The 107,947-nt window shown below is 38.0% G+C and overlaps 7 protein-coding genes, 1 long non-coding RNA gene and 3 other non-coding genes across 19 annotated transcripts; 7 read left to right on the top strand and 4 right to left on the bottom strand.

The window, feature by feature from the left end:
• Positions 1 to 13,519: 13,519 nt before the first annotated feature.
• Positions 13,520 to 15,182, top strand: LOC116248645 (zinc finger protein ZAT3-like). The gene has a single exon (XM_031621551.2). The coding sequence runs from the start codon at positions 13,892 to 13,894 to the stop codon at positions 14,963 to 14,965; it is 1,074 nt and encodes a 357-aa protein (XP_031477411.1). The 5' UTR covers positions 13,520 to 13,891; the 3' UTR covers positions 14,966 to 15,182.
• A 14,377-nt stretch (positions 15,183 to 29,559) lies between these two features.
• Positions 29,560 to 32,701, bottom strand: LOC116248845 (root phototropism protein 3). Its single transcript, XM_031621849.1, has 4 exons — positions 32,102 to 32,701; positions 31,921 to 31,990; positions 30,511 to 31,794; positions 29,560 to 30,318 (listed from the first exon to the last, which is right to left on the bottom strand). The coding sequence occupies exons 1-4, from the start codon at positions 32,221 to 32,223 to the stop codon at positions 29,761 to 29,763; spliced, it is 2,034 nt and encodes a 677-aa protein (XP_031477709.1). The 5' UTR covers positions 32,224 to 32,701; the 3' UTR covers positions 29,560 to 29,760.
• A 6,807-nt stretch (positions 32,702 to 39,508) lies between these two features.
• TRNAE-CUC (transfer RNA glutamic acid (anticodon CUC)) lies at positions 39,509 to 39,581 on the top strand. Its single transcript has one exon. It is a non-coding gene; the product is annotated as a tRNA-Glu (tRNA).
• A 1,196-nt stretch (positions 39,582 to 40,777) lies between these two features.
• On the top strand, positions 40,778 to 40,850 carry TRNAE-CUC (transfer RNA glutamic acid (anticodon CUC)). The gene has a single exon. It is a non-coding gene; the product is annotated as a tRNA-Glu (tRNA).
• A 1,179-nt stretch (positions 40,851 to 42,029) lies between these two features.
• TRNAE-CUC (transfer RNA glutamic acid (anticodon CUC)) lies at positions 42,030 to 42,102 on the top strand. Its single transcript has one exon. It is a non-coding gene; the product is annotated as a tRNA-Glu (tRNA).
• A 1,272-nt stretch (positions 42,103 to 43,374) lies between these two features.
• On the bottom strand, positions 43,375 to 45,164 carry LOC116246976 (protein SAR DEFICIENT 4). Its single transcript, XM_031618904.2, has 3 exons — positions 45,017 to 45,164; positions 44,779 to 44,919; positions 43,375 to 44,655 (listed from the first exon to the last, which is right to left on the bottom strand). Exon 3 carries the CDS (start codon positions 44,544 to 44,546, stop codon positions 43,545 to 43,547), a length of 1,002 nt encoding a protein of 333 aa, XP_031474764.1. The 5' UTR covers positions 44,547 to 44,655; positions 44,779 to 44,919; positions 45,017 to 45,164; the 3' UTR covers positions 43,375 to 43,544.
• A 4,573-nt stretch (positions 45,165 to 49,737) lies between these two features.
• On the top strand, positions 49,738 to 51,322 carry LOC116248368 (uncharacterized). The gene is made up of 3 exons (XR_004171015.2): positions 49,738 to 50,277; positions 50,634 to 51,012; positions 51,106 to 51,322. It is a non-coding gene; the product is annotated as an uncharacterized LOC116248368 (long non-coding RNA).
• A 7,195-nt stretch (positions 51,323 to 58,517) lies between these two features.
• LOC116248664 (protein REVEILLE 6-like) lies at positions 58,518 to 67,066 on the top strand. Its single transcript, XM_031621586.2, has 9 exons — positions 58,518 to 58,941; positions 60,581 to 60,638; positions 61,842 to 61,965; positions 62,201 to 62,377; positions 62,465 to 62,587; positions 63,029 to 63,138; positions 64,887 to 64,946; positions 66,582 to 66,658; positions 66,734 to 67,066. Exons 1-8 carry the CDS (start codon positions 58,784 to 58,786, stop codon positions 66,654 to 66,656), a joined length of 885 nt encoding a protein of 294 aa, XP_031477446.1. The 5' UTR covers positions 58,518 to 58,783; the 3' UTR covers positions 66,657 to 66,658; positions 66,734 to 67,066.
• Positions 67,067 to 69,051: 1,985 nt separating this feature from the next.
• LOC116248286 (uncharacterized) lies at positions 69,052 to 71,465 on the top strand. Its single transcript, XM_031620990.2, has 3 exons — positions 69,052 to 69,569; positions 70,615 to 70,987; positions 71,125 to 71,465. Exons 1-3 carry the CDS (start codon positions 69,165 to 69,167, stop codon positions 71,325 to 71,327), a joined length of 981 nt encoding a protein of 326 aa, XP_031476850.1. The 5' UTR covers positions 69,052 to 69,164; the 3' UTR covers positions 71,328 to 71,465.
• Positions 71,466 to 72,040: 575 nt separating this feature from the next.
• LOC116249106 (uncharacterized) lies at positions 72,041 to 77,468 on the bottom strand. Its single transcript, XM_031622244.2, has 5 exons — positions 76,908 to 77,468; positions 76,090 to 76,390; positions 75,450 to 75,608; positions 73,465 to 73,760; positions 72,041 to 72,548 (listed from the first exon to the last, which is right to left on the bottom strand). The coding sequence occupies exons 1-5, from the start codon at positions 77,451 to 77,453 to the stop codon at positions 72,339 to 72,341; spliced, it is 1,512 nt and encodes a 503-aa protein (XP_031478104.1). The 5' UTR covers positions 77,454 to 77,468; the 3' UTR covers positions 72,041 to 72,338.
• Positions 77,469 to 79,058: 1,590 nt separating this feature from the next.
• Positions 79,059 to 95,958, bottom strand: LOC116247382 (serine/threonine-protein kinase BLUS1-like). Of its 9 annotated transcripts, none has more exons than XM_031619557.2 (23): positions 95,305 to 95,958; positions 93,044 to 93,298; positions 92,831 to 92,955; positions 92,671 to 92,715; positions 90,797 to 90,878; positions 88,182 to 88,250; positions 87,777 to 87,947; positions 87,587 to 87,652; positions 86,657 to 86,725; positions 86,458 to 86,529; positions 86,267 to 86,325; positions 85,705 to 85,962; positions 83,949 to 84,088; positions 83,716 to 83,810; positions 83,601 to 83,636; positions 83,450 to 83,524; positions 82,327 to 82,422; positions 82,158 to 82,209; positions 82,047 to 82,090; positions 80,166 to 80,230; positions 80,014 to 80,065; positions 79,629 to 79,742; positions 79,059 to 79,555 (listed from the first exon to the last, which is right to left on the bottom strand). In XM_031619557.2, the coding sequence occupies exons 1-22, from the start codon at positions 95,476 to 95,478 to the stop codon at positions 79,668 to 79,670; spliced, it is 2,175 nt and encodes a 724-aa protein (XP_031475417.1). In that variant the 5' UTR covers positions 95,479 to 95,958; the 3' UTR covers positions 79,059 to 79,555; positions 79,629 to 79,667. The 9 variants fall into 9 exon arrangements, with proteins under 9 accessions (XP_031475417.1, XP_031475416.1, XP_031475419.1 ...); XM_031619556.2 differs by having other exon boundaries at positions 79,059 to 79,544; positions 95,305 to 95,956; XM_031619559.2 differs by having other exon boundaries at positions 79,059 to 79,544; positions 83,450 to 83,509; positions 95,305 to 95,954.
• Positions 95,959 to 107,947: the final 11,989 nt, after the last annotated feature.

Here is a 107,947-nt window from a genome sequence, read left to right as displayed (position 1 = left end):
GCTTATCTCACAAGGGGCTCAGACTCCCAGAGACCAGAAAACAAACGCTATACTTGTCAACTTTAACTCTCTCTCTATCTCTCTCTCACATGTGAACCTCTTTCTTTTTTAATTTTTTCCCGAACAATCGCATTGCATGTTAACAGCTACGCGCATGGTCGATCAACAAAATGTTGTCCGTTTTGAAGTACTCTTTTGTTCACAATGAAGAACATTGAAACCATGACATTGCACGATTTCACTACTCGATAACTAAACCGATTTCCATTAAACAATTACTAATTCCTTTTAGGTTGTGTTTGTTTTTTCCGTGGATTCAGATCATATCCATATATTCAAAGTCGGACCTCTCATTCTGACTTTAAATTCATAGTTTTTTACATGTAGCGTTCATGTTATTGTTTAAACCGAGAATCTTTCAAAACACACATTTTAATGCAGCCTCAAAACATTACTACTTATCCCCACATGCCATATATACACAAATAATTTTCTTGAATACCATATATATACATATATAAGTGTATATAATGACCAACACTAGCTTTTCACGTTAAAGTTGTATCACTAATGTATTAGAAGTTACTCAACTTCTTTTGATATACCAACTAATTTAGAAGATCGTATTTACATTCTTTTGATATACCAACTAATTTAGAAGATCGTATTTACAGGTTTGCGGTGAAAAAAAAAAAAGAAAAACATCTAAACTTGATGGTGTCTATAAGTTTATACTTACAAAAACTAGTAAGCTGAGTCTTCTTCGTTCTCTCTTTAAGTATGTGGGAAAGAAGATCTAATGATAGATTTACATCGAAGAGTTTTGAAATTCCTGTTGATTGATATTCTTAATATACCATCTTACATATGGTTTTGGTTCTTAATCTTGTTGGATATAAAAAATCCAGTTATAAAATTGATTAGAGTTGGTCAGACAGGAGGCATAGGTTAGTTTGGGCGAAAATCACTCTAGTTGGTGTCCGAGTAGAGTGAATTATAATGGCCAGTAGACAATTGGTCCCTAGTTCGGGTAACATGAGCCCTCTTCGATTCTGCGATAAGTTTTGCCTATCTGTGGTACCGATGCAACTCTAGACCCTGAGGTAAGACGAGGAATGAGGCCTCAACAATTGTTTGAGTGACGAGAATAGTATGGTGAAGAACAAGATTTTCAAAACTGTTGAATCGTAACACCTTAAGCATACGGCTAAAAACTTGAAGAAAATCTCACAATAGGATTTTCAAAACCTTGCAAAAGTTGTCTTAATTTATAAAGTTTACAAAGCTGAGTCAAGAAGAATCCCCATCAAGACGTTTACATAAATGTCCTTCAAATGATCTCTTGATTCGAACGGCTAAATGCCAAAAAAGAGAATCAAACATACTTAGATTGCATGTGCTTAGTTATTGACTTGGGTTTACCATGGCTACTTGGATTAGCGACATCGAAACTACGATTTCTTGTTCAATTGTTCTGGGCATCAACCTCCTACACAAGTCAGACTTGAGGACAAAAAGGAAAGGATACTTGACTTTTCATTCTTCATCATATGTCTTCATTATCTCTTTATACCAGTCCACATTACAATGAGTCCAAGTTGAGGCCGCCAAGGTAGGCAAGCATATATACCCTCTTCATTACCATTAAACCTTTATTTATATATATATATATATATATATATATATAAACTATGACTTTGGTTATTTAGAGTCAAACAACTATCTAACCAAGTCTGTCCATCTAAAATAAGTGGAAGGTTAAGAGAAAAACATTGAGAAAAAAGTTTAAAGTAATACTAGATGACCAAAATCCTTATCACTTTTTTCTTCTTCATTTTCTCTATCGTCTATTGGATCAGTTAAATGATTAAGTGACTCTAAAAATCTAAAGTCACTATTCAATTATATATATATATATATATATATGAGTGTGTGTGTTTTCATAACTGTTGTTTAATACATGTCAATCCTTCATAAATACTTATTTAATTTTCAAGCATTTTATCCTAATAATTAAAAAGCTACCTATCATTGTTTTCAACTGATTAAATATCATATTGCATTCTGGATGGGATTGGCATAATGGACAAGATGGGGCTGGCGGGCCACTAGTTTTCATTTTGAACTCTCGTTGCGTCAACTCTCTTAGTTGGATACCCGTATGTCATCTTAGATGCCGAAATTTAGCTAAGAATGAAAACTTCTACTTTCAAGATAGAATGAAATACTTATCCTATTTGCTCAATTAAACATCATCATCATCAGGTATCTTATATCTTACTCCGCACATCTTCTTAAAATAAAAAATCTTTCATGTTTTTTAAGAACTCAGATTCTCAATCGATCTAAAATCGAGGAACGGTTGGTTCCCAACTGAACCGGACGCCTGCCCCAGACTGGAGGTCATATTTGTCATTTCGTTGGATTTCGGGGGGTGAAGCTGGGCCGACCGTGAAATCTCGGCTCGAAAGCGAGCCGAGCCGAGCCGAGCCGATTGTGGGAGGGGTTTTGTCCCATTGGAATCGACGACCACGAGGACAATCCGACGTGGCGGCCGTGAGGGACGGGCAAGTTTGTTTTGGCCTTTATGAGACAGCTGGCCGCGTCAACGACATGTTGAGAGAGCATGGGCCCCACGTCCCCCCTTCCCCCCGGCGGGTCGGGTTCGTCTGATACCCGATCCGATGACGAATCCGGGTCGGGTTCTGTGCCCGGAAGCTGGGACCCAAAGTTCTTCTTGGCCGTATTTTTGTTCATATTTCTGTTGGGAAAAATAAACAAAGAAACATGAATCCAACTTATAAGACGACATTAACAATGGGATTCAAATTTTATACACAAGTTGCGTTTGGATCAGTGAGTTCGAATGAATTTTGAGTTTCGGCTGAAATTTGAATCCAAATTGAATATCCATAGTTGTCCCGACTCCAAAACGGTTGGCTTTTGGTCTTGGTTAGTTCCAGAAATTGAAGACCGAGTACCAATCTAAATCCAATTATGTCAGATTTGATAATGCGTCTGGATCTCCCAACTTTATGAGGAAGATTTGGAGCCAATTGCGATCGAAATTCTCGCCGAGAAAATGGGCAAAATTATCGATCGGTTTCCAGGTAAAGTTTCGAAGTAGTTGGGTCGGATAACTGTAAATCAGATCAAAACTCCGATAACAAAAGTGTAATGACATTTGGATGTATACTAACATGATCAAACAGGCAGATTTAGATTAGGAAAGTCGTTGAGAATATAAAAATGATTTATGAGTATAGAAATATTGATTTTTTCGACATACAAAAATATAAAATAATTTACTTCCCTCAACATTGCATCAGTGGTTGCGGTTAGGTACTCCAAAAAAAGTTAAAACGGATTCATCTTTTCTCATGTTCGGAGGTTTAGGGCTGTTTTAGGACTTAAGTGAAGAACGGTATCCGTGTGAAATAAGGTGTTATATATATGAACCGTTCACATTATGAAAGGGTAGCGCCACTAGCAGAGCTAGAATTTTTTTCCGGTGGGGCGACAAAACTTTCACTAGCACAATCCACTAAGGTTTTAAATGGATTGGATCCTGCAAAGCGAATCTCCATTTGATCGGATCAAAATGAAATTTAATATAACAGAAAAAGGACAAAATCCACAGATCAGACCAGATCTAGACCATTTACTCTGGTACTTGGGATTATTATGAGATGTGGGGCCTTGAGAATTAAGGCTGTTCAGGTAATGGTCAGGCCCATATCCAAGCTGTTCATGGTCCCACCCCCAATTCCGGTAAATCGGATCTAAAATAACAAACGATGCAACGCTATCCGGATCCGAGCCCATTTTCTGCTGGGAAGGTGGACACTCGATCTGGATCGGACAATACCGATACCGGCTTTGATCTTGCACACGCTGCCTCCTCACAGACGATCCAAGAACCGAGATTGTACAAATCGGGTTTATTCGGTACTCGAACCCGATCCGGTATCCGCTTCGCATAGTGTGTGGCCGTGCACTCGTGGGTGGCTGGAGGACTGGAATCTCCAACCTCGTGGGCCCCACGGCGGAGCAACTGTTCCACGTGAGCGTGGGCCCCTTGTGGCAGCGTACGGTCTCATATTAGGACGGATCTGGGCTTTGACTTTTGGGTAGGGAAAAATATTCTGTTTGACCGTTTGATTCCACACGGAGGCCGGCCCCCCCCCCGCCCCGCACGGAAGTCTAAAGAGGGTGTTGGGATTCTCATTCTTAGCACCAATGTGACAAACTAATCATATGGAGGAGCTGATGCTTAAAAATAAATAATGTGATTTTATGTAGGCAATTGCCCACACAAGCCTACACCTAGTTTCGCTACTAGCAAGAGCGCGAGCCGTTCTATGCCAAATAAGCAAAACCCGGATTCTTTGAATGTGAAACATGCGGAATGTGAGTTCCGCCGATTTGGAGATTTGGTTTCCGAACTCGAAAACATGTTTGGATCATGGTTCAACACTCGGACCAAAAGTTCAATATACAATAATACAAATGCATATGCATATAAAAAGAAGATGAGCTCAAGCGCACTTGAAGAAAACTTAAAAACAATTTTACTTAGAAAGTTAGGCCACAATGATGTTCAAAGAACATGCCGACGCAAGCCTAGTCGCGTGTTCGGTCTCTCATGTGACTGTGTGAAGGGTATTTTTGTCTTTACAAAATACTATCTTTCTTTTTATCTTGGTGACCAAAGCTATGTTTTCTCTATTCAAGGGCATTTTAGTCATTTTGACCCTTACCGGGACATATTACCTGCTTTGGATGCCAATGGGTGGGTTGTATTAGGATATTTAATAGTTATTACGCGCATTTATAAGAATGCTTCCGGGTGCATGAAAGGACCAAACTACCCCTACCAACAAAAATGTAAAATGACAAAAGTAGGAGGTGGAAGAAGTCTCCTCTTGCAAAAAGTCCAAAATGCCCCTCACCCTGGCTAGCTTTAAAGATAAAAAATCGATCGCAATATTCTAGATTTTCTCACTTCATCATATTCAATTGCGGCACCACTCATACGGTCATACCCGGAAATCGGGTAACATTTATCTCAAAGTAAAACAAAAAAACGGATCCATCAAACATGCCCTAGAAGATCGTAAACATGATGATTAACTCAAAGACTCGAAGTTTTAAAAGAAAATTGGGTGCATATGTGGGTTCAACTTCATCAGCTGCTTAGTTGGTCGGATAAATCTCGACCAAAAGATCTCCAAATAGGCAGGACCAGTGTTATCCAAATCGGTTTTCCAATCGAATCGAACAGTAAGAGGACGAAAATCGGAATCAGAATTATTTTGAAATTGGTTAAAAAAAATAAGGACATATTATAAATATCAAAAGTAAAAAGCCGAATTGCGATCTAGGCTCACTGATTCGATTCAAATCGGCCGATTCAGTCGAACGCAAGACTACGAAGGGAGAGGAAGCGAGGTAGTCTACTATTCTAAGGTACGGAGATATCTCATAAATACCTAGTAGGGGGCCCACTCGCACATGCTTCTGTCTCCATGAGAGAAGGAGGACCGCTCGGAAACGGCCTAAATTTGAAGAAAAGTGCGCATATGATAATTAGGAATGCCAACAGATCATATTCGAATTCGATACATCATCATCAGATGCTCACATAATGGAAAAATATTTATACACATTTCTGCCTAATTTTTAGATTCAACATATGGATTTGGTGCTCATTTAACATTTATTTTCGCATCCAAATCCTATTTTGAGATACATATTTGGATCTTTATTATGACATTAAAACAACTTCTAATTGAATTTGAATCCGGTTATGACATTTCTTAAGTTCGACTCGGAACTAATTATTTCACATTCAAATGTTCAATTTTCTTTTTCATATCAGATTTTTTTTTGGATGCATTTTTGCCGAATATTCTATGGGAATCAGAAGTATTGAGATCACCAATATCTCCAAAGTCTTTTAAATTTTGAATAGAAAAGTGAAAAACTATCTTACTAAAAAAAAAAAAAAATATGGCACCAAGTTGCCCTTTCAGGCGTTTGTCTCTATTCACGCAGCACGGCGTCTGCTGGGACGAGCTGTCCACTTCAACGGGTGGACGAGGCAGAGCTGTTCCGCCGTCCGTTCTATCGAGACGTGTTCCGTCAGCAGCCGTTGATGTAAAGAATCTTTTCCCAAGTACTTCAAAGGCGTGAAATAGTGTTGGCTCTCTTTAATATGTTATGAAATATATGCTATATATTAGTTGATGATACTTATCCAGCCATATGGGCCCTTCATTCATATGAATTATGGTTAATAGAAAAATAAAGAAAAAAATATGAACCAATATTAGGTAATGAAATATCTATTTTTTTATTTTTGTTTTTTTCTTAGCCGTCCATTACAACGTTGATTAAAGATGATATATATATATATATATATGCACACTTTGGTTCTTAAGCATAAGAATATTAAATTCAGTAATTTTAGGAAAGATTATCTGATCTATGGTGGAAGTACGACAAATTTGTAGCCTTCCATTTTTTACCTATGAATCTTAAAGATAAGATACTAATGAATTAGATTTGCATTGACTATATAGATGCTGATTCATGTGACTACAAATCAGATTTTTTTTTTTAAATGTTTATTTAAGAGAAATCACTTTCTGTGTAAAAAACCCGTCAAGGCTATTACCCTTATACCTTTAAGTTTGTGACTTGTTTTGATGTCTACCTACCGAAAATACATTCATCAACTCGAATATGAAACTTGCTATCATATACAAGAGTTGACACACTGGAGCCGACCTCGAGATTCAAACATCTCAAACCCCTTGATTGTGAGCCACCTTGCAGCCACCCGGTTATGTTATGCCCCTTGAGGATACTCCAAATCAGATTTGAAAGCTCGTAACAATGATATGTAAATTTCATATGTAAATTTTAGAAAAATTTACTTGTTTTATATACAGATATTAAAAAATGATATTTTGACACCTGACAAAATTTATAAACTTTAATTCGGCCGCCTTCATGAAAAATTTCTGGCTCCGCTCCTAAAGCCAAACACCCTCTTTTTGTTTTGCCTTTAGGGTAACATTCTCTGTAACCAAATATGATCGAGGAGCACATTGCCCGAGCAATCAAACTAACAATGTATAGTCTGTATACCGACCAGCTATGCTATGCCCCATATAATAAGACCCAAATCCACCCTTTTCATTTGGCCTTGAGGGAAACACCCGCCATAACCCTATAGCTCAAGAAAGCATCGCCCAAGGAATATTCTACAAGTGTATCAGGCCGACCATCTATGCTATGTCCCTTGTGTTGTCTTGCTTTCAATTTGAGGGTCACAATCAAGCTTACATGTAAACATGACATGTAAATAGAGATTAAAAGTATGGTTAACAATGTCACATAATTTCTACACCATGATTGATGTAACAATAAGATTGTCTATTTACGATGGGGTAGTACTAATGCATGAAGTAGGTGTACTCCACATCTAGACAAATGAACCTAGTTATCACTTTAAAGCATTTATCTACCAAATGATATTACAGGAGGGGTTTTTTTGTTTGATAGCTCAGTTTTTTATACTTCATAGTGTGTTCTTCCTCCTCTCAGTGCTCCACTCACTTCAATTTGAGATTCCATTGCATCACCGCATGATGTGATGAGAGGAAGACGTGAAAGGTGTTTTATTAAAATCTAGGATCAAATTTTAGAACTACCATTGTCTTAGGCAGGAGCGGAGCCGGTATTTTGTTCCAGAGCAGGCCAAATAGTTCAACCTTGGATCTGGGTAGGGCTAAACTGAACAAAAAAAAAAAAAACGTTGCACAACTAACAAATTTTTATTTTTTTAATATAATTTTTTTTTTTAAGTTAGTTAGGGTGGGGCCATGGCCTAGGCGGCCCCCCCTCCCTCCGCCCCTGGTCTTAGGTTACTTTAATTGCCGCAGATTTCAGATCCACGGTGACGGTGACCTCAGAACACTCCAGATTTGAAATCCATCCCTTTCAAATCCGACCGATTTCACATCTACATTTTTTACATTAAAGTGTGAATTTGAAATCCACAACTGTGAATTTCCAGCTATCACAGATTTGAGATTCCCTCAGATATAAGATCTGTAAATGTCTATTTAAGAGAAACCTCATTGGTGTAAAACCTTCACGATCATACTCTTATGCCTTCAAGATTCTGAATTGCTTTCGAACTTAAGCCAATATTAAATTAGCAAGATATAGCAATTCATTCAATTGACAATGGCTGCTCAAGTACCAATTATTTATGTATATAGTCTCTTTCAAATTACAATTTTTGTCCTTATTATTAGTTTAACATTGATCATGTATATATAACTGTTGATGCATCATGTTAATCTGGCGGGGCACATTTTTGCTCTAATATAGATAGACAAAAACGCATAAATTGCCCAAAGAAAAGGAAAATTTTCACAAAACCCACTTGAGGATTTGGAGATAAGAAGAAAAGTACAATTAAATATTACTTAAATCGGACTTGAACTTTTTCAAGGCTGCATTTCGAGTCTCAGTAGCATCATCTCTTTGCCCGAACCACATAACAAGGTGAACACCCTAGGGCACTAGCAGAGCCAAAAAAAATTTCTGGTGGGGGAACTCATTCGATGCTTTTAATTTCTTTGAGCTAAAAGAATCAAATATATCAAAATATTAACATATATGTTAAACTAATTTTGTGAGGCTCGTGTGGGCAACTGCCCACACCACCCACCATGTGGCTATGCCACCGCCTTGGGGTCAAGAAGATGCATGTAAATGGTTGTCATATGACTTAAGAGGTTTTTTTCTATGTTTTATAGATTTTTATAGGGCATATGGGTGACAACCTAGAAAACCTAAAGGCTCCACCATTCCCTGCATGCATCCGGAATCTTGGGCTGCATTAGGACCTAGGTAAGGTACAATACACTCTTCAACTTAAATGTTGTGATTTCATGTTTTACGGTATAGAGGTGTAACACCTATAGAAATTGAACAGCGGCATGCTTTCTTCACACCCGCTTGACTGACCAGCTATGCTTCAAAAACATGGTTTTTTTTTTTTTTTGGTTGACAACCCAGTTTTCAATTTTTATGAATAACACGAAGGACGTCAAGTTGTTCACTCCCTTTTACAAAAACCGGGTTTTAGCGACGCCTGAATAATCCGAAACCTAGTTTTGGAGTGTCATCTAAATGCTCCCTTAAAGTGGTCGACTCAATATCGGATCCAAATCCGGTCAGTTGGCTTCCCATATAGGAATTCGAGAAGCATGTACAACATAATATAAAAAAACTGTAATAAATGGCAGCAATAAACCAGACAAAATAGTGAATTAAGAACACACATATGCAATTGTGGCTTGCGAGAGACAGGGATATTAAATAAATCAAATACAATTAATATGGAGATCAACTAACTTATGTCTTCATTGAAATCCTACTGCTATGGCTAGATCTGCCTCTGCGCTTTTTGGCGGGCCTTGGGCCCAGACCAACCTGCTATAATGGGTTTAGGAATTGGGCCTGGTTTGTTGTAGCTCGAACAGTTTCAGCTTGTACCAGGCCAACAACTGGACCACATCATGGGCCAGACCAACTTGCCGTTGAGCCTGGGAAGTGGGCCAAGTTGGTCCAGACTCAAATGATTAGAACTCGTGCCGAGCCGACATGTGGGTCATATCCTGGCCCAGTCCAACTTGCACAAGCTGTTTATAGTGGCTTGAACGGGTTCAGCACGTACTAAGCTGACATATGGACCATATGTTTGCCCAAGGCCAACTTGGATCAAGGCTGGAATTGGGCCAAGTTGCTTGTTTCTCGAACCTTGTCATGAAATACACACCTATGACTTTGAATCGAGTTGAAATAACTGGGATCCTTAAGCCCTAAGGGGTGTAGCGCATTGGACGGTAAAGTTGTCCATCTTCAAGAGGGGTATGTGTTACTATACCCATAGGTATCGTCATTACGGGTGAACACGAGCCGAGTCGAGCCAGAGTTCAGTGCTCGACTAATGAAACATCGAGCTCAACGAAAGCAACTCAAGCTCAACTCGACAGTTATGTGTTGAGCTCGAGCTCGACTCGGCAGTTATGTGTTGAGCTCGAGCTCGACTCGGTTAAGGATCGACAAACTCGTTTGAATAGAATTGATATTCATCATTACGTGTTGAGCTCGAGCTCGACTCGATTAAGGCTCGACAAACTCGTAAACTCGTTTGAATATATCGACTTGATTAAGGCTCTCGACAAACTCGATTAAGGCTCGAGCTCAACTATGCAATTACGTGTGAGCTTGAATTCAACTCGATTATTTGAACGAGTCAACTCATGAACTCGAGCTCGACTCATCAAGCAAATGACTCGGCTCGAACTCGTTCACGAGCAGAGCTTTAACTAGCCGAGATCGAGCAGCTCGACTCATTGTTCACCCTTAATTGTCATGACCTAACACACCTTTGAACATAAAAAAAAACATCTCAAAGCAAGCTATGTGTAACCCCGAGGGCTAAGGGCACAAGGAGGACTACGGCGTCTCTTCGGGGCGGTGAAAAATTAACCACTCACCATGAAATTAAAAAAAAAAAAATTGAAATGATCAGTCTTGGACTGTCAAACTAGATCGTTTGAAAAAAAAATGCAATTCATGGTGAAGTCACCATCTATCCTTGTAAGATTAGTCGTGTAGATCACAAGTAGTTGCAAAAGACGGAATTGCCCTTGTGCCGCGGACCAGGCTGGACGTCCATGTCCCAGTCTGCTTTTTTCAGCAGTCACAGGCTGTGCAGCTCCAGTTATGAGCACTAAAATGCACAGTGAAGGAAGAAATCCACACTGGGCTTAATGAGCAAGGAAAGGAGGGTGGCACATCAATTTGATTTTAGAAACATTGGCAATTATTTGATCATCTAGAATATTGGTCCATGCATCGACAGCTTTTGTCCTCCTAGACTCCACATTAGGTGAAAACAAATGGTCCATTCAAACAAAAGTAAAGTTCCATCACATGGACATGTCCTAAGTGTGGGTGTGAGAGAGGGAGAGATCTAGGGTTTGGCTTTTCCATTATATATATATATATATATATATATATATATATATATATATATATATATATATATATATATATATATATATATATATATATATGTGTGTGTGTGTGTTGAATTCATTGTCAAAAATTTACAAGTACAAGCTCCAAGGGTCGTAGCATAGCTGATTGAGCTGATATGTCTGAAAAGGTGTGTCTCCAGTTTAAATCCTATGATCCCTATGCTTTTCGCCAACGGGGTGGAAGAAGGAAATAATTTGATAGTACAATGTGTCCGGATTTTCTTTTTGTGGGGTGGGGGGCGAAGGGGGCGAGTAGGTACATGCCCAAGCCTTTAAAAGGGTAAAAAAAAAAACTCTAATTTTTAGTTTTTTCCTGTTCCAGATATTCAGGCGGAAAACATGCACTTATTATATTATTGTATTTTTGTAAAATTTTCATGTTGCAACATGGTTCAGAAAACAGGGTGTTTTACTCTTGTTGTTACTGTTGGGTGTTTTTTTCTTTCTTTTTTCCTCAAGTATGATTTCGTAGATCATAGACTCCTAGTTCTCCAACCTGATGCACTTTTTTATGAGATAGCAGCTCATCCTCCCTGCAGCATTCATGGCTTCACCTACCAAAATTCTCACTTGCTCAAAGAATAAAGTTGCTCTAAGAAATTTATCTACATTAACATGGGTTGTCTGATACATTGGGGCAAGGTTCAGGTAAATTGCGCTTCATTTGCTAGAAGGAGCATAGCGCAACTGGGCAACAGTGCTGTCACGTTTTAGTGAGTTATTTTTTAAGGTTATAAACAGTAGCAAGTGCGACACTCCTTATAAAGAGTGTACCGTTGGTTCATCGAAGCCTTGAAGCAAGTTAGAATCTTTGAGTCGTAAGAATATGGTATTGGGAGAACTTGGTGGCAATGGCATAGCCACATGGTGACTGGTGTGGGCAGTTGCCCACACGAGCCTTACAAAATTAGTTTAATATATATGTTAATATTTTGATATATTTAATTGTTATATATGTAAGTACCCCAAAGAAATTAAAGGTATTGAATGAGTGCTCCAACAAAAAAAAAAATTCTAGCTCCACTAGTGCTTAGCGGTAAAGTTTCCCGTCCTATTTCCCAACAATATTGCAATGAAAGTTTCATTTTGATGGGATATTTCGTGATCAGCTATGAACCTACATGTGGATTTGGATTCTATTTTCCAAATCTGGTTTGGACATGACTAGATTGTATTGGATTCTGGCTGGATATAGATTTTGGATCCAAATTTGAATTAGGTCAAAAAAGTGAACATCAAATCTGAGTCCAAATTTCTTTACCATATCACACTAAATGTGCATGAAAATAAATGGATAGTTGAACACTTCGATATATTTGATCCATTTTGCACTGCCATGGACAGAAAAGTGATAGTTTACCAACCACGCCTTGTCAAATGATACAAACAGAAGGACATGAAAAGGCTGCGAGTAAGATGCGGCCTGAACCTAGGCCCGGGCTGGTCGGTTCATTTAATGGGCCAGGCTGGACCTAGTCACTGCCTCACAGGGCCAGCTTGGGGGCGAACATAGAAAAAAAAACCCTAAGCTTATGGACCATTGAGTAAATGTAAATAAGTTTATATATAACTCTTTACATGACTATAGATTTGAACCAAAATTCAAAAACAATATTATAAAACCTTGTCCATGCACGAACATTCTCTAAACTTACATTATTTAGTGAACTCAATATTAAAGTTTTGAGAATGATAGTAACTAAAGACAAGCAAGTACTCTGCCAAGTAGGGGATATTGTGAGAGATCATAATCCAGGATTAGGTATACTTCATGCCAATTTGTCTTAATTAACAAACTTGCTTCCCCTTACTAAAAGGTTAGAATCTGGGTATGCAGCGAACTCAAACAGTGGCGGAGACAGAAAGTTTTGGTTGAGAGGCACTAAACCGATCTTTTGCTTAGGAGAATTAGTGATTTAGGCACTGGCTCAGGTCCAGTGTCGGTACCACATGCAGTCGGACCTAGTTGAACCTAGGTTCAGCTTAATCACAATGTAAGATTTCAGGGGTTGGCGTGAGCAGTCGTTCACACCAGGTAGATAGTAGCTTCGCTACTGAACTCAAACTTGTTCTTGGCAAACTTGTTCTTGGCATCTGACATAAATCAGATGTATTAATGTTGGATTTAAAACTACCCAGACGCATATCAACAAAGTAGGCCCCAAATCGGAGACCCTGTTCGAATTCAATCAAGTAGAACTTGATCAAGATAGATTCAATAAGGTTGTGCTTGATAGTCTCAAATCTACATAAAAAGGTGTATTTTGAGAGATCTTAAGTTTAAACAAACTGAGTAGTGTGGATTTGAAACCGATGTTACATATTAAAAACCATAGATTTATGGTGAGATGTAACGAGGGTTCGATTTTAAATCCATAGTTCTGAGGCGTTAAGGATCTCAAATCACCGTTGATCTTAGATCTGGGCAACCTAAAAGTTGAAACAAACACGGATTTGATATTTACTTATCAACATATGTGTGTGTGAGAGAGAGAGAGTGTATGTTACTGTAATATTTAGATGAAAGAAGGGCAAGGTAGTAGCGATCAAATAGGGAGTGGAGAGGGAACGTTCGTTTGAAATCTCCTATAAAATGGGTCGTTGGGGAACGGTTATTCCTTTTGGAAGAAGAAAACAAGAAGAAGAAGAAGAAGATTGCCTTGTAGAAGAAGAAGAAGAAGATTGCCTTGTAGAAGAAGAAGAAGAAGAAGGAGGTTGCCTTGTGGAATCTGAATTATCTGAAACAGAAGGGAGGAGTCATGAATTCTGCCAGTTTCCAGGGCCAGCCCGGCACAGAGATCGTGCTTCATGAACCAGTGGACCAGCACCAACTGCCCAACAAGAAGGGCAGGAGGAAGAAGAGACCCAAACTCCCTCGGCCCCCCACCACCCAATTGTCCCCGTGGCCAGGCGATGTCAACGCAGCAGAAACATCCGCCGCCACAAAGCCCCCCAAAAGGCCTTACCGGAAACGGGCAGTGCCCTTTGCCGGCGGTGAAGGAGTTCACCCCTGCACCGAGTGCGGCAAGCGCTTCCGCTCATGGAAGGCCCTCTTTGGCCACATGCGCTGCCACCCGGAGCGGCACTGGCGCGGTATCAACCCCCCCGCTCATCTCCGCCGCCCGCTTCCTTCCCCGCCGCCGCTAATTGGACCCAAGGACCAGCCACCGGCGGCCCCTGTTTCTCAAGCAACCGTTGAGGAAGAAGAGGTGGCGGAGTGTCTGGTGATGCTTTCCTCTTCCGCCGCCACTGCCACCGCTGCTGCTGCCGGCCTGCAGCCTGAAGGGTTGCTCCTTCTGTCCCTCAGTCTCGACCCACCTGAGTTCAGTCCCCTGCCACAGAGCACCGCCGGCAACTTGGCTTTTGGGTCCCGCCAGTCTCTTATCAGGCACAGGACCAGTAATAAGAATGTAGGATGCTTTTCCAGGCGTGGTGACGAGGACGGCCATGATCGGAAAATGGCTGCTTCCGGTGATGGCGGCATTCAGAACGACCATGGCATGATGATGATGATGATGTCAATGAACCACCACCACCACCACCACCATCATCATAGATGTCATACCTGTTTGAGGGTGTTCCCTAGCGGCCAGGCTCTTGGGGGGCACAAGAGGTGCCATTGGAGAGGAGAAGAACATCAGCAGCAGCAGCAGCAGCAGTATGGCATTGGCAGCTCTCTCCAACAGCAAGGCAGTGCAGGGAAAGTCTATGTTTTGGATCTGAACCTGCCTGCTCCTGTAGATATGGAAGAAGATGGCGGCCACGGTCTTGCTCTGGAGCTCACCTTAGGATGTGGGTCGGAGCCCGATCAAAGGCACTTTGGCTGGAGATGATCGACCTATAGTTACTATCAAACTCTGCTCCTCTAATGGGGCACCCTTGTTGAAAGATAATATAGGAATTACCCTCTTTCTGTATTATATACTTACTTTATTAAGATCAAACAATATGTAATAGAACTGCATCGGTTAGTGGCACCTAAATTTTTTTGATGGTGCCCAATCGTTGTACTGGATAATCCTTTTTCAGTTTCTGTTGTATATACATGTAAGCAACTGACAAACTTTTCAGATCTACTTGTTCGTTGTATGTTCTCTGTATGTGTGTGTGTGTGTGTGTGTTTATATATATATATATAAATGTGAGAGAGAGAGAGAGAGAAAGAGAGAGAGATGAAGGCCTGTTTTGAAAATGAAAGGAGAAAAAGATCAGTAGGAATGGGCTGGAAAAGTTAGTTTAACTACCACCACAAATGGATAACTGAAAGGGAAGTTTCAGAACTTCCAACTCCCAAGATTGACATTATTTTTCAGATGAATGGGCTCTAACTACCATGGATCATAAAGCAACTCATGTGTGCCAAAATGTGTACAGAAAGTTGCAGAGACGGCATGCATCTTTGCTTTCCGCCCTGTAGTTGGTCCACCGGTTGATGACCACGCTTGTTATACGAAACACAGAACAACAATACATGGGCAATGCCAATTGGGACATCTAAACAGGATAACTTTCTATGTGAATGAATCCTTTTGGGTTGTCTAAGTGAATGAATTCTTTCTAAACAGGATAACTTTCCATTGAGTATGTCTTTCACCATGTTCTTTACATTCAATTTAAATTTCTAGATGTATTTATTATATGTCCTATCTACTAGAAACTTAGAAACATGCTATATATCTTTTTGTTTTAAGATGTAAAGGATCGCCTACATCAATTGGACTAAAAAAGTTTCAAGCTCTTTACTGGTCTATCCCAAATTGTGCCTGTTCATAAGTGAGCACTGAGAAACACATTCATGGGACATTTATTTACCGTAGACCTGAGATCCGTGGTGATCTAGGATCATTTATCACCATCTCAGAGGTCAGATCCCCCTTCCCATCTGACCACAAATCTGAGGTTTTGACCACATATTGGAAATCTTAAATCCTTATTTTTCCATAGATCTGGAATACAGTGCTCTTCATATGGAGCCCATATAAAATGGATTTCAGATCAGCCCCAGATTTCAGATCCAAGACCATAAAACACATGCTTAAAGGTTCAGGTCTACTGAATTCCGTGGACTCCATATGGGTATTTTTTTTTACAAATTGATAGCATATGTTCCTCAGCAAGTTTGAGAGGGCCCTAAAGGATCTCAAATCAGGCAAAGACATAAGAAAAAGAAAACACTTATTAAGCATGGTAGAAAAAAGAAGAAACACATCTAGAAATGTAATCTACTATGCATTTTCCATTTTTTTCATGTATCATATGTTTGTTTCACAAAAATAATACATTAAAGAGGTGTTTGGCAATGGTAGTTTTCCATGAAGCTGTCCCAAAGATAGGGGCAGATTCATCGAGCACTGTGTTTCAATATTCGTCTTGACGCACCCAACACATGCCTTCATCGGCGTTTCTCTGGAGCCTACATTCTTGTGTTCTGCCTAAAGATGTCAATATATCTGATTTGGATCAGATATCCAACAGAATCATTCCAAAAAAATAGAAAATACGGAAAAAAATTGATATCAACTAAGAAATTAGATTTAAGAAATGACATCTAATTGATTTGGATTCAGATTTATAAATATCTGTCAGATTTGGATTCAAATTGGGTTTAGTTAAATAAATATGTATAATATATCCAATGCTCTTATCTTTTAAAAATCAGTCACCCAAATATATCAATGTCCAAAAATAACACATGCAGTTAAATGTTATCAAATCTGATCCATTGACATCCTTGGCTCTTAAAAGAAAAAACCAGCAATCAGATATAAAATTCCGGCCACATTTTCTGTTTGAAATTGGTGGGATTTGCTTGTTTTTTCAAGTGGCTAGGAATATTTCCTTTAGATGGCAGCCTTTTACTCCCTGCGCCATTGGTCCCCATGATCAAAATCAATGGAAGAATGAAAAAGGGAATCTAAATTCCCATTCTTTTCCTGTAAACAGAACTGAACAATTCCACATAATTTCCATTTATTTGTTCTGGTCCCGAAGCCATGCACGCTTCCGACAGTGAGGAGAGGGAAAGAGTGATCAGTGCTCACGTGAATGGCAGTGAGAGGTAGCCATCCATGGAGGGAGGACTGAGGTAAAGAGACAACGCAGATGAAGTCGATGAAGCCACACTGCAACTTTGGCTCAGCCGCAGCTCCTCACCCGCAGTCTAAGCCACAAACTGGTCGCCTCTCATTTATTAGGTCCAAGATATTTGTAAATGTCTTAGAAGTTGGAGAGAATTATCTGCTTTTTTTAAAAAAAAAATGTTTTCAGAGCGGAAATATTAGTTTTCATAATGAGAGTTAAATTATAGTTCAAAATTTTGACAGCCAGAAATTTTTCAAGAGTTAAATTATAGTTTCAAAATTTTGACAAAGCCAAAATATTATTTTTCAAATGTTTATATATGATAAATGATTTTTTTTTTTAAATTTACGTGTCAATTTAAAAAAAAAAATGAAGAAGGGGATGGGGAGCAGATCTTAGGAGGGATGGATACCGGCCGGCCCTCACTTGGCTTCGCCACAGAGTTATACTTCCAAGATTCTAACTTGCTTATATTTTCAACTCGAGTACTGCACTTGCCACAGTCAATGTGACAGCAGCCACGGGATTCGAGCCTTGAACCCATTGGATGTGAACCGCTTTGCGCTACTCCCTTTGAGGCTAGAACTGTCCACTTTTAATTTTACCAATTTCTGAACCAATTTTTTTTTTCAAGAAAAAAAGAAAAGAAGAAAAGATATAAAGACACTAACGTAAGATTCAACATTTATATGTAATTCGGGTCAGATCCGTATCAACATTAATTAGATATTGATCATGCCTTCTCTTCATCATGAATCATCAATTATTCCGATGCTGCCATATCTTTGTCCCAATGTTAACAATATAAAAACTTGAATTGGGTATGACAAATTTGAATCATTTTAATGGTTTTATAGAACATCAAAGATTTGATCCACCGACATGTGGATCCGGCGTGACCTGGACCAAACAATCATTTTTTAGAACCAAAACAGAAAAGCGAGTGTGCATCCAGCTAAAACACACACACATGCACATGTTGCAGGCAGTACAGATCTTGATAGGATTTGGATTTTGGAAAGAGACCAAACTTAGGGGAGGCTTGTCTGACGTAGTTGGCGCCGGGGCCAGCCCTATGAAGAGAATCTCCATTATTTGCTTCGAGATAGATGTCTGACAAGAAACTCCAAGCCAAACAGGAGCACGCAAAGTGGACTTGAACATTCTTCTTGTATGAAAAGGAGCTTCAAAAGTTGTTGTGATCTTTTCCTTCAGCTTTTTTTTTGGCCTTGTGTGGAGAATACAAAGAAATCAAGATCATCTAATCATCCTTTTGGAGTTTCTTGATCAGCAATACTTAAAAAGCTCAAAAGGTCATGTCTTGATCATTGAATTGGATCATTTTTAAGTTCAGACATTCCTATCTCTCTTAGGGATCATGTCAATATATACGGGTTCTAAACAATCAGATATGATGGAAAGAAATCTAATATCCGATTAAGAAATCAGATCGAATTCGGGAATTTAGGAAATGATATTGATCAGATTTAGTATCTAGTCAAATTCGGATTCGGATTAGATTTAATTGTAAATGTATATCCTATATCGAATGCTCTTATATTTTGAAAATTACCAAATTAGTCAAGTTTTGTTTAAAATTTAGATTAAGATTCAGATATGAATATAAAAATCAGATTTAGAGTGAAATCGGATTTTGGATTTGGATTTAGACACGACTTTTTTTTTGTTCATTTTCGGATCCAAATTTGAATTCAAATATTTGAATATCCAAAAAGATGGATACAGTTAAGGGTACGTCCAATTCAAATCCGATCTCTTGACATTCTTCATCATTGTCGATATAGTTAAGGGTATATCTGCTTCGAATCCGATCTATTGAAATCCATAAACATTTTAATGACATGCAAAGAAATTTCTGCACCGAGTGGTGAATCCTTTTGCAAAACGATACGGAGAATCGGGCCACAGTAGGCAGTGAATCGGCTTAAAGATGCACCAAATTTAAACGGTTCTAAGAAATTCAGAAAAGAGATAGCATGATTTGATATATGAACAAGGACTTAGACGATACAATACGATACCGATTCGATGGACATTGGTTGATTCAGCCGGTACATGGGCCAATACTGACAGCTGAGTTTGGAAACTGTAGTTGGCCAGTAAAGCTAGGAAACACAGCGGCCATAGCTGCTGATGAACCCAATACGTCACTGCCTCACCCCAAATTTTAACAGTTTCAAAATCTCTACAACTCATACAAGACGATCATTTGCAATCTTTATAAGAAACAAACGATGAAATAAATATAAATGCATGACCATGTTACAGTAATTCTTATATACGCGTCTTCATTTCGTGCATCAGTATGGTTAATGATGAAAATACTTATAGTTCATAAATAAAAAAGAAGGAAACTTTTTATAAGCGCAAAAAGAAAAGTTAAAAAAACTTAAGAAAACATTTTTTTTAAATAATTTCCAAGATATCCCAACCCCTACCAATCTAAAATCCAAGTAAAAGTTTGGATCCGCCTCTTTTTCGGATCTGAAAAATGATTCGATCCGGTGCAAATGTTATGTAAAAAGTGCATGTCTTTGGTGGCTTTTGCAAGATCCAATATGCATTATTGCCACTTCCTTGTTGGATCCAGTAACATGTCAACATCATTTTCAAAAACGAAAATTCAACTGTGATCCGTTTGATTGATCCAAATCTTTGCTTTGGTTCAAATATTGGTGGTGTTGTGGATTTGGATTCATATTTTATAGTTCTTGCACGAATCCGATCCCTTTCAGAGTCTTGTTTTTGCACAAACACACACACACACACACACACACACATATATATATATATATATATATATATATATATATATATATATATATATATATATATATATATAGAGAGAGAGAGAGAGAGAGAGAGAGAGAGAGAGGAAGAATTGGTCCAATTAACTAAAGACGTGGTTATAACGCGCCACCCAACCCAACCGGTTGTGCTAAGGGAGAGATTCATGAAACTATCAATAAATGGCCTTCTTTTCTTTTCCTCTGTCATTTTTCACTGATCCATCAGCCATCTTTACTCAAATTTTCGCACGGAATCCATGATCCGTCTAGCTCTGATTTTGCCTCAACGTTACGTTAGGGATGTCACCTTGGAATCCAATCTCACCTATATAATTTAATTGGAATTTGGATAATTTTTTAAACTGAATTCGGATCTGACCATATAGCATAAGAGCTAACTAACATACATATCCCGACGTTTACATGAGACTTAGATTGAATTTCACCCCGATTTGATACTCCAATTTAGGTTTATTAATGAAAGCAACTGCATATTGAATCAGAATTCAATCAGTAATCCGACACTCTTACTTGTCCTGTTCATTTACTCGATCACCAGTTTCAGATCCATGTTTTCAGGGGCAGGGACATGAATTTTTCATTCGGGAAACAAACTATACTTTCAAAATTTTGACTCTAAAATATATTTTTTTCAAACTTTTTATATAGACTAAATGAAATTTTTAAAATTACATGTAGATTTTTTTCTTTTGAGGCCGGGCCCCTATCGGGCCCAGCTCCGCACCTACCTATTGCTTTGAAATAAACTGTTTAGACAAAACAATGGATTTGGAATCCACAGTTTTGCAATCTGTATGCAGTACGTACGAATCTTTTATATATATATATATATATATATATATATATATTAAATGTTGAGTGGTTCATTCCGCTGCTCTTAAGAGAGGCTATTGCCTACCCTGAGTTTTCACATAACATGCTTTGTGACTTTTTACGATATAGAGGTAGAGTATCCTCAGACGTGACAGTGACCACTCAAAAACTCTAACCTGAGTCCTTAGAGGAGCTGGACTACTTTGCCGCCCAATACCTTTCCACTCCTTGGGGTAATTGACCAAACTGTTAAGTGTCTTGGTTCCTATCATTTCTTGAGTTAGAACGAAAGCTACGGGCAGGTTGGAATCTGCCAAATCAGAAGCTTGAGCCTGGTGTTAAAGCAAGTTGGGTTGTCATAACTATTGTAGCCTCCACACTGCCTCCGCCACTGCTTTCACGTTAAGATCGAGTCGGAAAAGTATTTGTGAGACGCTTACTTTCAACTCTTAAACCTGGTAAGACCGTGTTTAAATAAATCTTCGACTATCTCGCCAGAGAAGGTAACATTTGTGTAAAATAAAAGTGTCTCCCGATAAAATAGTTGGATACTTTAGATTTAGTTCTTCAAATCTAATCTAGCTCCCAATGTGCTTTACCAAAAAGAAGCAACAATTCAAATGCAATTCATTGCCGGCCAAAACATGCATTTAAAAACACTCTTAGAAAGAACAATGCTTTTGCTTCCAAGCAATTAATTGCCAATCAATATCCTAACAATATAACATATGTTATCACAAAGTTTTTGAGATTTTTTGCCTAGAAAATGTTCAAACATATGTAACTGCAACGATGACATTCATGATTTTGTACTTTTCGTATATATTTATGAGTATATTTTTTGACATATATCTCTGAAAAGACCACAAATAAGTAGCACTTTTTGTGGATTCCGGTGAATAGGAGGATTAATTCCACTGTCCAAGCGCGAAGACCTGTCCCCCTTTTCCTTTTGCTTGTACGGTCCAAAACTGTGTTGATACCATAAGCAGGGGCGAAGGGAGGGGAGGGGGGCCCGCCTAGGCCATGGCCCTACCCCGGCCAATGAAAAAAAAAATTATATTGAAAAAAATAAAATTTTTTAATTGCGCCATATATTTTTTGGATTTGAATTCAGTTGACCCTACTCGGATTCAGAGGTTGGACTGTCGGCCCGCCCCTGAAGAAAATCCTAACTCCACCTTTGACCAGACAACAATAAGATCCCCGCATGCATCAACTTGATTGTATTCTTTGTGCTACGGGAGCATAGCGTTCCTACATGTCGAACTGGTGACGTGCCACTTAATGCGTCCCAAAACATAATATCTAATCGTTAGGTCTAGAGATTAATTTTATGTCATTTCATGTTTGACATTTATAATTCTGTGGCACACAATACAAGTTATAATCAAATCAAGATGAATTTAATGTTTATAATTATTATTCAACGCTCTTCAAGCAGTAGACCATATTCAGATCTAACGGACAACCCATAATCCGATTACAAACCTTATAATTGACTCGTAGATTTTTCATCAAGTCTAACGAGAACTCCACTTGTTTTATAAAACGCCAGTACAATTCATTTACATACACTAATGACTAATTCAAAGCTAATCATATGACATAATTTAAGCTTGAACAAACTTTAGTTCAGTGGACTCATTTTACACATAAAATACTATTTATTGCAATTAAATCGAAACTAAGTTGGGATTATCTCATTAAGTCATAAATACTAGTGGTAAACGGATCCAGAACATAAGCCCGAAAAGGGTATACAAAGATCATTCAGATCTAATTTTCTTTAATGGGATCTAAGCAAGTTCAAATGAGTTTCAAATTAGATTATATCTAATCAAAAGACAACTTGGATTTGGTTTCACCAAAATTTTTATTTTATTCATGTGACCTCACTTGTCTAGCTATAGATGGATCCAAACCTAAGAACCATAAACCTACTTAAACGGTGACTTAGATCTTCCAGATTTGGTTTCCCATGATCAAACTTGCACGTGATTGTCGAATTATGATCCATATTCTTTCTAACTAAGATGGAAACTTATTGTGAATCTCATTTAGATCCAAACACATAAGTTGAAAGGAGTTCGAATATAGTTTTCTATCTTTACTCCCAAACATGCATGCGCATTTCTGAAACATCAATTGAAAGGGGAGAAAGGTCAAAACCTGTATCATAAAGAATGAAGCACACAAATTGGTTTAAAATCCCTTTGAATTTTAGATTAGATGAGATCTAGTCAAAAGAGAACTTGGATATGGTTTTATATGAAAATGCATATTTTATTCATTTATTGTGTTTTACTTACTGAACTAAGCATCTCCCATCCGTAATATAGATATGGAAGCTTGCATTATTTTATTACTATTCGATTAAACATGCAAATAGAACCATGCAACTCATGATATAAACTGGTTTGCATGGCCCCTCGTGAATTTGTTGATAAAAGTAATAACGAATCATTCTGCATAATATTCTTTTTGTTCTGCTTCTTAATACATGCTATTAAAAATCAGTCCGAATCTGCTTATTAGAAGTAAACAGGTGGCAACAACTCAACGGCCGATGGCAAGCCTCAAGTTTTATTTTTTGATGGTTTTAAATATTTTAGAGCTTTTTTATCTTTAACTGAACTTGTAAAAAAAAAATTGTTTATTTTGTCAAAGGTATTTTAATATTTATGCAGACTTACAAATGATTCAAATGAATCACAAAATGGTGGCGGAACTACGTGCGGGCTTGTGTGGGCAGCAGCGATGGAGTGACCTGCCCACACTAGCCCCACAAAAATCCTTTATTTTAGTGTTGGTGCTTTCAACAATTTGCTTATAATTAATATATAGCAGTGTCCCCTAAAACTATAAGCCCAGAAGGGCTTAGCATACATAGTCGAGCGGGTGAGATAGTGAAAGTTTGGTTGTAAGTTCGATTCTCGTGGACACTGTTTTTTTAAACTGCAAATGGTGGATGTGCGATGCTCTAGTTGATGGTGCCCATTTTTTCACCCAAGTTCTTAAGTAGACCTAGACCTTGGGGTATAGGGAAATGAGGGACCCTTAAAGAACCCTACCCTGACCCTTACCAAGCCCTGGATCACATTTGACAATTAGTTCTATCTAAAATAGCCTTGGACCTTGGGAGCAGCCCATTCATTTTTGAATTACTGCCATTTAACCAAAAATTTCTAGCTAGGCCATTGGCGAGCAGTTGTCAAACAGACCCACACTATTTATTTTGTTTACATGTTAGTCTCTCCATATAATTTAATTTGTTATACATAAAATCTCCTTCAAATCTAAGAATTCTTATGTTAGTGCCTCTCAGCTACTGAAAACAACAAATTAACCGAATTGCAGTGGTGTAGCCACATGATCGCAAGTGTGGGCAGTTGCCTCCGCCAGCCTCACAAAATTAGTTTAATAGTTTAATATATGTGTTAATGTTTTGATATATTTGATTGTTATATACGTAAGTTCCCCAAAGAAATTATAGGTATTGAATGAGTGCCTCACAAGAAAAAATTTCTGACTCCGCTAGTTTTAAATTGGCGGCATGATTGATCAATTTGATTCAAAAGATCTAAGAAGGCAGGAAGAAACCTAAAAGAAGCAGAAGTTTTCCCCACCCCCCAGAACTCCTCAAGGACTTAGGTGGGGAGTGGGACACTCAGTTCGAAAAGAAATAAGGGGACCATGCAAAAGTGGACAAAATATGACACGGTTTTTGTCACTCCCCCGCCTACGCTCGCCCGTCTTTGAGTGAGGTCACAGAAAGAACCTTCGCGTAGTCCACAGGGGACCTCTATGCTCCAATCTCGCCCGTCTTTGAGTGAGGTCACAGAAAGAACCTTCGCGTAGTCCACAGGGGACCTCTATGCTCCAATCTCTTTGTCAGCAGTTACAGCTTGCGTAGCTCCAGTTGTAGGCGTTGCATTTACAGATCTCTTTCATTATCCTATTATCCGGTTTCGTACAAAGCAGATTGAAGGCCATTTAGAGAAGGTTCAAGATCCATACTACAGCATTGCAGATCCATCGTTTTGCATTGCAGATCCATCGTTTTCTGCTCAGAACAGTATGACACACAGTAATCAAACTCAAACTGGTGATCGGACTTTTACCAACCTGCCAATGTTTCATGACTGTTTATGTCTATAGCATGACCACTTGATGAAATGGGGAGGGAAGTAAGGTAAATGGCCAATACTACTGGAAGGATTCCTCTTTGGCTGAGGTACTGTAACTGGTATTCTTGTGATTGGTTTAATCGGCGTTTTCTTCTACGGATCGTATTCCGGATTGGGATCATTCCTATAATAATCAGATGAATCTATACATAAAAGAGTAAGAACTCAACAGGACCTGACTCCTCCTTATATGGATTTGAGGTCCTGTAGAGTTTTTAGTCTTCGACCAAGACCTTGACCCATTCTATAAGAGGACGGCCCTAAGAACCAAAATACACACGGAAGGCTGCTAGCTAGAATTGAAACGTGGATGATCAAAGTAAAGGGTGGCTCAGCCATTCAACTGAATAGAACTGTGGGTGACCACAGAGATCAATGCCCAACCTAACTTAATTAAAAGAGCTGTAAGAGGTTGCATTCATTTGTTAGAACCAATTGTCAAGCAGGAATAATGCGATGGGCAAGTTGCCAAGCAAACCGGACCATTATGGTGAGATTGACAAGTCCCTTCAAATTCACTGACTTGAGAATTAGGGAACCCTGCAAGTCCGCTTTGTTGAAAGCGAAGAGGAGGCAACTGTTAATAGTAGCAGAATGTTGGGGGCCACATCTTCAATGTTGGTGCATAGGCTCATCTAGTAGGCAGCCGATCACTGATTCCAGTGACATGGGTGCATGAATCTATTGAAAATCGGTCAGATTCGGTTAAAAATTTGGTTTCGAATTCAGATATGAATGTAAAAACCAGATTCTAATAGGATTTCAATTCAGATTCAGATATGACTTTTCTTTGTTCACATTAAAATATGAATATGTGAATATCCGATACGAATTCGATCTATTGGCATCCCCGCTAAAGCCAATTTGGTTAATGTAGTTGATGGTAAACTATGTCACATGAGTGCAGGGTGTGGGTGCAGATGCCACTGCCGGTGCGACGTATCTCAAAAAATCTGGGTGCGAGGGCGCGGCAAGGGTGTATATATAATATTCATTTTGTATATATAAATGTATGTATTCATAATATATATAATTTTAGCTTGTTTCTTAGCTTAATCTGCCCTTTCTTTTTTACTTTTATTACTATACATAAAAAAATAAAGAGATAGAGAGAAGAACAAAATGAAAAATATTTTGAACTTACATAAGAAAGGATGCGGTTGGGGTGCGTGCCAGAGCAGCACCAACACTAGCGTCGTGTCGACATGGGTGTGACTCATTTTTTGAAGAGTCTGTGTGACATAGATGCTAAACCTACTTCACAATTGACTTTTGGTTGCACCACATTAAACTGAACACACAATGAGTCGTTTTATAAGCCCTTGAAGATTTCTCAAAATCCTCAGCCTAGCGACAACTATTTTTTTAGCATACTGCTTTACAAATTTTAGATGTTAAAAATGAAACTTGTGGAATCTAAAACTGAGACAACCAACTTCTTTGAAGAGCCTACCCAAAACGGCATGTTTCGTTAATAGAAGCGCTTAGAATGTGATCTAAGCGTTTGTTTCCTTTGAGTAAGATACAGGTCTCAACTTATTATTTTATTTGGATTGCAAATTTCCCAGGGGCGTTAGATGACACGTTCAAAAACCCAGTTTTCTGAATATTTGGTTTTCTGAAAACTAGATTTTTAGTGAGTTCTTATGGTTTTTGTGAAACTGTGTTTTCGCCAAACTCGTTTTTCACGTCAAACCCATAAAAAAAACCATCCAAACGCTCCCAAAATTTTTCTTGACTAATTTCTCAAAAGAATCGAAAGTACATCCCTTTTCTATGCCCACATTAAGAGTTTGAACTTGGCCTGTAGAAGTTGTAGAGTCAAAAATCAGATTCATCTCTTCAAACACGTTAAGAGAGCCAGGTCTCATTGTTTTGCTTTTAAAATTTTTGAAGAGTTATATATATATATATATAGTGAATATTTTGATAGGATTTACAACTCTTTCAGATGAATACAGAAGTAGTCCATTCACTGAATCGGCAGCTTCACATAGGGCTGCACAACGAGTCGAGCCAACTCGAGCTCGACTCGAACTCGCCCGCATAAACTTGACTCGAGCTCGACTCGTTTATAAACGAGTCGAGTTCAAGCTCAAACTTAAGCTCGAGTCATTAAATGAGTCGAGTTTGAGTTGAAGGCACTCAACTCCTTTAAGCTCGACTCGACTCGTTATGTACAACTGAGTCGAGCGTGACCTTTAATCAACCGAACCGGTTAAAACTTAAAAGTCGAGCAAAACTCAGCGTCCGAATCTTTCAAAACCCTAATATCTCTCTCTCTCTCTCTCTCTCTCTCAAAAGGCTAGCGGGTAAGGTTTTCTCCTTCGTTCGTCCACTGGGGTTATTCGTTCTCCTCACAAAGAATATAACACTTTCGATCGCCAAAACAAACATTTTTGTTATATATTTATGAGCAAATAAAAAAACATGACAAGTAAACCAGTTATTCACAAAAAGTTAAATATAAGAAAATCCTTAACATGATGAAGTAAGATGTGCATAGTCCAACCAATATGCCTTTGATTAATGCTTTTTAAAATATCAGAACAGCTAGATGAGAACCTAATTTAAAATTTAATATATTTCATCTTAGCCAGCCAATCACTACGTCAAGATCGATCATGCGGGGCCTGCATTCAATATTTTAATATTTAATAATTTAACGACCTGCATTTAATATTTTAATTATGCACCACAGAATGTCATGCAATGCATTATTATAAACTATAAAGAACAGTACGATATATCATCAAAATCGGGACAATCAACTGCTCATTATGGATCTTTTAGTTAACTTTGGAAAAGTTAGGCGTGATTCTAGTTATTGCCAAAATTTTAAGAAAATTCATTTGCAGGACAAAGAAATAAGCCTGTATCGGGCCGGACCCAGTCTGACCTGATAATAAGTCGGGCCGGGTTGGCCCGACATCCAAAAATTGGGCTCAGGCTCGACTCGATTCAAAAAACCCGAGCCAGAGCCTTGCTTGGGTCCGACCCGATTCAATTTAAAAATATATATTTAATATAAAATAATATATCATTATAGTTAATTATAATAAAATATTATATATATAAATTAATAAAAATTTTAAAAAATAAATTTCAAACCTGAATCGGGCTTATCGGGCCCACTCGGGCTAGCCCGATAATGTGTCGAACTGGCCCAGGTACTTTTTTCCTCGGCCCGAGTCAGGCCAGGTACCGAGTACCCGGCGGCAGCTCGGCCTGGTGCCGGCCTTAAGAAAAAAGGAAGAGCAAATATAAAAAAAAAACATGAAGTTAATTACAAGGCTACTCCAGTGGCTATTCTAGGGTTAGAGCAACTACATAACCGATTCCGGTGCCATTATCGATATGTTAATGAACTAGGAAAACTCCGGTGCATTTTTTTAACATTATTAAAAAGTTAGACACATTTTGGTAATTACCTAAACGTGTAAGTGTGTTCCTGAAAATTTAGCCCTTTGCCTTGAAAATGTTTGGTGTCTTACAAGCAAAAGCTTCACCATGTTAACGGGTTGGGGAGAAGATAGAAAGTAAAGAAAGAAATAAAAATGAAAAAATGAAGTTTGGTCATTGTGGTGCTGCAAAGCAAGCAATTGTGGTCATGATATGTGTGTCATGTACTCTTTTTGGCTTGGAGGACACCTTATCACCTGGTCCACAATCTTGGCCTCTCATTGGCAACTTGTTAAGTGGCAGAGCCAAAAGAATTTATATTCAAATGAGCATTCCTATATATAACAGAGCAAATATTTTAAGAAGATGTCAAATATATATATATATATATATATATATATATATATATATATATATATATAGCTGGTGTGGGTCTACACCAGCTCATATGTGGCTCCGCCGTTACTAAACCTCCAACAGGGGGAAGTTTGGGAGCTAGCGGTGAAACCCTCTCCCCCTCTCTCTCACACACACGCGCGCGCATACAGACACACAAACACACCAAAAAAGAGTTCCAGATTTTTGGAAAATAAAATTGTTTGAGCTAACATGTTCATGACACAAACAAACATGTTGTACCACTGTCGGACAACATATCGAATGGGTAGAAAGGCAAACGTATTATGTGCGAATCACATGTTTGGATGGAAGAGAAGCCTTTTCCATTCCTAATTCCATCAAACGGTAGACAAATGCACTAGTCTATCCGCTGGGACTGGCCAAGAGTGTGGAGAATTGGGAGACTTAGTTCCCCCTACATATGGAACACAAACTTAATAGTGTTCTTGGGTCATTATATAATATATTAGTGTCCCTCAGCTAAAAATATATAGGTCTGCCATTGTTGCATGATATGAAACTTTGTTGGGCATTAACTATGCCACTTATCACTCAAAAAGAAGAAAACTTTTTGTATTTACTGACAGTTAGACACACGTTTTCCAAGTATTTAACCTTTTATAAAATTTATTTTTCATTAAAGCATGCTTAGATATCTCCCTATCTATCCCATGTAACTGCTGACAATGGGCCAACGGGTAGAGCAAGAGCTCACAAACGAAACCAGACTCGTAATTTTAAGATTCAATTCTGCAAAAAGAGGAACACGATTCGAAAAGAAGAAGGGGAAACATCCAAAGCCTAATTCTGTGAGCAGACTGCATTCAAATCGGAAGAAGAAGAAGAAGAAGATTAGGACGGAAGAAAAAGCAGCGGCTGCTAAAGAAGAGTGGGGTTACAGCAGGACATGAACTAGGATATGGAATTTCGCCACCTCCTTGGTTTCCGGGTTTGATCAACCTGAACAGGAGCCTGAGATGCATTATCAGGTCCATCAGCCGCTGAGGATTTGGCCAACTTACTCAGTTTTTTCCATCCACTAGTCCACGCCGAGGATGATGATCCTGACTGCTTGGGTTTCGCCATCTTCTCGAACTGCCTCTGGAGATTCTCCATGTCCGTTTGGAGCTCCATGTACTTGGCCTTCATGGTCTGCAGCTCAAACTTGAGGGTGTTGATGTCCTTCTTTGCTGTAGCCCACCCTTCCTGGAAGGACTGTGGTGTGCCCTCGAGCAGGGTCTTTCTGGTCGGCACCATGGGAGTATACTGAGGCTCCGGTCCTTCCTTCATGGAGTTGGCTGCCAGGGCATTGCTTATCTTGATCTGTTCTGAAAAGAGTACCTGAACCACCACCCTCAGCGGCAGCCGTTCATTTTGTGCGGCATGCATGCAGGCGTCAATGGAGAGCTTCTGGCAGTCCATCACCCGGCACAAACGCTTCCTTTCATGCTCTGTGAGCATTGGATGTGCCTGATCCAGAGGCAACAGAGTTCAGTTGTTGGTGGAGTCACCTATGGCAGCATTTTAAGAAAGAGAGGAAGATGGTGGTAGAGATAGTTGCAGAGATGTGGAGACTGTGAAAGAAGAAGAAGGCAAGACATGGTTGCAGATAGACTGCAACTGGATAGATGATTATAATAATTGATGGACAGAGAGGAATACCTTAAGGTAAGAGTCGATGGCTCTATACAATCCATCATCACAGCTCCTAGCGGATTCCGGCAAGGCCTCTGCTAGCACCTGAAACTTGGTTAAAGACAGGTTCTTGTCTCTGGACACCTCTGTTAGATAGCTATCCACCAGCCGAGCCACCCTCATCTTGGCACTGCTTCCGGCAGGGTGCGCCATGAGGGCACCCTCGTAGCCCACATGCTTCTCGCTGAAGGATTGGCTGTTGGGGCTGGATGGCTCTGTGTGCTCCTGAACAAGGAAGTGCTCGAGCAGCCTCTGAACCAGGTCCACATCATAAACTGTCTCCCCCTTGTTGTAGCAGGGGATGAGGAGGTCCGAGAGGCTGGCTTGCTCGAACTGCATCCCTACCCTCTTCTCCAACTCAGTGACCAGCGCCGGCGCCACCTTCAGGAGGTTGGCCATTCTGAGCAAGCGCAGCAAGAAGCTGCAGGGGACACTGTCCTTCTGCTGTGGAAATATGCTGATCAAGCTCTCCACAATCATTCGTTGCTCACGAGCCTGTCCAGTCATCCCATCTTCAGTGCTTCCGGCGACGATCATGTGCAGAGGTCCACCTTTCCAAGGGCTGTCTCTGTTATCTTCCTCTGCTGCTACTGCTGTTGCTCCTTCCTTTCCCAAATTAGGCAGCCATTTGGATGCGTAATGCATTATGGACGCACCAATTAGTTCAAATCTCATGCCTTTCACTTTTATGGCAGTGATCACCCGCACGAAATGGTCGATGCGGAGGATGGAGACGTCCTCAAACCACCAATCTGGCGGCACCAATTGGCTTCTGCTGGGGCTGGTTTCCTTCATCTCGCTCCATCTCGGGCTGGAGCTTTTCGATGACTTCCCTGTGTACGCCCATTTGATTCCTTTTGGATTTGCACATGCCTTCCAGGCTATCGACTCGCTGCATCTCCTGACGATCTGAAGGTTCTCTGCCCATGGCGACAGCTGCTCGCAGCTCTTGAGCACGATGATCGAGTCCCGCCACGAGGAGAGGACCACGTAGCTGAGGAAGGCTTCAGTCTTGAAGATGAGGTTGCCTTCTTCCAGGTCCTCTGTCATTTCCAGGTACTCTGCTGCACATCTGAGGCCGGAGATGTTACCGGCGGTGAGGTCGACGGCGATGCCGTAGCAGAATTTGGCCGCAAGCTCGAAAGCATTGGCGCCGCCGGGCAGGTCTTCCAAGTCAATTCGACCCAGTTCAGCATCCCTGCCCTCGTATATCAGCCTATTTATTCTTCCACTTCGAGAGATCAGGGGATACTGCTTGGTGGTGATGCAGATTTCCCGATTTGCAGCAACACAATAACACAGAAACTAATCACTCTCTCTCGTGATCAGAACCAGCAAGAAATTAAAGCAACTCCAGTGAAGATGGAACACACGTACCTTGTGAAGATGGAAGGTGACATCTCCCACCTGAACCAGCAAGTCACTCGGAATATCTGTGGCGACATACCTTACCAAATGGGCAAAATTCAAGAAAGATTGTGATTATAATCCTTTTTTGTAGTACAAAGATGAGGATAGAAGGTGATCAAAAGCTTGGAAAATAGAAAGAGTTTGGTACCAAGACTGGTCTCTCCTCTGAAACCCATCAATTCTCAGGCCATGCTTGGTTAAATTTAGTAGGCCGTTGCTGTACTCTTTGCCTCCCACACGCTCACCTTCTTCATACTCCCACAGTGACATGGACAGCAAGAAGTAGAAGCTTAATCTCTCACACCACTGATTATGGCGATGAAGGACAAAGGAAAACCAAAGGACGAACAGGACCAGAGGATTCAAGCGGTTCCAATCTTCTTGTAGAGATCCACTGGTTCATTCATTCACTCATATGAATAAGGGTGGGGAAAGGAGCACCTTCTCTGCAAAGCAAATAAAAGGCTAGAGCCTAGACGCAGAAAGCAGAAATGCTGCTCGAGAGAGGAAGGAACGGGCAAAGCCAGAATGAGGGGGTTGCAGGAAGAGATGGGCAGGGTGTAACACTGATGTGATGTGGATGAGGGAGCACATGGGCTGCTGGCTTTCCGTGGCTCAGAGTGGATCATGCTGTGGGGGCGAGGAGCCATCCTTGACGTAGACTCGTGGTTCTTCAGGCTTCACATGGGTGGGGCAGTCGCCCCTCCATGAGAATGTTCCCCGGGCTTCAACCTTGCTTTGTCGGCGTCGATGCTTTGGGATCTCCCCTCTCTCTCTCGCAGTAGTATTTGTGACTAGCGAGTGGTCGTTGTTGAAGCCACGTTCACAGCTCAGAAGCTCGCAAATTTCTTGCTGCCTTCAAGGCAGCCCCATGTGATCGGCTAGCAGGGAAGACGACAGTTTTCGTTTAAAGGCTTGCACTTTGGTCATATCTTAGAAAGCGCCATGCATTTCTCTTTGATTTTTTCTCTTCTTTTAGCAGCTGAATTTTTTATACAAGTTGCATTCCATCATTAAATTGGAAAGTGGAAAAGGAATACTTTGTCATTTTGATTCAATGTCCGACGAAATGGTAAAAAAAAATGATTAATTTACCAGATAGTTGGCAGGAAAACAAAGATGTAAGATCAGTTTTTTAGATTAATGAGCTTCTGCAGCCGGGGAAACCATGCTTCAGCAGAGCTTGTGATAGCAAACTGCCCCACCACATCAACGAAGGAAGGTGGGGTACAATGGTCATGGCTACCTGAAGATGTGCAGGCAAACAGAAAGGAGAACGGGCCCATCTGCAAAATGGAAACGGAAGAAGGAAATTGTGGGCGCAGATGATGCTGGAACGGTGAGCTTGAGATGGATGAGGAAGGTTTCCCTTGCTTGAAAGTGAGGAAGGTGTGGTAGAGACCCCAAAACTGTGGTTCTAAATCTTCTGATATTGGATTTGGGGAGTACATGGGTGAACCTCTTTGAGAGTTCAAGGCATCAAATGAAGACTGGGGAGTCTGATGAAAACCAGAGTTTCCGTTGTTGGGGAAGAGAATGTTTCTGGTTAGACTGGCTTCTGAAGAAGAACTGAAGATAACCATCCATAAAAGCAGCTGGAGAGTCGACGGCTGGAAAGCTTCTGATTGCTAGTCGATGGCTTCCAATCATGGTGTCTCCAAATTGATGACTCAATGAGCGCGTTATGTGGGTTAATGTTGAAAATGATGGTTGCCATTTTTATCTCCCACCCGTTGAATCATTAACGTTGAGAGGAACGTTGGACGAGCGTTGGAGAATGATCTCCTTGGAAATTTCCATACTGCCATGATGACCTTCCTGTTGCCTTGTAAAGAGCCTTTGCTCTCCTTGTTCCTTTTGTTCCTTAATGGGATTGGAACATTATATTATGTATTGTTTTCTATGCACAACACAATGAAGAAAATCACACGAGGGGTGTGAAGCTGTTTCTCGTGAACGTAGGTCTGATTGACCGAACCACGTAAACTTGTGTGTTCTTTTATTATTTGATCTATTTTCTACATGGTATCAGAGCGGGTACTCTAAGTTGGTGTTTCTCCATGGCTGCAACAAACGTGGCGTCAGATTTTTCGATTGAACGAATACTCGTTCAAGAACAGGTACCAAGTTCAAAAATCACCTCTATTTTGCTAGATGGAAGAAATTATCTCTCTTGGTTGAAATCTGTTTCCTTATATCTTAGCGGTAGATCAAAACTCAGATATGTTGATGGAGAAATTACTAAACCAGAAATTCATGATGCTAAGTGTAAGGAATGAAAATCGGTCAATGATATGGTTATGTCGTGGCTTTTAAATTCTATGGAATCAAAAATTGCTGAAAATTTTATGCATGCTACTACTGCCCGTGACATATGGATTAATGCCCAAAAATTGTTTGGTGAACAAAATAATGTGGCTCGGATGTATCAATTGTTTTGCTTGATCCATAGTCTAAAGAAAGATGATCTTTGCATTGCTGATTACTATGGTAAAATGAGACGTCTATGGGATGAATATGACCTATGTACCATGACTTACTAGGATAATGCTCCATCAAAAAGGCTTAGAGAACATGAAAAAGCCTTTCAACTTCTTGCTGGTCTTGGAAATGACTTTGAGCATTTCCGAAGTCAAATTCTTATCTCGCTGGAATTACCCTCAGTCAACAATATCTTATCTATGCTTATGAGAGAAGAAACTCGTAGACCTGTCATGAACTCAGATCAACACAAGCCACAAGCTATTCCATCACTTGATGGTTCAGATAAGGCAGCATATACTACTACCAATACCACTGCCTTTGCTGACACCATGGGAAAGAAAGACAACCACAGTTTCCTTGAAAATAAACCAAGAAACCAAAATCTCAGCAAGTTTACCTGTACCTATTGTAAGAAGGACGGATATACCCATGAGAGGTGCTGGATATTGCACGGGAAGCCAGACCAACCTTTGATTCGTCGATCAAATGAGCCTACTGCAACAGCCCATTCCGCTGCTACAAAAAATGTTGACGTGGCTGCTCAGTTGAAAACTATTACAGAACTTCTACAAAATGTCTACAAACAAAAGGAAACAACTGTTATGGTGGCCAGCTAGTGCAAATACTTCAGGTATGTTTTCTACTCACCTTGATTGGATTATTGACTCTTGAGCAACTGAACACATGTGCACCTTAGTTATAGATCAATCAAATATTAAACGTGCACATGGAAATGACTATGTGATTATTGCGGATGGATCAAAGGTAAAAGTAGAGGGTATTAGTAATGTTCATCTTCTTGATTGTGAACAAAATATTAATGCTCTAGTAGTTTCTAGTCTATCTACAAATTTATTATCCGTTTCTAGGCTCACTAGGGAATTGAACTGTGATGTTATATTCTCACCTCATGATGTGGTTTTTTAGGACAGATTGTCGAAGAAGATGATTGGTAAAGGAAGATTAGCTAAAGGTTTATATGTATTGGAACAAGAAAGCAAAGCCATGGTTGGTAGACTTGATTGCTCATTGTGGCACAAAAGATTGGGCCACCCTTCTAGCTACAAACTGAATTGTTTATTTCCTACATATTATTATGATTGTCAAACATGTGATGTGTGTCGCTATGCTAAAATGAGTAGACTTCCCTTTCCAAAGTCTGATACTAATATTGAAAATTCCTTTGATTTGGTTCACTCTTACGTGTGAGGTCCGGCTCCCGTGGTTTCATATTCTGGTTTTCGGTATTATGTCACATTTATAGACGATTTCTCAAAGGTTACATGGATTTATTTGCTCAAATCTAAAGATGAAGTTTTCGATAAATTTCAAACGTTTTATAATATGGTGAAAAATAAATATGAAAAACAAATCAAAGTATTAAGGACTGATAATGGTACTGAATATAAAAATTTTAAATTTGAGTTTTTTGAAAAATCACTTGTGTGGGCACTCCTCAACAAAACGGAGTTGCCGAAAGGAAAAATCGGCATCTTCTTGAAGTTACTCATGCTTTATTATTTCAAATGAATGTCCTAAGATTTATTGGAGTGATGCCATCATGAATGCTTGTTATATTATTAACTGATTACCTAGCAAAAATCTTCAGGATCGTGCGCCCCTTGAAATTTTGAAGGGACATAAGCTCAATTTAAACCACATGCGAACCTTTGGATGTGTTGCTTTTGTTTCTAGGCAGCGACAAAACATAGATAAACTTAGTAGTCGTGCTCTTAAATGTATTTTTCTAGGGTATTCTATCTCACAAAAGGGATACCGTTGCTATAGTATAGAAGAAAAACGACTTTTTATCTCCAAAGATGTTGTGTTTGATGAAAACACACCTTACTTTCATCACTCAATACCAGAAAATCGTATTATGAAAGAAAATTTTCCTCCTCCATCTAACGTTCTTGATGAGACTTGCCTTCAGGGGGAGATCGTGCTACCAACTATGGATCCTTACAATGAGTTTACAGTCATTAGAAGAATCCAAAATTCACCAGATGGATTCCAAGAGGCCAATACTGAAATTGCTGCTCCAGTCCATCATAATGATACCCAAACCACTATAGTGGCTGCCAGCGAAAATGACACCCAAATCACTATGAGAAGATCAGAGCGACAAGTCAAGCCATCTACTCGGTTATCAGATTATGTCACTTATACTTCTACAAGCTATCCTATCGAACATCATATTGGATACGAGAAGATTAACCACATGTATAGAGCATATATATCAAGAGTCTCTAATTGTTCAGAGCCAACTACATATGAAGAAGCCAAAAGAGACTCGATGTGGTTAAAAGCCATGGATAAAGAACTTAGTGCCTTACATCAAAACAAAACTTGGGATATTGTTACGCTACCTCCAGGAAAAAAGGTTGTTGGGTGTCGTTGGGTGTTTAAAATAAAATACAAAAGTGATGGGAGTATTGAAAGATATAAGGCCAGACTTGTCGCAAAAGGGTATACACAGACTCAAGGCTTAGATTATGAAGAGACCTTTGCGCCTGTGGCAAAGATGAATACAATAAGGGTGATATTATCAGTTGCATGCAATTATAATTGGCCCTTATATCAACTTGATGTTAAAAACACTTTTTTGCAAGGAGATTTGAAAGAGGAAGTGTACATGAATCTTCCTCCCAGACATCCTCAACAAGCTAAGAAAAAATTGGTGTGCAAGCTTCACAAGGCAATCTATGGCTTGAAACAATCTCCAAGGGCATGACACTATTGGTTGAGTAATTTCTTAGAAGAACATGGTTTCGTAAGAAGCAATACTGATAACTCTCTATTTATCAAACGAAAGGATGGTAATCTGGTTATCGTACTTGTATATGTGGATGACATTATTGTGACAGAGACTGATAAAGAAAAGATCATGAGAACTAAAGAACTGCTTCGCAATGTTTTTGACATAAAGGATCTGGGAAAGCTTCGTTATTTTTTAGGCATTGAAATTGCTCACTCAAGCAAGGGTCTATTGTTCTCTCAAAGAAGATATACCTTAGACTTGCTTAAGGAAGTCAGAAAACTTGATTGCAAGCCAGTACAAACACCAATTGAAGTTGGACAAAAGGTTGAAATTACTCATGATGATCCAGTCTGTAACAAGGAACCCATAGAACATCATTGGAAAATTATTCATCGCATTCTGCAATACTTAAAAGGAACTCCAGGACAAGGCATATGGTACAAAAGGAATGGTCATCATCAAATTCAAGGATTCACCGACGCAGATTGGGCAGGGAGTTCAGACAGAAAATCTACAACTGGCTACTGTGTGTTTGTTGGAGGAAATAGTGTGTCTTGGAAAAGCAAAAAACAGAGTGTTGTGTCCAGATCTAGTGCTGAAGCAGAATATCGAGCTATGGCTACAACAGCTAGTGAACTTACATGGATTAAAACTCTTATATCAGAAATTGGGCTACAAGTTCATCTTCCTATGCCTTTGCACTGTGATAATCAGACTGCTATTCATATTTCAACAAATTTAGTTTTTCATGAAAGAACCAAACATATAGAAATAGATTGTCACTATGTTCGTGAGAAAGCACAAAAAGGCGAAATATCTACCCCCTACATGAAGTTCAGAACAGCTGGCCGACGGACTCACTAAGGGCTTGACTCGAGAGTTACATCAGAAAATATTGAGCAAGTGGGGATGTATGAATATCTACACCCCACTTGAGGGGGAGTGTTGAAAATGATGGTTGCCATTTTTATCTCCCACCCATTGAATCATTAACGCTGAGAGGAACGTTGGACGAGCGTTGGAGAATGATCTCCTTTGGAAATTTCCATGCTGCCATGATGAGCTTCCTTATTGCTAATGTTGCCTTGTAAAGAGCCTTTGCTCTCCTCGTTCCTTTTGTTCCTTAATGGGATTGGAACATTATATTATGTATTGTTTTCTATGCACAACACAATGAAGAAAATCACACGAGGGTGTGAAGCTGTTTCTCGTGGACGTAGGTCCGATTGACCGAACCACGTAAACTTATGTGTTCTTCTATTATTTGATCTATTTTCTACACTTAAGCTTCTAGAACTAACACCAGATGTTGAGCAGAGTAGGACAAGAAACCAATTCATCTGGTGTTTTCTGAAAGTTGGAGAAAGTGACACGAGGGTTGGGGGCGCGGGTTTAATTTCCCTGCCGTCCGTCTCCCTCTCTCTCGCGTTTCTGCTTCTTTCTCTCCGATCATCACCGGCGGCAGCTCAACTTTCCGGCGACTGCAGCTTTTCTCTCCAGTCGACGCATTCCACAAGTCTTCCACTTCTTTCTCTCATGCGAAGGAGCTCATTTCCCTTGACTCGTAACATTAAACCTGATCCAGCCACGGCTTACTCCCACGCAGAAGGCGACCACCCCAAATGCATTTTCCGGCGAATTGCTTAATACCATTGAGCGAACGTGTTTCTGAACATATATTATCATCAGATTAGGGACAAAAACTAAATCGTTTAAATATGATGTTTAAATTGTTTTTTTTTTTTTTGCAATCTAACGTTACCCATAGGATAATGCAAAAGATATATGAAGTTGATTTTTTTTATTTTAATAGTGTTTTTATAATAAGAAAAAATATAGGTGTCTCATAACATAACATAAATTTTGATAATAAAAAAAATCTATGCTCTTCACGAAACCAATTTGAATCAAAGCATGTTTTATATAAGAATAGTTTTCATCAATATAATGAAATATTTTTATTCAAAATAAATTTTTAGCTAAAAAAAATAAATGATATTCTTTTGTCCCTGATCTAACGGTCCAGTTTCTATCAGTTTATCAACTCATATTTGAGTGGTGGTATTTTTATTTTATGTTACTAAAATAACTCCAAAAAGTTTTTTTTTTTTTTGCTGAAAACTGTGACCAAGCAATTGACCATCACAAAATATATCTTGTGTTACTTTTATTGGCTCACAATAAAAACATAACTACTATAATAGCACGATGATTTCAATTGAACTATATATATATATTCCAAAGAGCGAGGAAATGGATAATTGTCTACCTAATCAATCTTTTAGCCTTGAGAGATAAGACTGTCATCAATCCGTTGTAGTCTAGTTGGTTAGGATACTCGGCTCTCACCCGAGAGACCCGGGTTCGAGTCCCGGCAACGGAAATTTTTTGTATTTCTTTTTCGGTTTGCTTTTCTCTCACCAGGAAGAGACCTCCCCGGAAAACTGTTGTAAATTTTTAGTGCTGGTTTGCCTGTATAAATTACTGGCTGATTTTTCTAACCTCTCGTGATTCTTTTTTCCTCTGTCCCTCTAACAACAAACACATGCAAAAGTTCCAAATAGATCTTGATTGCGTCTACCTCTGTTCAATGTGGTGAAACTTTTCCCTGATAACGAAGAAATCATAGTTCTTGGGGGCATTTCATGATACTTCAAAAAAATTCTACTCAACAAGTGAAATTTCACCTTTTGGCAGATTTCCAAATCAAACACGGTGACCTTTCACCCATTTCAATACAGTGTCTAGTCGAACAGGTAAGCTATCGTTAAGATTCATACTTTATTAAATGTTTAAGCATCAACCAATGTGCATATGAATTCCTTGATTGGACCTGTTCGATTTTAGATCTCAGATCCAGCCATGATGAGCAGGATCCAAATTTAATAACATAAGCAGTTAACAAACTATTTCCCACTTCATGGGAAGCGGGGATAACTGAAAAAATAAGTAAAAGAAAAGAAAGCCAAGAATGAGATGAAATTATCGGTGCAAGGATGATCTCTGATTGTGTACAAGTGTTTTATAAATCTATCCCGAAAGATTGAGGTAGATTCTTTATGATAGATTTGTGAAATATTCGTCCTAATAATATTTCATGAATCTATTCAATTGAGATATATTCATAAAACAACGTCAGAGTGTTCTATCTACCAAACGATGAGCAATTTGGTAATGGTAACAAGATTACGCAAACCTTGTTCCAACCTTTGGAGCAAATTCATAGAAAAGTAAAAAAAAAAAAAAAATATTTCTATTGTCTGATGGTCCATACAATATGCATAATGTTTGACAATCAAATTGGTTTGGAGTATGTATACGATATCTCCACCTATGAATCCAGTTTCATCATGCGATTATTAATTTGGAATTGGGGAGCCTGGTTCTAGACCCAGGAGGGTCCGAGCCCAGAGTCAGACCCGAGAACAATAGGGCACTTACGAATTCAAAATTTGGTTCCGGATGGTAAGTCTACAAAGAGGGTAGATGCCCCACTGCGTCCAAAATATAGCCATATGGCCACAGCATAACTTTTTAGTAACAAGTAAAAAAAGGCACAGAGGGAGATCCAAACATCAATCCGTTGTAGTCTAGTTGGTTAGGATACTCGGCTCTCACCCGAGAGACCCGGGTTCGAGTCCCGGCAACGGAATTCTTTTTTTTTTTTTCATTTCTTTTTTCACAATATAAGGTGCTTTTGGGAAAGAGATTTGACAACCTTCTTGATGACGCTTTGGAAACCTCATCAAAAGTCCATATTGCTTTTCGTGATTGTTCGTTAAGGTTAAGACTTTGACATGACAAAGCCAGATTCAAATTTTATTATGAAGCAATCTGCTGAATTCGAATCTTAATATATATATATATATATATATCCAAAACCTATTGTAGTAGCCATGCAAGGACAACCGTAAGGGACTAACCACACTGTCCAATCCTTTCAAGGCAAAAGCCAATCCTAATTTCATTGATCCAAACCAGCAAAAAACTGGTAAGAATATTGCTTAATAAATATATATAAATATATATATATATATATTTATACATCTAGGATTTTTTGGCTGAGGGGTGCCTGAGTCATCGACATAGCTTCAATCTCATGGGCCACGGAGCGTGCCAGCCTACATGTATCTCCGCTATTGCTTCTTGAGTACCAACCAAGATGGTAATGGAACCAGGTCATGATGGAATGGCTTCGAGTCCGGGGTTTGAACTTAGAAGGGTTAGAATCAAGAACAGTCGTTGCATTTTAGGGATGGTACATTTTCTGTTCTTGAGAATGCCAAGATGAAATTTCTCCTTTTGTTGTCTCTAGAAATGATTTGTTGAGATATGTAAATACCTTTTTAAAGGGTGTTTAATAAGAACATTATTCTTGGAATGCATATTCCAAGTATCCATGTTCTATAAACATTATGGTCTTATTCAATAAAACATGATGCGATTACAATTTTTTCTTTTTGTTCTAAATTGAATAATCAAACATTGGACTAAATTACTCCATGTTTTTGAGAACAAGATCATGGTGTTCTTAAAATATGTCACTGATTCAGGCGATACAAATTGTTTGAAGTGGTCTGCTCGGATTTGTGGACCCTATCGTGCCGCGATCATATGCACAACTTCGAGAGTTACTTGTATATTTTAGGAATATAAATGTATGTTATAAGAACACAATGTTTAGGCCTACTAATGCAAACCCAATCCTCAATGAGTATTTCTTTTGTTAAATTGGGCCACCTGCCTACCCTCTTTGAAAGAGGTTCGGATGTGGAACATAACTAGAACTTTAGACAATGATAAGTATTGCAACACATTCTTCCAACAACAATCCGTTGTAGTCTAGTTGGTTAGGATACTCGGCTCTCACCCGAGAGACCCGGGTTCGAGTCCCGGCAACGGAATTTTTATCCTTTTCGAAAAATTGTTCCTGAAAGTGAAGAAAACCTGCTTCTGGTTGCGTTGAAGAAAATTTGAGAATCACTTGTGGAAGCTGGGAATCGGTGAAAGCTCGTGTACAATTATCTTTGGATCAGAATGTCTCAGATTCTCAGTGAGATTTGTCAATCAAACCGTAATGGACCTGCATGATTTGATTTTTTATATATATTGGTGCCCTTTGAAAGTCTCAAATCCTCCACCACTGAGTCTTTCTTGTGACAATCGAACAATTTGATTTAAATTACACTGTTTATTTTTAGTCGTCTTATACAACCTCTAGACCAACCAGAGAGAGCAAGATAGCTGTTTTTTGAATGAACGAAGAAATGCTGGAAGTGAGAGGAACGGATAAAGGTTCTGCCAGTTGAGTGCTTCTTAAAAGTTAAAACCATGTTTTTCTTTTTCGTAAACTAAAAATTGCAGGTTCAATTGTGAGCGAAATCAATCATGCAAGGGAAACCACAGATTTAACGCTTCTTTACCTGAACTCGACTTAACTGAAGTTGATCTCTTCCCATCAAATTTCACCTGTTTACCGCTTTCAAGCCAAACATGTGGTTTAGTGTTTCATGGATGTTACATTTCCTGCTAAACGTCACCTTGCTTTCAACAGATAGAAACCAAAACTCTGTGATTAGGCAACCGTATCTTTCGCACCATCATATTTGTATTTCAAGATAGTGATTTACTTCCACCTTCACATGCGAAGAATTAAGTTTTCATTTTCTTCTGGTTCCTTACAGATCTTCATTCGCTGCCTACTTTGTTTTCTTGAAAGGTTTCAGGACCAGGAAGATTTTCCATGGCGGATTCTTGTTCCATTAACAGTAGGAGCAGGACCTCTGCGCACTTGGTTGATGGGTTACTCGGGAAGTCCCATGATTCAACTGCTTTGCAAGTGGGAAGCCACCCGTAACACTGGCTATTTTCAAGCCATTGCTTGCGGACTTCAAGCAAAAAATTTTATTTCTTCAATAGAAGTGAATGGTGTGTGTATCCAGGACGAAGGGGAAGTCTTGCACATTGGAAACAGAATTCTTCCAAGAGCTCCTTGGCGTGGTTGGGGGTGAAGGAGGTCCTCTGCAAGACTCTCTTTCGAGGCCTCTTGTCTGTGATGACGAAAATACATTTTTTTATTCAGCTCTACCACTAATGTTGAAATCAAAGAGAACTTTTTCTTTTGACGGGGATCTCAATGGAAAAAAACAGTAGAAGAAAGTATTTAACATGCAGAATGGTACATTAAATTTTCGAGTTATATCTTTTATTTAATCAAATTATCAAAACATCTTAACACAGTGATGATTCACAACAATCATCACAACACAAGGACACCAATATCTAAACAGAGGAAGCAACTTAAGAAATAATTTAAAGCAGACAGAGGACTGATACCAACTGAGCTTTAAAGATGGCTCTCATAGATGAGTTGGGCAGCCAGGAGATCAACCACAGCAGAACCAACAGACTTGAAGACCGTAATCTGATCACTACAGCTCCTTCCAATCTTCTCTCCCTTGATCAATTCAGGCAGTGTCGCAACAACATCACCAGGCGAAATCACTCCCCTATCAAACGCTCCCACAAGCTCCCCAGCTTCTGCAAACGCAGCCTCACAGTCAACAAACACCCTGCCTCTTGCAATAGCTTCATCGTCGCATTCCTTCATGGATGGAGTGAAAGACCCAACCAAGTCCAGATGCACTCCATTCTTGAGCTTCTGGCCCTCAACAACAGGCACTTCAGAGCTTGTAGCGCAGCTGACCACATCTCCTTCTCCAATAATGTCACCCAAGGAAGCACCATGCACAAACTGAACCCCATTAACTTCCTCCTGCAACTTCTTTACCAAAGATATGGCCTTCTCAGCTGTTCTATTCCAGATGAACACCTTCTTCAGACTAGGCCTCACCGTGAGGTGAGCTCTGATTAAATGAGTAGCGAGGGCGCCTGCTCCGACCATCACGAGAACTCCTGCGTCCTCCCTCGCCAACTTTCGAGCAGCCAGCGCCGACACACAGGACGTCCTCCAAAGGGTCATTTCTGTGCCATCGATGCATGACAAAGGCCTTCCGATAGCTGAATCAAAGAGAAGGTACGAAGCGTTGATCCCCGGCAAGTTCCGGGCAGAATTCTGCGGGAAAGACGTGACAATTTTGACGCCCAGGTATGGGAACACCGAAGTGGAAGGCCATGAGGGCATGAGCAGAAGCGTAGAGGACGAATCTATGGAGAACTGCTGGCGATGGGGACATCGAACTAGCTCTGTAGCCGATGGAAGAGATGCTTGGAAGTGATCAAGGAGGGCAGCGTAAGATAGTTTTGATCGAATTCCAGCCGAATCAATTACGAAAAACTCTCTGCTCCTTTTGGGGACATTTTCCTTGTTCGTATCCATTGACGCCATTGTGGTAGACGAATCACTCGAGACTTGAGGGTATGTCTGGTATCAAAAGATCTGATAGCAAGATTAAAGGATTCAGGAAAAATGTTTCCAGTTCTTCACATTCCGACATCTGCGCCATAAATCATATTGTTAGTTCGAGTACCCAGGTTACCAAAGAATTCAGAATCGACGAAAATTCATGAAACGACTACAAGAAACACAAAAATCAAACGCGTTTACAGTTAAAACTTGCCATGTTCCTAAACTCGACGACCAACCATGAGAAGTTATTAATAGCATTCAATGCTTTCTGCCCAGCAAGCAGAAACTGCGAAATTTTTCCGGAATGTCAGCCAAGCAAGACTGCAATGGTCGAAGGAAAATCTGCAATCCCCTGAAACAAATGCATCAATGAAGACAAGCAGCTGCAGTGGAAAAATTCCGAGTGCTCGTCACTTTCAATCGAGAAAAGGGAGCAACTCAGGAAATACCTATTCAACAATCCGCAGATTGACTGAGCGCCGTCGATTCCAACCTCCCGCCTCTCGTGCTTCCCCATTTTTTTAGGGCCTCCTTTTGGCTTTTTCTCTAGTTCCCATCTTCTTTTGTGGAGTGGGCGCAACCACCGGCCGGGAGGGCACATCAGCCATAGAAGTTAACCAAAACATTTAAAGGAGAAATTCTCTATTCATTGAGTCAACCGATACGAGACTGTATCGGCGATTCAGCTAATATATTCACCATATCGGCTAAAATGAACCGATACGTACCGATATTAATGCTAATAAATTTTTCATTTTTTATTATTAATGCTAATAAAAAAGATAATGGTTATCGATTTTCTGCCCCAGGCAGTCCATTTTGGCACTTTAAGTTCTGGAGTGGACCTGAGTCAAGTCAACGGAAGGAGGACTTTTGGGTTCGTAAGTCAATGTAGGAAGCTAGACTCAATTAAGACACTAAGTCCGGTCCGCTCATAGAGTCGCACAAAACAACCATAGATTCAATTAAAAATCATGTACTAGAAATAACCTTCTAAGTATGACACGGCAAGGTGGTCCACCTTCAATTCAAGCACAGATCTTAGAACTGTCCTCTTCCTGTATTTTCCATGTTATACACAGGACTTGCTCCTTAACTTTGTTCTCACTTGAATATGTTTACATTTAATTTGCAGTAACCTTCTCGAGCTTTAAGCAGGTAAAAGAAACAAAAAAATAGCATTAATGCTTCTTTTTAAGTAATTGCTAGATCTAAAAATGGTTTAAGATGTCTGTAGAAGAATGTTTTAGATAATTTGGCCCCCAGCTTCAAGGGGCATAGCGCAACAACGCGGCCCACATTCAAAGGGTTTGAAGTTTAAATCTCATGGTCATTGTCTGTGTTCTGGTGTGTTGCTCCTTTGAGTTGCAAACGATAGCAAACTCAACAGTCGAGTTAAGGAATGTATCATTGGTCTACCCAAACCCCAAAACAAGTCAAAACCCTGAAAGAAAATAGATATAGCCTTGGAGGTTTTAGGTTGAATGTTAAGAAAAAATTGTTGGTCCCCAAATGGAGGTGCATTAAATTGTTAAGGCCCTTCAAACTTCTATATTTTCAACATATATGTAATCGAATTTAATTCACACAATTTAATTCACCTTTGAAGGACATTTTAGACTCAAGAAATAGTTCAACTTACATATTTGCAACTTAATATCTGTATGATCTCCTTAAAACCCATGGTATAAATGATTTTCATCATAAGATGGTATATAAGGGTTTGGTAACTACATGTTTTCACTAGAACACACACATACACATACACATATATATATGTGGAGAGAGAGAGAGAGGGAGAGAATTAATTTGATATTATGGAAAAAAATCATTTACATGAAAAAATTATACAAAACTAAGTGATAATTTCAGTTACATCGTCCGAGAAAATGTGAATGACACCGGCATCACTAAAAGAGCTGAAATACTTTGAACAAAAAGTTGCATGATATGGCCCTTCCTGGATACAAGAATATGATGGGAGACTAAAATAGCTTTTTATTGCTTTCCATTAACAAAAAGATGAGGAACAATCTTGCATAAGCAAGAAATAATAAGGATACAAAAAAAGCATGAATAACAAATCACTCAACGAGTTGTGAGACATTGTGATAATACAACTAACTTAACAGTTACTTTCTACATCAAGAAGACAAGGCTGAAAGATATTGAATGACATTGCCCATTAACTAGTTTCAGATTAAAGGCACTCAACAAGAAGCCATTAACTAGATGCCGCCCTTTTCACATCCAATTAACTGAAATGCATGCTACAACCAATGAGGTGCAGTTTCATTTACTTTGATGAACTTATTCATGATAATAAAATGACCAAAAGTTCCTGAACATCCAGCATTACCATTAGTTGGTTTGTCTATGAAAACAAAACAAAAAACCGCAGTGAAAGGCATTAGACAAAACCAAGAACAGCTTGAAAGAAGATCAAAGAAGGTTTTAGAAACCTTTCCGACCCCAAGGCTGAAAGCTTTAAAAGACGTCCAGCGGAGCGATCAAAGAGAAGGAGCGATGCATTTTCAGCAACGAAATGGCAACCTTGTTCAACTCTGTATCTACCCAGCAACACATGGTCTTTAGCAGCATGGGAGAGTGGATCCTGAATAATAGAAAAGAAGAAGAGACGAGGGAGACGAAGATGAAGCAATATTCAACCAATTCGCTTCTATAAGGCTTGACGAGTTTTAATCGTTTTTGGATTAACCCTAGATTCAACAACACTGTGAGCTTTTATACCAACCTCATAGGTTTTTCGGTTTCCCAGCTAAGGGTTATTATCTGTGAGAGATTGACAGAATATTAAAGGTAATATCAATCAAAGTCTTAATTGATGAAATTTTTCTTTGTTTAGAAATCAATTTTCCAGTTCAATCTCGTAACTGCAAGTGAGCCCTCTAACAGTTACCAGATGAAGGATAGGGCTTAGGGCCTTATCCAACATCTCCCACTTGGCCATAAGACTGCCAATTTACTTTCATTATGTGTGGGTTTCCTTGATGTTTAGTTACATGTTTTTTCATATTAGTTTTTTCATCGTAACTTGAATTTTATTCAACGTTTGTAGTGAGGTTTCATTTCAATGATTTTTCATCGCAACCTTTCAAATATATCTTAGCCACATACAAACTACATGCTTGGTAAACAAGTTTTTAGTTATTCCCTTAAGAGATTTGCTACCATGTCATTTGTATGCATATATTCAACTGAGATTTCATCTTTCTCAATAATTTCATGCACATAACATTTCTCGAAATTATTTATATTTATATCGGGTATTATACCTTGTTGTGCTAGACTCTTATCTTGTTTATGCTTACATGACTTAATCTTTCATGCTATAAGTTTGTACCCACATCACAATCAATATAAACAAAACTAGAAGTTTTATTCATTAATAGTTTGAACATACTATATGCTTTTACATATCTTCCATCAAACATGGTCCTTCCATGTTTTTCCACTATAACTTTCTCTGAAACAAAACGAACTTCAAAACCTTTCTCAGTCAAAGCAGGGACAAACAGTAGGTTCCTTCTCATAAAGGGGACATACAATACTTCAGTAAGAATGACACTGGTGCCCCAACATTTAGTCGATATGACCCGACTCCATAATGTCACGACATGAGTTATGAGTTATTACCCATATAGACCTTTTGCATTCCCGTACTCATGTCTTCAATATGAATCATACCTTCTTTTGTCTTTGCAATGTGATGAGTAGCCACTGAGTCAACCCACCAACCAATCAGATCTCAATATGTAAACAAGCACTCTGACACAATGGAAATGACTTCCCTGTTGGAGTCCCCTTGATTTCTCCTCCCGTTGTTGTTGTCTTAAACATTAATGTCTTTCTTGTTTGGAAATTTTGTCATGCAGTTCTTCTTGATGTGTCCAGGCTTTCTGCATCTATAGCATTTCACTACAGTTCTTTGAGTTCTTTGAGTTCCTGCAAAATTGCCTTTAAACTTGCCATCGTTTTTCTTTTTAAATTCTTTGGGTTTTACATGCACATGACTACTGGCTGGTTTTTTCTGGACAGTGGTTTGTTCTACATCCTTTCTCTTGGCCAAACGTTCTTGCTCAATAACTAATTGTATGGGAAGTTTCTTTAAAGTTAAAGTGTCAAACTGGAAACTCAGTATTGTGACAACCATATTCCAAGAAGGTGGTAGACTATTAAGGATGGTGCATATCTGCATGTTATCAGGTATAACATTTCCCATTACGGCTAAGTCTTTAGCCATGACCAACATTTTGTTAACATGGTCAACCACTTTATCTGACTCCATCATTTTATACGAGTTGTACTTTTCTAAGAGCAACCAAACATGCATAGTGGTATTGTATTTAGAAGAGATTGTGTTAAACATCTTCTTGGCCGTTGAACAGTCCTCAAACATCCTAATCAAGTTATCTTCCATGAACATTAACACGATGGTTTTAGCCATCAAGTCATCATTCTCAAAGGCTTCATATGCTCTTATTTCTTCATTTGTAGGCTTATCTCCTAAAATAGGAAAAGGCTTGTTGATTACATGAATCAACTTCTCGAGAGTTAAAGGCCAACATGATTCTATGTTTCCATGCATGAAAGTTAGTTCCATTGAATTTTTCGGTTTTGGCCAGTTTTGAGGCTCCCACTGTAGAAATCATTTTAAAATTTTGAATTTTAATGGCAAGTAAAAAACAATAAAAAGAAAAATAACATAAAGAATATCACATTAGAAAATCTGGAATAATATTCTACAACATGACTTAAAAGTAAGGAGATTTCAATATTAATTTTTTTTTAATGTGAATTTTTCTCTTTTATTTTCAAAAGTTGTATTCAAGACCCCTTATAACAATTTCAATAAGTTTGAGGGTACCTATACGTAATTGTGTATAAAATCCCGGGTTTTTCTCTCGAAATGCAAAACAATTTTTTAGAAATTTTAAAAAGTCTGAGTACCTCTACGAAATTTCACATAAAAACGCGGTTTTCAATGAAATTTACTTTCGTAAGCCTCTTTTTGAAAAAGTATTTAGCAAAAACCTTACGGAACTAATTTCTGAAAAATTGGACGGCGTTCGTAAAAATATTTCTAATAAATGGACTAAATTTGTAATTTTTAAAATTTGCGTATGAATAGACCCTGAACCGAGTTTTTTCTCATTTTTCGTTGTTTTCTTCTCTCTCCTCTCGCGAGACCTCTGCTCTTCTAGGGTTTGCCGACCGTCTTCCTCTTCACTCGGCTGCCTCTGCAACCAGCGTGACCCGTTTTACAGCGCGAGGAAGACGCTGTTACCGACGCGAGGGTGACGGCCTCTGCTACCACTGGGCACCGGTCGGCAAGCAGCAGGTGTTGCGAAACAGTCTCTGCAAGGGTTTGGGGTGTTTCTGGAGGTGCGACCGGCCAGCTCCAGCGCCTCTCAGCAAAGAGGGGCTATCTGTTGTTGCAGCGTGGAAGATGTCCGGCTAAGCACCAGACATTCTCGAACCCTCTGCACTCGGTCTGGGTCGATTCAAAAGAAATTGCCGAGAGCAGTGGCGAACACGGTCGTCCTGCGACCCACTCTGTGGCATAGGTCTACAAAACATACGCTCTGCCAACAGTGACAGAGGTCAAGACGGAAGATGTGTTGGATCCGCCGGAAAGGGTTCGAGCAGGGTCTCCGGTTAAGCAAAAAGGAAAAAAAAACCGGCAGAGGTAATCTCCCTCTCTCATACTGTGCGAGTTTCCAGGCCAGGCCCTCGATGAGGGTTCTGATATTCATTCGTATTACGTCGTCTTTATTTTCTTTTCGGAAATCTTGTTCAAAAAAAAAAAAAAAAGAAACTTAACATTTGTGCATGCTTAGGTCAGAGTTCGACTCTGTCCTCTGTCTCAAGGGAACAGGGATACAACCATAGAACGAAGCGTAACATGATATATCAAATCTGTGGAACTTAAAAAAAAAATCGAACTAGCATGCTTCATGATTAGAAGAGTCTAGCATGCTTTTACATTCAAGAGTTACGATCTGAAATAGCATGTTAAAATAACAGTATACTCTTGCTGCGCAGACGGTGTAGGCATCACAGGCACTACAGGGGTCGGAATTCACTTACTGGAAATTCGACAAAGAAGGCTCTGATACGAGTGATGCATTTTCAGCAGCGGAATGGCGACCCTGTTCAACTCTGTATCTGGGCAGCAACACACGGTCTGTAGCAGCAAGGGAGAGGCAGCTCGCAGATCTTGAATAACAGAAAAGAAGAAGAGACGAGGGAGAAGAAGATAAAGCAGCATTCAACGGGTTTGCTTCTATGAGGGCTTGACGAGTTTTAATCGTTTTTTTAACCCCAGATTCAGCAGCACTGGGATTTTTTTTACCAGCCTTATAGATTTTCCGATTTCCCAGCTAACGGTTATCGTCTGTGAGAGATTGACGGAATATTAAAGGTAATGTCAATCTAAATCTTAATTGATAAAATTCTTCTTTGTTTAGAAATCAGTTTTCCAATTCAATCTAGTAACTGCAAGGCGCTCTTGCAGTTACGAGGTGAAGGATCGTTGCGAGCTCCATCAACCAAATAATTGGTGGAAGATCTAGAACGATAACATGCACCACAGGCATAAATCTAAACTGCAACTACAACATTCCCATGATAGCACAGAAATGACACCATGTGTAACAGCAGTTGGAAACAGCCCAAATTTTGTTTATGTTGTTGTAGTGTGGAGCATCATCAATCCCACCATCTTCTATACATGTAGCAAAAAAGAAAGTCTCATGTAAGTAGTGATTTTTTGCATACACAATCAAGCATTGCCAACTAAAATAAAATGTCTAAGCAGAGGGCACAAGCTTCAGAGCAATTCCATGCTCTCCCTTATCAATAGCCAAGTCTCCTTCTTGACACACGAGATCATCATACTGAGAGCAGTCATTCTATCTACTCATTGTTCTCAATGCATTTCACAGAATAAGCTCAGATCTTCGATCGCAAAAGTCAGCCTATTCGAAAGTCGGCTCTCCGAAGGTCCAAATATTCTCAAATTCTGCAAGATGACAACTCTTTTAAGACACTTCCACAAGCTTTTTGGAAGCACCAAACAATTTTCCTTGTGATCTCCAATAGGCTAGCTAAGAATGCTCAATTCAGTGGCTTCAAGGGCATTTTAGCAGGCGATCTATCCCAGTAGCGTATGCTTTTTTCATGGAAGCAACATGGAAATGACTCGCTACTCCCATGACATGAATGCTAGATACAGGCATTTCGTCAAACATGTTGGGTAGTCATTGTACTTTGTACATACTTGAATGCTAGCCAACGATCAGCGCCGCCTCGATCTTTGAAGGCGGTTGGAGAGGATTTCACCTTCCCAGCATAATGCTACTCCCTTATGATTTTGTCTTTCTTCAGGGTGACTATACAGACAAAAGATGGCGATAGAATATGTGAAAGATATGAAATTATTGACAAACCGACTTAAAATTATGTTTTATGATTTTCTTGAGGAACTTATCTCTTAATACGAAGGTTAAAGAGTCCTTCAATTTTGGCGTATTTTAACAGTTTTCGCTTGCATACATATTTGTGAATTATTTATTAAATTCCTACTATTATTTGTAATTGCTTCCCGAAAGTTAATATTGTGCTTTATTATTATAAACACATCAAAAGTCGAGTTAGTTATTTTTAAAATTTTCAAAATTTTAAATGCAAAACCCTGGATCCAAGGGTGGATCAGCCAGAAAATTGGTCAAATGAATATTAATTATATAATTTGAAAGTTTTAAAGGGCAAAAATGTGTAAATGAGAAAAAAACTACCATGAAATATCAATATGAAAATGAATACTTTTAAGGGCCTGTGTAGGCAATTGCCCACATCTGCCTTCTTCAAATTTGCATGTTTCTCTTGAGCAACACCAATTCTTCTCCTCTAGATCCTCATCCTCCTCTTTTAATTCTTCTTCTTTGACTCCCTAGTTTGTATTTTTTACTTCTTCTTTTACATTTTTTTCTCTTCTTTTTAGAGCTTTATTTGAATTCTAAATGCTAGAAGTGTTTTTGCTAATGATATTTTGTCCAATAAATAATTATCTATATTGTCACATGCAATTGTTTATTTATTTTTTCAAACAATGTCTATTTGATATATAAATATCTTTTTCAGTTTTACTATAATTTAGTGACACCCAACTTAAATATATGACCGGCCACTAGTCTAAACATATTCTATTTGCATGATTTAAAGTAGAGAATTAGTTGGGGAGTTCATCTAAATTACTTTAATGATTTAATAGCCTTCTCCATATATTTGAGAATAACATGAAAATAAATTGCCTTTATTTGTACAAATAGCTTAATAATGAACGCATTAACGCCACAGAAGCAATCATGATCCGAAGACCCGTTAATTTGAATAAATAACATCATCCCCATCATTATGCTTAATTTATTTAGATCCAATTAATATTGAGTGAACGTGCATGAGTGCATCCAGTGGGGTGTGTTTGTGTGTGTAAGATTTCTGATTTTTTTGGTCTTCCCATGATATGATGCATTGCATCGGGTAGTGTGTTTAATCGCATTCATCTAATACAATGCAATTGGACGTAGCTCATATATATATATATATATATATATATATATATATATATATATATATATATATATATATATATATATATATATATATATATATATATATATATCAGGCTCCGAGGCAAATATCTCCTCTCCTAGGGCCTCTAACTGTTATACATTTAAAAGTCTCATACAGTTCCTACTACTTTTGGAAGTATATAGATCATATATATACAATGGAATTTCAGTAAGATATTATAATGTATCCTAATGTGCAATCAATTTCTTTTTCTCGTTTTATTTATATATAATGTATGTCAAGTTGAAATATAGTAATTCTCTAAAGACTTTTTGGTTGGCAACGAAAAGACTGCGAGAATTATTATATTGCAACTTGATATAACTATATATAAAAAAATGAAAGACGCATTCCAGTATCTTTGATTAGTTATCGGACCGAACTCCTTTCCAAATTTTATCTTTGTCACGATTACAAAATTTCTAAAATTATTTCCAACTTTGCATTGCCTTGCTGCACATAAAAAATACAATATGAAATCTTCAAGGTTAAAGTTGTTCTCTTTTGGACAAATGTTGATGAATAATATAAATTAATAACTTTTATTTTGAGTAGAAGTTATTTTTTGCAATCAAAGGGATAATAAACACAAGTGAGATTATTTTATCGGCAAAACAGTTATTTTAGCTTAAATGAAACCGTGCTTTCTAGTGGGATCCATACACTTTGGCGGAGATCCACTAAAAATCTCAAAAGATGTATATATATATATATATCAATGGATCAAAGCTACCCAATTATGGATATGAATTCAAAATTATTTAGCTAGATCTGGAAAACAAATTCAGATCTGAATGCGGTTCCATGTGAACGTTAGAACTTACGGTAGTTTAGGTTTAAAGATGTAGTGTTAAGATCCATATCCAAGTGACATTTTCGCGTTTTAGCCGAGGGCAAACTATGACTTGGACAAAGCTAGTAAGGAAGCGTTTGATTGCTTCTGATAAAAAAATCCTTAGGTATACTATGACTTAGACAAAGTTATTAAGGAGGTGTTTGATTGACCTTGATTTAAAATCCTTAGGATTCAAGATCAGACTCTTCCCCCCTGTTAAAGCACTGCGGAGAAACATTTGGGCTGTTGTGAGCCAGAGCCACTGCCCACACTAGCCCACATAAATTACCTTATTTACATATTGGTGTGTTATTAGCTTTTACTTATTCATATGAGTGTTCCGTAAAGTCAAAATTTTAAAATATTAATGCACAAGAAAAACACTGTGAAACGTATAATTTTTTTCAACTTTGTACGGTTTTCCCTTGCAACATCAAACATAATTCCCCCCTCAAACTTTGTACGGTTTTCCCTTATTTTACCCTGCTTTTTTCATTGAAATCAGAAAAACTCCCCCCTCAAAAAATCTGGACCTTTGTAAATCGACTTTTTTTTCACGAAAATTTTTTCCTTCTATACATTGAAAAATTATTCCTTCTGTGTATCAAACGGGGCCTACTCACTGGCTCCGCTATTACTAGAAAAGGTAAAATAAGGAGTTTCAATAAAAAGGAAAAAGAAAAAAAGGAAGAGAGCATGCATGCTTGGCTGAGTTCCTGGGCTCAAATTTAGATGACAGCAATAGCGGAGCTACCATGGGTCCTGGTGTGGGCAACTGCCCGCCTCAGCTTCTTTAAACCTTTGTAAAAATTTTATTTATTATGTACTGCAGGGCATAGACACATGGGGTGTCCACACCAGACCCAGGCCAATGCCATATAGCTCTACATGCACCCAATCCATTACAACAATAAGATTGATCAATGCTCCTCAATTAAAACTTTCTGGCTCCGCCACTGGATGCTCGAGTCGATCTCTTTTAGGTTCAAATTAATTGCAGATTGCTATTGAATGTCATCATCCTATCACATGTCATGTTCTTTCAGAACAAACATAAACAATTGATACACAAAATATCCATCGAATAACAAACATAAAAGATCTTTCTATTTGATGTTAAAATATATATAGTTCTACAATATGTCCCTATATTATTTAATATGTTTAACCGTTCTTTGCTATATATAATAATGATCTTATGCCCAACCATGCATCTTTTTCAAAGTCAAATATAATAAGTTATGAATTCATACTTGTCTATTTTCCAATTATTATAATTTTCAAGCTGAGGTGAATGCCAACAAAGGAAAAAGAAAAGGAAATGACAAGTTGGTAGCATCAAGGAGGCACAAAAGTTTATTGAATGGTGCACTTATGGAATCAAACAGGGTATTTTGTACTGCTCTGCATGTACTCTTGCAATCTTGATATTCTACAAGTACGAAGAGATATTTCTTCCTTCCTCCAAGCACAATAGGACCTACCTTGTTTTTTAATGCATAGCCCCTAAGTGACTTGTGGTGTAAGTGGAGAAAACAATTCAAAAATAAAGGACAATTTTGTTTAGAGAAAAAAATCAAGAAGCCTTTTTCATGCCCACAAGAAGGGAAAGAACTTCTTATGCAAACAATGAAAATATCTTTTGGACTTTATGTCATGAAAAAGCTGTTTAACTAGAGAGGGTAAAAGAGAGTAGTGAACTGTTTGAATGTAGGCATGCAATCAGCTTGTTGGTGAGCTAAGAAGAGGAAAAGTTAACACGATAAAGAGGGAAAAGTTGTTTTGGGATAAAGATTTGCATTTGATAAGATCTTTGCTGTTTGTAATGGAAAGATTTTTGATGACCTTATTCAGAGGAAGAAATTGTATCCACCATTTTGATATCTTCTCATTCCATGTGACCTTCACTTTAAAGGGTGTTTGGTAAAAGGAATACTGTCTTCCTAAGAGGGGCGGAGGCAGGTGTGGCAATTGACCACACAGACTTCAAAAAACATCTTATTTTTAAATTGATATTTCTGAGTTATTTTTCTCTTTAACCAGAATTTTCTGAGTCTGCCTTTGAAGCACATGTTTATATCCCCACAACATATATCTCAAAAACAACTATTTTTGTTTCAGATTTATATTATGTATGTTTATGTCCAGTGTTTGATTGATGGATTTAAAATGATATCCTTAACTATATCATGCTTCATGGAAGGAACAGTTTTTATATCATGTATTCTAAGAACTTGCATTTTAAAATCACAATATTTTTCTTATCAAACACACTTTTAGATAACTTTTTCCAGGATTTTCAGTTGGACCTTTATAAGTTGGAACAAAAAAGATTTGATTATATATCTTCATTGTGAAAAGGGAGAAGTCATCAGAGACGACTTCCGCATGCTTGGACCAACTTGTGTTATATAGGACATGTGAAATTATCAAAAATTGACATGTAAATCTTTTTTTTTTTTTGAGGGGGGGTCAAGGCCTTGCGAGCTCTTCTTTGGCTCCACCCTTGATAAGTGCAACACAGTGGCGGAGTTAGAAAATTTAGCTGAGAGGCATTGATCCATCTTATTATTGCAATTGATTGATAGCAAGAAAAAGAGCTACAGGACATTGACCTACCCCATATAGCTAGGCTTGAGCCCAACACATAATAAATAAATAAAATCATAAAGGATTACATAGACTGGGGTGGGCAGTTGCCCACACCAGCCCCATGGTAGCTCCACCACTGGCGCAACGCCTAAGTCAAATTTTACATTTAGGCGTGCAATGCCCCAAATCAAAACAAAATCTTGGAGTTGAAGGTATGAAGATATGAATTTAGGGGTTTTAGGTCGAAAATGGTTTCTCCTAAATAAACATTAAAAGAATTACGACTACTAAAAATTACCATCCAAACAATACGGAAATGGATTTGTGATTCTCATACCAAGTTACTCGGTCTTCACACTTACTTACTGAAATTGGATCAATTAAATCAGATAAGAGCAGACATATGAATATAATACTAAAAATAAATTAATTTTTTATTAAAAAAGTTCAATGCAAAGTAATATTTTGGTGACACCGTATCGGTTTGCTCGTCTATAAAACGTAAATTAAAAATAAAGAAAATCGTATGTCGCTTTTAAATTCGTGACCTCTTTGGATAGAGGGAAAGTGGGAGGTGTAGATAAGAACGAGCGAGGGGACGCAATGCGGTGTAAGGAGAGGGAACGCAACGCATTATTCTGTTGGCCGCCCACTGATCAGGGGCTCCGCTCGGTCTCCCCGGCCCCATGGGGCTCAGACACGCTTAATTTCTCGTTAAATTCGTTTCCCGTTTCAACTTTTAAAAAACAGTTAAAAATGGTTGAAAATATCTTAAATTGATTGAAAATAAAAAATTATATTATATCACACTAAAACTTGTATGGTCATATAAAACGTTATTTTATATGCCGACATTTGCATTTGTTTTTTTCTAGTGGCATATAAACTATTGCATAAGTCATAGGCTGGCCGCTTATTTCAATTGAAAAAATCTCGTCTCAATCTTTGAGAGAACGATTCACCACATGTCCTTAGTTTGATTTTCGTGAGTGATGTGTTTTAAGGTGGTAGGACCTGACATCCAAGTTGAACAGTATACCGTTGCTATCGCTGACACCAACGCATCTCAAGATCGGCAAAAGGAGGAATGAAAAGCCCTTCGAGTCTTTTTTGGACTGTGAGATTAATACCTCTCGCTCACTCGGATTAGCCTACTAGGTCCGCTAGTAGCACAGCCATTTGTGATACTCGTACCCTGAACCCAAATCCAAAAGCGAACCCGACCCGTACAGAATATCCCATGATCCCATCCGAGTCCGAAAGCCAGCAAAGCACGTGTAGGGGGAGTGTTAGGAGGTGACCGAATCCGATTCCGCCACGTGGCGAACGGCTGGCCAAGCGAAGAGTGTAGATGGTGCCACGCACGTCGTTTCTCTCTCTACCTAGAGAGAAAGAGAGAGACAGGTGGGGCGATTTGAGGTGCGCGGATGGCCGCAGCGCTGCCTTCTCTTTTCACAGCCACTAGTTTCTTTTTTTTTAATTTAAATTTAAAATTTCATTTTTTTTTTAATTTATATAATAGATTATGTTGAATATTCCTGGTTTCCTAGCACGAGGAATTTGAATTGTGGAAAATAAAGATGTAATTTTTTTTATTAAAATGAGCTTGTAATTATATTTTCATAAATACTTAATTTATTTTTGCTCTTCTTCTGGTTTACAAATGCCTGGTAATAAGGAGACTTTGAGCACGAAGGCGTGGCGCATGTTGCCGGATCAAAATACAAAAGTAACCTCGGAAGTGGACCCACAGGACGGCCTGGAAGGGGGGCAGCCTAGAAGGAGTTGAAGGGCATTTTCGTCTCTTAAGGGAAAATGGCGCGGCAAGTTGAGGGAAGAAACCAAACCCATTTTCCGAAAGAGGTTCACATTTTCCATTTTTGTTTTGTTTCCGAGCTTTTTTGCGGAAAGCAGAGAGAGGTTCGTGCCCTATCTCTGTTCGTTCTTTCGTACTTTCTCTGGACGAGTACAAGGAGTTTAGAGAGAGAGAGAGAGAGAGGACCATCATCGTTATCTTCTTGTTTCGTCTTCGTCGTCATCTTCTTCTGGTGCTGGGTTCTGGTGGTGTTGCTGGAGGTAGTGGTCTGTAATTGGGATTGTGGGATAGAGGGGGTTGGTTTGGGAGTGTGGGATGAGCATGGCCCTGCCAGGGTTGGGGTCGCTGACGACGACGACGACGACATCGTCCGAAGACTCCAACAAGAAGATCCGGAAGCCCTACACAATCACCAAATCCAGGGAGAGCTGGACGGAGCAGGAGCACGACAAGTTTCTCGAAGCTCTCCAGCTGTATGCCTCTTCTTCTCCTTCTATCCCTCTTCTTCTCCTTCTTATTGCCCTGTTTCGATGGATTTGTTATTTGGGCAGTCGTCGGATTTCCTTCTAGGGTCTTGTTATTTGTTTTGTTGGTTGTCTTTGAGTGTTACTGTTTTCTGGTGTCTCTTCTGTTTCGATAGCTTGGTTTCCTGTTCTTTAGAATTGGAGTCCTGATCGCAGTGGCGGGAAGCTGGACAGAATCATGTACTTTGGGCTTTTCTGCTGTTCACTTGATTATAAGATAGTCATGATTCTTGGTAGTAAGCATTTTGTATTTTTCATGAGAATTTATTTTCTTTTTCTGATTTCTGGTTTGCATAATTGAGCAGTTTCCTTTTTTAATACCATGAATTGGTATAAGTTGAGTCATTCCTCTTGATCTGCTTCTGCTATGGACTTTAGGTTTATGCAATTAAGTTCCATACTCCATTGAGTATGTACATGTAGGTAAAGGGTATTTACCCAATAATAGAACTTGACCCACTTGTTAAATTGCTAGAAGAACAACGATTTTACATGATTTTCTTAAATTGGGTGTCGGTGGTTTTGATGTTGGAACATAATACATTTCATTTGGATACTTGTGAGAGTACGTGTTGGTAGCTTTTGTCAGAGTTTTTTTTTTTAATAACTATTTTCGTTAGCTAAGGCTTACAAATTAATGACCTCTTGTAGGTTACTGAAATTACGAACCACTATTTTCAAAGACATTGGTTTATGCCCTGTAGTCAAGTACGCCAGTTGCCCTAGCTGGACATATGGTCTCTACTTTGATCCAGTCATTCTTATGTGTACTTTGTAAGGTGGCAATAGTGTATATATTTTCTATAAGTTGATTCTACGAAACTACATGGTGATAATATCATACCTATTTTCTATAAGTTGATTTTATGAAACTACACTCTCTTAGTCTCTTATCACCTTGATTCTTTCTCAAACCCGTAAGCTGCCACTGTATCCATGTCATTTGTGCCTGTGGATGTATTTTTCTTTCCTTTGACTTCCAGACAATCTGCTCAGAATCACGAGTACCTCATGTACATGGTGTAAATGTTGCCCTGTCAACTGTGTTTAGGAGTTTCTTTCCTTCGAAATTTCTAGAAGTTTCCTCCAAATTTCTCCACTTAGATACTTATCATCTTATGCAATAGTAAGATCAGATTGTTTTTTTGTGCTGTATGCCTTGGGAAGTAAAACCAGAAGCACATGCAAGTATAGGCACACAACTTGGCTCCTGTAGCTGCCGAGTTGAACAGTGCATAGAACCTGTCCAAGCAATATAAAGACTGAAACTCTAATGCAATACTGAATTGCTGATGATAATCAAATGTGTTACTGCATTAAGCTGCGTGAAATTAGATGACTAAGCAAAAAACTTATAGTGCCATTTGTCAACAGCTACAATGAATCAGCCAACAGGTTGACATACTTTCGGTTTGCTTCGAGAATCATTACTGCTTTGACATTTATAAAATGATAGCCATCATTATCCTCATGCAATTAACACTTAACAGGTGTTATTTTATTTGAGTGTCTACATGTTGCTGAAATTCGAGCTTTGTGGGGACTAACATTTGGCTGTTGGCATCCTTTTTTTTATGGGAAATTTCAGATTTGATCGTGACTGGAAGAAAATTGAAGCTTTTGTTGGCTCAAAGACTGTTATCCAGGTATGCCTTCTCTCTTTTATTATAGATTTCATCATAGCAGCTACTGTGGGCAGCAGGTATGGAGCCATTTCTTACCAGCCTTCACAAGTCAAAACCTTGAGAAACTCACGCACACCAGTCCCTAATCCCAGATTAGGGTTTTCCTCCCAGAGGAAAACATCAGTAACTTCTGCGATAATTCCCCCTCTGGCCTTTTTGACCCTACTTATGGGTGTTACTGGTTCAGTCCACGAACCTGACCCATAATCCCATACCTGATATCTAACAATTAAAGTCTGTATTGTGCTTGTCTTTTCGATAGATTCATATAGGGAACATGGGCATTGGTCTTGTGTTGTTTTTCTCTCAAGTTTCGCTGAGAAGAAAAATTCTTCTCATTAGTACAGCATAACTGCATAGATTAAATTTCTCTCCTATATGTACTCTTGGCGTTCCTACTGTTAAGCGGCCTGGTTTTTTTCTTTAAACTTTGTATGCTACAGATGAGTAGAAAAGTTCATCTCAGTTTGTAGTACATGCATCAGAAAACACATGGTAAGAGGAAGAAAAAAAAATTCCAAGCAACATAACAATCACAAAGTTAAGAATGATAAAGATTCATTAGAATAAGTTGTCTCTACCAAGCTTATTCCGGATCTTCTGGGTCACATATGTGCTAAATTTATTGTTGCCTTCTGAACTCATTTGGAGATGTTGTAAGGTGTTTTTCATAGGCCGACTGTGCCATTATGCCAATGATATATGTGCTTCTAGGTTAAGATATCCCTTCTCTTGAGATGCTTCTGTCTAGCTCCCTCAATATGTCTTCTTTGTTGTTTGTTCATAAATTGTTGGACAAGTTTTTCTAGTGAAATTTCAGAGCGATTTAGTCCTCTTGCCTGACAGTTTTGAATTGAACCCAACCAAGTATTCCACTCTCTCTGGCAAAACCAGTTGAATGGAGAGTATGTGGTTGGTTCTGTTGCTCAAACATTTATACATTCCTAAATGTTGCCAGATTATTTAGTTATCTGCAGTTGGGCGCCTTTTGTTCAGCATTTCCGCATTCATGTTTGGCATTTTGTCTTTTGTTTGTCTGGATACAACAACTGGTTATTGAATTGCATAGTAGTCCATTCTCCTAATGTTTATGTTGCATGTGGGGACAGTTCTCCTAAGTTCTTACCGTCGTCTTCCTTTTTTTCTTTTTTTTGTTTTACACAGATCAGAAGCCATGCACAGAAGTACTTTTTAAAGGTTCAAAAAAATGGCACAAGCGAGCATGTGCCACCCCCTCGACCCAAACGGAAGGCAGCCCATCCATATCCACAGAAAGCTGCTAAAAATGGTAAGCGAATTTGTGTTTGACAAGAGATGTCTTGGTTTGTGCTGAAGCATATCCAGGGTAAACTTAATGTTTTGACAAGGTGTTCCACTGTTTACCGGCAAGTGCTTCTTTGATATGATGTTTCCTACTTATGTGCTTGTCTTTTCAGCTTATACTACTCACTAGTTTACTTTTTCTGAAAATGATTATCCCATTGAACGCAAAAATTCAGTCATTTATTTTCACAAATTTGCAGCCTCTCTTCCACCACAGGCAAATGTTGCATTTCGTACTTCATCAGGTCGTGTTGAACCTGGGTACGTGCTTCAGACAGACTCATCTTCAATTCTGAGGAACTCAACAACAAGTGCAGCGGTGCCTTCCTGGGCAAACAACGGCATTCCTCCCATCAATATGCCACAACTTAATAAAGGTTTTTGCTGTCACTTGTATCTTATTTTCATCCTTTTCTTGTGTGTTTTTTTCTATATTTGTGCTGGAGGGTTCGTTGTCCTTGCAGATGATATGAGGGCAGCGCCGACGGGATTAAATAATTGTAGCTGTAGTAGTGATGAAAGCTCTCCAAGACAATGGGCACCATGCGAAATAGCTGAACATGGAAACAATGGTCTACCAATTAGAGGTAAATGATTATGAGCTTAATCTGCTTGTCGACAGCGAAGTGCTTACGTGTAGCGTTTTCTAAGTTATCATGCATTTGAGAAAGCTATAACCTCTTTTTTCCTAAAACACTTTAATGGTCCTCTTAGATATCTGTGCCTGATCCACTCACAAGGTTTCCATGGTTGTATATGAGTAGGAAATATGTATTTTAGAAAGGATAGTTTTCCTTTTGGTTGAAGTTATTAGTTTCCTGGTCATTTAAGTCTAGTTGCTTCCCCTTCATGCTTTTGTTTGACTTTGCTAGTTTTTGCTTCTCTCTGTTCTAAACTGTATTTATGCTAAGGGAAGGAGGCTTTAGACAGATTTGCTTGGTACCTTCTTATTTGGTGTTTATTGTTTCATGAGTTTAATTTGTCTCAGGCCCAAGCTAATGTCTTTGTTTGTAATGAACTTTTTGTAGTTATGCCAGACTTTTCTCAAGTATATAGCTTCATAGGCAGTGTATTTGATCCAAGCACTAGTGGTCATTTACAGAAGCTAAAGTCGATGGATCCTGTTGATGTTGAAACGGTATGCCCCCCTACCCATTACTGGAATTCCTTTCACTTTGTATTTGTACAGTCATTACTCTAACTGATTTTTCATGACGTGGTGTTTCACGCATTAGCTAACAGATAATTGAAAGTCTTAATTGCATGCTGAACCATTGTTTGGAAACAATTTTAGAATTAAAATAAGTTTCTCTGTGACATTGATTGCATGCCACACAGTGTTTCATATTTATGTAAAGGATAATCCTTCTGAAGCGTAACTACATAATAATGTAACTATGATTTTCTTTCTTCAATGCTCAGGAACAGAATAAAATTTCATTTCTTTGAAATGCAACTAAAAAAAGTTTTATGAGCTACTGTTGTTTGACCTGATGATTTTCCATCTTTCATATTCCATTTCACCATCCCTGCTTAAAGCCTGTTTCTCACCAATTACTATGGACTTTGATGCCACAGTTGCTTCTTCATTTCATTATCTGTTACTATCATCAGTTCATCATCATTACTGTTTTACTAAAATCACTCACAAATGTCATTCTCATGTTTTTAGTGCCAATGGTTTTCTTGATTATTAATCAGAAGCATGAAAACCCCCAAAAAAATGATATTCTCATGTTTTCTTTTAAATCTTGATTTATTGACTTTTAAAAAATTTCCTTTCATTTTTATGTTATTTTCACATTCTTTGAAAAAAAAAAACTGATATTTGTGAGAATGGGTAAAGCCTATTTTATAAAATGTGATATTATCTCTTTGTCATGGCAATGCCTTTGCATATATGCTGGTTCTGTAATGTTATGCAATAATTGAAGCCTTGCATGTATGAGCTTATTGTTGTATAGACAGATATTCCAAAAATGTTCCTAGATCAGTTGTCCGTTTAAATTTTTAAAATGTCAAATCCATCAGGCGAGCACCTTTACCTAGTACTTCTGCCTGTCTGATTCAGCTGTTATGAAGTATGATTGGAATTTGGAAGTACGTGTTTGCAAACGTAGAACCTTACTGCTGGCTAGTGGGTCTAGGAATATGGCATGGATAAAATAGAAGTACTCTTGCAAAGATAGGAGACTGCTAACCAGAAAGAATCTTATGCATGTCTAATTGCCTGTCATTTGTCATGAACTTGAGCTTTGGTTTGTCTTCAAATGACACTGTTAGAAAATTAGGATTAAACATCTCAATGCATTTTTTACATTCAGATATGATAATTTAATGAGGAAAAGAAGTCATGTAGGTTTCACAATCTTGCTTTAAGTCTTCAACAATTACATGCATGACTGAGACACAGAATCATGAAATCAGAAGTTCAGGCAAAATTCCTTTAAATACGTCAGTGGCATATCCACAGGCACTAGTATGTAACCACTAGATGGTTTGTTCATTGTTGTGGTCCTGTGGATGACACAAATATACTAGTATAGTGGCTGTCTAACTAAGATTAGCAGACTCCACAGATTAGGTCAGCGACCTACCACTTTGACATGTTATGTGCACATAGATAGTTGGACACGAATCCCTAATGCATTTTGACCATGTCTATATCTCAACGTTTTGTTTACGTTTTAATCATATTCTGCTGATTTGCTTCTTGTCTTTTCTTCATGTCAGCTGTTCTTCTTACAAAGATATGTTTTTTATCTGCATATCCTGAAGTTGTTTGATACCGATCTTATGCTTTTCATGTTCATTTTGGTTATTCCTGTGTAACGGTGAGTTGGATTTTCCTAATTGATGCAATCATCTATATTCTGTTTGTCTCAGGTTTTGCTGCTGATGAGAAATCTTTCTGTCAATTTGTCTAGCCCAGAATTTGAAGATCTTGTAAGTTTTTCACAATGTGTTGTATCCTCACAAGTTCTTTTGGGCCGACAACTATTTCTGGCCTTCCTTTTTCTATGCAATCCGACCATGTGTTGTGACTTCACTGAAGTGTTGGAACTTGTGGAATGCAAATAACATTATTTAAATTGAATGTGAGAGTTAAAGAACATGTTCCTGTGTGATAAATGTGAATATTCTTTAATTAATGGAGCAAATAATTGTATGGTATATGTGGATTCTGGAAAGTTTACATGAATAATTTATCTGTTTGTCTTATGGACAAGAGGTTTGCATGCCTTTCTGCTATAGGTTAGCTGGATATTGCCGTATGAGTGTTTGGTCTTTTGGAGTCAAGTCTTTGTAACTCTGTAACCCTTACCAAGAACATGAACATTTTAGAGAAGAACATATAACTGTATTCCACAAATTCCATTTTGTTATAATCTTTGTCATGACTGATATATACCTGCAAAAGTGCTAGATTTGCTTTTAAGAAGGAAAAACTAAGAAAAATTTAACTGTGGATGAAGATACTTACATTCATGCTTTAAGTAGCTTGTGGTGACCATTCTTCAAAAACTAAGAAAAACTTAACTGCAGATGAAGATACTTGGATTTGTGCTTTAAGTAGCTTGTGGTGCCCACTGGTCATCTTTCCAGTAATTTCATTTGTCTATTGAAATCTTTCAAAGCAACGATAGATGACCAATTAAATGTTTGATGAGCCGATGGTTTGTAAATAGTCTGACACATTAGTTCATACAGTCAATGGATGACATGGAAGCTTCAAAGCAATAGCTGAACGCTAAGTCATTCCAGAACTGTTTAATGAAGAGCATCTGCAGTAGCTTCAATGCCATCTTGCATGGCTGTCCATCTTTTGCATATTCCGTACAATCCAGTTGCCATCTTGTGAAGATTAGTCATTGCACTTGTGATGTTTACAGGTCCAATAATTCTTTTTCTTCCAGAATAACCAAGCTTTGGATTTTTGGGACCTTAGTTTGGGCTATTTCCTACATACGTTTGTTTTGTTTATAATCTTCTACAAATAACTATCAGTTGTTATGCTATGGTCCTAATAGTGTTCTGAGCATCTAAATAGTGCATAGCTGCAATATAGGATCCACAGTTCTTGGTTTGAATATTCCTTCCTGTAAGTCTCTCAAAAAGCTTGAAGATAGACATATTGGAATGAGAGTTCAATTTACATTTACACACATAACGGACTTATCTATTCTTGACGTAGTCCTGCCCATACTGCCAAATGAGGATTGTTGTACATAAAAGATGCTTTTAGTAGTTCTAACACTTTTGTTGTTCAGTGAAAGCTGTCTCCCACGTGTAGTGCCATGGACTAGTTTTTGCAGTTCCTCCACGAGTGAACTTTGGTATTTCTCTATATTTTCTAATTGAACAAGTATGGGAAGTATTTCTAGAAACTAGTTGGGGACTAGAATTAGTGGTTGTATTTCATGCTGCAGTTTAAGTAAATATGGTACATGTCCTGTTTGAACTTTTCTTTCTTGCTTAGCTCAATGTTCACCATTTCTATTAGATTAAGCAATTGTTAAATGTTAATGTTATAGTCTTCTGTTATAGACTCTCTAAGACTCGATGTGCGCATGTGTGCAGAAACATACACTGTCATCCTACGATGTAGACAACATTCAGGAAGCTGGTCCCATCCCCGTGGCTAATGTTGTCTGAAGGTATGTGTCTACCTCTCTTGTATCAGTCTCTTCGGCCTGCATCTCACAGAACTTGTTCTGTTGGAACTTGCTCAGGACGCCAGGTTGAGGCTCTTAGGTGTTCTACGCACAGGTTGATGAAAAACCGCCCTTCTTCTGCCATCGTGTTGTATGATAATGTCACCAGTAGTTTACTCCCAGGCAGTTATTCTGCTTCACGAACCAGGCATTTTCCTCCGGCTTGTCAAGTTCTACGTTTTCATGTTTCATTCTCTTCCTTCTCTTTCCCACTTTTTCTTACCCTTTTTGGCTTCTATTAAGGGAATCTGTAGTATGAAGTTATCATATCTCACTTGAGGGCTTCTTCTTGTGTAATTAATGTATAAAATTGTTTGTAAACTTTGTATGTAAATTATCTGGCTTCCCTTATTAGCGGTCCTTGGCGTGTGACATTTCTGCAGACGCTTAAAAGATGCTCACCTGAACCATTGAGATGGGTTTCTTCATCTGGTGGTTAGACCATGAGCAGTATGTTGGCCTGTGGCTGAGTTTGGCTGGAGGCAATTCTTTTAACTGGTGATCGTTGTGGCGTTAGGGTGGCCATGCAGTAGAAATCACCAAGCAAGCGGCAGATTCCCGATCTATTTGCTCACATGCCACGTCGGCGAGTTAATCTGATGTGACCCTACAAAAGATATGGGCGTATTGTGTGTGTTTGAGTGCATGTATGTAAGAAATGCATAGGACCAGCTATTGATTCGACCAGTCACATTTGTTATGTAAATTTTCATGTTTTAAACTATGTCAAAATTTTTGTTGTATAAAATGATTTTGTAAGGCAAAGAGAACTTGGAAAGTTCATTCTAAATTTTAGTTATCTTTCGGGAAAAATGTTATTTTTACGTTGATTAGGAACTTGTTGGACGTGAAAAGAAAATGTTAAAGATGAGTGCGACTGGTCGAACCAGCCAAAAGAATTGACTGGTCTTAACGCATTTCCTACGCTGTATATATATAGATTCAGGCAATGCCAGTTCAACAAGCCACGAAACCAGCCAAAAACATCTCTCAACTCAATTCTCAGTGTCGTTCAGAGGGTAGCGTCCACGAGAACGAGAATTGAAGGAAGAGATACCCAATATGAGAATCGAACAAAGACATTCCTAATACATGTCTATGCGTGTCATGTTTTTGTTGTATTTTCTACTAAGTAGAGAAATAAATAGTGGAAGTATTGTCAGGGATAATAACCAGATGGTAAGACAGAGGAGCCTGAATCTCTTGGAGAAGATACCGAGGCATGAAAGTTCAGCAACATATTGGCAAGAAACTGATAACTATTTTGCTTCTTTTTTTGGACTTCATGACAGTAAATATCAAGCCTTGAAGGGCATAAAACTGAACAAAACCATCACCAATATATCTATCCCAAAAACTGCACTGAGATGGGTAAAGAAAGAAATCATTGTGAAGTTTGAAGAAGAAGATGTTGCATGATGGTGTAGTTGACATTGATCAGACTGCTTAACTGCAGCCTGCGTAAGTTTCGGACTTTATTTCCTAACAAAGCAGTACTTTCAGCGAGTGTCAGATCCTCCATGGCAACATTCATTTAGTGGGGTTTTAAACCACTGGGGGTGCAAATACGTCTCACCCTTCGGATGCAGTTTCTTCATGCAAAACTAAACTGTGGGTTCACAAGAAGAGCAAATCAAATCTTTAATGTAAAATTCATCTGCCAAGAGTTATATTATTTTCCCGTCATGAGATGACATCGGGATGCTAACGGATCAAATTTGATCAGATAGAGCTATATTAGATTGCTCAGATATTCTGGCCAAAATCTGATTCAGATTCAAATATAGAAAATACAGTTATACCTGAATTTTGCGTGTTTGAGAGAATCAGGATATTTACTGTTTGGATGTGAATTTTGTTTTTTTATAGAAACCAAGAATTCTGGTTTGGAACAATGTCATCTTACATCCAAACCATTGACGTCTCTCTCGTGCGTGCTTCACTGCTATACATCTTGGAATCTCAATGGGATCTAAGATTCAAGACAATTAGGTGCTTCCTTAAGGTCATGATAATAATGGTGTCAACAAGTCCAATCAACAAAATCTTGTACGTCCAAACTTATACAGCCCTAGTAAGATTATATAAAACATAGTGAAACCCAAAAAGAAAAAAAAAATCAAATCTTTGTTAATAGTTAAAGAATTGAAGTATTGAAACCTAGGATCCTATGATCTCAGAACTTCGAATCTTCGACACAACGTAATCAAACACAAAAGGATTACAAATTTACATTAGAGGTGTCTGGTCTGGTCTGAAGTTTTCTGAGCATGTCCGCTTTGTTTCCTTGTGTGGCTTCTACACAGCCCAAGGGGCTTAACACGCGTACCTACACAAAGCTAAAACCTCTCTCACAACAAAATCGGATTCTGCCGATTACGATGCGGGTCGCATTGGCTTCTTATCACAAACAATTTACTGGCCATCCTTCGCGGGAGAGGAACGAGCAATGGCCATGGTTCACTCGTCTCTGTCTTCATCCCCTCGTCGTTGGTTGAGATCCGCGTCGTTCCCCACTCTTTGCTCTAGATTCTTCTTTCCTGCTTCTTCTTCTTCTGTTCGCTACCACTATCGTGCTTCTCCTTTCACTTTCAAGCTCATACCAGCGAGATGCAGTGGCTCCGTGGAGGGGGGAAGCGACGCAAGCTCAAAGGGCATCCTCTCGGAGATGCTGGACAAGGGAGTGGAGGAGTTGCTCAGGAGCGAAGGGAACAGAGGGCTCGTAGAAGAGCTCCAGAGAGCCGAGAAGAGGGTACAGGACGCTAGAAACGAGTTGGCGGAGATTGAGAGGCAAGAAAGAGAAGCTGCCAATCTCAAGGAGTACGTCCGGAAGCTCGAAATCAGAGCATCTGAGGTTGGTAGTCAATTTCTTGCTATTTCCATGTCCAACAGAAGCTCTTCTTCTTCCTCGCATGGGACTTGGGAGGGAGGGGTTTTGTGTATCTGTAGATTTCTGTTTTTTGGGATGTTATGAAAGTTATGTTGGATTTCTTGGTGGACTAGCTCGCCATAATCTCAGAAAAATTTCCTGGATACATTTGATTTTCAATTGGTGGCAAATTCAAGCTTCATGAACAAAATTTCATATTTCTGAGCAACGTGAATTGCCGGACCAATCTCACACGTGACTTGGTCTTCAAATGACCACAAGCGTCTGCGTCACTCACGACTGACGTGTTCCTTAAGAGATCATCATATGTTCATCTCCTTTTGGTTTATGTAATGTCCGTTCGTTTTACCAAAGGATTCATCCCGCAATGGTGTTTACACAATTTAACGATTCTCATAAGTTTAAGCTGCCTATTCAGCATCTCAAATTCAACATTAAAACAAGTTGTGGTCTTAAATCCAGCTTCTATAATGGATGCTCTCTTTTTAGATGGCGAAACTTCGTCGAGATACCGAACAGGATTCCCATCATGTAGTTATACCATGACTTACGGCGGATTTCAGCGTACATCAAGTCTAATATCTGCCATAAGCAACTATTTCTGTTATGGTTTTCAGGAGTTGTTGGAATAGTTTAGGATATCCGATGTTGTGCTGAAGAACAGGCGAGTTCTGCCATCTTCATTTCTCAATTCTGTTATCAATTCAAAAGTTCTGCAATTAGTTCGGAAACTGCTCATTATCTGTTATTGTATTACTAAGCCCAAGTGCACCGGGTTGTGTTGCTTTCATTTGTTTCTTTGTCCAACTAATCAGCTCACAAGCTCCGCAATGTATTGATAATGGTGCCTCTTGATTGCTGTGATCAGCTTCACCAAAAGTGTAGTTACGCTGTCTCTGCTTTTATTGGTCCATAGATAGCACCATTTTTTCCAGTTTCATTATATGGTTGTTTCACCTCGTGGATCTCCTGAACTAATCAAGAACCTTTCGTCTGCAATGTCATGAAGATTGAAGAATGCCAGCGAGAAATTTCTTTGGCAAGAACCATGATTGAAGAGGCCGAAAGCACTCTTTCAAGCAACATAGACCGGACTGATCCCATGAACGATTCATTTAGCACTGAAACAGGTGACGTCGACAAGGAGGCTGAGAGATGGGAATCTGTGAAAGCTTCATCTGTTTCTGCTGTTGTGGGAACATTGGCAGGGCTGCCCATAACCTTGGCGCAAGCCAATAGCGACGTTGAGGTATTACTGCATGCAGCAGTTACGTTTATCAGCTGTGCGTTGTTTGGAGTTACATTTCGCTACACAATGCGAAGAGATTTGGACAATATTCAACTTAAAACAGGAACTTCTGCAGCCTTTGGTTTTGTGAAAGGTACTGCATCTATCTAATTGTTCTGGAATTGGTTTTCTGGCATCAGAAATTGGTATCCATATCTGCGGTTTGGAGTCCTGTCTATTTTTTCTTTTTCTGGATGTTCTGCAATTAATATGGGCATTTCAAAATTTCAGGCCTTGCAGAACTAGAGGGAATGTTCCCAATGCAGTTCAACGAATACACCCTTGTGAATTGTGCAAGGGATGCAGCAATATACGTCTCGGAAAATATATTTATCTTTCTTTTTGCTGCAATTGGACTTGATTACTGTTTCAAGGTGAGGCTTTTGAGTCCCTTCCCAATGCGAAGCTCATCTTCCAGAACCACTTCGAGATAAGAAAACAATGATCTTTTCAGGTCTTTTCACTTCTTACCATCACTGCGCCTGTATAAAAGCAACGAAGATATATCTATTAACAGCTACTGTTAAGGTGTAATTACTCTCGATTGTTCTAAGAGACTGCCTTTTCTTTTGTTTTTGGCTTTCCTGTAAAATGGATTCTGCCTCGTACATGTGTTCCTGCCTTGGTGTGCAGTTCGCTGTTCTCTTCTTTTCTGTACTGTTAATGTCTATTAGCTTTCCCGGAAAGGTATAGGTGTAGAGTCCGTGAATAGTCGTGACAGGTAAATATAAACAAGGACCACTATACCCAGATCTATGAAATTCATTCTTGAATCAGCTTTTGCTCAATTCCAAGGTAAACAAAAAATTCGACGCTCCTTCAGGTCATTTCGGCCGATTCAGCTGTAGCACCAATATCTAGATAAAATAGTAATAAACAAAATTTCCCTTTGCCATTTAAGAAATGCCTAATGCAGGCCGATACAAGATATACATCATTTAGATTTTTAATGAGTTGGAAACCAATAAAATTTTGGAGTATAAATTCTTGGTAGAAAAACAGTTTCTCTATAAACAATAGCTGGTTTGGTGGTTTTGCAGACCCATATGATGAATCAGGCTGTATTGGCCTAAGCAGTTATTTTCGCATGTAAAATCGAAAAACATTCCGAACAGAGGTGGAGACCCATCAATATGGAACATAGACGTGCGAATAAACAGAGTACAACATAGATAAAGACTCTATAAGTAAGCCCATATTCTCATGCTCATATGTCTATAAAGCCAGTGAAGCCTCAAATGTTGATGGACCAAGAGAAGAAAAGAACAAAGAAGAAAAATATACAACCTTTATCGGCCAATCTAAAGAAAAGAAAACACAAAACCCTTAAAAGTACCTGCAGGGTCAATTATGAGGGGCTGCTTCCAACATAATCAGAAAGTTAGCGATTGCTAGTATATAATGCAAAAATATATCCCACAGATTTGATCCACAACCATAACATCTCATGAGTCACGTGCTTGTGGTCGAAGATTGGAGGTAATACACGATAAAAACCTTGCAATCTCTGAGAAAGTTGTATTATAATTGTCTCCATCACCTCTTGACCAATCAGGCAATGGTGAGTTGAGGCCAAATTCTGATGCTGCAACTTTTGTTTTCCTCGATGTCAGGAAAACAGTTTCTAGATCAGACTGTTTCAATGCCCTTGGTGACTGCAAGATGCAGACTCTATTAGTTTAACACATTTAAGAGAACATAATGGATGCATGAAATGCAAGTCAATTTATATTTTCCAGATTTACACACTCTCCAACGACTTGAGTTCTCTCTAAACAGTACAATCAGCTAAGAGCATAGGCCCGCTCTAAACCACAAAGGTGCTTCACATTCTTCCACACAGAATGATGCTATAAGAAAAGGTCCCCAAACCATATGACTTGAAATCCAAACAGTGAATTTATGAAATGCCATTTTTCCTTTGACTGACCACATTATAACTTTTTCTTATGGGAAAACACAGCACTATAAAAATTCAGTGCATGTTTAAATGCTTTGCATCTTTATCACTTAACCTTCAATACTTTTGGCTTCTTAGTCCATCCATGCCTTTAAGTTATTGCCAGATTTTCATTCAAATGTGTAAGAGCAAGATATTTGCAAGATCAACTCAAGGTCTCAACTGTTGAAGCAAGTGCCTTCTTATATGTGTCATCATGTCTTTGTTTTGAACTTCAATTAACTATGTGTCCATTTACTTATAATTACCGCAAAGTGCAAATAGCCCTAGTTATCTAATTATCTAGTTAGCTCCGAAATCATTGGACTCCAACCTAAGATTTGATTACTAGTTTCTTTTTTCACAAATTCTTAACATTGATCCATTACTTCATCCTTGGTACTTTCGTAAGCCATAGAGTTCGGCATTTGACCACTGGTGCAACTTGCAAATTACCAATTCAGATTTACTTAACTGGATGTGAAATTAAGAAAAAAATTGTCCTTTTTTTGGTCTCCGTCGTGCCCCAATATTCACACCAAAAGATGTCCTTGAATTCAGCATACTGGATATTTTTTTGCATGAGAACAGTTGAATTTTTTTTTAAATGACAAAAGATAGAAATTACTGACCTGAGGTTGCAGCCCAGTCTTTTCAGAATGTAGGAGGTCCCTGATTGGCATATATGCTGCTTGCTTACAAACCTCAAGTAGATCTGAACCAGTGAAATCCTCACATAGACTGGCCAAATATTCATAGTCAATATTTTCTTCAACTTTTTCACCTTTCAAAATCACCTTTAATATCTTAGCCCTCTCGCTGCAATTAGGTATGCCAATTTCAAATGCTTGAGGAAGACGACGCAGTATTGCTTCATCGAGTTCTGATGGCCGGTTGGTAGCAGCAAGAACCATAACACGTGCATTTTCTACAGAATTTCAAATGGATTAGCTCGTGTTACTTCCAGATGTCACACCCACATTATCCATAAAGCAAGCTACAACAATAATCAGCATAAAGGAACAAGAAGGAAAATTGGGTCACAATTGCGTAGGAGAATAATGACTAGCAATTTTGCCCAGTTAATTAGTGCATGTTACGGATTTGTAAATAAATATGCAAATGACACTTAACCACAGCTTATATAAGGATGTGCTCAATAACACTTAAAAAGATCCTTACAAAATCAACAATGTAGCAGGAAAGTTTGCCACATGAAAATAAAAGAAAAGGCACATTCACCAAATTAAATAACCAAATTCACAATCCAAGTTAACTAAACTTAACAGAACATGAGCGCCCAGAATCTACAAAAAGAGGAAACAAAAAAAGTTATGCTTGCCTGAAAATTGTATTAAAAAGAAAAGCTAAATCTCTAATCTTCCCAAGCTGAAATGTTCCACAAAGCACCTCTAAGTCATCTATTGAGTATTGACCCGTACTATATTGTGGACACCGATCCATATTCTTCTCCTGACCATAGGTAAAAGTGCCAATTGAAGAGTAGAGAAGGCATCATGATCTAACCAAAATAACCAACAATAAATGAAAAGTACCATTGCCTGTTCCCTAATGAAATTTAGGCACTTAATGCATGTGAACTTGGATTAGCATAATTTAAAGCCAGTGATTCCCAAGGAAGCTCCTGTAATAAACCAAAGTTATCAACACCCTTAAGTTTTTGAATTAAGTGCACAACCACTTCACCCAGATGATGACCGGTATTTCTCAACCTAAACCCATGAATTCAGGTCAAGACTTGGCTCATAAGCTTATATTTAACTCTCTTTGGCTATATAATCAAAGCCCTAACAGGCAGGCAAGATGGAAAAACCATGGCAATCCTAGAAAAAGGGGGGGTGGCAGGTGCCTACACACGCTTTCTTAGATTATCAGCTGCTTGAGTTAAACAAGCCTCACCAAATTATAGTATATAATACATAACTAATTAATACAAACTGACATCTTTAAATTCCAAATGGTTCTACCATTATTTGTGCGTTTTTAGTGAATTGTTTCAACGATGCACGAAGAATGGTTAAGTTCATTGTTTGTAAACAAAAGGTTCATAAAACTTATTAAGTTATAATCTAGCAAGCAATACGATCATAGCCTCTTCCATCACACAGCATCAAACAAGGAACAGCAGTGGCAAGCTGTTCCATTCCATCAAAATCAAATAATGGACCTAACTACAAATTTTCCTCTTGGAACGACTTTACTTCTTCCACGGAACAATACTAAAGGACGTCCTGTTCTGCCTGTTCCAAGAACAAAATTACACATACTCAAGGAGTGCAAAAAGCAGTCACATCATGCATGAAAGGAAAAATCAAATATCCCATCAACTTGATTGGAAGGTTTCATCAGAAGGTTCCAATGTTAGATATATAGCAGTTACGAGGAAGTTCATATAAGAACTTTCAGGTACTATCTTTTACACTTCCGTCGCATTAACGAGTGACAAAAATGGCACATTCCTCAAGAGAGGATGAAGCCTTTCAATCTGAATATGGACCTTGGCCTTTGCATCTTAAAAATAACAGATCTCCATGAAAAGAAATACATGGTAAGGAACTTAAAGAAAATATAGCTCAGTTCAGGTGAGCACACTCACGATCTGTTGTAAAGCCATCCCATAACGCCATAAATTCAGTCTTCATATTAGCCATTGCTTCATGATCAGTGGAGCGGCGCTGGCCCAAGAAACTATCAACTTCATCAATAAAGATTATAGATGGCTGAAGCTTATACGCCAAACTGAACACAGCAGCCACTGCACATGCCAATTCCAAGGGATACTTAACCCGCTGTGTGGATAGAAAAAAACTAGGGCATTATTACTTTTAAGTCATAACTACACATCACCTCAAACTTCCTGAATCCTGAGTCCTAGTTGCAGGATACATTTATTGACAGCTAACAAGAACCCAATCAAGATCAGAAGAAGGTCCTCAACAAGCAGTCTACTTTATACCAGAAGTTATAGCTAATAAACCTTCACAAAGCACCTAAGAGGCTATAATGCGGTAACACCAATAACAACGACACAAGTTCCTCACTATACCTTCACAAAACAGTTATATTCTTCATGTTTTCAAAAACATTTTTACAAATTATAACAAGCATTTGGTTAATTTAGTCATGTTTTCAAAAACTTTATGCGTAAAAACATCTAAATATTCCAAACGAAACAACGTATTCACTGAGGCGTAAAAAGGATGGCATTCCACATGGGAAAAAAGCTGCATACATACCAAGCTTCTGCGCATCGCCAAACCATTTGCTCATCAAATTAGATACTCTCACGTTGATGAAAACAGCACCAGATTCTTTGGCGATGGCTTTGGCAAGCATTGTCTTGCCAGTGCCTGGGGGGCCATACAATAGCACTCCCTTCTGGGGAGTTAGCAGCTTTCCATGCGAAAAAAGCTCTGGCCTTTGCAGAGGAAGGATGACAAGCTCGTATAACGCCTTCTTCACAGGTTCTAGGCCTCCAATTGAGTTGAACTCGACGTCGATATCATCCGGGTTGATAACGTCGCATGCTATCACGTCCTGTTACAAGATTTGAAGATATTAACAACAAATTGGGAACCTTACGTGATACGTCTACCTTCAGTTCGGATTCCCTATTTCAACGCATGCTAATTATTCACAAGCTCCAATTTTTAATTAAAAAATGGCGGTTTTCTAGCCAGACCAGCATCTGCAGCAATCTCCGAACTAACATACTTCCCTCAAAAGCATATTTTCCAACGCTTAGCACAACAGGTATCACAAAAGTCATTATTCAATCATCGGATATTTTTACAGCTCGCAACGCCAAAAGAAGAGAATCAGAAGAAGAAGAAGAAGAAGAAGACAAAAACCAATTCATAATTCAATACAACGAGGCTAAAACAACAGAAGATTATCACCCAATCTCGATCTCAAAAATGGCAAAACGAACCAAACAATTATCCAGGACACTAGAATAAAAGAAAGAAACACAAAAACCCTCAGCAGAATACGACAAAAAGAAACCAAAAAGAGCGGGCGACGCTGTTCCTCCGTCACCGCCTCTTCCTCTCACCTCGTAGGCATTGGTTTGGATAAAGGGGCGACCGAGGCGCCTGGCAATCTCTCGCTTCTGCTCGGCAGCCTTCTTGCTCGCGGCACGGTTGGGATCGAGGCTTCGCAGGCCCACGAAGAGAACCAGGGAGCTGAGAGCGGCGCTGGCTGCGTAGAGCAGCAATTCCTGCAGGAACCGTGCCTCCGAACCGCCCATGGTGCGTCTCTTATGCACCACCACCACCACCAGAAGAACCAACAAGCAGCAGAAGACGAGAAACCGTCGGCCAGAGAGACAGACGCCGGCTGGCAGACGGCAACTAGACTCCCTGAGCCGGGGCCTTCTCTCCTCCGGCCTCCCGCCTCCTCTTGCAGCCGAAGGAGCGGTATTAATTCTTCTGGCCCCTCGCGACGATGAAAGTGAACCGACGCGCCGAAGTCGCTCATCCCACTTTCTGGTAGAAATAGATCGGATGGAGGGACGGACAGCTCCGTAATCTGTATCCGAAAATATGAATTTCTTCTTTTGAAGCATTTGATTATCCTGAATATTAGATTTGAAAACCATGGTTTGAAGATTTTCATTATGCTTCAAATTCATGTATCGTGAGAGTCTGATTTTGAAATATCAAAATGCGAAGTTTACATATCATAGTATAGTTTTTGCATTTTATAAACATAAGATTTCTAATCACTGTTAGAAATCAAGGATAAATCTTAAGATCTCCGACCACTACGAACCTAAACTCTGAGATAATAAAACACTCTTTTGTGTGTTCAACTTATCCATACCCAATTCTTTTGTGCCATTTACCAATGGAAGCAAATATATAAGCAAGAAGCTTTTTTTTTTTTTTTGGTTCATCGAATTTGACAATGCAAATGAAAGCTATACGGATTGATGATTATAAGAATCAAAACCGGAACCCAATATGTGTACTGGGTTTTATGACATTTTAACAAACTGTAACTGTGGGTGCAATAAGATTTGATGAATGCAAGGGCATATTTTTTCACATCCAGGAAAGCAAAAATAAGCATGATTGAAGACAGGTTCTTATAAATCATCCATAAGAACGAATGCTACACAATATCAAATTAGATCATAAAGGCGCATCTTAAAACATTGATAAAGAGCGTTGCCGGAGGGCTTGGGACTCGAATGTGTTCGGTTTGAACAGACGCGCAGAGGCTCTCCAGACACGCTCTTTATCAACGCTACCAACGTCAAGTCGTCGAGTAGTACCAGGGCTGCAGGTATCTCTTATTATTCGGATGGAGTTCGTGAATGTCTATAGTGCTTTCCTCTGGAGATGGAATATTGAAAGGTGAAGTGGAGGTGCTGGAGAAGCTTTTCGGGTACCACAAAAGAACATGATGGTCAGATTATCATAAATTTTTCTGTTCGAAAGTTTCGTCAACATCTTGAAGGAAGAAGGAATTGGACTGAGTTCAGCGGCTTTCTGAAAGGATCGGAAAATAGGGTGAAGGTTGAACAAGGAGATCCTATGGTAGAGCTTGGCGTTTTCATAAAGGATCATCTACAGACTAATGGCTGTTCATAGATTTTCCTTTTTTTTTTTCCCCTCCTTCTTTGTATACCTGAAGGGTTGAATCAACATATGGCCTTTGTGAGTGTGAAGATGCTTTCTTGCTAAATTTTTCCCTTGTACAGGTATCTGTGATTTAATAAAGGTAGATGGCCTAACCCCCAGCAAGCCCTGACCAGGTCCACTTGGCTCCGACTAATACCGTGACAGACTTGCTTTGGATTCTCGTGTAAATATTTCATTCAAAATTTCCTTTTTCAACTAGCAATGACTATAAAATAAAAAGAAGAAAAGACGAAATAAAATAGCAGAGATATTAGGAGACGGATTGGTGCAGTGAGGTGAGCTATGGCTGCTAAGCTGACAGTCCGCAACATTCTCATGAGCGAGATGGATGTTCCTCTAATAGGCCGTTTGGCAATGAAAATTAAAACAGTAACATTGTTGGGGCAGGCTTTGAGAACACACACTATTTCACAGGGGCAGATTCATGGCCTACTGTCATTGCCAAATGTCCGGCTCTTACATTTTCAGAGAGAGAGAGAGAGAGAGAGAGTTTTCGGGCATTAACTTTTCGAAAAAGAGGTCCTAACTTTTCTCAGTTTGTATGCATCAAAATGAGATATGGTGAATCATTCTTCGCCCATGATTATATTATTAACTGATGATATTCTGAACAAGAATCCGATACATAATACCCTCAAAAAGAAGACAACAACAAGAGATATAGCTTACAAAAAAGTTGCAGTTCGCCATTATTAACCGCAATGACACCGCCCTTCCATGATAAAATATTATTATTATATGTCTACAAAATAACTCTGCACACTCACAGGAGCTCTCTCCTAAGCTGATATTAGCTGGTTTTTCCGCTCCTGACTGACAATTGCACCTGATTGTCATAATCCAACGACTGCAGTTTTCAAAACCTCCAACTGCAGTTGAATTGTGGGCCTCCGCAACCCGTTAGAAGAAATGTCTCAGGAAGGCTGGTGCTTCTTCTGAGGAGGCTGTGTACAAATGTCATCGACCAGTGGAGCCCTCGTCAAAATATTTGAAGAAGCACAACAGCATCCAGCAAATGAGTGATGGCATCTGCATTTTGGGCACTTAAACCAGACTATGGCAAGTGAGAAGAGAAGAATAATTGATGAATTTGTAAAACAAAGTTGATATGAGTGAAAAATTATTACCAGAAAACAAACACACAAGACAATTTGTACAATTCAGCTTCAGGTGTCTATTTTTCCTACTTTCTTCACTGCAATCTTTTCCCGGTTAGGAATGTCATTTAGCTGCTGTTGTAACTGGCATTATAGAGATAGATTAGGCATCAGGAACAAACACCTCCTCCTTACATGAATCTGCATGTACTTCAGTTTGCTAGATTGAATTGAAAAATTAAATTCATAATATCATTCAACTCTATATGTTAAACCATTCCATGATACGAGATCTTCCAAAATATATGGAATTTAGAGATCTAAATTAGTTGGACAGATGTGTCCTAAGTTATAAACTTATAACAGTGAAACATAACAAGGAAAAAGTTGAAAAGAAAAGTTATCTCTGGTTTACATGCATGTATTTTGCTCTTTCTGCCATGAGTTCATCAGTTAGACTTGACACCCTGCATTGAGCAACATAGATGTTATTAATCTACTTTTCCTTCATCTGCACAGAATGAAATTAATCTGAACGTGATGCATGGATTATTGATGATGAAGCACCTGTTTTGCAACTCTGAAACCTTAGTCAGCAGTAGTCGCTCTCTTTCAGAGGGAGCTGCCTCATTCTGCCAAAAAGAAAAGAAACAGTTTAATGCAAATAAGAGGATGCACATGCAGAAATTAGTTGTAATGTCAAGGTAGGGATATAATTGAAGAGCTTAGGAGGTCTGAAGGACTCAATTATGTGTTCAAGGTACTGTAACCACATGTTTGATATGATAAAATATTGGGTCTTCACTGAATCCACTTGGAGTCAACCAAAACATGGTAAGGTAGGGGTCAAAATCAGGCCTAACCAATCCATTTCCTATCTTTCCAACATGAAAATAACAGATTCTACTGTTCTGTTAACTTTATCCTAGCTACTGGAATGTCAGCATTTAAGATCCAAAGCAGGTCCATTCTTCTATGTAAGATCTACAGTTATGTCAAACATGATATAGCCCATAACTAACCACACTGCTTGCCTAAGGTCATGATTTTCCATTCACAAATCTACAAGTATAAAAATAATAGTTTAAGCTATGCACAGTCAACCATACTTTCCACACACTATATTGGAACATGATTTCTTTTATTTCCTTTTGCAGCCTTTCAACTTTCTTAAGGGTATATTTCTGTTCTGGTACCCCAATAAAGTGAGTTGGCCGCATGATGTGCTGACTTAGTAAAATCTTGAGGGTCTCTTTCACCTTCCATTGGAACAGGAATAGAAACTATCTCGAATTTCTTCAATCAGCCCTCAAATGTCAGAAACAAACTCAAAAATCAAGAAATTATTTCAACTTTTTCTGCAATTACTAAAACCAGGCAAAATTTTGAGGTTGAATTGCTGCAATAGTGCTTCAGCAGTATCAACAGTATTACAGCTACTTTTAGCTCCATTTGGAATGTATCAATGTGTTCAAAATTCAAATACTTGTACCAGAGTTGTTTTTGATGGACCATAATAGATCTGAAGATTTGGAGTTATTGTCAGGTGACATTACAAAGTAGCCTTTATTTAGGGCATTCTCACATATATCGTGTATGGGTATTATATGGAGAGAGATTTCTCGGGTATAATACGGCAAAGTTGTATATCTTGAGAATATCTCGGAAAAATCTCGGCAAATTTTAAAAAATTTAAAAGATTTAATAAATCTTGAAAAGTAATAAAAAATAAAAATTAATAAAAAATACGAAAAAAACACGTATAATATGCATTTTTTCACATTTTTTATTTTCTGGCATTTAAAAACAAATGCATCTAATTGTCATTTTATATGGCTGACTTATTTTTGACGTATTTAACATGTTTTTTTTATTAATACGCGTTTTCTGTGACAATGATTTAAGGCGATGCAAAAGTCGTTCTTGATAATGTATTTTATCTGGATTCTTTTCAAAGTATATTTTTCTTACAAATTCTTGGACATTCTTTCCTACAAATTACTGGGCACTCTAGAATTTGGGAATAAAGTGAATAAGAGGACTATGAAATGACAGGTTTTTCTAGTATTTTCTAAGAAAAGAAAAACCTTTAAAATGTCTTAAATTATAAAGAAACAATGAAATGGAAATACATATTAAAATGTACAGAAAAGTGAATTTAGGAAACAAGTTCATGATGTTACTGAGATATATGTTTTGGAGATATTTTGAAAATATCCTGATGTTTGCCTATACAATTAGCCGGCTGGAAGACAGTGATAATACAGGGATATTTTCAATAGAGATACTGGCTATAGTGATACTGAATTATGTCACAAAAAGCTAAAAAATCATGGTTAAAACTCTCATAACATATCCAGTTTTTTGTAGCATTCAACTAGTTTGGAATGTTATGTTCCTCTGTATGCAGCAATATTTAGACAACGGAATATCAAATGTTTAACCTACCAGTGCATCACTGCCAAGAGTTGGAACTTGAGATGACAATTTCCCTGGTCAGAAAACATGATTAGGCAACCAAACTGCTGGACACAAAACTACAAAATCTAGTATTCTCACCATCTACAAACTCATTTTGCTGCAGGCTACTTATTAGATTCGTGATGAGATCCTGAAAGCAACAGAAAATAGATACAAACATATAAGAAAGCAAAGTTAAACTTGAAAAGTTATGAGAAGGTTTTTTTGTCTAACAAAGAAATATTAAGTCATCCAGAATGGTTCTTGCCTGTTGAACTACTGTTTGCTGGAAAAGGTTTTGTAAGTGTCCCACAAGAGCTGATGGTGAGGCTGAACCATCACAAATTTCTTTGGGCATTACAGGCTGACAAAACAGTAAAAGAAAAATGTATCAGTCAAACGAAAAAGGTCGAACGCTGCTAGATCACTAGCTTTGAGAACTAGAAACAAAGAGATATTACTATTTGTGAAAGATGGTAGCTTAGGTAACCAAATATAACAATTGACTTGAACTGGTTGAAATTTATGAATTACAGAGAGCCATTGGTTACATAGGAAATCGCAGGAGAGTGGTTCCATACAAAATGCAGTTCTTCTAAGTACACTTTTTGAGAAAAAACTCCATCACTTATGCAGATGAAAAAAGTTTGTCTTGGAGCAGGAAGCTCTCCACATCAGCTTATGTTTACTGTCTCCAGGAAAGATATCAGCATAGACTTAAGTAGCTTCTGTTCTAAAAGACAACTTGAAAAGTTCATGTTGCACCAACTAATCTTGAATGTTCGCACTTTTCAGTAATAGATCTCCACTGTATAAAAGCAGTGAAGACAATAACATCGAAGTCAGGACACATAACGCAGCAAATCACTAAGCCACTACCCACTGAGCAGCCTGAGCTTATCAATCATATGGCTCATGGCAGTGCTTATAGTGTGCATATATTCCAGGAGCCACACATACATATATGCACATGCATAGAAAGCGAACTGTTCCTGCTGTGACTATTGCCTTTCGAACCATCTCCAAGACGATGGCCTGCACTCCTTGAACAATGCCAGTAGGAATAGGTCGCTTTCTTTCACACACACACACACAGAACTGTGTAATGCAAAGAAAGGATATTATTATGTCCACTCCTTTCTTTTGGAATAACTAAGATCATAATGAGTTTAAACAGCAAATAGATCTCCATGAAAGGAACATAGTGTAACAGCGGAACTCATGTTAAGTTATATAAGGAACTGGAAACAGAAAAGTCAAATATGTTTATTTGCATTCAAGAAGCAGTACTTTTAATTAAAATGGTAGAAATTTTACAAAAAATGCATTTTGATTCCTGCAATGAATTCAATGGAAATAATTAATGATTTAAAATTGAAGGCAGTACACACCATTGGCTTGTTATCATGCTGCCAATCGCCAACACTAGCAGATTTTCTTAGCTGAGATTCCTGAGGATCAGAAGACTAGAATGTGAAGCATGAACTAGCCTAGTTCAGGGGAAAAAAGAGCTGCCCCATAGCAACTAAAGTGACTGCTGACCTGAGATCTTCGTGATATTGCACACAAAGGAATATCCTACATTGCAAGTTCCTACTCAATATGATGCTTCTATTGCAAAGGAAAAACGGAAGATTTGAAGAGACGGAAGAAATACCTTTACAACATCCACATTTTCAGATGTCACTGAGAAACGACCTTTAATTTGGACCACATTTGCCTTTGTTTTGTCCTCCAGCAGATCTCTATAGCCTATATGTGACCGAAAGTGAAACACAAATAATAAATATAAGAAACAAGTGCTACAGCTACAAACATATTCATGATTAATCAAGATGATGATTATGGAACTAGAATTTTGAGAACTCAGCATTCATAGAATCATTTTACCACCTGATGTTCTGATAGGAGCTGATAAACTGTTCATGGAAGCTCGCTTTGGGAGCATCAAAGGCCCACTAAGATTGGACTCTTTACGGGCATCACGTTTGGATACTTTTTCAGATGCTGACTGACTGCTGAGTTCACCCCTATCAACAGAAAAGCAACCATAAGCTAACACTTTTAGCTTTGAAAGCTCACAAAAGATGGGATGATAATGAAGGCATAAAGATACATGCAAATTTTGTCCTTGGACACCACAATCATCCCCGAGATCACAGGTTGCCAATCCAAGTCACATAGACCTTTTGAAACATTTCCACTGTACTATGATTGGCCATCATATTCATTAAAATATGTCGATCCAAATTTCCAATCACTAACATGCATCACCTATAATTTATAAATCACATATGAAGTGCCAGGAACTGGTAGCTTTTATGTATGACAATATGGCCAAAAGACTAAGATGAATTATATTTATGAAGATTGATAACAGCAAACTACTCGTCATCTGAGTATATATTGGTTTGGAGTCTGGACTATAAGACATGTGTCTTCTATCCTGGACATACTTGTAGAAGGTATCTATTAGTTCTCGTTAATGATAGTTGTATGAAAGGCATTGGCTTCCTGATTACAGGACTGTGTAACTGTACTAAAAAAGAACTTGTACTCACAAAAATCAGAATATTAACAGGCTATTATGGTTATTATATCGATGTCAGTGTCCACAGAAAATGACAGAACTAGATATATTCAGGTTTTTACTCCCATTTATGCTTCTTTATTTCCTCGAGCAATCCTTTAAATCTGCTCATTTTCTTGTTCTTGATTCCATTGATTAGCATCCACCTGGCATGGTGGATGCTAATGCTTGGTAATTAGTTATCACACTCTCTCACCTTGGAATAGTGCCCGACTATGGAAACAGTACTCTCAGACAACCCTCAGAAAAGACAATGTAATTGTTGTATTGCTCCCTTTTGATTTTTATCTTCTTTCATCAGTACATGCCGTTGTTCATGTGTTTTTTTTTTTTTTGCGGGGGGTTTGAGGCGGGGGGGGGGGGGGGGGGTGTGTGCCGTAAATGGCCAAACAGGTGGGGCAACCACAAAAATTAGATTAAGAAAATGCTGTTTCCTAGGAAAAATACAAAGTATGGCAATGCCATGGTAGCACTGCTTTCGCTTGCAACAGGAAACAGTATGCTTTCATAAATAAAACCATATAAATGATTTGGCTGCAGCCATTAGTGACTCCCATATACGAAACATAGTAAAAGTGCTGAGAAGAAAACATGTTTATCATATTCATGTTTTAGTTTTACTATTGTCACAAATGTCATTTTCAGGTTCCCAAGGCAAGGTTTAACTCAGGTGATAATTTGGAATGTTGTTTTTCTCAAGAAATCTCCTTAATCCAAAAAATGGAAAATTACAAAAATAAAACAGTCTTCTTTTGATTTTCTTACAGTAACATAATTCAAAATAATTATTAAAATATTAAAAATAAATGTCAAAAGTTTAAAATACACGCAAAAAATAAATTTTCCAGAAAAAAGTAAAAGAACATGGTATTTTCATTTTGGTGCTTTTTCCAAGATGCTGCAATTTTTTCTTTTTTTTTTCTTTTTTCTTTTGTTTTCGTGTTTTTGATGCAAGATTTTGGGCGAAAATGATGATATTTGTAGCAATGCTTCCACTACTATTTGGTTATATTAAATCTCAAACAATTGACTAAAAATCACAACCAGATGACTAACCTGTCGGGCCCTAACTCCCCCTCTAAACTAGGAGCACGAGAAGGGACAGGTTGTTCACCATTGGATTTGTTCAAAGTGTGATTCCCACCATTGTTTTTCACCTTATCTTCACCTCCACAGCTCTTCCCTATTTTGCCTTTTGGTGTCGAAGATTGGATCTCAGTTGTAGGCTCATTAGTAGAGACAGCTGATTCTAATGACACTACCTCCTCTTTTGAGTGTCTGCCTTCTGAAACGGAAGCATTTCTTGTGTTCTCTCTGCAAGAAGAGAAAGGGAGGGGGTTCAACCAGTTAAAAATGTCAGAAATATATGAATCCCATAAAGTAGAGATTAAAGGTCAAATTATCACATCAGAAACGATGAGAGTCATGGTCACAATTTTAACAAGCAAAATCCAAATAAAGCATGAGCTGGCAAGGTTGATTGGAAATTTGGAATGTGTATCTGGAAGCCTGTTATAAACAGACAAACACATGAACATGTATGTGTCTGTGCAAGAGCAAGCACAGACGTGTATACACATGAATATATGAGGGAGAGAGAGAGGTTCACTTCTTGCACCTGCCAATGACAGCCGTAAGTGCTGATTTTCCTGATGAAGTATGAGATGAAGATGAGGCCTGTAAATTTAAGCCAAAAAATCTTATTGTATGTCATGTTACAGCTACAGAATCAAAGACAGCATAACATTTTGAAAATAGCATCCCCTGTTCTTGATCCAAATAATTTGAAGGCCCAACAAATATATTAACCTTATCCTTCATTAGTATTCTGGGATCCTCATCTTCCTCTCTCATACCAATAAGATCTTCATCATCTTGGATCTATGTAGAAAGTTAAAGAAGACAGTGGACACACCTTATTATTATATCAAACTTGCAGTAAGAATGCTCCCACATTTGTCATGGAAGATTAACATCAAAAACCGATGATGGAAAAGATGTCACTGACCAGAGATGCTTGAGCTTTCAAGTCCTCAATATCAAAGTTCCATGCACTAACTCCCCTCTTATACTCGCTCTGCCATGTCAAAAGTACACAAATACAAAAGTAAGTTTGCTAATGACATTGTATTTATTGCAGTATATACCTGGTTTTTAGACCCTAACGTTACCAGGACTACAATCATTTTTATGGAAAGCCTATGTCCTCAATTGAGAACTATTTACAATGTTGTAAAAAGCGTATCGTAAGCCGTATCGGTCTGGCTTTAAGTTACGTTGTATTGTAAAATATCGTAACGTATCGTAACCGTATCGTTTTTTTTTAATAAATCAGAAAAAAAAAAGAAAAAAATGCAAAAAAGGGTATTAAAAAAATATTTGGCATTAAAAAAACTGAAAAAAATAAAAAAATACGAAAAAAACGCTTTTTTTAAGTTTTAAACAGCCATTTAATTTATCGCGTTTTTTTCAAGTTTTTTTTTTTAAAAAACTCATTTTCTGTGACTATACAGTTAATCTACAATTTCATGATTTACAGGACACAAGCACATATGCAGTTCTAAAGCAGGAACTTCTAATAGTTGCTACTTTCTCTTTTTTAGTAATTATGCACGCAACTACAAATATGCATGATTATTAACATGTACAGGAACCCTTAAAAAATTGTAAACATTTCCCACATCAAAATAAAAAGGTAAGGTCACAAACAACATTTGGATATGTGGAACAGTGAGGTTCATTGCCAACTGTCATGTTTTAAGTATAGGACAGGCTGACAGCTATAACTTCTCATACTAATTGAAAATGTATCTGCTCAAACCAATGCAATCATCAAAGAACATGAGCTGGCTCTCCGACAAAAAATGGAAAATAAATTAAATGCAAAGCACTATCCTTGGAAGTTAAAAATGTGTACAAACTACAAAGTTGATCAAACCTGAGATAGTGCTTCTTGCTCTGCTGATGGCATTCTCTTCAAGGCTAATTGAGCAGCATCCTTGAGCTACATCACAAATAAAACATAATTCATTATGTGGGAGCAAAATAACAAATAAAATAAAACGTCAACAAAGCAAACAATTGAATCGTTATTCATCCCAGTGTAGAAGAAAAGCAGAGGTAGCTACCTGGAGAGCCTTCACACGGTCCCACAGTGGGGGCAAATCTGCCAAAATGTGTTTTACGGATACTTCTGGCGACTTTGCATGTTTGAAAAAAGAATGCTTCAACAATTTCTCTGCAGTTGGCCTCTTAGTTTGATCTTTCACCAAGCACATAGCAACCATTTCCTTAAAAGACTGATCACAACTGGAACTCTTCTAATTAGAAATTGACTAACAATTCTCAAGAAAAGAAAAAAAAACTATGATATAATTTAGCAAACCAGAGTCAATCTTGAGCTATTATTTAACACAAAATTTCTGTTTTATGAAGACAAATTTTCTTGCATCAGAAAGAACTAAGTTCTAAATTTTAGTTTTATTAACAAGTTTTATGCCTTTTCAATCATCATTCAGAAAGACTACAAGTACCTTTGAAAACTTTTTATCCCGCTCATAATCAAGACCAGGTGGAGCATTTTGGATGGTCATCAGAAGAACCTGTTCATAATAAAACATACATTCAAGTCAGAAATCATAAATATATTTCAAAGTTCATGTGCAAAGCATTGAACTGAAAGTTGACATAAAAAAACATTACATGTATACATATACAGATATGTACATATGTACATTGTCGATATTTACTAACATTTATATTTAACCAACGGATAAGACATAAGAGATTAAAAGAGCAGGATGTGCCCACTTTTCCACACTTATGGCCTAACCCCTCGTTCCTCCTGCCCAAGGTTGTTTTTGGGCAGGGAGGGTGGGGAATGGATGACACAACTATTAAGAAGTGCCCATGTGTCAGTCAGCCATGCCCTGAGAGGGCTGGTCTTAGGCATGCAAATGCTTTGGATAAATGTATGGTAGTTGACCTGTTGACCATTTCAAATCAGTCTATTTGGATTTGCTATAACTCCTATCTGATCAACACATCATTGGTCAACAAAATTCTGAATGGACTCAGGCTCAGATTTGGATTTATCATTAAATCTGATGGTTCTTGTTATGCTAGCTCTTGTCATGTGAAATAAGTCATTTAGGAACAAATCCTACAAAAAATTTGTTCTGTTCCAAAGAGAGATTAAAGGCTGGTTATTAATCAGAAGGTGACATGCTAGAATAGCAATGGAAAACATAAACCTGACAATAAATGGTCCAACATTTTCAGGAAATAAATAAACAGGTAAAGCCATGTCATGACTATAGCGAAACGTGGACAGATTCAAGATAAAAATCTTGCCAAAATGAAAATTTCGCGAATTTATTGGGAATTTATCGTGTTTTTTTTCTCAGATTTTCATATTTTGTAATTTTTTGAACTTTTAAAGTTTTTTATTTTTTATTTTTAAACATTGTCGACATTTTCCTGAGATTTGCCCAAGAATAATAACTTTGCTGAAAAATAACCGAGAAAAACCTCGCTGAGATTTTCTAGAGAAGGATATTTGTGACAATGATATATATATAGAGAGAGAAAAAAAGAGAGAGATCCTATATATACATACGTATATAGATGCATTCATACATATACACAAACACATATATATAGGAGCTTAAATTCTTTGGCCATTTTGAGCTCCATCTAATCACAGCCACCCCATGCAATGCATCGGGCGGATGTGATTAAACAGATCGCCCGATGCAAGCTCTGTGCTGTGACCCCAGTTACCTGAAACTATTTCAAAAAGGTTGTGTGACTTAGCCATGGCAGAGCCAGGATTTCCTTCAAAGACTTATGCTAGCTTCTGTAGTGTTCACCCATCACATCATCTTGCATAGGCAACCTTTGCAGCTTTACCTTGAGGGGTTGATATTCAGGAAGGTTCATGCAGCAGATTCTTGCTATTGCCCTAAATCTGTGCATAATATCCTGACCTCGACAATCTGTACCATAGCCATAAATATCGTTCTTGGGTTTTTATTGACAAGGTTTTGCTCGGGCATGTATCGGCAAAGTTGTATTTTTCTTGGGAAAATCTCTAGAAAAGCTCAGAGTTTTTTTTTTAAATCAAAATTTTAGGTAAAAATAAGAGAAATGAAAAACTAATAAGGAGGTCATGTTAAATACCAAAAACATGAGGAAATAAAACAATGAAACAAAAGTTGAAAAAAATAAAAGCAGAAAATGAAATAAGAAATAAACGAAAAAATTGTGAAAAAATCGCGATAAATTCATTTTTAACGTTTTTTTCAATATATCACGATATTTTCCCGTTTTTATTGTTTCCTTTATTTCTCTCGTTAATCGTGATATTTTCGAAAATATCACGATATTTGCGGCTATGGTTTGCACCTTAGAAGATGTGCTTCATAAGCAAGGACATTCTTCCCTTGGTAGAGGGAGCAGAAGAATGTCCCTCCTTCCATCAACCAGGGGTTGACTATTCAACCCAATTAACCCTGCTTTTCAATCAACATTGAGGACTTTTTTACTGCAGGGGAACTCATCAGCAGTAAAGGGCACAAGCTTTCCTCATCATCAAACATGCCCTTAATGAGATTAAATCACCTTCTCGAATAGCTTAAACCTTCATATTTCCTCATTGGCCCATCATGCAGAAGGCAAATGGTTAAAGCCCTGATATTATAGCTTTTCCACAGAAAAATTGGATGAGTTATTTCTAAGAGAAGATCTTATTTCAGATCTATGGAAGAAAGAATTCTTGATTCTGACTTGGAAAAATAGAAAGACACCCTCCAAAGAAAACAAAGAGTGGTTTTCTTCTTGGAAGAGGAGGTTTCCCCGTTTAGCAGAAAGACAATTCCACTAGCTAATACAAGCCATCCTTAGTTTGGAATGCCACCTTTCAATCATGAAAAACTTGACTTCATTTTCACCTTATAGAGTAGCTACAACAACGTTCCATAGCCAACAAAACTATTGAAGCAAAGCTTAGAAAAAGAAGAATATATCACGGTGCAACACTTTTAGCTTTTTTTTCACTCATGATCTGAAACCATATACAAGTAAAAATTCAATGTCATGCTTCGGCATAATATTTTTATTCAACATCTAAGTGTATGGATGCAGTTACCTTCATTGGAGGATACTTCGAAAAGGGTGCATGACCATGTGCCAATTCTAGTGCAGTTATTCCAAATGACCAAATGTCCGCTCTGCAGCAACCAAGTGAAATTTCAAGTTTCCGATCTCACTAGTAAACCCTACCTTGTTAATCTAAGAATACATTTGTCATGCATAACTTGCAATTCACAGAATTAATCCTTAAAAGGATAGATTTGTTTATAGGAAGAAAAGATGCAATAAGTGATTGAAAGAGAAGCTTGAAAATTGAAGCGAGTAGTATAACACACTACACAGTGATTCAAAAATATCAAGTACAGGCACCAACATACTGATCACCATCTTAAGTTCTTAACTGATCCGATATTAGTAAGTCCTGGAGTCAACTGAGTCTACCTTGTTAAAACCAAGCTCTGTGTATGGTATTCTTACATTTCACAGACTAGATGCAATGAGATCTGACAAAATAGACATCCAACTTAATCTATGAAGATACATCTGTAGGACTTTGCGGAGTGTAGCATGGACTACTTATTAAGAAAGATCAACGCCGCCTTATCCCAACATTCTGCGAAACAATCAAGTGCTAACTTAACTTCCTCACACTGACTCAAGTTTTTAACACTAATTTTACATCTTCCTCACACTGACTCAAGTTTTTAACACTAATTTTACATAATACGGCAGGTAAATATTGCTCCAAATACATCAGTTTAAGATTCTGTATGGATGAAGAAAAAGGAAAGGACCTTAAATGATGGAAAGGAAAGGGGGGGGGGGGGGGGGAGGGGAGGAGGGATTAATGCTGGAAAAGAAAAGGAAGGGCTTAATAAGGGGAAACTTCTCTTTTATTCAGAACATATATTCCTTTCCCTTCCAATCATTCCATTTTTGGATGGACTGAAGACACACATCTTTTCCTTTCCTTTCCTTTCATCTCCTCTCCTTTCTTTCCTAACTAAGCACAAAAGTTGCAATATTTCCTTTCTCTCCTCTTTAAGTGGACATTCAAACACAGTTTTGTCTGTCCTTTCCTTTTCCTCTCATTTTGTTCAGCCAAACATTTAATAACTCAAGAACTAAATAGCCCAGGCTAATATCTGATCACCTTCTAACTTGACCGGAAGATTGACACAGTTATTTGACTTTGTACTTTGTAGTCAAAAGCACAAGGTGTCAAGCTGCAGGCAACTGAAATCAGACAAAATACACTAAAGAGCATGAACTTTGAAGTCTTAACAAAAAATGACAATTTCAGTCATAAAAAGGAACCCTAAAACTGTCAGGATAAAAATGTAACATCATGATGTGAAACAATATTAGTAGAAGTTTCTCTTGATCTTGAAAGGGGCAGCCACATTGCCTAGGCATTTTGGACTGCTAGTTACTGCACAGAATGCTTGTTTGAATGGTTAGATCACATTTCTGCCTCTTCCTCTAAATTTCCTAAACGTTTATGTGTAAATGCCATGAAAGTATAGCCTAATGCAGCTAGCTATACTTCAAAGGAAAATCTACAGTATGTACATCTACCAGGACAACCTCAAAATTTCTTAACAGTGTCAACTGCAATAATGATATTATACTTAAAAGAGTTTTGTAAAACAGATAGCTTCATAATTCAAGAAATAATATCTATATAATTGGAAATTCATGGATTAATATCATTAGATATGCCCTAAGTAGAAAAAATAGCATGAAATGAATCCTAATAAGCCATGTCCAAATTGAATCACTGTCAAGTGTCCAACCAAGCCAACATTGTGACACATTAACTCCACATAAACAGTATCAAATATTCAGACCTCAGTTTTCAACAAGCATGTAACAACAAACCGAGATATTGTACAGCAGAAAAAGAAAATAACAGTGAACGAAGCTTACTTGAAATCATATCCACTACCAGGTTGTAGCACCTCCGGTGCCATCCTTGGAGAAATATAAAAGAAATGTTTTAGCAGAAAAAAGAAAGGAAGCAACTTGTTTTCCAATCAGAATAAAATAGTCAGTTATCACATGCTAAAAAAAGATGAGGATACCCCACCAGCATGGTGTTCCAACAAAAGTATTCCTTGAACGCTGCCTATCACCCTTGTCAAACATGCATGCAGAAACACCAAAGTCACCAAGCTTCACAATCCCGCCACTGTCTAGAAGGATATTTCCTGCCTAGAGAACAATTTACATCAAAAGGTGCGCCCTGTAGCATTCCAGAATTACCATGTCAATGCTAGTTATTTAGGCATGAAGCTTTCACCTTCACATCCCGATGAATATGCCCATGTCGATGGAGATACTCCAAAGCTTTCAGTGTCTCTTTGAGAATAGAACATATCACTGGCTCTTCAAATCCATCAGGATACGCAATCTTCATTAAATGCAGGCATGATCCTTCAGCCATAAATGGCATAACAACCCAAAGGCACCGATCCACAACGAAAGAGCAATAAGCCCTTATCACATTTGGGTGGTCAATTAGACTCATAGTTTGAGCCTCACGTCGTATGTCATCCTACAAAGCAAGCATCACATCAGTAATGCAAAAATGACAGAAAAGATAACAGATACATACATCATCCTACCAAATGGGCATCAAGTTCATTGTGTAACTTTATGCAATAAATGACGGCAGATATTAAATTACCTTATTTTTATGTTTGCATGCCAACTCAGAACACTTTGTTCTTTGTATTTTATCATAAAATGTGTCCATTATGAAATTTCTGAAACAAAACAACAGCACCAACAATTCCAGGTAAAACTATGCCATATACATGCATCCACGTTTATATGCAGATACAAGACCCAACATCATACTATTTAACATGGTTTCCTTCTGAAACACAGAATAATTGGGTTTCAATACCATGGTTAATGGAAGTGTTTCAAGTAAATAGGAACCCCAATTTCTAGGATGCTGAAAGTCAACTGCCAATTTGACCCTGATCTCCATGGCTACTATTTCCTAATTCTACGTTTCAATTCTTGAAATTTTGATTTTTTTCAAGGCTTGGCTTCTTTATCAATGTTTTTAGATGGTTTCATACAAACACCACCTGAAAAAAAAAATATTTATATCGTATTCTACTTTCTTCTGACTTTCACAATCATCGAAAACTTGAGAGGACCAGTCCCATTCATGCTTCCAAATTTTCACTCCAACTTGTAACAATTATTGTCAAACAAAATTTATGGACGAACTGATGACAAGAAAATGACATGTTCAAAATAACATATGAACTCAGTTTTTGTGCTTCTTTAAGAATTTTTGTTAACATCAACAGATCCAAATAAGATCCATGACGATAAATTATTGTATCAGATTTTTTAGTTCCTGAGCTGAAAAATGTACCTATGAAGTCCAGTTCTGCTATCTAAAACAGTCAATAAGTCATCACACGAGAAGTCAAAGTATCAACTTCATCAGATAAGCACGATAGATGATGAAGAATTCTCTTTTCTTGGCAAGGCTGACTAGTCTTTCGCAAAACCTGCCAAAGTAAAGGTGCTTGAAAGAGATTAAAGACGTGATATCAAAGTCTTTGATTTTTATAATTTATGATGGAGACAACTTCTATGTTCTGGGAGAGCATTGCAACTCGAAGGCAAAGTTCATACAGGTTCCAGTCTAGGTCCCATGTCTATGATCTTTTTGTCCTTTTAATGAACTGGCAGAGGCCTGCCTAACCCCAGCTTGCCTGCCAAAAGAAGAAAAGCAGACACACCTAGGTACCCGGATAGGAAGAACCAAAGAAGCTCCTATTACAGAGCTGTTATTACTACATAATGGAGGTTTTTCTTGCATTTATTTGTCGGACTTCTATAAGCTATCCTTCTTCTGCTATTGGAGATGGCAGTAAATTGCAGCAGCAAGAGAATGGACATATGCAAATAATCCGAAATTAATCTTGTCTGAGAAACTAAATTAACTAGAAGGTAGAGCTGAAGTAATGTTCATATATTGCATCAACATCCGTGGAAAGCCTATCATGGCTAGTTACTTGAATTTACCATGAGAAGTACGATTTAACGTCTACCTTGATCACCACTAACAGAACAAGGGGTGCAGTTCGCTCCATCGACATATTCTAAGTTCCATCTGAAGAATGCATCCAATAAAACTTCGGATAACCATAGCTTTTCAGACAAAAGAACCACGGAAGGTGCAACCTAGGATGCATAATTCAACTATCTCCATTTTCACGTCGAAAACTCCAAACGTCCTCACTAGGGAATTCAGTTGAAATTATGAAAGTATAAGAAGTACTAAGGTGCCAACTTACGCAAACCTCGTCAAGAACGCCCACACCAAAATTACGGATAAAAATCAACATAAAGATTTCTGAAACGAATCAACAAGAAGAGAAAGGGACTACAGCAAATTCATAAAACAAAGTACGCCGAGAAAAGATACATATTTCTCTCGCTTTCAGGCGGCTACCATATTGCATCTATCAAAAATCAAAGTACCAAAAGAAAAAAGATGGTCACTTATTCCTTCCGCTGTCATGTGTATACCAGATTACTATTGCATCTATCGAGATCCAAGCACTTCACTGCAACAACTTCATTGAAAGGGAGGTAGATCGCTCTGTAGACGGTAGCACTGGCGCCGTAACCGATCTCCTCGAGTAACTTATAGTCCGTCGGCAAGACAGAATAGTTCTTCCGACCACTCCCCAGTTTCCCCATCCCCTCAATTCCCTAGCCGCCACTCTATCGTTCTCCAACAAATTAACAAAAATAACCGCTACCCATGCAACACAAAAGATCACCCAAAAAGAAGAGAGAAGAAAAACCGCGAAAAGAAAAACAGGGAAAGTGAAAAATCTCTGCCCTCCACGATCTAATTAGAAACCCAATTCGCCAAATTCACCACAATCCTAGAGCCCACAAAAAGGCCAACCATTTGGGCTGTCCCCTTCTGTGCAAAAGGACTCCAGAGAAGATAAAACGGGAACAATCTCAGATTTTGCAAAGGGACACCGTTCTCTCTCTCTCCCTCTCACACTCTCTCTCCCTTTCTATCTCTTATCAAGCGTTGACTGCCATTAGAGGAGTCGGAGCTTTGGCCCTTTGCAGGTGGGTTGTGTGGGGCGGTTGCCCACGTGGCTACTTGGAGCTCTTCTATTGGCGGCTTCTCACACACCTCTAGACGACATGGCGCGACCTCGGAAGATCCTGGCCTTCGAAATTCCCGAATTTTCCCATCTTTTTCTTTTTCCTCTCCCATATTTCTGATAATATTTCTGATAGAAGAAGAAGAACTTGCATTTTGTGGAAATCGTTTTTCTCCCGTTTTTTCTGCAAAGAGGGCGAGTCACGAGATTCAACCAAATTGGTCTCCTCCTTTTGGACTCGAAAATGACTCAAGTACCTTGAATCTAGCTAACCCTCCTTTCTCCTCCTCCTCCTAGATTACGGGGTTGATTACTTTAAATCAAATCACGAAATTATAGTTTAGCTATTGACTAATTACAACATATGTTAATGGATCGGATCTTGGTTTCAATATAATCATATGAATGCCGCTAATTTCGACTTGTTTTATTAAAAAAAAATTTTGCAGCCAGTTTTAAATCCAAGTGTAAAAAGTGCCACATTTTCCTAATGAATTAGAATAGAAATGTCAAACATAAAATCGTTTTAAGAGCAGAACTAAAAGGGTTTTGAGTGCAAGGTACCTTCTTACTTTGAAAACACGCCTGGAACTGAACTTTGATCAAGAGTGATACTTCTTGGGATTTGAATCACGATTGCTTCCATGATAGACATTTTTTTGGTATAAAGAAAGGCCTTCGAGAAAAGAAAGTTTAATTATATCATTTCTATTCAGAATCTTCGGATTAATACTCTTAGAATAGGAGAACACCAATGGAAGCTCAAGTACTAAAAGGGGAGAATTCAAATTTCATCCAATATCTTCCCCTTGGTACTCTTCAAGCTCCCCCTTCACAGAGATCAAAAGCCTACCCACCAAAAAATGTAGTCAAATATACTTGTTGCTGCATAATAAATAACATTTATATGTAAGCGAGTCTCTAAGCGCAATTGGGGTAAGCTGAGTTTATATTGTGTGAACATTCAAGTCGTAAAGCAGCCCTAAACCCTGGAAACACTAAAAAAGATGTGTGACCATTCAAGTCCTAAAGCAGCCCTCAACCCTTAAGACAATGGAAAAGATACGAGCTTTCACTTTTCATGCATCTCAATTGTAAATATTTGAAATATCTAAAATTTTGTTTGCGACCAAAGAAACTATATTTCTTTAAAAACTTTAGCTCAACCTCAGTATCTATTCTTGCATCCAAATCGGGCTGATGAACAGCAGCCTCTCATTCACAACCCTGATTCGTGGATCAATCCAATAATAGTACTAAGTAGGGCAATTTCCGGAAACAGATACATCCATACTATAGAATTTTTGGAAGTTCCAAAACATTTTGATGATCAGGATGATAAAGAGCAAAGAAGGACAATCGCACACGAAAGAACAAGTTGGGAGTTGTTTGGTTGTGACTTTTTTACTCCGTGAACGCGACAAGGATACGCATTAATTCAGGCTCCACAAAAGTTTCCGTTACTAATTTCTTTTGGGAATCAAGAAATTAAAGGAATGAAGAACATGTCGTAACTAGTCTGAGGCAACAAATAAAAAAAAAAATAGCAAACACATTAGTTTTAGGGGGTGTTCACATTTCAAAACTAAGTTTTTCTTCAAAAATCAGGTTATGGGAGTGTTTGGGTATTATTAAAACTGAGTTTGAGGAAAACCCAATTTTAAGAAAACCTGATTTGTAAATGGGAATGGAAAACCATGGCCATTATAAGTTATTAAAAAACCAGGTTTTAGATGTGTCATCCAAACAAAAAAAAAAACAAGGTTTCTAAAACTCATTAAAAAACTCGGTTTAAAACCAAGTTTTTATAAAATTGGGTTAGAAGAGAGTGTCATCCAAACCCCCTTAGTGTTCTAACAAAAAAGTGCTTAGTGTAACAAAAAAACATTCAAGTTTGAGTGGGGTGTATGGATGGCACTCTAAAATAGAGTTTTTTTAAGTGTTTGGGTGACATCAAACTTGAGTTTAAGAAAAAAAATTAATAAAAATCGGTTTTCAAAAGTAGGGTTTCACAAAAAAAATTGTGTTTTGGTTGTGTCACTCACTCGAACACAAAAACTATTTTTCAAAAGCTCGACAAAAAAAAAATCACAAAACATGGGTTTTGAATATGTTATCTAAAATGCCCCCAAGTTTCTTTCACATTTCTTTTGTACCATTAAAAGTTAGGTGTCATTTATATATACTTCTTTGTCCTGAGAGGGCTTAAAAAAGTCACAAGTATTTTGTTGACATTAAATTAGTACGCAAAGCAATAAAAACCTTGCCTACATTTTTTTTGATATTGTAATGAAGAGAGCAACATGAGAAGTCATGCAAAGTGCTCCTATAGAAAGGGATGCATAGTCCTTAACACCTTTTCTTGTGACAAAACCAATAACATGATAAGCACGATAATAAAGTCTTTTCTTGTGACAAAACCAATAACATGATAAGCACGATAATAAAGTCTAGTGATAAGCGTGCTTAGACGAGAATTAATGCTTTCTCGCATCATCAAATTTTGTTGCCTTGTGGCTTATTGGTGCTTAGTCATTAATTAAAGCATTTCAATCATGAACAGTGTGATATACCAATTCAGCCTACAAGAAGTTCAATTTTTTTTTAATTAAATAATGAATTCTTGATTTGAAGGTGAACTTTATTCTCTTTTGGGAAAGTGGGTAGTTGTGGAAAACCGTGTAAGGTGCTCTCAAACTCTCATTGATTTTAAGGATGAAATTAGGCATTGAAACCCGAAGAGTAGAAGCCCCACCTCGCTTTTGTACGAGTTCATGGCTGTTTGAGGATCTAAGAAAACTTACGGTTACTCCCTTCAACTTGAAATTAGTGTAAAATTAGTGTATGCTATCATTTGCAGTCCGGATAAGTACTGCCAATTGGAATCGAACTAAATTAGGTTTTCTTTTTGTTTTCTATTGGCAAGGTGAGATTATGCATGGCGCTTTGAGATTGTTCAAAAAAGCTAATTGTAGAAGTGTTCAATAGCCTCGGATCTCAAATCCAAGGCTGATTTGGAATCCTTTTTATGTGGAACTACCAGAATAAACAAACACATGATTTCAGGTCATGATTTTAAAACTGGGAGTTGAGTTCCTCAATATGTGACCTAAATTTCAGATTTGACGTCCAATTCTGGGGGTAAAAGGGAATTTCTGGCTAATTAAACCTGCAAGTTCATGAAGGCAACTATCCGCACAAGCTCACATGTGATTGTATCAATGTTTCCAAACTCAAACCCTTGTAGGGGTGGAGGCAAGGGAAGGACATATGGGCCGTTACCCCACCTCAATTTTTTTTTTTTAGAAAATTTATATGTAAATTTTAGAAAATTTTACTTGTCTTATATAAAAATTTTGAAAAATGATATTTTGGTCATGTCAAAATTTAGAAACTTTAATTTGTCCTCCTTATGAAAAATTTCTGGCTCTGCCCCCAAACCCTTGGACAAAAAATCCATCCAATTGGTTAAATAGATGTCCCACTAATGTTTTAAGCCAAAGTTGGGGGCAGGTAGAGAAATTTCTCATATAAAACATTTGCGACCTTCTCTTTTAAGCTTCACTCTTTCCCTCACATTATAGATCCAAGGTGATTTGAGATTTATAGATCTAAGGTGATTTGAGATAGTTGAGAATCTTGTATTGGAGAGGAAACACGGATCCAAAATCTAGAATACTAAAATCCATTCTTAGATCTATAAATCTCAAATCACCTTGGATCTATATTACCTACCAAAGGTGCATTAATGGGATTTTTATGAGAAAATCCCCCCACCCCCACTAATTAAGATTGTTTTCCCTAATCACTCCACCTGCAGCTGTTTGCACACCAAACTGGATCAAGTCTCTGTGCATAAGTGCAAATAAATCCATAGCTATATCGGGAAATAATAGTCCAAGGCCGAAATCTTAGATTAAGATCAAGGGCAAGAGATATAAATGTATATCATTTGTTATTACCGACTTCATGGTCGTCTTTATCACTTATAGTCGTTTTATATTTGAAATAAATATTCCTCATGTAGTCCTTATTTTTTGGCATATATAAAGGATTCTTCTGGTGGTAGGCACGTGTCAAAAGGGAGAAATTTCATATTATTAGCATTATTTTTTTTCTAAAAAGTTGTAGAGAAACCTCAGATCTAGTCTCATGGAAATAGCAGTAGGAAAACTTATTTGGGCATATGATAGCACGAAAATTTTTTAAGTTTTCAAAAATGAAATTTTCGTGTTACATATAGAGGGATTATTCAAAGAAAATAAAAAGAGTTAGATCGATCTCTTGATTTTGACCTTTTTCACTCACTACAATAATTTTAACCTTTAGCAAGGCAGGACATGTATGTTCTGCTCCCTACAAACCATTAATTTGCAACATAAACTTTTTGTAGTTATAAAATAATTAGTAACGAAAAGTATTAGTTGGTGATGCTCAATCTTTTAGTAACAAAAACCATTTTTGTTGTTAATGGATTCAGTGTCGTGACTTTTAGTAACAGACCTTGTCACCCACTCTTTTTCATTGGTAAAGTTATTTAGCAATGAATATATTTTACAACAAATATCATGTGTTACTAATGGTTCTGTAGTGACTGAAATTTCACCCTTGAAGTTTTAAGTTAATTTTAGTATGGTGAAGTATTTCTGGGGAAAAAATTGTCTGTACATGTTTGATTTTAGATGTATAAGTGGTCGATAGTGCACCTTAAAATATTTTTATGGTCATTAAATGTTTGATTTTAGATGTATAAGTGGTCGATAATGCACATTAAAATATTTTTATGGTCATTAAATGCTTTTAGAAGTTCTCATGTCCCTAAAAAAGGTGCGACCAAAACTAGATCTTTGCATTTGTAGGCTCCAGGAAATTAATAATGTCGTCACTATATATAGAACATGTTCTTAAATTTAATTAAATGCTAGATGTAATCACATCGCATTCCCCGGAACAATAATATATGATGCTCTTAAAAGATGCCTCTTAAGTCATGCAAATCAATGTTTATCTTATCAAATGCGCTTTATCTACAAGCAGCTATATATGGATTACAATATGTTTACATTTTTCTTATGTAGAAGCTTGTAAATGTCTATATTCTTAGAATGGCTATTGCTGCAATGTCGAAGTAGAATGATGTTGGCTTTAACCATTTGCACTCAAAATGAGCTGAATCCAATGAGTCTGATTTTCTATCAAGGAGAAAAGGAAAACTGCTTTGACCTCGTAATCCAAACCTTGCTTTGGCTTGCACAAGGAAGATTACATGCGCTTAATAATTATCTAAAGGTTGCAGACTTGGAATTATGATCCGTAGGGATTAAGAGGATGTTTGGTAACAGGAATGTTGCAATCTTTGAACGAAATGATTCTTGAATGTGTCCATTGATCGCGTTATGAACATATCACGCATACAGTTACACCAAGAATGCAGTGTTCCCGTTACCAAATGCCCTCTAATGTACATTAGAAGAAAATGATATTAATATAAGATTTCTCTAAATCAACTTTGCGAGAGTCAACCGATTCAAATGAAATCTGTAGCAAACTGGTTCAGTTTGTGTGGTCGGTTCAAGAATGGCATGTATAACTGATCTTTAGTTATTTTGAAATATTTTAAGAGTATTTTTTCTAAATTATTTTCATAGGTTATTTCTTTTTTTTTTTTAATCAAAATTTTTAACTTTTTTGCCTATTAATCATGACTGCTGCAACTGAAGCTGATTCATCGTATCAGCAGCTTGGAAGCTTGTGTAGCTACTTACAATCATTAAAGGGTCATTTGATTACTTTAGATTTGAAAAGTCAATGGGTTTAATGTGGATTCGAAGTGACATGCTTTTGTTAATATGGCAAAAGATTCATGGTAAAGTCTATGGTTCCGCAAACTAAAGATATTTAAGATTTTTAGTTTACTTTTTTGCATTGATAAAAAGTCGGATTTAAGATCTGAGGGAGGAAGATTAGATCTTAAATCTACGGCGCTTAAACGCTTAGAATCTCAAATCTGAGGCTGACAAATGCCCTCTTAAAGAATGAGTTCAAGTCACCACCTTGAGAGTATCGGCCAACGATCGCATGCATATGGTTTTATACAGGGTACTATATATATTTATACCCTCTTCCTTTCTCTGAGAACGTTTGTAAAGGAAGAATGGCGTTTCCGTTTATATATATTTATACAACCCAAACAGAAAACAGGAACACATGAAAAAAGTAGCTGTCCCACCACTCTGTCTTCTGCTCTCGAACTCGTTCTATAAAAGAACGGCTCTCTCTTTCTAACTGAATTTCATTCTCCAAATGCCGTTGCACAAGCACCAGTCATTACACAACTATCTAGGAACCGATTCACTGATCGTGCTTTTATATTGCTCGCAGATGCTGCAGATTTGACTGAGAGATTGAAAGAGCATGGTACCCAAATAAAGCTACCCAAAGACCCTGTGGCATCTAAAGTCAACAGCTTTATTTGCCCATAAAAAAAGAAGAACATATGATTCAAGATTCTTGAAGATAGAACATGCAATTTTTTATAAATTAAAGCTGCTAGCTTCATATGATTCCAATTGCTTTCCGAAAAAGATTAATGCACAAAGGCCTCGTGAGCTTCTGCATGCCCATGTTTGGCATCTGGTTCCCGAGGTCTCTAGAGAATTCTTTTGAATATCAACTGCTGATTTCAATAGCTTTTGTCAGTATTTTAAGGATATCACCCATAATGCTCACGCCACAAGTGTATCAATGCTTTCTCAATCTCAAATCCGTTTCAGTTCAATTGGCTTCTTGGATCACAATATTACACTCCATATAGGCGTTTAATTTGACAATGGGATTAAATTTTCAATTCTAAATTTGAAAGTTTGATGCAAGAAAACAATGATCTTCATTGTCTTTAACATACCGTTCTCCATAACAAGATGTGATTTATGAAACGGAAACATACATATCTGAATGATGAGAACGAGTTTTAGTATGATGTGTGGTGATTCACTGCTGCCTCAATTTTGATTACGTGCATTTGTGTGTGTATATATTACCAATACATGTGTTACCAACTTCTGTTTTTGAACAGAAGAAACAGGGAACAATCTTCTTGTGCTTCCCCAACTTGTTTACAAGCATATTATCCCTCAATTGGTTTCAATCACTTGTTTCAAAATACTCTCTCACCGAAAGGGGAGTAGCGTGTGTAGCTGGTCGAGCCAAAGGCAGTCTTTGAGTGTTTCTTGTTTGATTCCCACGGTCGCTATTCTTTTGTTGTTATTGAGAGTTTGCCAGAGAGACATTAGCCAGACAGGTTTGTTGGTTATCCCTTCTCTCCCCCCTTTTCTTTTCTTTTTTTTCCTCTCTCTCTCAACCTCACCCGTTTGTAGCATAGCTGGTCGGGCAAGAGGCATGTATTTGATGCATCTCTATTCAATTTTCATGGGCGTTGCGCTTTGAGTTAAGAGATAAGAGGTATGTTATTTCAGGCTAGGTTTGTTAGTTGTGTCCTCCCCTCTTTGTCTCTTTCTACTTAAAACAACAGTCACACGAGTTAAATAACAATTCTCAATGCATAATAAATGTTAATGCTCAATGAATAATTCTACTTGGGCCATGGTCCACACCAGATCTACCCGCTAGGATATTGGTTGCAATTAGTGTATTTACTGTATAAACACTATGAATATGGATTTTCTGTTCAATAAAAATCTGAACGTGTCAAAGGCTTTTATAAGATCAAGATGTCAATCATTTAGAAGCTTATAGCACCGCAGACAAACCACTTTCAAATGGTGGTTTCTGATGTTGTCTCCCAATAGCATCACATCCATCAATCTCATGTTCTCCACATATGCCCCTCTTGAACATGTTTATGAGCCAACAACTAGTTTCCAGTGGCCTTTCGATGGATATTAGCAAGTTTCATTCAAGGGTCTCTTGAAGGCATCCGATAAAATTGAAACAATACAGAGAAGTTCCATTGAGGGATAGTGCATGAGGCTAGGCCAACTCGTTGGCCCACCTATTATGGTGCAGTTCGCCCTATTGGGCTTATACTGGGCTTGTCACCAGTCCACTTAATTTTATGCTGGGTTAGCCCGGGTTTAAACGGCAGGTAGCAGGGACTGCCAAAAAAAAGGGTGCGATCGCGGTGAGTACTGAAATATAGCGGTGATGATTTCCACCGGTAATAGCTGTTTCCGTTATTCCACCCAAAAATTTCTCCTTTCTTCCCCTGCGGCTTTTCGTCCCGAATTCTTTTTTCTCTTTCCTCCTCTTACGGTATTTTCCCGAAGAATGCGTCGACTCTCTCCCATCGCCGCCCTCTGCGGCCTCAAGTCCGACTCCTCCCTCCTCGGGCCCATTGCCCTTCTGCTCAGGCACCACAGGACCACTGCTGGCCAGGCGTCTGCGTCCCCATCATCTGCAGCGGCGCCAATGGCAGTGGCCTGTTTTTTTGTAGTGAAACTGGACCCTCTGCCCATTATCCTCCTGTTTTAGTTTGCTTTAATTTTTGCTCCAGTGGGTCGTTCACGCGGCAGGGGGGCATTCTGAAGCTTTAGAGTCTTATAATGTGCTCGCAAGCTAGAGTAGTGCAATATAAATCCAAAGGCATAATTCATATTGATGCAACTCTTCATTTTGGTAAATTAAACTCTCAATGCTCCTTAAGGATATAACTATATTAACATATATGAAGGTAAATAAAAAATTAAATCATATTAGCAAAGCATCTGTATTAACAATTTAACATGTGAAGCTAAATCAAACTCTTAAATCAGACTCTAGGACCCAGCCCAGGTCTACCCATTATCGTATCAGACTGGCCCTTAGGTAAAATTGCAGACCCGATCCGGGCCTTGCTAGTAGGCCCACCCTTACTTCCATTAAACTCGGTATAATAGACTTAAGGTGCAATTTAAGTACTGGCTTTGGAAAGCATGCTCCCCCTTGAACGGGGTTGTGATCGTTATTATTGATTTTGTAAGAGACACACGGCTCCTATGGCACTAACAATGGATATTTGAAAAACTAAGCGATATTATAAATCAACTTGAACAAATGCATTTCTTTTCATGAACAAGCAGTAACATGCATAATTAAGTTACAACATCTTCATTTAGATAATAAAAGTTTTAGGTCCCTTCTCAATTTAAGTTGTTTGAGAGATACCAATCAGTCATATATGTGTGTGTCCACAAATATTATTGATTGATTCAATAATTGTGCAATGGCAATAATTGTATAATAGCACTCATAAATTGGAGGGACCCACATGCGTGAGCAATGTGCATGCACACACACATTTATAAATATAAAGGAGGATTCAAAATTGTTAGATGTGAGATATTGCCAGATAGCTAGAAGTTAAAAATCTATCACTGAAAGCATCATAATCCATCCTAATATGTTGTCAATATTGTCCTTTTATTTTTCATACTGTCATGCTCCAAGCTAGACTATTGATAGAGGTAGAGCTAGAAAAATTGTGTGGAGGCAGGGCACTGGTTTAGAAATCCTTATATATGAAAGTGCACTTACATACATATATAAGTAAATATTTAAAGATGGAAACGGAAAAATAATAAACTTTTAAAAGGCTAGTATGAGCAACTGCCCACACAAGCTTACATGTGGCTCGGCCACTGCTGAGTCATACCTTTGAAGGGTGTTTGGTAAGAAGAACATTATTGAGAACACATGATCTGTAACACATGTTTCCAGAGCACTACGTTCTTATTCTAAGAAACAGTCCAGTGTTTGATCGTTTCGATTTAGAAATACTATTTATAGTCACATCGTGCTTTCTTGAATAAAAATTTCGTGATTTTATGTAGTCTCAAAAAGTACTTCCCAGAATAACAATGTTCTTATCAAATGTTCTCTTGTAGAGTATTGTTTGATTTATGTAAACATTAATCAAGAAAAAAAAAATTATCAAAGCCTAAGATTGAAATATTACCAAATCCTGCATATAATATGTTCATTATTGTGGCAATTCAGAGGTTGATACTTCCCAAATAAGCCATATAAACCACATCTATGGCTTCCTCACCAAGGCCCTTGGCCGGCACTTTTGGACTTAAGGCTGTCATTGTTAGATGTGCCATTTTTAAGTTATCTTTTTTCTCCTAATTTATGGCCTCTTGAATATTTAATAGACTGCATCTCTAAGATTTCAAGTCTCAACTCTTTCAAATATTTTAAGCAAAATGTTGGGGAACCGACAAAGTAGCTTCCAGTCTATTCTTCCATGTTTTCCGGGAGAAGGAGAAAAAATAATGCAGAAGGTCAATAAAAAAAAATCAATATTAAAAATTTAAAACAAATAAAGGCAGAGTTTAGTTCACAATGACACTCTAAAAGCCCGGAATATTAAGATAAAAGTTGCAACAGATCTGCCAGGCTTCCCATTTAGCGGTTCAGTTGAATGAATTGTGGAGCAGCAAAATTTAATATTATGAATTTAGTACACATATTCAACATAGTAAAATAAAAATGTGAAAAAGAAAAAAATTCAAAATAATGTCATTTTTGAGTTGCTGAAGAACAAAAAGAACCAACGGCAGACGATTAATCATTTCAAAAGGAAATGAAGAAACAGTGGCACTGTTTTTATATATATTCGAATGAATTAACCGGACTTTTTGCATTGATCGCAATTTAGTAAGTAAAATTGCTAAACTGTTGTTGCAAGCCACTATATATAATTAACTAACATAATAATATATTGCAATAATTTATGTCTTTGTTGTTCTTATATTTAATTAACAATAATTTGACATAAGCATGTGATAACTTAATTGCTAAACAATTAAAAGGCAGAAAAGAACAAAGCAATTCGCTTTTTTATGTTTTTAGATTGCTTTTGCTTCTTTTGCTATAGATAATATAGAAAATGTCATAGAGTTAATTACCAAGGTAGAAATATTCCCCATGTTGGTTTCTTGGATTAAAATAAGAAAATGATCATTAATTCTTTCCTTATTTTTAAAAAATTAAGTTGCAAATTTTTCAGGATACGCAGCTACACTCAGTACTGATCCCGGGTTCATCCCAAACACTTCAAGCATGAGCCCAAACTGTCAAGTAGAGTTCTGCCCAATATTTTCAGCCCCGTTCTTTTTACCTTTGGTGCATACTTTTGTGTGCACACGGGTTTGCAATAATTTTTAGTACCAAGATGGATGGGGTTAGTTTTAATGACAATCTATAATCCTTTTAACGAAGAATTTCTAAATTTTAGTCATCCAACAATATATATATATATATATATATTGTTGAATGACTAAAATTTAAAATTCTTATATATAAAATCTCCAGCCGTCTAGATGCTCTAGCTTCACTTACAATCAGCATGCATGTGTGAGAGGTGAAGGATTTTATATATAAGAATTTTAAATTTTAGTCATTCAACAATATATATATATATAGCGACAGCAGAATTTCTTAAGTAAATCGTGGTTGCCAGATTGGACCTGATAGTAGGTTGAGTCGCACTCTGAATTCCATGAGGTCGGTCATAGTAATCTTACTTTAAGTGGTCTACACGGTTCCTTTCACATAAGACAAACTATTAATCACATCATTCGGCAATAAAAAAATGTGCCCAAGAATATTTAGGAAAAGCCTAACCTGGTTTCATGGCTTAACAAGCCGGTAGATTAATCTCGGTGGCAGTAAATTGAGCGACTCATGGGTTGTAAATTAACAACTGTAATACTAATTATTATTATTATTATTATTATTATTATGCAAAGACTTGCATATTTAAATTGTTTAAGCGGCTTTGAATAGCTAACATTTTACCTCTATAATGACATTATAAGGTTTTATAAGGATCTTAGATCCACATATTTAATTGATTTTTTATTTCTAACAAAAAGAAGAAGTTCCTTTGTTTGAAAGATGCAAGATTATATCATGGATTTACAAACAAAGCATGCATCTTGAGATCTATTAAATTAACGATGATCCTACCTAATTCATCAAAAGCAAACACAGCACCTTGGAAGAATGAGGGAAGGTGGGAGGTTCTACTCTTTTTACGT

The sequence above is a fragment of the Nymphaea colorata genome, chromosome 2 (assembly GCF_008831285.2).
Source record: "Nymphaea colorata isolate Beijing-Zhang1983 chromosome 2, ASM883128v2, whole genome shotgun sequence".
Taxonomy (NCBI): Eukaryota; Viridiplantae; Streptophyta; class Magnoliopsida; order Nymphaeales; family Nymphaeaceae; genus Nymphaea; species Nymphaea colorata.
Note: the sequence above shows the minus strand (reverse complement) of the source record. Positions and strands in the feature narration are given on the sequence as shown.

What these genes read in the sequence shown, in the direction of transcription:
- LOC116248645 (XM_031621551.2), top strand. Translation starts at nt 13,892, where the DNA reads ATGAATTCTGCCAGTTTCCAGGGCCAGCCCGGCACAGAGATCGTGCTT.
- LOC116248845 (XM_031621849.1), bottom strand. Translation starts at nt 32,223, where the DNA reads ATGTCACTGTGGGAGTATGAAGAAGGTGAGCGTGTGGGAGGCAAAGAG. An exon ending in CAGAGGAGAGACCAGTCTTG is followed by an intron (nt 31,991 to 32,101) that starts GTACCAAACTCT and finishes CCATTTGGTAAG; the next exon opens with GTATGTCGCCACAGATATTC. An exon ending in CCATCGACTCTTACCTTAAG is followed by an intron (nt 30,319 to 30,510) that starts GTATTCCTCTCT and finishes CCTCTGGATCAG; the next exon opens with GCACATCCAATGCTCACAGA.
- LOC116246976 (XM_031618904.2), bottom strand. Translation starts at nt 44,546, where the DNA reads ATGGCGTCAATGGATACGAACAAGGAAAATGTCCCCAAAAGGAGCAGA.
- LOC116248664 (XM_031621586.2), top strand. Translation starts at nt 58,784, where the DNA reads ATGAGCATGGCCCTGCCAGGGTTGGGGTCGCTGACGACGACGACGACG. An exon ending in ATCCTGTTGATGTTGAAACG is followed by an intron (nt 63,139 to 64,886) that starts GTATGCCCCCCT and finishes TGTTTGTCTCAG; the next exon opens with GTTTTGCTGCTGATGAGAAA. An exon ending in GCCCAGAATTTGAAGATCTT is followed by an intron (nt 64,947 to 66,581) that starts GTAAGTTTTTCA and finishes GCATGTGTGCAG; the next exon opens with AAACATACACTGTCATCCTA.
- LOC116248286 (XM_031620990.2), top strand. Translation starts at nt 69,165, where the DNA reads ATGGCCATGGTTCACTCGTCTCTGTCTTCATCCCCTCGTCGTTGGTTG. An exon ending in TCGAAATCAGAGCATCTGAG is followed by an intron (nt 69,570 to 70,614) that starts GTTGGTAGTCAA and finishes AATGTCATGAAG; the next exon opens with ATTGAAGAATGCCAGCGAGA. An exon ending in AGCCTTTGGTTTTGTGAAAG is followed by an intron (nt 70,988 to 71,124) that starts GTACTGCATCTA and finishes TCAAAATTTCAG; the next exon opens with GCCTTGCAGAACTAGAGGGA.
- LOC116249106 (XM_031622244.2), bottom strand. Translation starts at nt 77,453, where the DNA reads ATGGTTTTCAAATCTAATATTCAGGATAATCAAATGCTTCAAAAGAAG. An exon ending in TGGCGATGCGCAGAAGCTTG is followed by an intron (nt 75,609 to 76,089) that starts GTATGTATGCAG and finishes TGGCATGTGCAG; the next exon opens with TGGCTGCTGTGTTCAGTTTG. An exon ending in GGATGGCTTTACAACAGATC is followed by an intron (nt 73,761 to 75,449) that starts GTGAGTGTGCTC and finishes GAAATTCTGTAG; the next exon opens with AAAATGCACGTGTTATGGTT.
- LOC116247382 (XM_031619557.2), bottom strand. Translation starts at nt 95,478, where the DNA reads ATGGGGAAACTGGGGAGTGGTCGGAAGAACTATTCTGTCTTGCCGACG. An exon ending in GGGATAAAAAGTTTTCAAAG is followed by an intron (nt 87,948 to 88,181) that starts GTACTTGTAGTC and finishes AGTTGTGATCAG; the next exon opens with TCTTTTAAGGAAATGGTTGC. An exon ending in GGGGAGTTAGGGCCCGACAG is followed by an intron (nt 84,089 to 85,704) that starts GTTAGTCATCTG and finishes TTCTGTTGATAG; the next exon opens with GGGTGAACTCAGCAGTCAGT.